The sequence below is a fragment of the Impatiens glandulifera genome, chromosome 3 (assembly GCF_907164915.1).
Source record: "Impatiens glandulifera chromosome 3, dImpGla2.1, whole genome shotgun sequence".
NCBI classification, from domain to species: Eukaryota; Viridiplantae; Streptophyta; class Magnoliopsida; order Ericales; family Balsaminaceae; genus Impatiens; species Impatiens glandulifera.
In genome coordinates, this window is record NC_061864.1 from 15,674,840 (window position 1) to 15,819,018 (window position 144,179).

At 28.9% G+C, this 144,179-nt stretch overlaps 16 protein-coding genes across 18 annotated transcripts; 9 read left to right on the plus strand and 7 right to left on the minus strand.

The window, feature by feature from the left end:
- Nucleotides 1-14,102: 14,102 nt before the first annotated feature.
- LOC124932947 (peroxidase 5-like) lies at nt 14,103-15,294 on the plus strand. The gene is made up of 3 exons (XM_047473663.1): nt 14,103-14,358; nt 14,444-14,652; nt 14,736-15,294. The coding sequence occupies exons 1-3, from the start codon at nt 14,128-14,130 to the stop codon at nt 15,292-15,294; spliced, it is 999 nt and encodes a 332-aa protein (XP_047329619.1). The 5' UTR covers nt 14,103-14,127.
- Nucleotides 15,295-23,495: 8,201 nt separating this feature from the next.
- On the plus strand, nt 23,496-26,205 carry LOC124931313 (shaggy-related protein kinase alpha-like). Its single transcript, XM_047471749.1, has 11 exons — nt 23,496-23,744; nt 24,033-24,169; nt 24,237-24,329; nt 24,408-24,467; nt 24,541-24,813; nt 24,903-24,977; nt 25,069-25,125; nt 25,200-25,487; nt 25,567-25,650; nt 25,748-25,850; nt 25,932-26,205. Exons 2-11 carry the CDS (start codon nt 24,074-24,076, stop codon nt 26,024-26,026), a joined length of 1,224 nt encoding a protein of 407 aa, XP_047327705.1. The 5' UTR covers nt 23,496-23,744; nt 24,033-24,073; the 3' UTR covers nt 26,027-26,205.
- Nucleotides 26,206-37,216: 11,011 nt separating this feature from the next.
- LOC124933072 lies at nt 37,217-37,671 on the plus strand. Its single transcript, XM_047473799.1, has one exon. The coding sequence runs from the start codon at nt 37,243-37,245 to the stop codon at nt 37,636-37,638; it is 396 nt and encodes a 131-aa protein (XP_047329755.1). The 5' UTR covers nt 37,217-37,242; the 3' UTR covers nt 37,639-37,671.
- Nucleotides 37,672-40,535: 2,864 nt separating this feature from the next.
- Nucleotides 40,536-41,270, plus strand: LOC124931592 (40S ribosomal protein S30). Its single transcript, XM_047472099.1, has 3 exons — nt 40,536-40,664; nt 40,763-40,900; nt 41,060-41,270. The coding sequence occupies exons 1-3, from the start codon at nt 40,661-40,663 to the stop codon at nt 41,104-41,106; spliced, it is 189 nt and encodes a 62-aa protein (XP_047328055.1). The 5' UTR covers nt 40,536-40,660; the 3' UTR covers nt 41,107-41,270.
- A 75-nt stretch (nt 41,271-41,345) lies between these two features.
- Nucleotides 41,346-43,890, minus strand: LOC124931593 (meiotic nuclear division protein 1 homolog). Its single transcript, XM_047472100.1, has 11 exons — nt 43,809-43,890; nt 43,224-43,304; nt 42,678-42,794; nt 42,535-42,573; nt 42,354-42,461; nt 42,216-42,278; nt 42,088-42,139; nt 41,951-41,995; nt 41,795-41,874; nt 41,637-41,702; nt 41,346-41,554 (listed from the first exon to the last, which is right to left on the minus strand). The coding sequence occupies exons 1-11, from the start codon at nt 43,809-43,811 to the stop codon at nt 41,537-41,539; spliced, it is 672 nt and encodes a 223-aa protein (XP_047328056.1). The 5' UTR covers nt 43,812-43,890; the 3' UTR covers nt 41,346-41,536.
- Nucleotides 43,891-44,347: 457 nt separating this feature from the next.
- Nucleotides 44,348-45,642, minus strand: LOC124931132 (zinc finger CCCH domain-containing protein 20-like). Its single transcript, XM_047471526.1, has one exon. It carries the CDS (start codon nt 45,625-45,627, stop codon nt 44,653-44,655), a length of 975 nt encoding a protein of 324 aa, XP_047327482.1. The 5' UTR covers nt 45,628-45,642; the 3' UTR covers nt 44,348-44,652.
- A 4,690-nt stretch (nt 45,643-50,332) lies between these two features.
- Nucleotides 50,333-52,206, plus strand: LOC124929833 (probable inositol oxygenase). Its single transcript, XM_047470220.1, has 10 exons — nt 50,333-50,360; nt 50,506-50,599; nt 50,680-50,761; nt 50,846-51,050; nt 51,112-51,224; nt 51,297-51,419; nt 51,504-51,573; nt 51,660-51,738; nt 52,010-52,091; nt 52,180-52,206. Exons 1-10 carry the CDS (start codon nt 50,333-50,335, stop codon nt 52,204-52,206), a joined length of 903 nt encoding a protein of 300 aa, XP_047326176.1.
- Nucleotides 52,207-57,847: 5,641 nt separating this feature from the next.
- LOC124931994 lies at nt 57,848-66,540 on the plus strand. The gene is made up of 22 exons (XM_047472589.1): nt 57,848-58,761; nt 58,928-59,043; nt 59,272-59,480; nt 60,004-60,123; nt 60,244-60,372; nt 60,462-60,587; nt 61,320-61,369; nt 61,452-61,551; nt 61,672-61,789; nt 61,882-62,091; nt 62,369-62,696; nt 63,082-63,175; nt 63,292-63,400; nt 63,607-63,878; nt 63,994-64,121; nt 64,619-64,853; nt 64,941-65,129; nt 65,207-65,475; nt 65,572-65,710; nt 65,797-66,039; nt 66,119-66,201; nt 66,273-66,540. The coding sequence occupies exons 1-22, from the start codon at nt 57,914-57,916 to the stop codon at nt 66,427-66,429; spliced, it is 4,272 nt and encodes a 1,423-aa protein (XP_047328545.1). The 5' UTR covers nt 57,848-57,913; the 3' UTR covers nt 66,430-66,540.
- Nucleotides 66,481-67,480, minus strand: LOC124931995 (acid phosphatase 1-like). Its single transcript, XM_047472590.1, has 3 exons — nt 67,060-67,480; nt 66,773-66,982; nt 66,481-66,695 (listed from the first exon to the last, which is right to left on the minus strand). The coding sequence occupies exons 1-3, from the start codon at nt 67,461-67,463 to the stop codon at nt 66,518-66,520; spliced, it is 792 nt and encodes a 263-aa protein (XP_047328546.1). The 5' UTR covers nt 67,464-67,480; the 3' UTR covers nt 66,481-66,517.
- A 2,414-nt stretch (nt 67,481-69,894) lies between these two features.
- LOC124929834 (protein OXIDATIVE STRESS 3 LIKE 2-like) lies at nt 69,895-70,546 on the plus strand. The gene is made up of 2 exons (XM_047470221.1): nt 69,895-70,172; nt 70,238-70,546. Exons 1-2 carry the CDS (start codon nt 69,895-69,897, stop codon nt 70,521-70,523), a joined length of 564 nt encoding a protein of 187 aa, XP_047326177.1. The 3' UTR covers nt 70,524-70,546.
- Nucleotides 70,547-71,326: 780 nt separating this feature from the next.
- On the minus strand, nt 71,327-77,212 carry LOC124930854 (arginine--tRNA ligase, cytoplasmic-like). 3 transcript variants are annotated; one of them, XM_047471218.1, is made up of 18 exons: nt 77,043-77,212; nt 76,650-76,729; nt 76,433-76,572; nt 76,290-76,365; nt 76,107-76,208; nt 75,804-76,019; nt 75,300-75,380; nt 74,963-75,046; nt 74,696-74,800; nt 74,315-74,493; nt 73,302-73,386; nt 73,038-73,224; nt 72,829-72,898; nt 72,447-72,516; nt 72,209-72,298; nt 72,017-72,103; nt 71,793-71,891; nt 71,327-71,635 (listed from the first exon to the last, which is right to left on the minus strand). In XM_047471218.1, exons 1-18 carry the CDS (start codon nt 77,137-77,139, stop codon nt 71,525-71,527), a joined length of 1,959 nt encoding a protein of 652 aa, XP_047327174.1. In that variant the 5' UTR covers nt 77,140-77,212; the 3' UTR covers nt 71,327-71,524. The 3 variants fall into 3 exon arrangements, with proteins under 3 accessions (XP_047327174.1, XP_047327175.1, XP_047327176.1); XM_047471219.1 differs by having other exon boundaries at nt 76,650-76,733; nt 77,043-77,184; XM_047471220.1 differs by having other exon boundaries at nt 76,650-76,777; nt 77,043-77,184.
- A 1,728-nt stretch (nt 77,213-78,940) lies between these two features.
- LOC124929571 (probable glutamate carboxypeptidase LAMP1) lies at nt 78,941-82,419 on the minus strand. The gene is made up of 11 exons (XM_047469972.1): nt 81,339-82,419; nt 81,196-81,263; nt 81,030-81,111; nt 80,856-80,948; nt 80,631-80,783; nt 80,486-80,554; nt 80,304-80,391; nt 79,798-79,881; nt 79,628-79,716; nt 79,315-79,560; nt 78,941-79,230 (listed from the first exon to the last, which is right to left on the minus strand). The coding sequence occupies exons 1-11, from the start codon at nt 82,296-82,298 to the stop codon at nt 79,048-79,050; spliced, it is 2,115 nt and encodes a 704-aa protein (XP_047325928.1). The 5' UTR covers nt 82,299-82,419; the 3' UTR covers nt 78,941-79,047.
- Nucleotides 82,420-90,150: 7,731 nt separating this feature from the next.
- LOC124929835 (protein DETOXIFICATION 51-like) lies at nt 90,151-91,632 on the minus strand. Its single transcript, XM_047470222.1, has one exon. The coding sequence runs from the start codon at nt 91,630-91,632 to the stop codon at nt 90,151-90,153; it is 1,482 nt and encodes a 493-aa protein (XP_047326178.1).
- Nucleotides 91,633-98,146: 6,514 nt separating this feature from the next.
- On the plus strand, nt 98,147-101,647 carry LOC124931061 (hexokinase-1-like). Its single transcript, XM_047471450.1, has 9 exons — nt 98,147-98,556; nt 98,923-99,073; nt 99,160-99,342; nt 99,425-99,499; nt 99,583-99,738; nt 99,824-99,922; nt 99,999-100,129; nt 100,794-100,875; nt 101,022-101,647. Exons 1-9 carry the CDS (start codon nt 98,279-98,281, stop codon nt 101,358-101,360), a joined length of 1,494 nt encoding a protein of 497 aa, XP_047327406.1. The 5' UTR covers nt 98,147-98,278; the 3' UTR covers nt 101,361-101,647.
- Nucleotides 101,648-101,844: 197 nt separating this feature from the next.
- LOC124928580 (probable protein phosphatase 2C 6) lies at nt 101,845-105,493 on the minus strand. Its single transcript, XM_047468817.1, has 4 exons — nt 104,907-105,493; nt 102,899-103,192; nt 102,696-102,801; nt 101,845-102,616 (listed from the first exon to the last, which is right to left on the minus strand). The coding sequence occupies exons 1-4, from the start codon at nt 105,363-105,365 to the stop codon at nt 102,279-102,281; spliced, it is 1,197 nt and encodes a 398-aa protein (XP_047324773.1). The 5' UTR covers nt 105,366-105,493; the 3' UTR covers nt 101,845-102,278.
- Nucleotides 105,494-131,962: 26,469 nt separating this feature from the next.
- Nucleotides 131,963-136,777, plus strand: LOC124930667 (2-oxoglutarate-Fe(II) type oxidoreductase hxnY). Its single transcript, XM_047471002.1, is given in 11 exon segments — nt 131,963-132,135; nt 132,823-133,018; nt 133,432-133,530; nt 133,755-133,806; nt 134,758-134,879; nt 134,952-135,052; nt 135,155-135,213; nt 135,288-135,344; nt 135,436-135,481; nt 135,771-135,850; nt 136,510-136,777. Coding segments are annotated over 11 exon segments (1,068 nt in total). The 5' UTR covers nt 131,963-132,018; the 3' UTR covers nt 136,649-136,777.
- The last annotated feature ends 7,402 nt before the right edge of the window (nt 136,778-144,179 follow it).

Consider the following 144,179-nt stretch of genomic DNA (forward strand, 5'->3'; position numbering starts at 1 on the left):
AACCAATTTTTTAACAATTTATCAAGTAATAATTCCGAAAGTTATTGGTATAACTTTCGAAAATAATCATCAAAACTGAGAGATATACACAAATCTCTCGGTTTTGTCTATTTAAAATAAAATGTGCATCTGTCAAAACCGAGAGATTTAGAAATATCTCTCGGAATCTAAAATGATAAAAACCGAGAGATATGTATAAATCTTTCGAATTATAAAATATCAAAACCGAAAGTTATATGAAAACTTTCGGAATTAATCAATTGATCAAAACCAAAATTTTTCATATAACTTTCGGTAATGACCTTATAAAAAAACAAAACCCTCTTTTTTTCTCTTCTTCCTTCCCCCAATTTCTTTCCCTTTCTCTCTCCCCGCTTCCTCTTCTGCCCGTGCCGCCTCCCACATTAAGCCATCCGACGAAGGTTCCTGACCTGAAGACGACGACGCCCACGCCTCCGTCAATTGAAGACGACGCCGCCCACGCCTCCGACGATTGAAGACACCTATTGTCGCCCGCTACCGATTGAAGATCCATATTGATCGTCGCGCGCCTCTGCCGATTGAAGAGACCATTGCCGCTGCGCCTCAGCCTCCTCCTATAGCCGTCTCGCCATCTCGTTGTCGCTCCTCCACCTACAGCCGCCTCCAAGGTTAGTTTTTTATGTTAATTTAGGGTTTAGGTTAGAATTATATTAATTAATTTTAGGATATAATTATGTTGAATTAGATGAATATATTTCGATTTAGGTTAGATTAGGTTAATTTAATGAATATTTGGTTATGTTGATTAATGTTAGATTATGTTATGTTGATTAATGTTAGATTAGGTTATGTTGATTAATGTTAGATTATGTTATGTTAATTATTGTTAGATTAGGTTATATATAATATATACTTAGGTTGATTTTGTTGGATTCGTGTTAGATTAAGTTAATTTAATGAATATTTGGTTAGATTTTGAAGAATATATGTTTGAATTTGGTTTAAATGTTATATATTTAGGTTAATTAATGTTAGATTAGGTTGTATATAATATATATATATATAGGTTTATTTTGTTGGATTCATGTTAGATTATATTATATGTTATATATAGCTAGGTTGATTTGGTTAGATTTATGAAAATTTGGTTAGATTTATGGATATTTGGTTTGAATTGGATATATGTTAATATGTTAGATTAGGTTATATGTTATATATTAGGTTGATTTGGTTAGATTAATGAATAATTGGTTTGATAGATGTTTGATTAGATTGGATCTTCCATAAATGATTGATATTTTATATTGAGTTTGATTTATGATTAATATGTTATATATTGAGTTTGATTAAGTTATATTTGGTTAGAATTATGTAAGAGAAATGTAAGCCTAATTAATTTAGATAAAGTTAAATATATTGGGGTGGTTGTTGAAGGGTACAACAGGTTAGATACTATGTCATACTACGGAGTTTTAACAGATATAATCGAAGTACAAAATTTTTCTCACAAACGAGTTATCTTATTCAAGTGTAAGTGGTTTGATACACATTCGGGGGAACTAGGAGTGAAAGTGAATAAATATGGCTTCTTAAGTATAAATGTAAACCAGATTTTAAAAATCCAAAGTCAGGACCCGTATATATTGGCGAGTCAAGAAAAACAAGTATTCTACGTCCTTGATATGTCATCACGACCCGGTTGAAAGATTGTGACAAAAATAAATTCACGGTTTACGAATATATAGTTCAGATTAATTATGTAGTTTTTATGTTTTTACTTTATATTCATTCTTATTACTATTTTATTTCATTTATTTTCCAATTTATTAATGGTATGCATTAAGGATGTCTCAAGGTCGTAAAGAAACTTGGAAAAGTATGAGGAAAACACCCAGCAAACTGTTTGGGCCATACTAAAACCTACTTGTAGAGGAGTCACTATGGATCAAATGGGTGCATACGAGGTTTATGAAATACGAAACCAGCATCTAGACCTGCAAAATTCATGAAGGTATGAGTTGGTCTCTAAAAAAGATTCTTAAACTAAGAAGCGATATTGCAGATCTTTATGACATCCGGCTAGGGGACGGGAAAGGTACTCTATTCTGGCACGAATCCTGGTTCGAAAACCAGTCTATCATCCACAAGGAGGAGTTTCAAAATACCCGTATCAGAAGGGACTGCACAGAAGCAAAAATCAGAGACATTAAAGACGGAAATTGGGACTCACTCCTGAGAAGAAATCCAGAAGAACATAGGATAATTGATCATATAAGTAACATACAACTACACGACAGACCGGATATTCATGAATGGAAAGTTGAGGACAATGGGAAGCTGGTATCGAAGAAAATATGGGAGGTAACCCGGGAAAAAGCACAGAAAGTAGAATGGGCTCCTCTTGTATGGTCAACGAAGATTATCCCTAGACACCAGTTCATCCTATGGTTCGCCTTTTGGGAAAGACTCAATACTCGTGATTGTATCAGCAAGTATATGAGCATCCCGGACACGAACTGTCTTCTATGTAGAGGAAATGAAGAAACCATAGATCACCTATTCGAGAGTTGTTGTATTGCTTCAGAGCTTTGGGATAGATTCTATAAAAGCTTGGAATTGATCAGTTTTCCGAGCGAATAGAATGAAATCAAAGATGCAGCACTACTCAAAGCCAATGGAAATAGATTTGCAACAAGCGTGTTCAAGTGCGGCTTTGGAAAGATACTGTATAATATTTGGCAAGAACGGAATGCAATGGTATATGACAGAACTCGCAGAAGCGTTGAAGAGTTATGGAAAGATATTGTATCGGATTGCAGCGCCCTTGCGGGAACGTGAACAAGAATTCCAAGCACGGAGTAGAACTGGAATATCTGTAGGAACTGGAATTTACCGCTTTTTAAACTCACTAGAATTGAAAGCATTATAATCAGATAATTCATTTACGTTTTTAGCTTTTTAGCTTTTACTCAGAATGTTACGACTTCAAAATCATTCAAGGCTTATCTAGAATGATCTCTTAAACTCGTGATTTTTTTTCCCATTTTTTGGAATTTTTAATGAAATGACGCAAATCGTTTTTCCAAAAAAAAAAATCTACTTGTACAGTCAGAAAACATAAGGCTCCGAGAAGAGTCTTCTAGAGATCACGCAACATTAGTTGTCGACCCGTTAGCTACTACTCCCCCAGCAGATACACATGATGAGGATATTGATTCTGAGGGTGAAGAGTTTATTGAGAGTACGTTTCCATCAATGGGAGATGACGAGGAGGACCACGAGGAGGCTCACGAGGAGAATCATTCCACACCCGACCCATCATCGACAGGTAACATGTTTACACTTAGTTATTGTTTGTATTGATTTACATCTAATTATGAATTTTATAATTTTAAAGAATCTTCCGCCTGCAAGAGACGGGGGAAGAACAAGAATATTCTGCTATCTAGGAGGCCACCGGAGACAAAAAATTGCTCGGACTTTTAGAGCGGTAGATGGGAGGCCCGGCGGTGTCGGCGATGGAAGAACAATGTGGTCTCGACATTTGGGTCGGTTGTGCAGGACCCCTCAGCCGTCTCACACCGTCTCCTGAAGTGAAAGGCATTAAGTGCTGACCAATTGGATTCACTTTGGATTGCTATGGCGGTAATCATTACTTAATTATATATTAATAATTCAATATTTTTTTATAACATTTGAATTATTTATTTTTCAGGATCCGTTCGAGTGTACTGATGGTTCTATTGATCAATATCGAAGGTCCGAATTGGCACACGCCAAATAGATATGGGATATGTGGCGCTCGGATTTGAACAGAGAATATATCTGCATTCATCAAGGAGACGAGGCGTCGGTACTGGACAATCCTCCACGAGACGACGATCAAGATGATTGGGAGTTCGTGTGTCGAAACCATTACTTCACGGAAAAATTTAAGGTATGGTTTCATAATTCAAATAAAATGTGATATTAATTATTCTAACTTCATTTTTTATTTCCAATACAGCACAACAGTCGTACCAATGTTGTTAACAGAAATAAACTAAAATTTCAACATCATATTGGAAGTAGACAATTTGCTCAAGTGGAGAAAGAGTTGGTATGTACATTATTTATAATAACTTAATATAAAGATTATTATTAATTTTATAAATTATTTATTTCAATAGGCGTTTGAAATGGGACGGACCCCCTCTGTCGTTGAAGTATTCAAGAGGACCCGTACCCCAAAACCTATACGAAAGAAAATCCAGCCCCCATCCTGGACGAACGAACGCAAGAGAAAATTGTAAGTTAATTGAATTTAAATAAATTACATATAGTTAGTTTATTTATTATATAATTGAAAATTTATTTCAAATGTGCAGGTTGAGATGGAGGAAGTAAGAAGTAACCGGAAATATTTGACTTTGAGTTGACGGAGAGGGTGTTCGGACGCCAAAAGCATGGGGGAGTGATCGGTATGGGATCAGGCGTCCGGGACACACACTTTCATGAGAATCGTCGAAGTGGCAACAATGCACAACGATCCACTAATCGATTGTTTGAGGAGAATCAAAGATTGACGATGAAAGTGGAGGAATTGGAAAAGAGGGATGAAGAAAGAACTCGAACGATTAATGAAATACAAGCAAAAAATCTAGAATTGATGACAATAATGAAGAGGGATAAAATAGAAATGAATACAAGAATAGAGAGTTTTGAAATGTTTATGAGGAAATATCAACCACTCCCTCCCCCCACCAGCGAATTCTAGTACGTTTTGATTGGTTGTTTCGACTTATAACAGGTTTATGATTTGATTGAGTACGTTTTAATTCGAATTATAACAGGTTGTTTGGATGATTGGTTTGGTTGAGAATTTTGGAATGATAATGGTCATTTGCTTTATGAATGTCATTTGCTTTATGAATTGATAAATTTGTTTGGCTGAACAAGTTTTGGTTGCGCACAAAACAATCGGCCTATTTTGTACATTTTGTAAGGAAAAACCGAAAGTTAAATGGAAAGCTTTCAGTTTTTCTTCAAATGGAAAAACCAAGAGTTTTACATATACATCTCGGGTTTATTTGAAAAAGAAAAAACGAAAGTTAAATGGAAAGCTTTCAATTTTTCTTCAAACAGGAAAATCGAGAGTTTTACATATACCTCTCTTGTTTATTAGAAAAGGAAAAAACCGAGAGTTATATGGAAAGTTTTCGGTTTTTCTTGAAAGAGAAAAACCGAAAAATTTTCATATACATCTCAGGTTTATTATAAAAGGAAAAACCGAGAGTTAATTGAAAAGCTTTCGGTTTTCCTTGAAAGAAAATACCGAGAGTTAATTGGAAAGCTTTCGGTTTTCCTTGAAAGATAAGTTTTCCGAAAGTTAATTGGAAAACTTTCGGTTTTTCTTTAGAGGGAAAAACTGAGAGTTATATGGAAATCTCTCGGTTTTTCTCTATAAAGAAAAACAAAAAATTTCGAATTAACTTTCACTGTTTCTCTCGGGTATCTAAACCAAAAACTCTACGATATCTCTCGGTAAACGCTCAATTATATTTACCAAAAGTGTCAATACTGAGGAATGGCGAGAGTCACCCAAACTTTCGGTATTATGTCTATATCGAAAGATATATGGTCATTACCGAGAGTTTATACTCTCAATTATCACCCTTTTTTCAATAGTGTGATTTTCTTGGACATTGTTCTAAATTGAACTTTCACCTTTTATAGTTGTTAGTTATAACTTGGTGAACAATATTTTATTTCTCTAAATTATTTTATTAATATAAACCTCTTCAAATAAAATTAAAATCTATATATCTATCTTCTTATTAAAGAAAAGAAAAGATTAAGAGTTATGAGACATAAATTAAAATGATGATGGCGAGGAGTGGAAGTGTTAGTATAGGTAAATAAATATTATATTTATTGTAAATTTGTAATGATTGTATTGATGTTAATTTTGAAAGTCGTATTTTAAACTTTATCAAATATATATATATATATATATGTAATATTAATATTAATATTTCGGGTATCGATTTGGGTTTTGTACCTTAATCATTCGGATAATCTTTTTCACTCCTTATCTCTGACCCTGAATCCGATTTAAAATACTCACTTGAATCCGACTATCGGGTACTCGCAGGTATCGAGTATACGGGTATCATTGCCATCCATAATCATAACTAAAATTAGATACATATGAATTAATTATATTCTAAAATTGTCTAAACAAATAGAAGGATAAGGTAGAGGGGCACAAACCATCTTATTGTCATTTTAGTCGACAAATATCTCTTAGACATCAAGCTAATTCCGTGTTTGTTCTCCTCATCAATATTATCATCCCCTTTGTTACCTATCTTTTTCATATTTCCTTCAACCATGTCGTCACTATCGTTCTCTCCCTGTTTAATGTTATTCAGAATTAATATATATATGGGTGAGACTTAATTAAGATAAAAAAAATGTGCTATTTTATGGATTGATTTTCTAAAAAAAATAGCCAAAAACTAATTTATAATGATAAACATTCGGTTCAAGTAGTCATTAAGTAGTGAACCTTTCTATTCATCACCAACCGCTCTCTTTTCTCTTTCTGTCAGCATATGTTTTCTTCCTCGCAGTATACTTAGTTAAGTTCTCCTCCCGCTAACCATACCATCTTTTGCGTTCACAATATAACACCCTACGTGACCTGGTGACAAGTCCTTTGCAGCACCCGACTATCATCGTTTTATCTTTTGCATCTACGGCCATTTTTTCTATGTAGCGCACTCAACCGTTGTTTTCCAACCTCAACAATCGTCATGTATTTTGTTGCCACAGTCGATTTTCTAAATTATTCCCTGTGGCATCTTTCACTATTTTCGTTGCGGAATGCAATGTTTCTTTTACTGTTTCTGATGTGTACTCTCCTACTTTTTATGTTGTTTGGGAGGTATGATCCATGCATCCACAATCTTCTCTTTATAAGAAATAATCATATATATATATATATATATATATATATATATATATATATATATATATATATATATATATATATATATATATATATATATATATCACTGTTCAAATTTACTCAATTCAACAACAGTTGACATAATTTATTAAGTTGAGCTCTTTTGTTGAGTCGTTGAATACTTTTAAGGTTAAAAACTTAAATTAAGAATTTTTATTTTTTTATTTTTAGTATTCCTATAATAATATTAATGATTTTAGAGTATCTGGAATAACCAAGAGATATGAGTTATTTTAACATTTGAAGGGACAAACATTTGAAAAGACAATAATTTCTATAGACTTCTAATAATCCATTTGATGAATAAGAATAAATATAGCAAGTTAAAGTTAACAAAATTGACTTCCAACTCTTATAGTTTTTTTCAATCTTGTTACCAACAAATTGGTATCAGATTCGTTGTGTGTGAGGTGAGCGTGAGATAACCGTTACTGAAAGCTTCAAAAGCCGTTACTGATAACATTCAGTAACGACGAATAAAATCGTTATCATTCGTTACAGAAACGAGCGTCACTGATACTCTTTTAGTATTAGTAACGGCTTTCGAAAGCCGTCACTGATACTCTTTTAGTATTAGTAACGGCTTTCGAAAGCCGTTACTAATACTCATCTAACAACAGTAACGGTTTTAGCCAAGGCTAAACCGTTACAGATAAATCATTAGTAACGGTTTTAGCCAAGGTTAAACCGTTACAGATAAAGCATTACTAGTAACGGTTTTCTTATTTATAAAACCGTTACTGATATATTACTAGTAACAATTTTCTTACGTTTAATACCGTTACTAAAAAACAAATCGTTTTTTTTTTTAATATTTCATATTTGTAACTATATAAACAATAATAATTATTAATTTTGTAAAACCATTAATATATTCCAAAACCTCAATCATCAATCTAAAGACCACAATCATAATCCAAAAACCACAATTATCCACAAATCACAATTATAAATCAAAATTCATCATTAAATAAAGGTGTTTAAAAAATATAAAGCAGTGTACACAATTGGAGAGGAGTGATTGGTTTATTCATAGTAGCGATCTAAACATCAAGGTCGTCGCCGTTCTAAACCCTAGGACGCTACTGGTCCTAGAACGCTTCTGTCGATGTTTCTATAAAGGCGATTATCAATTTCTTGAGCCTTCTGCTTTGCGAGCTCAACGCCATCGACGATTGGGAGAACAGTATTGGAAGGCTATAGTTGGTGAGTTCCAAGCATGAATAGTTCGAATGTGTGGGCTGCTAACAGAAAACGAAGCTTGTGGTCATTTAACATATAGGATGAAGATAAATAACATTTTCCCGTTCTCAACTAAAACCAACTAATACTTTGAAAATTAAGGATGGACTTACCTAGTATAAAAACCAGCAGAGTATCATTCTGCCCGTAACATGCTGGACAGAAATGCAGCTGTTGATCCTTTACCTTTAGTCCCAGCAATATGAATAGCCTACAACCCATAAACTAGCTCATTGTTCATTGAATATGTATTTCGATCTCTGAAATTCCCCCATCATATGTTTTTATAATGAGTAAAAGGAACCAATCTACATCTTAAATGAAAAATAATGACTCATGCAAATAATGATTTACACTATTTTGACAAAGGTGCCACTAATGCCCGCTGCTGACATCTTACATGAAAAGTTAGGAAAATGATCATCAATAAGAAATACAAGAGAATAAATTGTAGCATGGAACACACACATCAACCAAAGGATTAGATGAATATCCACCAAAAAGACCTCTATACTAATTTGTCACTCAATTAGGGGCAAGAAAATAGTACATGTTCGGTACTTTTAGAAACTCGTACTAGGAGATTATGTCAATGACTGAAATATTACAAGGCATGTCATGGAAGGCTAGAGAGACATTTAAACAACAGTTCCACACTCTCTTCTATTGAACATGAATTGGCATCATATCAACCTAGATAGAGTATATGTCAACATCACAATGTGCCAACAAACCAATAAACCATAAAATTGGATCATCAATAGCTGATGGAATGAATGAACCATAATTTCTAAAAGGAAAAACAAAAACATATCGCTAAATCTATTATAAAATTGGATCATCAACTGCTGATGGAATGAATGAACCACAATTTCTGAAATATGAATTACTCTATGCCATATTTCAGAAAGAAAATTAGCTGAAAAGGAATACAATATCATGTAGACAAACATAGGAGTTGGATCTATCTAAGAATGAAGTAAATAATACACCAAATTAACTTTAAAAAAGTGGGCACCTAGTATCCAAGCAGACACATTTAGGCTTGCATCTCTCTTCAATGTACTTCTTAGGATCAACAGGATCTTTGTCTGCCCTAAAAAATGGGAAAGAAATGGCTTACACAAAACTCAAGTAAGCATGGTTTCTAAAATTCTATGAAAGAAGTTCCTCCAAAATTAGATAGCAATGATCTGATTTCACAGAAGACTTAATCTAGAGACTGTGGATGGAAGGAGATCTTAGCACAGGTTTCCAATCGAGTGTAGATAATAACGATGATATACATACAACTCGATTAGAACATAATCGGCAAAGGAAAACAAAGAAAATTAAAAGATAATTTACATATAGTTCTACAAACATCATTCCAAATCAGCCCTAATTTGAACAGAACAAAAAAATAACCCTTATAGAGAACTAGTGGATAAGAAGATCGACGAAATGCGGAAGTTGCCGCTGCATCTTCCTGAAACCCGATCAAATTCCTGAGAAGTAAAAAAAAGTGAACTTTAAGGACTAAGAAGAAAGGAAAAATAGTGAATCAAACACAAATTAATTTTCCAACAATCTGCATTTACCAGATCAAAGCATTACGGAAACATAATTTCAAATCCAGGCATTGATCTATTGAAATATGAACGCACAACATACATACATACCACTGTCACCAATCAGGAGGAGATTTATAAGATAATCGTAATCGGTCTGAGCCCTTGTAGGTGGAGCGGCCATTGAAGAATGGTTGGAAAATTACAAAAAGGATTATATAGTAAAGCTAGGTATCAGATTTCCTTTCTACAATAAAAGAAGAAAAGGAAACGTTGTAAATCAGAAGAGATCGGAAGAGGAAAACAAAAAGGTAATGATTATAGAGAGGAATTGAGTACCGAATGATGAGATAAAAGAAAAGAGAAATAACATAGATGAAGATCTAAAGAGAGGATTATCAATTTTACCAAATAGGAGGAGACAAAGGTTGATCGATTCACCGTCGGACGTACAAGCTTCTTCCCTACAATGGTGGTGGCTTCCATGACACGAAGGAATAACGTCGGTGGTTGCAAGGGAAATGTTTACTTTGCCCTTGAATATTATTGAACACCGGGGATCCTCATTTTCTCCTTTCTATGGTGGGAAGATAACAGCGGGGAGAGTGGAAAGAAATAAAGAGAGCAGAGAAGAAGAGAAGGAAGAAAGAGGAAAAATAAGAAGACATTGTAATTAGGTTTTATTAGGGTATTTGTATCGGTTTTAGTATAACAGTTACAAATGTATATATCAGTAAGGGTTTTCGAAAACCGTTACTAATACCTCTTGTAAATTTTTTTAAATGAAGGCATATCAGTAACGGTTTTAAGGATAACCGTTACTAATACCCCTTAGATATTAGTAACGGTTTTCGAAAACCGTTACTGATATATACATTTCGAAAAAGAAGAATAAAAACACTAGTGTCTGTAATGGCTATTTTTTATGACCGTTACTGAAAGTTTTTATCAGTAACGGTTTAATATATCCGTTACTGATATCAAGATATCAGTAACGGCCATTTAAAATCGTTACTGATAAAAACTTTTAGTAAGGGTGTTAAAGCGCCGTTACTAACATTCATTACCAAAACCTTATTTTCCACTAGTGTAACCTTTTATCCTTATGAGGGAACGTCGCGTTGGTCGAGGGAGAAAGATGAGCGATTAAGAGCTTTGTGAGATGTGTGTTGAATGTAAACACTTGAGAGAAATGAAATGTCTAACAATTGACATCCTGCTACCCAAGTTGACAAAAGGTGTCAACTACGACAAGGTATAGATAAAGGCTCTTTTCGGCTCCAAGATAGATGGGATGTGGTCGAGACTAGGTATGAGGAAAGCGGCGAACACAGATGGTATTCAAATGCCCAGCTGGACGCGTTGAAGGTTGTTCGAGCTAAAGATAAGGCAACTTTGTATCTACTATACCAAGTCGTCGACGAATTTGGCTTTGAGAAGATAGCCGACGCAAAATCTTCCAAAGTAGAATGGAATACATTCGAAATATGAATATCGAACCAAATTGGAATTTTCTGGAGATTCACTCCTATAAAAAATTAATTTCTTTCTTGGTTTCTAAATATAGAAAATCAAGTGGCGATTCTAAAAACCCAACTTTTTAAATCAACGAATTAATTTCAAAAATAAATATTCTCTTTAGTCGAATTATTCGTTCTAATATTTTATATTTTTTTTACAAGATTTGAAGGGAAAGTATATTATGAGATTCAGATTATTGAAATTAAAAATCTTAAAATTTAAAATATGAAATTTAGAGAAATAAAAAAATAGAAAGATAAAATTTTAAATATGAATAATTCAACAAATCTTTCTTTGGGCGTTACAATGGGTATTGTTGGTAAAAATGGACTTTTCTGGTGCTTTAGCACTATATGACTTTTTTCCATTTGCAAATGGTTGAAACCCATCGCTTGATAAACCTAGTCTTACGTTTCGAGATTCAGACGCAAAATCTTTATAATTTTCATCGAACGTTTTCCAGGTTAAGGAATCAGCGGGATGTCTCAACGTATCACTATCAACTCTTCCTTCTTTATGCCATCTCATCATTGGAGCCGTTTTTTAGGACATGTATAGTCTTTGCAGTCTTGGTATTAGAGAGAAATATCTCAACACCTTCTTTGGAATGAATTTTCCATTTTGCTTCTCTCGAACTGTCCCACTTGTTTGGTCGACTTTCCATCTTGAAAGACCACAAACTCTACAAGAATCTTCATTTATGTCGTGTTTCCAAAATAGCATACAATTGTTCCTACATGCGTCTATCTTGTCATACTTAAGCCCGATATCAGTAATGAATTTTTTACTTTCGTAGTAGGAGTTTGGCAATTGAGCGTCAATCGGTAATATGTAGTCTTTAAGTAGACGCAACAACATATCGAACGAAGAATTTGTCCATTGACAGACATTCTTTATGTGAAGTAGTTTCAACAGTGCCGATGATTTCGTTATTCGAGCACCTTCATACAATGGTCGTTTGGAATCATCAAGCACTTTATAAAATCTCTGCGCATCTTCGACTGGTTCATGGTTGTTCGGGACATCATTAACGTTGGAGAACATATCGTTTATGAAATTGTGCATATAACGTTCTTCATTGCCTCTTCGTTAACTGTATTATTCGTCTCCGTTCTCGGATCGTTGAATTCTGGTACGGCATCCTCTGACTGATCATCATCATCATCATCGTAGTCATCGTCATCTTCATCGACATCTTCATTAACCACTTGAGTAGTACGTCTTTTTTCTCCATGACAATACCAGTACTCATAATGCACATTTATTCCATAAATGATGAGGTGAGTCTTCACTTCGTCTATTTCCATAAACGGCGTGTTCAAACATTTCACGCAAGGACATTTCACTTTTTACCCTTCCCCATACTTAGAAAAAAATCTGATTTTTTTAATGTAAGGTCAAAACCGAAGGTTTATTTGAAAACCTTCGGTTTTTACCCTTCCCCATACTTAGAAAAAAATCTGATTTTTTTAATATAAGGTCAAAACCGAAGGTTTATTTGAAAACCTTCGGTTTTTACCCTTCCCCATACTTAGAAAAAAATCTGATTTTTTTAATGTAAGGTCAAAACCGAAGGTTTATTTGAAAACCTTCGATTTTTACCCTTCCCCATACTTAGAAAAAAATCTGATTTTTTTAATGTAAGGTCAAAACCGAAGGTTCTTTGTAAAACTTTCGGAAATGAAAATTTCAAAAAAGGCAAACCCGAAGGGTCTTTGAATAACCTTCGCAATTAAAAAACCAAGGGATTTCAAAACCGAAGGTTTTTCCAAAAACCTTCGCAAATAACCCACATCCAACACTTAGAATTTTTTTGGGTTTTTTGGGAAGGTAAAAACCGAAAGTTCTTTGTAAAACTTTCGGTAATAATGAAAAAACCCGAAGGTTTTACACCCCTCTCGGAATCTATTTTTAATAGCGAAAGATTTGTTCCTCTCAGGAGTATTTAGGAGAGTTTTATAAAACCTTCGGGAAAAACCGTCGGTAAAGGTCCTTTTTTTACCAGTGTAAAATCGTGTAGAGTTATTAAGGTTTATCACCCGTTGGTGTATTTTGAGCGCGTAATTGAGAGTGCTTAACCTAATCAAATTTAATTATAGAGAGGTGTTTGAAACCCTAATATGTTCAAAGGTGTTTGATGCGAATGTTGATCGAAGAAAAGGATGCAGTGAAATTGTCTCTCATCGATATAAGCTTATCAGAGGCTGTAACCTAATCAAAATGAGGCAAAAAAAATTGGTCTCGTGAGTTTTGTTAATTTAATTATGTGTCTATATATCATAGAAAACATAAAAATAAAAATAAAAAAAAAAAAGACAACAACTCATGTTTGCTTGGGTCTCGTGGGAAAGGTTGCCCGTTGAATAAAAGAAGGGGACTTTTAAAATGTATGGTCTTTGCTAAAAGAAAATTGAGTTTGGCTAATTAGTCTTCGATTTTATTTTAAGAAGGGACAAAGAGTACTTGATCCAATGCACTTAGAAACATGGGTTAGAGGAGACTAGGATTACTGATGACTAATTTTAATAACTCAAATATATATATAATCAAAAGAGGGAAATTAAAGTTTTGATTATTATAAATTTCTTTGATTAGAGGTCAGAACCTAATAACAAAAGATAATCTAGTTCTTTGCTGTGACTAAATAATTAAGAAGACATGGTAACACCTCCTCAACATGTTGTCTCAAACTCAACCCTAATTAAATAAAGAATAGTTCAAAATTCTCCCACTATAAATGCAATATAATCCCAATCCAATATCATCATCTTCATACACATCCCAATTTCCTTGTAAATTGGTAATTAGGAAGAGATCGAAATGGAGATCAACAACAAGAGTGTGCAACTTTTACTCCTTTGCAGCTTGACATTATTCTCGATCGCAACATGCCACCCGGTCCAAACCAGTCCATTTAGTGTGGGATTCTACCGACGCACTTGCCCACCTGCCGAGGAAATTATCAGTAACGCCGTCAACAAGTTCATCTCCAAGAATCCTGGCCTCGGCGCTGGCCTTCTAAGACTGCATTTCCACGACTGCTTTGTTAGGGTAAGAATCCCAAATCAAAATCATGTTTATATATATATGAATAGGCTGATCAATTTGAAATTGGATGTGTACGTACGAAATGCAGGGTTGCGATGCTTCAGTATTGTTGGATGCATTGCCCGGAGGTCCGGCAGCTGAAAAGGACCATCCGGCCAACAACCCAAGCTTAAGAGGCTTTGAAATCATCGATGCCGCAAAAGCCATTCTCGAAAGAGTGTGCCCAAGGACCGTCTCTTGTGCTGACATCCTTGCGTTTGCTGCCCGCGATAGCGTTTATAGGCTCGGAAATATCTGGTAATTAATTAATGCATTCATTTGTTAATGTTATCCAATATCGCTAGCTAATTAATATTAATTCCAATACCTACTACTAACAGGTACGAGGTTCCTGCCGGGCGTCGAGATGGCAACACCTCTCTGGCCAGCGATATTCGCGGAAACCTCCCTCCCCCGTTCTTCACCGCTACCCAGAACGCGGCGATCTTCAAAAGCAAGGGTTTCTCCGCCGACGAGATGGTGACCCTCTCCGGGGCTCACTCCATCGGGATCAGTCACTGCACTTCATTTGCTTCCCGCCTCTACCCAACCGTTGACCCCACCCTAAACGCAGCTTACGCCAAAACGCTAAAGAGTATTTGCCCTCCTCAGACCGCCAACGGAACCGGTTCGGTCGACCCGACGGTGAATCAAGACCCGCTGACTCCAAACCGGTTGGACAACTTGTACTACGTTGATGTGATCTCCAACAAGGGATTATTAACGTCTGATCAGACAATGCTAACCACTAAATCCACGGCTAAGGCGGTGCTGGACAATGCAAGATATGGGTCGAAATGGGCTAAGAAATTTGCTGCTGCCATGGTCAAGATGGGTAAGATTGGTGTTCTTACCGGAAAGAAAGGTCAGATAAGGCTTAACTGCCATTTTAGAAACTAACCCATGCAAACATATCAAGCATTTTCTTCATTTCTAATTCTATTTTAGCCCAAGTTTGTTTGTCTCTCTTTTTGTACTCTTCTTGTTGTTATTGAATTCCTTTTGATCATGAGTGTGGAATATTTTCTTCTTGGGCCGGGCCGAGGTTCAAAGGCTAAATATAAATGTTTTTATTCTTTTGGACAATTGTTATGTAAGTGAACCATTTTCAATACATATTATTTATTTTATATTCAACCTATCAATATGTTCTTAATAGACAGCATTTAACCAAAAATCTTGTCTATATGTATCATGATAGGACAAAATACATTCACATTGAAATTAGTTAAATTTGAATTAAAGGATGTACTTTCTATTTCTTATTTGCTAAGCTCATTTCTCTTTCTTAAATTTAAAGAGAAAAATTAAAAATAGAAAACACTTTTAAGCTTAAATCGGATGAGTAAAAAAAAGACTTAGATGACTCTTTGTGAACATTAGAGAAAATAGAGTGAGAGGGAGAAGGGCAGCCCACAACAATCATCCAATTCGCTCCAGCTCTTATCTAAAGTAATTGCTAGGTTGCTTTATACATGTGCGGTGTTTTAAGCTAAATGTGTAAATGTGGAACGTTCAATAACTACCCATTATAATAATTATTATTATTATTATATATTTTTTTATATGTAATATTATGTTATTAATTATTAAGTAAAAATATAATAATAATAATTATTATTATTGAGAGACTATTGTATACTTTGTGGACTTAACATGATAGTTAATGTATGCTAAAATGAATAGAGATAGACAGCAGTCCAAAAAAACATTTGTTTCATGAGAGTTAATAATGATTGGCTGGAACAGAAGCACACAAAATTTTTGGTCACAGAAGATTCGGTCTGTATATTATGGTAGTTGATTAATGATAAAATTTTATAATTGAAGAGTAATAATGTCTAATGACATAAGAATTAATTAGGAAAATTGATGTCCTGTTCATACGGATAAAAATATAATTAAAATAAATTTAATAATAAAAAAATAATATATATTTAATGTTTAAATTTTTTAATAAATCACGAATAAAAATAGAACGATCTCATTTCATATTTTATTTATTTCGCTAAAACAACTTATTTTCTTACATATTTTTTCTGAATGAATCTCTCGTCCCATGACCTTTCACTTTTATTTTGGTCAATAAAATATTTGATTCAAATTATAATTAGTTAATTAAAAAATTAAATTTATATTTTAAAATGTCTCGCGTTGATCAAATTTGGTGTTGAATTTGAAATTTAAAATGTTATTAGCTTAGTTTGTTAAAGAGTTGTACTTGTTTTTGTTAGGTTGCGAGTTTGAAACACACCTATAGCATTTTAAATTTTATTTTTAACCGTTTTAAGTATATATGGGTGGGTCAACCCACAGTCCGACCCAAGTATCAATTTACTCTCACATATATATTCAAATTAACTATAGCTCTTGACCCGACAATTCGGACACTTTAAAAATTAAACATCATTATAATTATATATATATATATATATATATATATATATATATATATATATATATATATATATATATATATATATATATATCAACAACTTTCATATATTGATTTGTTGTTAGTTGTTAATCATTTAAACTTCTTAATTTATAGTACAAATGAATTCGATGTCAATCATCTATGATAGACGTGTGTAGTCTTCTTTTGTTGTATCTACTTATTTAATTATCTATTGCAAATACATCATGACTTGTGAGTCTTTTTTATACTATTTCTTTTTATTTATAGATTACAATTCTCACAAATTTATTTACTTCCAAGAATATATAATCATTATTTTAGAATCTTATTTTCCATATCAAATTATTCAATTCTATTTCATCTTAATCTCGGTCTGGTTTATGTCTTGAAGGTATAAAACTATAGTAGTACCTATTATAAATATTAAGCCCATTAGGAAATATATTTGAGTTTGATGTTAGAGTTGTGTTTGAATTTATTAGGAATTCGAGAAATAAATTTTGGATATATTGTTGGTTACGTGTGATATTAATAGTATAAATATTGGATGAGATAAAGATATTTGTAAAAATAATATTTTAATTTAAATATATATATTTTTATTTTTTTAAAGTAATCATTTGCTATTATATTTTATTATACATATAACAAAATAACAATATTTACACTTGACATTCTTTTTATGGTCACATAACTCTATTTAAAAAAAAAAAAGGTATGTTTCATTTTCTCATATTAACATATAAGTTGTTTTTGTAAAATATTGTCGTTGTTATTATTATTAAAATTGAGATGCACATATTTTATTAAAAAAAAAATATTGTGTAGATGTATAATTTTGAATAAACGTGTTAGACGAAAATTGATTTTAAAAATATTAAACTTAATTAATGAAATTAAAAAAAAAAATCAAATATAAGGTATAACTCAATAAAACGTAAAGACATAAATTAAAAAAATAATATGAAAATTTATCAAAATATTCTAAATATATTCATATAAAAAAAGTTATTTATAATTCATGATAATGATATATCAAATTTTTATTTAAACATTTCAGTTTTCAGTTTTTATTGAATTAATATATAATTAAGTAATAGTTTATTAAAATAACATTTTAATTAACAAATTAAATATAATTTTTTATTCAAATATATCGGTTTAGAAATTGTAATAATATTGTTATTATTATATTCATTTTCTTATATATATAATTTAATGATTATAAATTAATTAGATATAATATATATTATTCAATATAATTTTTTTTTTAATTTATATTAATTAAAGTTGTGACTCATAATTATACCTTATTCTTTTGTCATTAGCGATTAATGGTGAGTTTATTTAAAAACGACTTGAGAAATTAATAATTGGAGATGATTTTGATGAGATATAGATTTATTTTGATAAAAAAAAATAAGGATAAAAAAATATAATAATAAAATAAAAAATAATAATTTAAAATATATAATATTTTTGTTAATAAATTAAATGATATTAAAAATGAATATGAGGGTGTGAAGTGAAGTGGTATGTTTGATTAGTTTAAATGAAACCCGAAGATATAGAGAATAGAGTTGTGAATTGTGGTAGTGTTTTTGAGCTCTTTGATTTTGAGTTTATTAAAAAAATTGAAAAACAAATATTGATGTATGTAAATTATTTGAGTTTTCAATTATTTATATTTAAATTTTATAAAAATAAATAAGAGTGATTTAGTATTTTAGTTAAATTGTTACAAAAATTAAATGAGATATGCGAGATTTTAATATAGAGGGTTATTATGTGGTGTGATATTAAGTCTAGTTAAATTTTTTTTAATAAATAATTACCCTAATGTCAAAACCAGCTTCAAATAAAAACTAACCTTTCAAAATTGACATTTAAACAGTCCGTTAGCATTTCAAAGTTGTTTTAGTTTTTCATTAGTTGGATTTGAATATTTTCCCTAATTATTGTTTTCATTTTGAACTCTTCTTACATTTACTTATATACATGTTTTACATGGAAGTACATTTGGTGAATTTAACAAATGTTTTTTTAATATATATATATATAAGTGAATTTAGAAAATGTTTTTTAATATATACACACATATTTTCTTCCATTTGTCATTTATCTTTAGCTAACTAATTAGCTTGAGCATTATTAGCGATTCAAAAAATATGGTAATATTGTAAATATATATATATTCTTGTATTTTTTTTTAAATATGGCATCTAATATTTTAACTTTGAAAATAAATAAATAAATAAATAAACTTAATTCCTTACCTTCAAACCTTATTATTAGATAGATAATTTTAAATAAGATCGTCATATGCAGGGCCGGCGGCCCCTAATATTATAAATATTTTTTTTAAAAATAAAATTAATAATTCTAAATATTTTAATTAACAAAATATATATATCTGAACTAAATATATAACAACAATATCTCATATATAAAACATTTCATAATAAATATCAAAAATATTAATATAATAAATTTTAAATGAGAAAAAAATACAATAATAATTAACAACTATAAAAACACGTATCAATCTTAAAAAACAAACAAACTATGAAAACATACTTCTCCTTGACTTAAAAGTAGAGAACTTGATTTTTAGTATTGAACAATTTCGAACCCACTAATGATTCGGTCATTGCCTCGTATCGTTTCTTGATATTTCTTTTAGAAGCACCAGACTCATATTTTCGAAATCTTATTCAATCTTTATCGTTTATAATCTTCTTCGTCATTTTAATCTAAAATATTTAAACTAATTTTTTGTAAAAGTATTTAACTAGATCTAGATTTCAAGACTTCAAAAATGGGAAAACAAAAATACCTGGCGGGTGATATGTTTTTTGTAATAGCCTGATTTGAGATAATATTGATGATATGATATCACTACTCTACAATAAGAGTACAATAAGAAAAAATATAATGATTGATATTTTAATTTTTAAAGTAGTAAATATTAGAGATAAACAATAAGAATAAGAAAAAATTAAACAAATAACTGAATAAATAACATCATTACCTCAAAAGATTACCTCAAAAGATGATTGTTGATTTGTTGTTACGAATTTGTAAACTTAAAGAAATAGAAAATGACCAGCTAACACTTGGTAGGGATTTAGGATTAGAAAATTATTATGTGAATTTGTAGATTGATAGAATCATAAGATACGAAATAAAAAATGAGGCTAGGATTTAGGTTAGACTTAAAAACTTAGAATATAAAATGATGACCGCTTGGTAGATTAGGTTAAAAAATTACTATTAATATTAGATATTAGGTTAGAAAAGAGCGGAGGCCCACTTATCCGATTAGGTTAAAAAATTATTATTATTATTACTAATATTATTTAGATATTAGGTTAGAAAAGCAGCCCAAATAATAGCTTTAATATAATTAATATTTATATATAATATAAAATGAAATTAGATATAAACTAGTAAATAATATAGAAAGAGAAAAAAAAAGAGAAAAAATTATAAATATATTAATATGAAAAGAGAAAAAAAAGGAAAAAATAATATTAATAATATAATATAACTATTTTATAAAATTTGGGTGTCCTATAAAATTGGGGGCCCTATGCAACTGCATAGGTTGCCTTACCCAGGGTCTTGATCATATGTCAACGAAATTATGAACTAAAGTAAACTCACGAAGATGTATTTACAATTTTTGAGAGAAAAAAAAAATAAAAATAAAATAATATTTAAAATAAAATAAAATAATAACTTAAAAGTTAAATTAATGAATAAAAAGTAAATTTAGCTTGAACTCCTTCACATAAAAAAATATGCTGAACATAATTTTGATAGGCGTTCAACAAGGTCATGTTTAAGACTTTTTAAAATTAGGTACAATTGAAAAATAAATTTCTTTAAACATAAAAAAAGTCTTTAACATAATCCTATATATGAGTTGCTAAACATGGCCTTATGAGATGCTGAACATCATATTAGTTTTGAATATGATATTAGTTTGCAAAAAAATATGTTATTATTTATTAAAAGCAAGTTTTATTTAAATAATTCACTATTTGATGATTCATAAGAATGAAAGTTTGAATTGAATAATCCTATTTGTAGTTATAATTAATAAAAAATAATATTTTAGTTTAATAATCATATTTGTAAGTTTTTTAATAATAATCAACACGATTTCATATTGTCCAGAAAAATTGAAGTTTCTTTGAAGATAAAAAAAAAATCATGAACATAGCCTTATGAGCATGGTCTTACTAAGCGATGAACATGATATTAGTTTGAAAAAAAATATGTTATTATTACTAAAATTAAGTTTTATTTAAATAATCTAATATCCTATCATTCAAAAAAAAAATAAGTTTGATTTGAATAATTCTATTTGTAGTTATATATGATTGATATAAAAAAAAAAATTGTATGAAAAGTGATAGTGAAGAATAAGTTGGAAAAATGAAAAAGTAATGGAGGGTGAGAAGAGAGTAAAAAAAAATTAATTTCTAGGCAATCAAATTATACCATGTCATTCTTTTTCTCAAATTTTCTTCCAAATTATTTTTCTAATTATATTTGTAAAAAAAAATTAATAATCAACATGGTCTATGTTGTCATAAAATGACATTTAAAATTAAAAAATTAAAATTTCTTTGAACATAAAAAAAATTTTAAAAAGTTGAGCATAAGAAAACTCGAACATAACTTTATAAAGATCTGAATATGACTTTTTGAAGAGCTGAATATGGCATTCAAAAAATAAAATAAAATAAAAATTATTTTAAAAAAAATAAATTGAATATGAACAAAGTTTTGAATGTCTCGTGAACAAAATATTAAAATAACAAAAAAAATTTTTTTTTTTTAAAACAATAAAACACTTGTCTTGATTTCCTTATAATTTCGTTTCATGGTCATTTCTATTTTAAATATATATTTCTATGTGACTTAATGAATACAAATCAAATAACCTAAAAGATGCCTTTTGCTGGTCAAGAATATTCCATTGATGCCTTTTTATTAGCCAGTAGAAAAACGAAATAATCAATAAAACGTTTATTTGAATTTATGACACAATTTTAAACGTATAATTGTTAAACGTAGGTTGACAACTGCGTACTGTATTTGGTTTGAAAATTTAAATGACGTGTGGTTGCTATCTAAGAACTTTGATTTTGACATTAAATCAAATAAATATATTCTAAAATCAATTTTGTAATTTAGTTTATTTTGAATAATTTTTTAAGTGGAAAATCAAAGTTATGACTGTGTTAGTTTCTAAGTTCAAACAAAATTAATATTTTCTACATATTTCTTAACTAATCATATTAATTAAAATATTTTAAGTATTTTTTTCTCTATAACACATTAATACATATTAAGAAATTTCACCAAATAATCAAAAAAATTTATACTTTCAATGTGAATAAAATTATGAACATAACTCATCTCAATCCAAACAAGGTCGGTTGAGTCTTTTCTTTTGCTACTGTTTTAATCAAATGTGTTGACCAACCAAATCACACGCAAATCCCAAATTATCTACATCTATGGGATATTTTTACTTTATTCTAAAATATTTATATGAAATGTTCCTTTTTTTTCTTTTTGTAAAATGATAATTTTAAAATAAGCACATTTTAAATGTACTCTAAGATGTAGATGGCATCTTTTTGATTTATCTTAATTTGACTTCAAATATCTCTTCATATAAATTGAAGAGTTTAATAACAATAAAAAAACATGTAAATAATATAAAATACATATGAAAATTCAAAAACATGAAAATGTTTACAAAATTATAAGGAACTTTATTTATGTGGCAATATAATATAGAATAATTACGGATTATACATTTAAATAAAAACAAATGCATTTTTTTCTTTTACATTGAGTTGATTAAGTTGAGTCTTCCTAGATTTTTTACTTTATATTATGTTTAAGACTCTTTTAACTCTAATTTTTTACTCAATTATAAAGTTTATAAGTTTGTAATGCATATCTGGTCCCATCAAAACAACCCATTTGGATCATAGGAAATCATAACTCTATTAGTAATGTATTCATCATATTGGGATATTTGTCTAAGGGAGGAAATTTAGGGAGAGATAAGTGTAAGAAAAAAAGAAAAATTATTTTATTTTTTAAGTCATAATTTTCTGTTTTTCAAAATTGTCATGTTTAAAAAAAAATTCCTGATATATTCGGGATATTTTAACCATTTTTTTATAATATTTTTTTTTTTTATCCTGCACAAATAAACTAGTGACTTTGGTTTCGTTCTTATTTAATATTTATCACTGCTCTAATATTAATATATATATATATAATGATACTTAATTTTTAAAGTGTCCGGTTTGTCGAGTCGAGAGTTGTGGTTAATTTGGATTTATATGTGATACTTGGGTCGGATTGTGGGTTAACTCGTTCATAAACTTAAAACGGTTAAAATTAAAATTTAAAATATTGTCATATTTTTACCGTAATTATTTTTTCACAATTTTTTATTTTATTACTCGTAAAATTGATATAAATTATAGAAGAAATTTGAAAAAACTTAATAAAAGGAGGTAAAAGGAAGCGTGCAAATTATAAGGAAATTAGTGCCTAGGAAATTTGTGAGATTGTTAAAGTTTGAACGGTCAAAAAGCATAGACATAAAAAATTATTATTAAACTGGTTTGGTTAGGCTTTCTTTGTATTGACTGTCATCAAACCTCGCCAAAGAAAAGCATCTTCGACCAAACAAAAGTAGAAAGACTGCAACTTTGCCCGAATTCCTAACTTCCCTTCCAGTTCCACCACCATCATCATCATCATCAATCTCTTCTCTTTTACTCTTTATCTCTCTGTCTCTAGACAGCTCAATCTCGTCGATTTACAGGAGAAGAAACAGCTACTCTGTTTGTGGGTCAGATTGATTTCGCATCTCTATCACGTGTCCGCTGTAATTTCTCCGACCCTTTGTGTTTGTTTGTGTATACTGCTCTTTCTCTCTATCTTTTGTTCGTTTCCTCTGTGTTTGTGTATGATCCTTCTTCTTACCATTTTCAGATATATAATGTTCTTGAGCTGCACTTTCTCTTCTTAGTCAAACTAAAATTCAATCTTAATGCACCTTTTTTCTTTATTTCTTTTAAGATCTGGAAATATGGGAACAAATATCTTCAGACTCTTCAGTCTGTGAAATTAGTAGATTGATTGATTACTATTTTCTCTTATTAATACTAAACAGGAAATTAATCAATTGATTGATTAAGAAAACCACATAGCAATATGGGTTCTGTGACAGTTAATCAGCCTTCCAAGAACACATACGGTGTCGATAAGCTTCCCCACGAAATGAATGAAATGAAAATAAAGGATGAAAAGGTAGTTGAGAAGTTTCGTCTCTTTCATTATCATGATCATTATTATTAATCTCTGTTTGTTTCTATAGGATATGGAAGCTTCTGTAATTGCGGAAAATGGAACAGAAACAGGACATATAATCGTTACAACAATCGGGGGTAGAAATGGCCAACCGAAACAGGTAGGGGTTTTAATCTTTAGAAATCTTTACTAAAATGTTGTAATTAGAACATGTTACAATTGATGTTTTATTCTCTAGACAATTAGTTATATGGCTGAGCGTGCGGTTGGACAAGGTTCATTTGGGATAGTTTTTCAGGTTAGTTGTTTATAGTATAAACTAAGGAAATGTTGTTCAATCTTGTTAAGCCATTTTTTTTGTTCTTGTTTAGGCGAAATGCTTAGAGACTGGTGAGACAGTCGCGATAAAGAAGGTTCTTCAAGACAAGAGATACAAGAACAGAGAGCTACAAACAATGCGTTCGATTGACCACCCGAATGTAGTATCCTTAAAGCACTGTTTCTTCTCGACAACAGAGAAAGACGAGATGTTCCTGAATCTGGTGATGGAGTATGTACCCGAAACAGTTCATCGCGTTATTAAACACTACAACAAGATGAATCAAAGAATGCCCATGATCTATATTAAATTATACACTTTCCAGGTTGGTTTATTGTTAGCATTTGTTTCCTAATTCATAAATATAATTAGTTTGTGTATTCTGAATTCATCATTTTAATTATGTCATTGTAGATATTGAGGGCACTTGCTTACATTCATGGTGTTCTTGGAGTTTGTCATAGGGATATAAAGCCTCACAATCTGTTGGTAAGATCCTCATGATAAACAACATAATCTCATCCCTGTTTGGAATTTGGATAAAACTCAAACTTGGAGCTCTTTTTCCCTGCTTTTGCAGGTCAATCCGCATACCCATCAAGTGAAACTTTGTGATTTTGGAAGCGCTAAAGTCTTGGTTCGTGTTTTTGTTTTTGTTTGGAATTCTTATAGAGTTTGTGTTTGTAAATGTATTAATATTGGATTGAACAGGTGAAAGGAGAGCCAAACATATCTTATATCTGTTCGAGATACTATAGAGCGCCCGAGCTTATATTTGGTGCAACCGAATACACCACAGCTATCGATATTTGGTCTGCCGGTTGTGTTCTGGCTGAATTACTCCTCGGGCAGCCTCTGTTTCCGGGTGAGAGTGGCGTAGACCAGCTTGTTGAGATCATAAAGGTATTGGGGACACCAACCAGGGAAGAAATTAAGTGCATGAATCCAAACTATACAGAATTCAAGTTCCCCCAGATTAAAGCTCACCCTTTGCACAAGGTATGGATATTTTCAATGATATGAACATCTCTTTGAGTTTTCTAAGATAATTCAAGAACAAATGTTGATTAACTTTCAGATCTTCCACAAACGGACACCCCCAGAAGCAGTGGACCTTGTGTCGAGACTTCTACAATACTCTCCTAATCTTCGAAGCTCGGCTGTGAGTAGTATTAGTAGTAGGAGTAGAAGAAAGAAGCCTTTTTAACTCATTTTTTTCCAAAAACTAATATATAACTTGTGTTTTCTATACTAACCAGATCGAAATATTGATCCATCCCTTCTTCGACGAGCTTCGCGACCCGAATACCCGACTTCCAAATGGGCGTTTTCTTCCCCCGCTATTCAACTTCAAACCTCACGGTAAGTATTCAAGAGTTGGAAATTATTAAGCACATTTTTGTTGTCCATCATTGTGTTTTTAAATGAAATGTTTATCCCCAGAACTGAAGAATGTTCCGACAGAAATTTTGGTGAAGTTGATTCCTGCACACGTGAGAAAGCAGTTGGGTTTTCTTGGAGCAGGATTAATATCATGAATTGTAGCCATGATCTTGGGAATTTGTTGAAGATAAATATAGTATTGCTGCCTTTTTTAAGATTTTATTTATTACTCTCTTTTTATTCATTATTGCAAGGGCTAAAGTATATATTGAAGATTTTCGAGACACAAAGGGTTGATTTTCTTTATATTTAAAGAGATTAAGTTTTAACATTATACTAAAACAAAAGTTAGATTTCCAAAGATAACAGTTTTACATAATAGATTAATTGTCTCAAAGTTAATATATTCTTAAATAGTCAAAATTCACATTAATTATTCCCTTCTCAAGTTCTATACTACAAAAATTGTGTATCATCAATTTTGGTTTTGTGAAGGAATGTCCAATGTTCAATGATCCTTTTAGAATATTTTCAGATATGAAGTGCTTTTGATCTTGTCGGAGTTTTCTGAAAATTATATATATATGTTCTTATAATTGTCTATCTAACAACAATATCAATGTTTCAAACTTTGAACCCAAACATATTGGTTTATATTATAACATCCAATAGGTATCCTTGCTTGATCAAATCAATTTCATGTCTAGGAAGAATCTAATATGGTCTAGATCCATGGTATCAAAATTGTTTTTCATTGTTTTGGTTCTTACTCAATATTTTTCATAATAAATTAGGATGAATTTGATAACATTGACATTAGAATTAGAATTTGAGTCTAATTCTAATTATTATGTTTAGTAAAACCTTTAATATTAAGAATTGAAATTAAATTTAAAACTTTTTTCCCATTCTCAATTCTAATCTTTTTAGTTCGAAAGGGTAATTCAAAATTTATTTTTTTATACTTTTTCAAATAAAATAACTTATTATTTTATCATTTAAAACATTATTAAAATTTTTAACGATATTTTATTTTTAATTTAGAAAGTTAAAATGTTGGACTGATATATTTATTTTAAATCTATGAAGTTAACATTATGAATCGATATTTTTAATAAAAATTAAAATATAAAAGAAAATTTAACACTTGAAATATCCTAATTGGTTATATAAAACTATTATTTTAATAAAATAAATAATATATATATTAATTATTTTTATTATATTCTTTTTTCAAACATATTAATTAGATTTGATTACAATTTTAAAATTTTCTTATTTAATGTCAATATTTAATGTCAGTTCTCTTCCATTCTAATTCTAATTTTAATTCCACTCCTTCGAACATACTTTTAGATCATTTAAATTATTAATAAAATATAAAAATATTTTCATTTAAAAAAATAAAATTATTTTATTATATATTTAGAAGAGTGATGTGATCATTTTCTAATTAATTAGAAAAAAACAAGTAAAAAAAAAGTGTGAAAAAGGAGAGATAAATTATTTTATTTATTTATTCTTATAAGTCTATGAAATAAATTTTCACAATAAGTTAAAAAAGAATTGGAGATTATTGGAATAACATATGAAGGTGGGACTGTTTGTAGGCCGACATTTCTTCTGTGAAGTTTCCCCGTGTCTTATATGTTAGGGTTACATTGTGGTCCTTAATCTTTTTAAACTATTTTATTCAAATATATATATATAAATAATTGTCTCGTTTAAACCTATAAATTATAAAAAGTAACTCTAATCATATCAAATATGAAAAATTACTATTTTAATATATATATATATATGAGAAATGATTAGCTGATGGAATTTGGTGAGGGAATGACTTGGTGAGAGAATGACTTGGCATAATCTTATTCGTTAAAAAAATCAAATAATTTCTCTTTTTTCTCTCTTTCCTCCCACTTTTACCTTTTCCACCAATAAAGGTAATGTGAAGTCATTCCTCACCAAATTCTCTCTCTATCACTCCTCTATATATATATATAATTAAAGTTATTTTAATGATTCAACTTATTTTATTTATTTTTAATAATATTTAATAAATATTATATATATACACAATATTATACCTATTAATTTTTTAAATAATAATTATTACAATTTTTTAATATTATTTATAAATAATAAATAACTTACAGTTCATTTATATATTATTTTGTCAATAATATAATTTAAATTATCAAGAAAAGAAATACCATAATATTATATATATATATATATTAAATTTATTAGGTTAAATCCATATTTTAAAAATAAAATGTATTTTTGATTATTCGTTATAATTTATTAGCTAAAATTAATTTATCAACTTATTTTTTTACAGCAACTTATATGTAATTATAAACTGAATCAAATAGCTCTTATTTAGTTTTTTTTTTTTTTTTATCTACTAAGCTACTAGACATTGTAGGATTTTATTATCTAATAGACAGGAGAGGAGGACAGATATATAAATATATATATATATATATATATATATATATATATATATATATATATATATATATATATATATATATATATTTATATATTTATATATATATATATATATTTCAAATTTGATATTAACTCTTAATTTTTAAAAACTTTTAATTTAATATATTACCTTTTTATTATATTTTTAAATTACATTTATCCACTCTCGTTTTATTAAATTATTTGTTATTTTTTTATTCTTAATCCTATTTTTTTTTTTAAAGCTCACCCAACTTGAATGTTTAGATCCATACAAAATAATTGCAACTTATTAAGTAATATAAAATTATATACAATTACACTATAAAGTACCTGCATTCATCAAGTTTGCTTAATTAGTCAATTGTGCCACCAATTGTCAAATATTTTGCTTAAGTTTTCTGCAAATTTTGATAAGGTTTCTTTGATAGATAATTTTGATAAGAGCTACATATAATAATGATTAACAGATTCTAATATTATATTATTTTATTTTATACTTTAAACTATTATTATTATTATTAAAAAAAAAAAATCAATAAGAAGGCATTAGATCTCTTTATTTTTCTTGTCAATTGGAATGAGAAATTTTTATTAAAAATTTAGAAAGAAAAATATGAATAATTTTTTAAATATATCACATATTCACATATAAAAAGTGAATAGAACGGATTACAATTGAGAGAATTAATAAAAAAGAGGAGAGAGTTTAATTTTATAAATATTATATAAAATTTTATTATATATATATATATATATATATATATATATATATATAAAGTTGTTATTAAATAAAATAGGAATGACTAATGTTTTATAATTGATATGTTTATACGAACTTCTTAATAGTTTATAAGTTTAAATGTGTAGTTAGTCATAATATAAGTAGACATATGAGTTTTTTTTTTATTAATTCTGTAAATCAAACAAATTTGTATTTATTCAAAATAAAAAAATAATTATGAATTTATTATATATCCATAATGGTTTGGAAACACCTAAATTAATTAGTGGCTGGAACTGTTAGGACCAGCTCCACTCCAGCTCATCTCTCACTGTTTTTTTTAATTAGTCTTATGATTTGGTTGATTTTAAGTTCATTTCAATGTCTTTTTTTTTTTTTTTTTTTTTTTTTTTTTTTTGTCTAATCCTATAAATTATTTGAAAATTATTATAATTTATCGAGTTTTAATTGTAATGTAAGTTTTATTATATAATAAAAGATTATTATTTTAATAAATATTATAATGTTTTTTAATTTAAGGCTTGACATTTAATTATATATCTTGATTTTAATTTGACTGACTTTTGTTTTTAGTTTTAAAAAATTTATATATATACCAAATTAAAAAAAAAACAATTATTGCATTTATTAAGAATTACATAATTTTAATTTAATTTTTGTATAACATGTCATTTAAAATTGTGTATTTACATAATACATTTTTTTTTTTAGAAATGTGTGTATTTCAATTTGAATGATAATGATATATTTTATAAAAATATTTATATGTTGAGAAACGAAAATATACAACGTTATTTAATTGAATTATGTGGCAAAAAAAAAATGTATTAGTATAAATTGCCATTTTGCTATGAGTATATTAAATAATAGCAACAATTAACTAATTAAAATTTTTGATCTTAAAAATAAAAATATTTATTTAAATTAAAATTTTGTTTTTAAATTTATTTTAATCTCATCAATTACACTGTTAATGACAAACGTAACCAAAATCATATTCAAAAATTATTTTTTTAATTCTCAACAAATTAAAACTCAATTCCAAATTCATATCGAAATGTTTACCAGCTGGCTCATCATGATCATGAATGAATTCTATAATTCTATTTAGTATAATCTTTGTTTGATTGGTTGGACTTACTTGTAAATAATCTTAAATATCTAGTTTTGTAAAAACAAATATTAATAATTCATTTCTCATTATAACATTCTTTCAATAATTACATTATTATTTAAATGAACAACTAGACTAGTTTTTTAAAATTAATTTTTATTAATATTTTGAAAAAACCAACATTTTTGTGACAAAAACAAACCTTTGTAAGATGAATTGAGAAAAATTAAATTGAACTGTATTACAAAATCGATTAAAAACAAATAAAAATTTATTATAAACATCAAAGATATAGCATAAACATTAATAAAATATCATTAAAATCCATAATATCGAAATTTATAAAAGAGTCTAATCCGAGTTAATCTAAATACTTTTTATTCTAATTATATTTAAGGTTTTAACTTTATAATTACAATTGATGAAACCACGCATCTTTTAACAAAATAAAATAAAATAATTTAGAACAAAACTATTTAAAATAACTTCATAAATAATTCCTAACCTATAACTCAACAAGTCCCATTAACTTTTCATCTAATCTTACATTTTCTTATCACTTAAAATATCAAAATATTATATCTTTTGATTAAATATATATATATATATATATATATATATATATATATATAATATAATATTTTTTTTCAATAATATGCTATTAAACAACAGTACAAATTAAGTTAGTGTGCAAATCATTACTTAGCATTGTTTGATTGAGATTATTTAAATAATTCAGTATAATTAAATATTATTTTATTTTTTTCTCATTTATCACGTTACTCAATTCATTCATTAAAATATTTAAATAATTTTAATTTTAAATTTTTTTTTATCATTATATATATTTTATATATATTGATACATTTTAAGTTTTTTATATATAAAAAAAACTATCACCTTCTTAAAATCAACATCAAACATTATTTTTTAAATAATTCAGCAAATAACATTAAATCCAACTAATCCCAGCTTGGAAGGAATAGACACTTATGCTGGACTAATTTGAAAGTTTATTTCGAGTCAAAGCTAAACTTTATTTTATTTTTATTGTTTCCACGTTTCTTTATTAAACGGCACTTTGTGATTAATAAAAAAAATACAACCATTATTATTATTATTATTTAAAATAGAATTCCAAGCACTCTTACAAAATTTCCATTGAGAAGCAACTAACGAGGAAATAACAAGGAAATTACTTAAATTGTATCATTTCTCTATAACCCTATTCTTTTTGTACTCATATTTTCTATACTTTTGATCGGCGGCCATGGAATGCAAAGAGGAGAAAGAAAGCAAAAAGAGGAAACTTATTAATTTATGCTACGTAGACAACACCCAAAATCTTGTGGACGAGGAAGAAGAGAAGATCCAGACATTCTTTTCTCTCATACAAAACATGGAAAGAGCTCGCCATGACATTATTCTTATGAACCAGATGCAGCAGGAAAAGAAGAAAAGGGCGGCTATGGAAACAGAGCTTCTGCGGATTGGTGAAAATTTAAGGTCGGAAGGATCAACCACCAGGAACCCACGATTTAAAACCCTAGATTTCGTAGATTCAGATTATGTTTCTGCAAAGCTACCAGCTTTTCCGGCGAATATCGCCGGATCTGCCGTTCCCCCAGCCGGAGAAGACGTCAAATATGGAGTCCACTCAGGATGTGAAGATAGTGTTGATCTTAAGCTTTCGCTTTAAATTGTTATCATATATAATGTATGCCTCTTTTTACAAGTTAAATCTATTTTAAGATAAAAACATTTATGATATATATTTTTGGAGTAGTATAATCGGTAGTATTAGTATTAATATTTGATGAGAATTTATATTAAATTATAATGTCAATTTTAATATGTTTGAGAAAAGTATAAAATTGTAATTATATGGTTAAAAAAAAATAATAGTTTCAATATATATTATTTATTTTATTAAATATTTATTTAACACAATTATTTATGATAGCTCAAGTGTCAATATTTTTGTTTAAGTTTCGATTCTTATTAAAAAAAAATATCAGTTCGATGGGTAAACTTCGTAAATTAAAAAAAGAAATATCGATCCAACATTTTAGTTTACTAAATTCAAAAACAAAATGTCGATTCGACATGTTAATTTTTGAAACTAAAAAGAAATATGTATTGTTTAAAAATTTTAAAATATATATATTAGTTCGACATTTTAACCTACTAAATTAATAAAAAAAGGTTTGTTGATTGAACACGTTAATCGTGTTTTAAATATAAAATAATAAGATATTTTATTTAGAAAATAATTTAAAATAAAATAAAGTTTTGAATTACAATTCCGAGTTAAAAATAGTGGAATTGAGAATGGTAAAAACGCGCTAGTTTCAATGAATTGAAATTACGATTATAATTTCATTTTTTTAATTTTTAATGCTTCTCAAACCTAAAAATTTGAATTGGACCCAAATCTTATTTACAATTCCAATTGCAACACACTCTTAATATATTTGATAGTATGAGTTTGTGTTTTCAAATGAAATTTTATACAAAAATAAATTAATTTATTTCACATTCGTTTTTAACTTTTATGTTTCTATTAATAAAGTTTATTGATCCTAGGGAGATGTATGGTGTTGAGTATAACATTTCTCAAGGTTTTAATACTGATTTTCTACGCTGGAGAATGCAATTACTGCAATAACTAATATTTAAATGATAATAACTTAGAGTCTTTATAATAGTATTGTTTTTTACAAAATCTGTTTTTCTCTTGGCAGTAGTCTATTTAAATTACATAAAAAAAATAATATATATATATATATATATATATATATATATATATATATATATATATATATATATATATATATATATGTTCTTTCCAAAGTAAAATCACAAAAGAAAAATGTAATATAAAATGTTTAATTATATTAAGGTTCTACTTATACAAGTCATAACATATTAAAGTAATTAATTATTGACTTACATAAGTCTTTGTTGTCCTCAATTGTATAACGACCCTATTCAGAAAGTCTTTTTATAAACAATTAATATATAATAAAATTGTTTTACAAGATATTATAATAGGCATAATTTATATATATTGTTATTATTAGATCTAGAGCTAGCTTGTTTGATTATTATTTTTTGGATTTTTTTTAAAAAACTTTTTTTATATATAAAAAAAAGTTATTTAAGTTTTTAGTTGGTTATTTAGACTGTGTTTTTATTCAGGTTTTTCAAATAACTTAACAAAATCAATTATCACATCATCCTCTCTCATCCATCAAATCAATCAATTCATTTATCAAAATACTAAAATAACATCAATTTTAAATTATTATTATTTATTTTATTTATATATATGAATACCCTTTAAATCTTTTTACCAAAAAAATATAATCATTTTTTCAAAATCACCACCCATAATCATTGTTTTCTCCCTTTAGGTTATTTAAATGTCTTTTTTGTTTTATTTTCATAAACAAGTTTAAGCTTGAGGCCCCACTTCTTTAAAATAAAATAAAATAAAAATAGACAATTTATTTATTAAAATATATTATTGATCAAGATTTGAGACGTGATTTTATTCTCTATATAGTATTAAACAAAACCTGAACGTGGGAATGAATCAATTATTGATCACTTTAATATGTTTTTTCAGGTTTTATAAACTTTTTCTATATTATATTCTCTACTCTATCAAGTAGACTGTTTGATATTCAAATTATTTTTTACTTTTATGATTTTTATTTTTTTAAATCTTGTTTGATAATAAATTAAATTATTAAAATTATTTTGAGTCTTTATCATTCTAAGAGTTTGTTTGGAGCTAGTTAAAATGAAATCAGGATTAAAGGTGATTCTTACAATAATATTCGAGAAAAAAAAATGATTCCAAACAACGCTGTCATGCTTTCATCACTCTGTTATCGTCATGTTTTGGACTGGTACCAGTTGTTTGGCAGACAAGAGGAAATTACTTGGAAAAATAATATTTTTGGAAATGTGAACATGTTTGAATCCGACTTTGATCTTAATTAAGGAATTTAAAGAATAATCAACAATAATGGTCCTATGATAAAATTTTCAAATTCAATATACTTAAAATATGTATCACCAATATTCAAAAGGTGTGAGAAATTTGAGTCAACAATACTAATTTGGGCTTCTCTCATATGGGTTATAAGGAAATTTTATCCAAGAATACAATTATAATTTTTTTTCCATTTTTTTATCACTTAAATTATTTAATTCTATAAACAAAATATAAAATTATCTGTTCAAATACTTTATAATTTAATAAATAAATTATTTATTAAAGATAAAAATATTTAGATAATATATACATAAAAAACCATTTTTTTCTTAAATTATATCAATTTTCTTCTTCTGCTACCAACTTAGTCCAAAATAATTCATATTAACAAAAGCTCTACTAATTCATACTGAAAAATTCTAAGGTCAGTTAGAGAAGTGAAATTAAAAATGGAATTTACATTACAATTATAAATAGAATTATAATTAGAATTTCAATTTCAATTTTACAAAAATTGGAATTAAATTATAATTTAATTATTATGTGGAGAAAAAATATAAAATTTTAATTCAATTCCAATTTAAATGTTTGAAAAAAAATATAATAAAAAAATAAAATATATATTATTTAAATTATTAAAATATTTACTTCACACGTATAATTCAAATATCAAGAGTTTTTGTTTAGAGTTCAATTCTAATGAAAAAAAAGAAAAAATATCTGTTCGGAATGTTAATTTAATAAATTAAAAATATATATCGATTGGGCATGTTAACTTTGTAAATAAATAAAAAAATACAAGTTCAATATTTAACCTTCTAAATTAAATATATATATATATATATTATTAATTTTAAATGTTCACTTACGATATATTTTTATAAAAATATATAAATTCTACCTTTTAACTTTAAAATTAAAAGAAAAATATATTATTAGTTTAACATGATAACGGTAAAAACACTCATATATTTTTATTTAGAATACATAAAAAATCTAAAAAAATGGAATTGAAAATTATAAAAATAAGTTAAAATATATTAGGATTTTAATTCCAATTATAATTCTTAATTTTAAGTGTTCTATCAAACTTAGTCAAATTACAAAACACACAGAACTTATTTGTTTAATTTTTTTTTATAATTTTATATAGTATTTTAGAAATTCTATTTATATTAAATATTATCATTCTAACTCTCAAATCATACCATTTATTTAAGTGCTCAGCATACACTACTAATATATATTGATTTTTAAAGCCCAAATGAAAAAATTAGAAAAAAAAAACAATTTTTTATTACCAAAATAACCTCTCTGATAAGATTTTATTCATAATATAATTAATATAATTTTTTTAATGAAATGATTTAATTTATATTAAAATAAAATTTAAAATATAATAAAATAAATATTAAAAAACTATACCTATGTTAATATTAACTTTTATTAATATAACAATAAAAAATTAAATAAATACTAATTATTTTCAAATATCCAATATTATAAATATAATTTTTAAGATATTTACTTATTTGTGTTTAAATGTGTTATTAAATTTGTTAATATATAAATAAATATATTATATTCAGAACATTATTTATATTAAATTAACAACTTAATAAAATATTTTAAAAAATAAATAAATAAAAAATAAATCGTTCAAAACCCGCTCCAACTCAATGACGTTTTCAAATAGACCATTACAACCAAACAAGTCCTAAAGAGTGAAAAAGGTATGTGAGATGACAACATCATGCTTACGGTCTGTTGTTGACATCACATTTGTTTTAAATCATTGTACTCTGCAAACGTAATATCATTGTCCTTAATTTATTATAATATATATTTTTATATTTGTAAACGCGTTAAAGAATTATCTTTTGTTGTTGATATTTTAATAAAATTAACCTAATAATTTATGCATTTATTTTTTAAATATCAATCACTTAAAATATAAAAAAAACACTTTATTTTTATAAAATTTAAATTTAAAAACAAAAAATATTAAAATAATGTAACTAATTAAAAATATATATTATAATAAATTTAATTATTTGAATATTTTTTTTCATAAGTATTTAATAATTTATTTATATTTATCTCTATTGAAATATATTTTAGATTAAAATTAAAATATTTTAAACTTAATTAAATAATTTATATCTAACTGTTTCTTTTTTCAATCAAAATCTTTATGATTAAAGTATATAAAATCGCAAATTTTAGTTGAAAGATTATTTATTTTTTTTTCAAATAATTTATATTATTTAAAAATTAATGATCATGAATGATATTTTGATATATTAATTAATGAATGTAGTGATTTAATTGATTAGAGAATAAGTGAAATAATATTTGATTATGTTAAGTTATTTAAATATAAAAAATTTAACCATTTATTTTTATTTGAATTAATTTAAATAATTTTATATTATTTAAAAAATTGACAATAATTTATTTTTAAATAATATTTTTTATAAATATTAAGAGAAAAATGATAAATACAAGAAATTTTTTTAAAAAGCAATTCTATGAATCAACATGACATGTCAGGTGGGTAGGAAAGATAAATAAAAAATGTCTCAAAATGCTAATTTCGGGTCTTGAAAGCACGTTGGTAGAAGAAAGAAAAATAAAAATGTCCCAAAAAGATCATTTCGAGTCCCGAAATTTTATTTTATTTTTGTCCCAAAATGATCGTTTTGAAATTTTATTTTATTTTTGTCTCTAAAGGATTGTTTTGGGACCTCATTGAATTTTGCTAATTATTTCGTTCATCTAGGTAAGTATCTCATTTAATTATATGTCATTTAATTTTTGCGTTAGTTTATTTGGACGGACTGGGACCAAAGCGGTGTTCTAATATTTATTATTATTTAATAAAAAAAAATGAGAACATATGGTAGGGTAGGGTAAGGTTGGTAAGTGAGACCGACTTTTAGGTCCGATCGAATATAAAACCATTCGTCATCTCATCATCTGTAAAGATCATTGCAGCAGCAGCAAACACTTTTGCTTTTCTCTTTATTCAGAAATGGAAAACCAAGACGACAGGAAAAGCAACGGCGGCGACGATCATTGGGAAGAAGGAGAAACAGAAAAGATGGAGAAATTCTTCGCCGTCATCCGGAATTTCAGGGATGCCCGCGATCGCCGGTTAAAAGAGCTGATGAAAGAGAAGCAAGAAGAAGAAGAAGACGAAGATGCGGCAAATAAGCGGATTAAGTTGTCTCCGACGCCGACTGCAGATCACCGGAAAACTGCCGCCGGAACTAATTGGGTTCCCACATTCGAGTGGGAAGATTTCAGGCCTGACATTACTTTGAAGAAGAAGAAGAGAGATACCAATTACAGATCAGGTCAAAGGAAAGGGAAAGATGATGATGAGGAAGAGGAAGATGGCTTGAAACTTAAACTTTCACTTTCTTAGATTTTCCTTTTTCTAATTATTAATTATAATATTTCAAATGATTAATTATAATTATATTGTATTTAATATTTTTTTTATAATTAATGTTTGATGGTTAAGTTAAATAATATTTAATTATGGCTGAATTTTAAATATTTTGTGTAAATTAATCCTTTACAGATTTTTTTTTTTATTATAAATAACTAGAACTAGTATGCATAACACTCCATAACCATGGTGCTCCGTTTTCATTCAAAACGCTTTTCGATAGAAATGAACCCATGATATTTTGATCTCTTAGATCGATTTTTACTTTTATATAAAAATTTCCATCATTTTTTGATATTTGTAGTAGTTAGATGAATGCATTGTCAGCTCAATTCTACCACATAGACAAACGTGAAAACAAATTTTGACATTTTTTTTAAATAATTGATTTAATAAAAATCGTTTAAGTACAACGATAAAAACGTAACTTAAGAAAAAAATATATACAAATTGAATACATTAAATAATTAATTCATTCAAAAAATTTCAAGAAGAACAATAACATCTACATCTGAATTCACAGGTTTTTCAGATCTATTCTCCGACATCGTAATGATAATAACATTATGAATAATCTTTGAAGACCTACTTTCGTTGTTAAAAGTTCTCTAATTTCTTCCCAATCAGATAATCCAACGGAAAATTATAAGGATAAAAACTCATCTTCTAAGTCTCGCATTTTAGTAGCCCAAATTAATACCTCATAATGACCACTAATAGTTTCCGGCATAACTCATTATATTTCAATCAAATTTCACAAAAATCTTCATATATTTGCAACAACGTGAAAATGTAAAAATATATGAGAAGTCGGCACAACTTCTTTATAACACATACGACTCACAATAATTATATTTTTTTCTATACATCTATCATCAGTGAGATTTCCGCTGTGAATAACACTCTAAACAAAAAAGAAGATCTTGATAGGCATCTTAGACTCTCATAAATTTTCTTAACAAAGATCAATCGAGCTAACTTTATTGAAAAAAGTGTAATAATGTCTCATATGAAAGTTATTCAGATCATGTCACCGCATAAAATTCTAAAAATACGGGTTTAACCCCTTATTTCTAACCATGAACAAAAATATATTATTAGACATGTTTTCCTCATTGATCAATCTTCTTCTATATCTGATACAATTAGCAAAACCACTAGACTGAATGTCAAACATATCTTAGAATGATGTATCTCTACAAATAGAAATATAAACAAATTTGGGAAAAACCTTCGCCAAACATTACCATCACACAAGTGTCGTCTAAAAAATTAATACAATTTTCATCAGTTACAATAAAAATTGAATGCTCCCGATAAACTTTTCACGTATAATAAATATTCCTCAAATGTACAAATTTTGGTTACCTGATTTGATTTTAGTTTAAAGTTTATTAATTATGAAATTTAAAGCCATAATCAAACAAAAATATTTGTTTATTATTCAGAACTCAGAAACCACTCTATTAGACACTTTTATGTTAAGAAAATAGTAAAATTAACTAAAGCTCTTAATTTTTTTCTAATAATTGGGCTCCCTTATGGGGGCGGTCGGTCCGGGATCGATGTTACATTTCACCACCGAATATTTAACTTTAAAAAGACGTGCAATCTCATTATACCCATAGATGAGGTAGAAGCGTAGAAGTATATAATAATATGACAAAGCTGAAAAACTTGAAACTTAACATCTAAGAACTATACATGATCACGCTTACATGAATAGACAAATCAGAATCATTTGAACAAAAGATTTTTTAAATTAAACTTATATATATATTTAATGATAAATAAAAGAGTTACAATATGTCTTAAATATATAATATAGGAATAATCTGAAATCTAATCTTATGTTTTTTAGACTGTTACTTTCATTTGTTTAAGGTTTTTTCAAGCAGAAACGGTAAACTAACTAGGTAAAGGACAAAATGCTAAATCATGAGGTTTGAATATTAAAGTAAAAAATTATAGAGTATTTATTTTAACTAGTATTTAGTCGTGCATTTGCACGAGTAATAATATAAAAAACCGCGAAAAAAATTACGGATAACATTTTTAATTTTATTTTTAACCGTTTTAAGTTTATGGATGGGTCAACACATAATCCGACCCAAGTATCCATTTACTCAACATCATTATATATTAGTTAGTTAAAAAGTTGAACTTATATTAATATTAAAACGTCCCGCATTTATCAAATTTGGTGTTTGAATTTAAAATATAAAGTCTTTGTAGCCTAGTTGGTTAAAGAGTTGTACTTGTTTTGTTAGGTTGCAAGTTCGAAATATCTAGCATTTTTAATTTTATTTTTAACCGTTTTAAATTTAAAAACGGGTCAACGCACAATCCGACCCAAGTATCCAAATTAACCACAGCTCTCGACCCGGCAATCCGGACACTTTAAAAATTAAGCATCATTATATATATATATAGATTAGTTAGTTAAAAAGTTGAACTTATATTAATGTTAAAACGTCCCGCGTTTATCAAATTTGGTGTTGAATTTAAAATATAAAGTCTTTGTAGCCTAGTTGGTTAAAGAGTTGTACTTGTTTTGTTAGGTTGCAAGTTCGAAACATCTAGCATTTTTAATTTTATTTTTAACCGTTTTAAATTTAAAAACGGGTCAACCCACAATCCGACCCAAGTATCCAAATTAACCACAGCTCTCGACCCGGCAATCCGGACACTTTAAAAATTAAGCATCATTATATATATAGATTTTCTGAAAAAAACAAAACCATAATGGATCCTTCCCGAGGCCCAAAACACCGTCCGATTCTATTTCTAATAAAGTAAATAATAAAAAGGCAATCCGTCAGCCCAATAGACCAAGGCCCAGCTTGTTCGATCAATCCCTATATATAAAGGTATCCTAAACCCTAATCGCCTCCTAAGCTTCATTCAAGATCTGCCCGCGTTGCCGCAGCTGTGTTTGTTTGTTCTAAGAGACCATCGTCGATCAGAGCTTCTCTCAAGTTTATTTTAATCCACAATGGGTAAGAATAGATTTCCGTCTTTCAATTTCAATTATCCGATCTGTTTATCAATGTTTATCAATGGCGATGAATCTATATTATTATTATTATGCAAACAGGTAAGGTCCACGGTTCACTTGCTCGTGCCGGTAAGGTCAGGGGTCAAACTCCCAAGGTCGCTAAACAGGACAAGAAGAAGCAGCCCCGAGGTCGCGCTCACAAGAGGATCCAGTACAATCGCCGTTTCGTCACCGCCGGTAACTTTCTCTCTCTCTCTCTCTCTCTCTCTCTCTCTCTCTCTCTCTCTCTCTCTCTCTCTCTCTCTCTCTCTCTCTCTTTCTTTCTCACTCTTAACCTAATCGTCACATCCAAACCTAAATTTGATCGATTACATTTTCTTTCCTTTTCTTATGCAGTCGTTGGCTTTGGAAAGAAGAGAGGACCTAACTCATCTGAGAAGTAAAATGCTTATAATTTGTTAATTTTCATGTTTTTCGATTAGAATTCTTCTTTAAATGTTTCGACTTGGGAATGTTGTAGTTTTGGTCTTTCAGTTTGCTGAACAAGATCAATATATGCATCTCTAAGTTCTATTAATAATTTTATTAACAAATTCCTTTACCTATTCATGTTTTGTTTTCATTATTATATCTCTTGATCAATTTTCAAAAAATCTCTAGTTATATTACGATTTCTACATAAAATGAGAAAATTATATATGATTATATCAAAATTTTATGCCGAGAAATAATCTGAGAAAATGTTAGTTTCAAGGCTAAATAAACCAAGTCACATTAGTTTTTAACTTTTGTTTATTTTAAAGACTAATGAAAAGAGAGCCAAGCTCAACATGAAATTACTTATGAAAACAAATTATCTTCTCTTCACGAACTTCAATTAGAGTCTTCTTCCTGCAGTAAAATTTATTATGTAAATCCATCACTGGTTCATTTTATTAACTTAAAGTACTGGATTGTGCAGTAATATAATTACCTGATCTTTAATTGTACCAACAACTTTTGGTAACTCCAAATAGTCAAAATCATCTGTTATTCCTATCTGTACAAAAAAAAAATGAATTCTTGATAAATTTGTTCAAAAAATTCAATCAGTTGTATTTAATATCAAACAAGAGATGGTGGTAGACTTACTTCCTTATACAAATTCTCTAAATGCTCCTTGGCCTGTGGAAAGTTGGTTGAACACCATTGTCGAAGTGTGAAAATATTGTCTACAAAAGAATTACAACAAATATTATAGTTAAGTTTGTTACATAAATTAACACATATAAACAAGTAGGGCTAAACCTGTCCATCTATTTGCTGCTGCATAAGCAACTTCACTTGCATTCTCTGTCAGTCAAAAGAAAAATATAAACATTTCTGAACAACCATTTATAGCATTATCAAGCGCAAAAAGAAATGATAAAAGACGATCTCTTAACTCATTTCTTCGAATGCAGCTGGATCATTATCAGCATACTGCACCATTTCCTCCTGATAGATAATTAAGGAAGAGTTATGATTATTTGCATAAAATTCAAACACATGTGAAATAACACGATTAGAGTACCTTTAGTTCATTATACTTGTTATCGATAGCTTTTAACTTACTCATGGCTTCCTCTCGTTCATCCTAACAGAAAACAAGAACATTATGAAAAGAGAACAATTTGGTTTCAATATGTAATCATTAGTAGTTGATACATACAGATTTCTCGCGTCCTTTCTTAAGGGTCTCCCTTTGTTCAACTAACTCTTCTAACCGTGCTTTACTGCTTTGAATGTCAGATTCAAGTTTTCGAGTGACATTTCTAAGCTGTAAAGATGTTAACATTATTTAATATACATCTGTTTCTACTTTATATTGAGATTAGATACAAGAATCTCACCTGATTTCCAGCACAACTAGGAAGACTCCAAAAGTAAACCTATTAACCAAAATGAAAAATATAGATGATATAGTAAATCATAACTTGATGCAGCTAAATGAATTTGGGAAAGTAATAATGTTCAAGATATCTAATTTACTTACTGAAGTTCCTATTTTGTCCTTTGAAACGAGGTCATCATCCACCAGATTTTGAAGAACATCTTTTACAGATTGAGTAATAACACCTTTCTTGGGGCCTAACTTCTCAAGTTCCTTGAGCTGAAAGATATGGTCATTGAATAATCTTTTGAATTCAACCAATGAAATAAGGATTAAAGATAATCTATCATCCACTATGGCTTAACAGAGAAATAAAAAGAGTAATACCAAAGTGTACTACATCGAGGATAAGATTGCAAGCAAGTTTAATTCCAATTCTTAACTACCATTCAAAAATAGATTAGAAAAAGTATTATGATCTTCGAGAAGATCATAAACAACACTTTGGAATTGGAAACAAGAACATAAGAAATACCATAGTTAAGTCTGACACTGTTAACTGAGATATAATGATGAATATTTTGCTAGTTAAGATGCGAATGTACAACCAGTTGATGTTTACAGTAAAGAAGCATGTAGAACTAACTGTTTTGACATCCCAAAGTTAGAAGAAGCCCTAATTTTAGGTTTCAAAGTATGGACACTCACAAGGAAGAAGTCCTGGGAATCATAAAATATTTGCAGGATCCTCTCCCGCTTTTCTTCCAGGGAAACACCTCTTTTCTTCGACTGCACACACAGAAATCGAATACATCAACGAAATGCGTGCAGATGAGTGTGCAAAAGCTAGAAACCATGAAAAGATCAATACGATTAATCCATGGACATACAACAGATGAAATATCTAACAAACCTCAGTTAATCAGGAACTGAATCAAGTTGATTAAGAACTTAAAATAGAAAAATCAAATCTACACCTTATGTTACTGAATTCAACTACGAACACATCTCGAAGTTCATTTCATAAAGTAAGCCAGTGAGATTTAAACCGGTAAAGTGATTAAACGTATAAGTTAACTGCGTACATCATCGTTAGATATGCATCTATAGAAGAATTTTAAAGAAGGTAGACGAGAATGAAAGTCCAAGCACTATCGATGAGTATATCATCAACCTCATCAGCAATCTAAGAGATCTAAAAAGGTAAATGCGTGGAAATGAACCATGATTGTGGTAAATTAGGAGCAAATGAATCGCATAATGCAATGATTTGGAGTAGAGACAGTGGCTTACCATCGCGGTAGGGAAAATAACAAAGCTTCAAACCTTCAATCTTGCAGAAGAAGAAGATGATGGCGATTATTGATGATGACCCTGAGTTATGGCGGGAATAGTTTCCTGATGTCTTATTGGGCTTATTTGCTTGCACTTTAATACCGCCACAGGCCCATGTGATAAAACGGCCCAGTTTATTTTTTCATTTGAAAAGTTCATAAATTTTAAAATCAAAATAAAATGAAGTCTTCGTAACTAATTATTTACTTTACTATTTATCTGCTCATTAAAATTACATTCCAAGTTTACTTGTAACTTTAATTTAATAAAGCGTGTTGTCAGATAATCAATAGATTTGTTCTTATCTGATTATTATTAATGGAAACATTTGTAATCAATCTAACAAATCTTTTCTTGTGGGCCCAATTTCATTATCATGTGGGTCCCTAACAATCTTAGTCCAGTTTAATAATTATTAGTAAAGTTTAAAATTAATATAATCATACATTGTAATTTAATTATCTTTCTATATATGTATTTAAATTTAAAAATCGATACATAATTATAATAAAATATATATATATATACCCATCAAAACTAAAGTAACTTACTTATGCATCACACTCTAGTTTTTGTCTATACAAGAAATATCATTCTCCATCTTGTATTTCTTGGCCCCCCAAAAAATAGCGATTTTATACTTCAAACCCTAAACTTCAATATACACGAAATTGGTCCCTCTTAAATATGATTTGATTGATTTGATTATGAAATAAATACCCACCCATTTTATCAGTATTCGCGTGACGTTTGAGATCATCATGACCCATAATAACAAATAGTCATTATTGTACGGGTCAAGTCATTTGACAAGATCCGACACCCAACCAAAATCCGGATTCTGTTCATCGACTAACGGATTCTCCCGGCTAAGTTTCTCGAACATCTTCGCCCTCAAATCCCTTCCAGACTCAACCCTTTCCATGACGGGCTCCTCCAATGGATCAAATAATCCGATTCCTAGTCGGGGCGTTGTTGGCAGGCTGTTGAATCCGATATGCTGGAAATTCATTCTCGAGGATCCGAACCCGGTCGGAGATCCAATCCAAGAAGAAGACATCTTATTAAGCTGTAACTGTCTCAGAGAAGCCACCACCTCGTTAATCGAGCTCCGATTGGTAAGAGGCGACATCGGCGGTGAATCGGACGACGGAGAACCAGAATCCGGCGACGACATGAAAACAAGGCGTTGAGATACTTGAGGAGGAGGACTGTCGTAACAGTAATCCAACGATGCTGATGATCGCGAGGTGATAACTCGGATCTGATCAGGTGTATGAGCGAAGAAACAGATTCGACGGCAGCAGTTTAATCCATCCTTACATGGCTGAGTACGATAACGAGCAGGATGAAGCCAACACTCAAACACGCCATGAGCGTACTCACATGAATCGCCTTTCTTACAATCACCTCTACGGAAATCAGGACAAGACGTACCTGAATAATGATAGATCCTCGGATCCCGCCGGCGAGCTTTCTCACCAGGATGAGCGTACGGACATTCAGTCCAATCGTGAGAACGTCCTCGTGTACATTTAACCACTTTGAACTCGAACATTCTGAAATGATCGGATGAATATGTTTCAAAAGAAAGATCCGATTCATCAAAATCGATTTCCGATGTCTCATTGGACGGAAGATAACGTTGTAGAGCCGCTGTTAGCGATTCTCCGACGAGGTAATGAGAGAAATCGTCGGTAATAAATGGATCGTCGTATATAGGCCACGGAGGAATGTGGAGCGTCCGATTAAGGTGGTTAGTTTCTCCGATCATCATCTTTGATGGATAGATTATAGATGATGGGGTTTAGCTATATAAACTGCTGGGAGAGTGGGGGTCTAACTGTGGTTATTATATCTTAACTATGGTTAAGTTAAGGAAAAAAAGGCGCATGATTTAACACGGCGGTTAATTTTGTGGGAAATGCTAAAGTAACGATGTTTAATAAAACAGACAGTTATAGGGAAATGTAAATTCTCCAGCTGTGAGGCTGTTTAAGAGTATGCAAGTCACAGCCCGTTATTTGGGTAAAAGTTACACCCTTAGGTTCTAAAGGTGACGAGATGGGAGTGTAATTTTGTCAATTTAATATTATATATTAGCAGCCATTATTTTTCTTATTATTTTATGTTCAGTTTATTTTGTTATAATATTATTCAATTTATTTAATCTATTACATAAATTATGATTTATTAATATTTATAAACTTAATAAACCAGTCTTGTGCCGCGTTAGTATTCAGATTTTTCAAATAATTCAATAAAATCAATTATCACATCATTTTCTATTTTATTCATCAAATTAGTTAATTCATTAATTAAAATACTAAAATATCTTTTATTTTAAATTATTATTATTTATTTTATTTATATATATATAAATAAGTCTTTTTTAAAAAAAAATAAAAATAAAATATATATAATGATTTTTCACATAATCATTATTTTCTCTTCCAAGATTACTTAGAAAAACAAGGCCTTGATATAAATCAACTTTCAAGATCTTGATTAATATTATTTTTTATTTTAGATTCATTTTTTATAAAAAAAAAATATTTACATCATTATCATTTTAACTATAAAATCACTATCTCATCAATTGAAATACATTTACTTTATTTTTATAAAATTTAAATTTTAAATACAAAAATAACTTTATAATAATTTAAAAAATTACATTTTTGTTAAAAAACAAATTTACAAAAAAAAAACCCAAAAATAACCTTCAAATAACAAATATAGAATAAGCCCCAAGTCCAAAATATTGTTTTTTTAATCTAAGTTCACCGTATAAAATAACCCTAAGCACATTTATATTGATTAACTAATTTTGTTTTAAATAATAGTTATTCTAATCCTGATGTTGTTTTGGATAAATAATTTTTTTTTTTAATAATTCAAATATGTATATGAATATAAAGACTATTGACATGTGATATTGATGCCAGTGTTTTTGGATGTTATTAAATTTTATTTGATTTTTAATAATAAATTATTATTATTATTTATTTTATCAACTAAATATTAAAATATTTTTACTCTATCTTTACAAAATTGTAAATAAAAAACATAATATAATAATTTAACAAATTAAAATCTAAATAACTTATATTTTTTTTATCGAACAATTATTTTTGGGTTGAAAAAGATAAACTGTTCAATAACCAATATATGGAACAACCCTACCCTAAAGAGATAATGGGTGAAGAAGTGAAAATGTGTTGTTTTTAAATGTAAGTAATAAAGGTCGAATCAAGCAAGACCCAAATCTTACCCTAAGCACCTCTTGTCCGTACTAAAATAATAAAGGCAAATTGAACTAATTGCAAAATGAATTGTGTAGTTGAAACAGGACCAACTTTATTGATCAACCAAGGGACGAGAAGGAGTCATATCACGTGAACACGCCACGTTTGCTACTCTTTTATTCAAACTGTCCTTTTTTTTAATTATATAATAAATAATAATAATATAACCAAATCTTAAAATATAAGATCCTACCCAAAAGAAAAAAATACCGTCGTCAAACTACATATTTTTATTTTTTATATAAACTGGAATTATCCAAACAATGGGTGTATTTAATATTATTTGTAGTGTACACTGTGTACTCTATATATTATATTACATTTGAAACATAAATAAATTTACTTACTCGTCTATTATTGGGGTCAAACTCCCCCAAACTCATCATATTTTTTTTAATAAAAAATTAATTTGTGACATTAGACCTCTTAAATATGACTTTTAAAACTTGATTTATACTAGTAAGTGACAATACAACTTATATAATATATATTTTAAAACTGAAACATGTAAATAACTTGTGTTAACATGCTTAGTTTAAATAATAAAAAAATCAGAGATGATGTAAATACAGATATCTCAGTTAAATATATATTAAGACGACCAAAAGAGGAATTCTAGATAAGGGATAATCTCTATTCACCATGGGTACATTAAGAATGTGCTTAAATCTCATTACCAACAACAACTACTAGTGTTTATGTACTTAATTATTATAAAAATAAAAAATAAATAAATTGAACTAAACAAAGTCCAAAGTTAAGTATGGAAGTCATAACCGTCAACTTTCATACTATTTAATTTGAATAATTTTTTCTAAGGTTGTGGGCCTCCAATTAAAATCACAGTTGAGTACTGTAATTTTTATGGTTGTCAATTTTAATGGGATATGGAAATCTCGTGCCACTGTCCTCTGAATAAGAAAGATAAGGATGGGAGATTAATTAATATATATTATTTTATTTATTGTGCATTTTAAAAATAAGTAAGTCAAGAAACACTCTAATTTAAAAGGATTATAATAGTAAGATCAGGTAATTAACTATTCGAATAAATTATCTTCTTTTGTAAGACCTTGTACTTACAAATATGTTTTTTTAAAATAATTATTCAGATCATAGTAAAAATATATATAAATAAGTCAAATAATTTTAAACTTTTTTTTAAAAATAAAATTTAAAATTTATTAAAATCCCACAATTATCACATGCAAGACTTAGCTAGGATATGACTTATAAATAAATCAAATAATAATAACATACTAATTGTGAAAAACAAATATATATATATATAATTATTTTTTTACCGCTGTAGAATACATAGTTATGACTGTGTGATGAATGCTTCATTTATGTTTTATTTTAAATTATGTCGGCAATAATATTTTATATTTTAACAAGTTTTTACAAATTGATATACAGTTCAAAGTTGATTAAAAAGAATCGAACAGTTTTATTTAGAAAAACATAATGAAAATAACGTTTCATTATCAACAACTAAAATGACTAAAAAAAATAAAAAAATAGTAGCGATTTTTAATCACTCAAATATTACGAGTTTCATTCTCATTTAAAACATTTTAAATGGAAATAATTGTGATATTATATTAATTTTTTATCTTACAAATAATTAAAATATATTCCGTTTAACCTATAATCAAACAAAGCCTAAGCAGAAGAAACCCAATTAAATCCTTTAATAGTGAGCAATAATTTCCAACATTTGGACCCACAAAAGCAACCAAACCAAATGGATTAAGCGACTGGATAAGTGCTTGTTATCTTTATTTGCCATTGCATTTTTTTTTTATCATAGATAAATATGTTAATTTTTTAATAAAATATCTGTACTTTTTTAATAGACATGGTTGTAATAATATTGATGTGATTTATTTTCTAAAATAAAATTATAAGACCAGCCGCAGCAGAGGAGTATTTGAGGGGTTATTTGGGTGTCAAAAGAGGAGGGTGGGAGGCAGCAGGGGAGCAATTTTGGGTGTCAAATTTTGGGTGTCAAAATTTGACACGGGTGTCAAATTTTGTTTGGCCAATGAGATCCTGCCATGTGGCAGGCTTTTGATTTTACTTTTCTTATTTTAAAAATACATTTTAATAATGATTGATCAATAAAAAAAAAAAAAAATTATATCAATATTTTTTATTTTTCACGATCTATAAATAGAGACTTGGTTTGTGTCATTTGGACACCAAAAAATTTCAGAAATTTTCTACCATATTATCATCCTTGTTTGTATCACCTTTCTTTTAAAATCTTCAAACTCTTTCATCCTTGTTTAGAGTGTTTGTTTTCTTCTTCGTTTTAAATAATATTTGTATGTTTGATTTATCAAGTGATGAATAATATTGTTTGTGGTTAAAAAAAATGAAATTATGTATATGTTTAAATGATGTGGAAGTGAGAGAAAGTGAAAAAGTAATTTTGATACTTTGAATAACACGCTGCTGTATGACATGTTAAAAAGTGGGTGTTAAAAGAGGTGTTAAGCTGACGTGGCAGGGTGTTAAATGAAAAAATTTAACACCCTGCTGTGGGTAGTCTAATTGAACACACAGTGCTCCTTTGATTCAGCTTATTTGTCAAAATTAAGCTAAATTTGTAAATAATTTGTTAGTTTATTTTCAACAAATTATAAGTTGAATCAAACTATATCTACAATCTTTTCACCCTTTAAGAAACTCTAGCTCTCTTATTGATTTTTTTTTTTTAATTGTGATTTTAAACTTTTTCGATATGTATATATTATTTAATTACATGTAAAACAAAACAAATAATGTATTGCATTTCATTTCATATTAATTAAAGTAGTAAAACTAGTTTTTGATATTTTTTTCATCAAAATACATGACTTAGGGTTAGATTGATTTATGTTATTCAATACTTAATTATATATTCAATTCACTTTGATTCAATATAAGGTGTTGTTTTTTGTTTTATAATAATAATGAAATGTGTGTATAAGTGGGAGAGATTCGTGTTCCCAAACAAGCAAAAATAGTGTCAAATAAAGTTGAACAAGTTTAGATAATTGGGGTGGAGGATAGATAGCTATTTTCATGCAAACAGTCCAATTAAAGATCCTAATTCTGAGGAAAGTACTTTTAAAACCATTACAAATATTTGGCAAAAGTAAGTTAGCTTATTCCTTTTAGGAAAGTATGACGATAGGAGTTGTCCAAAATCCAGGTTTTGATAAATCTCTTCTCTAACTTAGATTTGTTATTCTAAGATAAATGTTATAATCAATCAATTGATTTTCCATGCATAAATTCAACATGTCATCAAGATCTTAATCGAGGTTTGTTATTTTCTTTTAATGAACATCGTGAAGAGTCCAACAAGAACGTCGATTCCAAAGCAAATGAATCCGGGCTTGATCATGAGTTTGACATCCCTGAAAAGAATTCTTTCGGGCAATCTTTCAGGTCACATTGTATCCTCCCTCTTTATTTTGCATCATAGAAATACACGAAAATGTTTTGAATGTGATTTTTTTTAAATGTAGGAACTATAACGCAAAGAATGAACGTCAAAAGACAGTTGAATTATTTTATCGAGATCAACACATTAATCAAACTTACGATTATGTAAGAAGACAAACAAATCTCTATGTAAAGCTGAAAGTGTCGGGTCGGTTTGACTTTCGTTAAACCGCCACTCGAAAATTGTAGGTTAAGAAGATGAGGGACGAATATGGTAAATTAGATAAGGCGGAAATGGGCATATGGGAAGCATGTGAGCTTCTAAACAATGTAGTGGACGATAGTGATCCCGACGTTGTTGAACCTCAAATTGAGCATTTGTTACAATCTGCTGAAGCCATAAGAAAAGATTACCCAAATGAAGATTGGTTACACTTGACTGCCCTTGTTCATGGTATGTCTATACAAATAAATATCCCATTAAATAAAAAACTATGATGTTTTTTTTAGTCCAGATCTTGGTAAAGTGCTGCTTGACCCTCTATTTGGAGGACTGCCTCAATGGTCTGTTGTTGGGGACACTTTCCCACTTGGGTGTGCCTTTGATGAATCAATTGTACATCACAAGGTTAACCTTAAAAAACCCATTTATATTAAATTGTTAATAATAATGTAAACAATTTTAATGAAATGATTTCAGTATTTCAAGGAAAACCCAGATTCAAATAATCCCAAATACAATACCAAATATGGGATTTACTCGGACGGTTGTGGCTTAGACAACGTGATGATCTCATTTGGGCACGACGATTACATGTATTTGGTACAATTATTCTAATTAATAATACTTCTTTTCATGGGACGTTTATACTTATTCATTTAATCGTGTTTGATTTTTGTGTTTCAGGTAGCTAAAGAGAATGGAACTACCTTACCTGCTGCTGCTTTGTTCGTTATCCGCTACCATTCTTTCTATCGTGAGCCTTACTTTCAATGAAAGAAAATTAAAAATGAAAAAAAGAAAATTGTTTTAACAAACATAATTGGTTTGTGAATTTTGTAGCTTTGCATAAAGAAGGAGCATACAAGCATTTGATGAATGCACAAGACATTGAAAACTTGAATTGGGTTCACATTTTCAAGTAATTTTGAGTTTATTATATTATTTTTGTTTAGAAACACTAAAACTTTGTGTTTGACCGAAAATCTATTATTAATTTTATTAATATACATAATTAAAATATTGCCTAGTTTAAATCAATATTCTATTAGCTAGAACAAAAGGAAAAGTTTTTAAATAAATTTATATATATTTTTTTTCAAAATCAGATCTATACCAAAACAAGAGAAAAATGAAGCCAAGTTTCATTATGTGTCCTTTGTTTGGATGAATATATTTTAAATGATTTGCAGCAAATATGACTTATATAGCAAGAGCAATGTCAGAATTGATATTGAAAAGGTCAAACCATATTATCTCGGCCTCATTGAAAAGGTAAATGCCTATGTTCTCAAAAAAGTAAAAAAGTTTTATGTCCCAATAATAATAATAATATTAATACAAGTGAAATTATTTGGTGCAGTATTTTCCTGCAAAGCTGAGGTGGTGAAAGCTAGTTTTTGTATATTTTGTATGAATTAGTCATATTTGTACAATTACACTAAGTAATATATATATATATATTAACATTATATACCTACTTTAAATTAAAAATATTGAATACAAAATTATTATTTTTCTTTCCTCTCCACGTAAAAGTTATTTGTTGATTATATTTTTCACCATTCATGTTTAAGTTATTTTTGTGTGTTTTATTCGGTTTGACATCCGGCTTAACTGGATTGAATTTTTATTTCAATTTTTTTAATTTAAAATAATACTTTTGATCATTGATAGATCGTTTGTTGTTTGTAACCTCAGGTGATTATATTTTCTCGAGTGTGTACACGTCTCAAAATAAATGAGATAATGTCATAACTAAAATTATTTTTTATTTGTATAATTAAAAACCACTAGCATGAATGCACGGATAAAAATATATTTAAAATATTATTTATCTATAAATATTTTAGATAAAATTAATATTATTCAAATCTAAATAATTTAAATTTGGTTTTAATATGTAAAAATTAAGTTTAATTTTAAACTTGATGTTAACATATAGTTTATCCTCTCGGCATTCCACTTAACCTCTCAATTGACTATTATCTTGTGACTCACATTTTTTCATATGCTTTTTTTATCCTCTCAGGAAACCACCCATCAATCTTAGTCGACATCAATTGATGACCCATCTCTTATCTCTCGTCAAACTCAACCACCAATCTTAATTCCGATCTCACACTCAACAAACCACCAACCACCCAACTGACCTCCATTTCGCGACCTCACACTTTCAAATGCTTGTCAAACCAACCATTAATTCTAACCTCACACTCGACAAACCACCCACCACCCGACCTCCATCTCGTGACCTCACACTTTCAAATGTTCGACAAACCAACAACTAATTTCGACCTCACACTCGACAAACCATCCATCACCCGACATCCATCCCGTGACCTTACACTTTCAAATGTTCGTCAAACTAATAACAAATTCCGACCTCACACTCAACAAACCACCCACCACCCAACTAACCTCTATTTCGTGACCTCACACTTTCAAATGCTTGTCAAACCAACCACTAATTCTAACCTCACACTCGACAAACCACCCACCACCTGACCTCCATCTCGTGACCTCACACTTTCAAATGTTTGATAAACCAACAACTAATTTCGACCTCACACTCGACAAACCATCCATCACCCGACATCTATCTCGTGACCTCACACTTTCAAATGCTCGTCAAACTAATAAAAAATTCCGACCTCACACTCAACAAATCACCCACCACCCGACCTTCATCTCGTGACCTCACATTTTAAAATGCTCGTCAAACCAATAACTAATTCCGACCTCACACTTGACAAACCACCTACCACCCGACCTCCATCTCGTGACCTCACATTTTCAAATGCTTGCCAAACCAACAACTAATTCCGACCTCACACTCGATAAATCACCCATCACCCGATCTCCATCTTGTGACCTCACACTTTCAAATGCTCGCCAAATCAACCAATAATTCCGACCTCACACTCGACAAACCACCCACCACCCGACCTTCATCTCGTGACTTTACACTTTCAAATGCTCGCTAAACCAACCAATAATTTTGACCTCACACTCGATAAACCACCTACCACCCGACCTCCATCTCGTGACCTCACACTTTCAAATGCTTTCCAAACCAACCAATTATTTCAACCTCACACTCGACAAACCACCCACCACCCGACCTCCATCTCGTGACCTCACACTTTCAAATGCTAACCAAAGCAACCACTAATTCCTCGTATCATTTGTTTAAAAGTTACGTCACCATATATTATAGTCAATAATGCATTTTTGAAAATCTAAATTTGTATGTTTAGAATTTGAACTCTGGTCTTAAACATGAAATATGAATATTTTAATCGCTAGACCACGTAAAATTGTTGAAATAATTTTATTATTTTGTGTATGTATATATATATTTTGTATTTAATATTTATTACTAATTATTTAATTTTTATATTAATCAAAAATTAGTTAATAAAATATATATATATATATATATATATATATAAAATGAGAGAATAAATGTATAATAAAAAATAAAATATATTTATATAAAATTAATAATGAAAAATAATAATATATATATAAAAGGTAATTATATTTAATATATATATATATATATATTAATAAAAAAATATATATTTTATGATTAATGAGAATATATATAATTAATGAGGGAGAAAATAATTAGAAAAAAATTATAAGATTATTTATACTTTTAAAAATCTAATTTAATTAAGAATGAGAGGGTATGAGAGAGGAGAGAAAAAATACATGATGACATGGATTATTGTAGTGCTGGTGTCTTAGACCATCTCCAATCGAAAAACCAATTTTTAAACTCATTTTAGTGTAAATGTCACATCAAATAGTAATTATTCTCAAACTGAAAAACTCATTCTCAAACTCAAAAAATATTCTTATAATATTCTTCTTTACATAAACTTTTATAACATTTTAATATTATCCCATATATTTTACAAATTTTAAATTACACCACAATATTATAATATTATTCAATTATTTTAAACTTAATTATAAATATTAAAGTAAAATATTTTTTTAACAGTATTATAATATTTTTTTAACATTATTATAAATTTATGTTATATAAAAATTATTATATAAATGAATTAAATTATATACATAAATTAAATTAATAAATTATATAAATTAATATAAAATATATGATAAAAATAAAATTATAAAAAAATAAAGTATATAAACAAATTAAAATATAAAAACTTATATAAATTAATTATATAAATAAGTTTAATATATACAATTAATTAAATAAAACTTAAAGAACTGAAATGTAAAAATAAATAAATTATGCGTTTGTCTACCCTACAAACTAGGGGTGTAAACGAGCCGAGTCGAGCTCGAACTAGCCCTGGCTCAAATTCGGCTCGACTCGTTTTTTATTGGCTCGGCTCGAGCTCGAGCTCGATCGAGCTTTTAATATTAAGCTCGAACTCGGCTCGATCATATAATCATAGGCTCGAGTTCGGCTCGAAAGACTCGAAATACTTAAATTTAAATATATTTATATATATTAAAAAAATAACTGAAAAGGATTTAAGATTTTATAGGAGCGAGATTTAAGGTTTCGAAATGAGATATAAGTTTGTTGAAGAAGTATCAATGGACAGTCTCTTGAGTCTTCTTGCAAAATGGTTGTGGAAGTCGTATATTGTAATTGAGATAAACTTAAAAACATATTAGACTCTATTAGGTTTATTTTGAAAAATAAAAAATTTATAGTGAAATAAAAATAATTTTATATCTTATAAAATATAATATATTGAGATTGCATATATTAAATAATATTAAAATATACTTATATTTTTTATTTGTTTTTGAACGATTATATTTTGTAATTAAATTAATATCAAATCTATTTATTTTCTTATAATATATATATATTATAAATATTATTCTAGTATATCTTGATATACCAAAATATTAAAAATCTCATAAATAATTTTGGTATCGGTATCATAAATAATAAGTCCATAAATAGTCTTACGAGTGTTTCAAATTTTGATTAAAAAGTAAAATATAATAAAAAACAAAATTATATGATTAGGTTCGAAAAAGCTCGACGAGCCATCAAGCGAGTCTTACCTAAGCTCGAATTCGGCTAGAATCTTAAACGAGTTGACTCGAGCTCGACTCAAATTCGATTTTGACCGAACTCAAATCGAGTTTTGATTGATCGGCTCAGTTCATTTACACCCCTAGTACAAACTAGGGATGTCAATTTGAAACCGCCCCGTGAAAACCGAACCGAATTGCCCCGTTTGGGATGGTTTTTTCCCGAAACCGAATGGGAATGGGGCGGGGATGATATTTGTGTCCCCCGCCCCGACCCGCCCCGATTTCAACCCGAATCTACCCCGAATCTGCCCCGAACACCATAAACATAATTAAATATATTAAATTATCAATATATTTATTTATTCACTATATTTTATAAGAGTAGTAATGTTATTTTTTTATAATAATATAAATTTTAATATATATTATATTAAAAAACTTGTTTATATAATTTTATTGTATAATTTTTATTTTATTTTAAATAAAAATAATTATTAACGGTGCCTCGCGGGATTCCCCGAAATCGAAAAAAAACGAACGGGGCGGGGATGGTATTAAAAAATTCCCCGAAATTAAAACGGTGTGGGGACGGTAAATGCATTCCCCGCCCCGAACCGCCCCATTGCCATTCCTAGTACAAACGCATATATGTGTGTTTTGGAGAGAGAAAATGGGGAAACTCATTTTGAGTTTGTGTTTACAGGTTGGAGGTGGATTCCCATTTTTTATTTGAGAATAGAGTTCGGTTGGAGATGGTCTTAACCATACTCTTAAGATATGAGATAACATAATTAGTTTATTTAAATATTTTAAAATTAAAATAAAATAAAATAATACATTTAAAATATAAAAGTAATAATTATTTATTTAATATATTAATAGTTAATATAATTAAAACCATTTTTTATTGTTAAAATTTATTAATTTTTGTATGGATAAGGTTGAATATTATATTATTAATTATTTAAATATATGTATTTATAATTTTAAAATATATAATAAATTATTATTATTTTAATATAATATAATTAAAATTGTATTTATAAAATTTATTAATTCTTTTATTTTTAGTGTGAGAAAAAAAATTAATTAAGAAAGAGAAATTAAAATGAATAAAAAATATATATATATTATGAGAGAGAAATATATATATATATATATATATATATATATATATTTTTGGAGACTGAAAAATTAATTAAAATAAATAAATTAGGAAATATAATATATATAGATTAGTATTTAATATGATTAAATTCATTTTTTATTCTTAAAATTTATTAATTTTTGTATGGTTAAGGTTAAGGTTGAATATAATTTTTTTATATTATTAATTATTTAAATATCTGTATTTAAATATTTATTATTTTAATATAATATAATAAAAATTGTATTTTTAAAATTTATTAATTTTTATATTGTCAGTGTTAGAAAAAAAAAAGTTAATTAAGAAAAAAATTAAGAAAGAGAAATATATATATAAAAGAAAGAAATATAAATATTAAGAGAAAAGAAAAAAATAATTAAGATAAATAAATTAAAAAAGAGAAATTTTATATAAAAATTTTAATTATTTATTTTGATTATGTACATGTCATTTTATATGATTTTTTTAATATTTATTTTTTATTAAAATTACTTTTTTTCAAATAATCAAAAGAATAAAAAAATATTGTAATGGACTAAGCGAGTCTTGGGCTGATTAATGTAGAACATATAATAGGCCAGACGGGTTTTGATCCCCGTTCTTGTAACGCTATCTTGTTTCGTTTTCCAAAAAAAGTATATACAGAAATACGGTTTTATCTTATCCTGGGTAAAAGATATAGTGTATTTCAATTCATTTCATACGGTGCGACTCTACGGTACGGTACGTAGAACAAACAGTAGAAATTATAAATGTACTTATTTTACAAGAAAAAGAAACTTCCTCTGAATCCCTTGCATGTCAATACAACGATCACTGTAGCTGCGTTCTTCAATTCATTCATGGCGATTCTTTCTCTCTAGGATTACGATTACGATTATCCATTCTATTCAACACATTTCACATGCATCTTCCTTTTGATCAGCTTTTCTCTCTTCGGATGACTTCTCTTTCTCATTCTAGTACAGTTCTAGTTGTTTGTTTTATATGTATCACTTTTCTAGGGCTTGTGTATGCTGATGATGATGTTGATAATGGTGGTTTGATTTTATTTCATGGAGATTACGCGCCTCCGTCTCCACCAACGCCGACGCCGCCTCCACATCATCTGTCATTGACATGCGAGCGGGATTTAAAGGGAGTTGGATCGCTTGATAGTTTATGTGAGTTAAGTAGTAGTTTGAATTTTACAGAAAATGTGTATATTGAAGGGATTGGTAGCTTGTATATACTTGAGGGCGTGAAATTGAGCTGTCCAATTCAAGGATGTGCAATTTGGATCCACGTCAATGGTACGTTGAAATTGGGCGTGAATGCGGAGATTATAGCTGGAGCTGTGACCGTGAAAGCGGACAACGCTTGCTTTTCGGATGGTTCAATGATTAACGCGACAGCGTTGGCTGGTGCAGCACCTGCTGAAGAGACTGGGACGCCGATGGGGATGCAAGGGGCTGGTGGAGGGCACGGTGGGAGAGGTGCTAGTTGTGTGGTGGATGATACCAAGCTTCCTGAGGAAGTATGGGGAGGGGATATATATGCGTGGGACTCGTTGCATCAGCCTTGTAGCTTTGGTAGCAAGGGTGGGACAACTAGTAAAGAGGAAGACTATGGTGGGAAAGGAGGCGGCTTGATTTCGCTTCATGTCGAAGGTTATATTGAGATAAATGGGAGTGTTTTAGCTGATGGGGGTAATGGAGGAATAAAAGGAGGTGGAGGATCAGGGGGCAGCATTTTTATCAAAGCACTTAAAATGTACTGTAATTTCCCATTGATTTTATAAGCACCTTAATGTTTTGCATCCAAAGAGTATTTGAATGAGTTTAGCCTCTGCAGGTGGTCCTAGTATGGGTTTATTTATGCATGTTCTGCGTGGGAAGTTTCTTGAGATTATTTTTTTACAATCATCTTTTGAAAACAGGACTGGTTGTGGTTATATAAGTGCTTCAGGGGGAAATGGATTTGCTGGCGGCGGCGGTGGGCGTGTTTCCATTCATGTATTCAGCAGGCCTGAGGATTTTGATGTTTTGGTTCATGGTGAGTCCTCTTATATACATCTATTAAAATGATGGGCAACTGTTAATAATTCTTACAGTACAAGATTATTGCCTTTTCAGATTTTCTAATTGATTCATATGAGTTATGATGCCCTTTTGTGGTGGGACTATGTATATCTCAAACAAATCTGTGTATATTCATATTTGATTTTTGAGGTGCACACTTTTTTATTATTTACTTGGTTGATTTGTTTCCCATTTCTTTCAGGAGGAATAAGCTATGGGTGTCCTAGTAATGCTGGTGCTGCTGGGACATTTTATGATGCTGTTCCTAGGAGACTTATTGTCAACAATCAGAATATGTCCTCTGATACTGATACTGTATTCTATTCCTTTCCTTATCAGCCACTTTGGACCAATGTTTATATCCAAGATCATGCTAGAGCTGCAGTTCCTCTTTTCTGGAGCCGTGTTCAGGTTGGTCCTAGATTTTTTTTTGTTCATTTTTCAATTAATGGATTTCCTGGCTTGTAGATATGAAATTCCAAATCAGGGTGTCTTGCCCTTTGAAGGTGAGAAAATCATCCAATGTAGATAGGAACAGACTTGGGTCAGAAAGTAATTTTATCCCTCAAAAGTCAGTCACCTGTGAAAATGCAGATTCATTTACAGTATATTGCTTTAATAAGTGAGTCAGTAATCAAGGTAATCACCTGTAATTGCTTAAGAAGGAATGATGAAATGTAGGTTCTTTTTGGTCTAGGATATACCATGAAACAGGAACAGTTCTCCAAATAGATCTTAACAAGCTTAGTTATTCTTAACATGCATGTGTAAAAGACTATTTCCCAGTTGCCCGGAGAATATACAGGTGCTCCATTTAAGTTTTTTAAAATGGTTTCTCTGTGTGGTTCCTCTCTTAGGAATTTATTTATAATTTGAAGCGTATTTTGTTTATAGAGGTTGTTGTTTAGCTTTATTATGTGCAACTTAATTACAGGTTCAAGGACAACTTAGTTTGTCACGTGGCTCAGTTTTAAGCTTTGGGCTACCATATTACGCCTTGTCAGAGTTCGAGTTGTTAGCGGAAGAACTTTTAATGAGTGAGTCAGTAATCAAGGTAAGTCATGCAGATACCATGTTCTGTTGGACAATCTTTTCCTAAAACTCCCTGTTTACCTTACTTGAATAGCTTGATTTTCCATTCTCCTCACTTTCTCATGTTTCCCAAAATGTACAGGTATATGGGGCTATGAGGATGTCGGTAAAAATTTATTTAATGTGGAATTCACAGATGCTTATAGATGGCGATGGTGATACATTACTTGCTACATCTTTTCTTGAAGCAAGCAATTTAGTGGTTCTCAGGGTAGTTCTCTTTGTTTTGAGGGCATTAAAGATATCCTGGTTCTAGTATGTGTTTTCACCTTATCTGACACTGCTCTATTGGATTTACAGGAGTCATCTGTCATACGTTCTAATGCAAATTTGGGGCTTCATGGACAAGGTTCTCTTAATTTATCTGGACCAGGAGATCTGATCGAAGCACAACGCCTGGTTTTATCATTATTTTCTGGTATCAGTGTAAGCGCCCACTGGTTCTTGGGTGTGTGATATGTATATATTTTAAACTTGAAAACTTTGCAATATATAGCCATCTAGCCTATATCTTTTTGTTTAATTACTATCATTTGCTACCTTAATGATGTTACAAATGACAAACAGATGGGTCTGTTGGAACTGAGAAACGCCTCATTCCTGATTATTGAAATAATTATGAAAGAAAATCCTGAAATCCTTTAGCCAACTATTAATGGCCCCATTTCAAAAATGAATTTTTCCGTTTTCATGTTTCAAAATTCAAATTACAGCCTTCACTCCTAATTATCAACCTTTAATAATTGGGCTCAATGTCTTGTAGAACCTAACATTTGATTATAAGCGAAAAGTATTTGTCCTGGTTAGTATTGATATATTTCCTCTTTCTAGCCCTTGATGCATTATCAAGATGGTATAATAGTGTTATTTCTTCTGTGAAATATCTGGAATTCGTCTAATAACACATCATTCTAATGGTAGTGACAATGGGACTACCAGGTATTAGATGTGAAAAATTAAGCCAATGTTCTCAAGTTAGGTTCCATCTCTTGGATTTCAAGGAATGAGTTTTTTAATAAGCTAAATAAACATGGAAAATACTTTACTCAATGCTTTTCAAATGTCAAGCTTGTAATCCACCGTTATATAACTTCTTAAGCTAGCATAATACTTTTATATTATTGATTTTTGATTGAATTGGTATATTTCAAAATTAAGGTTGGACCTGGATCTGTTTTGAGAGCTCCCTTGAAGAATGCAAACACTCAGTATGTGTAAATCTAACTCATGCTATCATCATTGTGGTAACTGTTTCTATATCATTGTTAATTGATTGTCAACAAATGACAGGACACCAAGGCTTTACTGTGAACTCCAAGGTTGTCCCAGAGAACTGATTCATCCGCCTAAAGACTGCAATCTGAACTCTTCGCTGTCCTTCACTCTTCAGGTGTTGTATCAGTTAAAGCCTTTTTTGTTTGTTTTTGTATAAGCATATTAGTTTACTTGTCCTCTTGTGTGTGTTTACTTTATATTCCCAACCAAACCACAAAATCAATCTCTTATGCAGGTGTGTCGTGTTGAAGATATAAATATCGAAGGTTCTATTGATGGATCTGTAGTCCATTTCCATTGGGTTCGAACCATCTTTGTCCAAGATTCTGGAGCAATAAGTGCATCTGGATTGGGTAGAATTGCCTATCTATCTGATATATTCTTTCATACTGCTCACAATTCCAATTGAATTGTGAACATAAAGTTTCTTTCTGTTATCATGCAGGATGCACTGGAGGAGTTGGCCGTGGAAGGCTTATCAGTAATGGCCTTGGTGGTGGTGGTGGGCATGGAGGGAAAGGTGGCAGTGGATACTTCAATGGTAGCATAATCGAAGGCGGTGTCATATATGGTAATGCTAACTTGCCTTGTGAACTTGGTAGTGGAAGTGGAAACCACAGTCTTGCAGGTGCAATGGCAGGTGGTGGTATCATAGGTAATCCTTTTTTGATGCAAGTGCTATTAATTTATTTGAAGTATATGGATAGACTGATTCTTTTTTGAAATGTTTTTTCTAGGCTTATTATTTTTTGAAATGTAAACATGTATTTCAATTTCTTTAGCTATGTGCATGGAGGATTATACCTCCATGCGGGTGGCTTGAGGAGCAGAAAACAACCTTTATGTCTGATTTTTTTTTTTTTCTCTCCTTTTTAACTACCTATTGACATGTGCATTCTTCTAAAGATTTCTCAAATTCTTTCCTAAAACAGTGATGGGTTCATTGGTGCATCCTTTGTCCAGTCTATCACTCAAGGGATCACTTAGTGCTGATGGAGAAAGTTTTGGGGAAGATATCAGGAAGTGGGATGGTATTGTAAGTCCAGATTTTGGTCCCGGAGGTGGTTCTGGTGGGACAATTCTCTTGTTTGTTCATGCAATAGCTCTTGTTGAGACCTCTATAATCTCTACTGCTGGAGGACATGGTGGCTCCAATGGCGGGGGAGGTGGTGGTGGTAGGATTCACTTCCACTGGTCACAGATCGCTACTGGGGATGAATATCTGCCTGTGGCAAGTGTTAATGGAACTATGCAAGTCAGGTGCACTCCTAACTATTATTATTTTTCATTTGAAGATAAAGAGTTATTTGACAAGGTGAGATATCTGGTAGAGAATTCCATTTGAGGAAGAAGAGAAGAAGAATTCAGAGAGAAGAGAACCTTTAAGGATAATTTAGTTCTATAATCATACTAAATTCTAAGTACATTCTAGGTTGTATTTATAGTAACAACCATTTTTATAATTGCTTTATTTAACTGCTTTGTTCCTTTACTAAGTGAGTCTGTTTAAGAAAAATATTATAAATAGCTTATGTGTCCATTATTACTTAAATTGTCTATTTGTGTAATTTCTTTAGGTTTTTGTCTGTTGTTTGTCTTAAATAAGTCACTGGTAGTTTCCTAAAATTTTATTACATGATGATAGTGGAGGATTGGGTAGAGGTCGTGGCCAAGTTGGGGGAAATGGCACAATCACTGGAAAATCCTGCCCAAAGGGGCTTTATGGGATATTTTGTCAGGTATATTTGCTAATTTGTCAGGCATATAAACATTTCTATTATCTTCTAATTCGTTGTTTTATCAGAAATATACAAATGCAGTCTTTTAATTTTTCATGAGCAATTTTGTAATGTAGGAATGCCCTGTTGGGACATTTAAAAATGTCAGTGGTTCGGATAGAGCCCTTTGTCGTAGATGTCCAAACCAGGATCTTCCAAATCGTGCAATATACATTCCAGTTAGAGGTATCTTTTCATTTTTATAATGTGGATCCTTCATAATTGGTGGTTCCTCCCCACACCTTCCATTTTAAGTTAATAATGTGACTTTTTTATGTGGATCACAAACTTCCTGCCTCAGTAACCTTCAAAGTTTAAAGTTTTTTGTGATAAATTTTTGTTTTTTGGCATGTTGATGATGGTTGAAATTCATCGTCAAACATCTTCTACAGGTGGTGTTTCTGACCTTCCTTGCCCTTACAAATGCAACTCCGAGAGATATCAGATGCCTCACTGTCATACAGCACTAGAGGAGTTAATATATACATTTGGGGGTCCATGGCTATTTGGACTTATTCTTATCGTCATTCTCATCCTGTCTGCTCTGATTCTTAGCATTGCTAGAGTGAAGTTTATTAGTGTGGAAGATATTCCCAGTGTAGTTCCACCTCCACATGGTCTTCAAATAAACCGTTCATTCCCTTTCCTAGAATCCTTGAATGAGGTCCATTTCTTGATTAGTATCTTCTCCCTTATATTTTTGTCTTTTTTTGGGAGGTTTCACATTCATCTATATTAATTGAACTCTATATGCTTGATTTTTTTTTTTAATTCATTAGGTATTGGAATCAAACAGAACTGAAGAATCTCAGACTCACGTGCACAGGATATACTTTATGGGCTCTAACACCTTCAGTGAACCATGTCGTCTTCCTCATTGTCCTCCCAAACAAATTCTTGAAATTGTGTAAGCTCCTTTCCACGCACCATCCCTATACTCCTATGGAATAGAAACATAAAATAAATTAAAACAGTAACATTTTATAGGAAAAATTGCACTCTCTTTGTTGAAGGTGTTCAGAAGTTGAATTGCTGGTGCTCTGCATAATCTTCTGTTAGATTTATTAATTATTATCATAAATGGTACCAGTCAAAATTAATTTTGTTTCTTAAAAAAAAAGGTACCAGTCATAAATAGAGCAGGATTGTTGGAATGCATCTGTTAGTCAGATCACTTAATTAGACAAGTACTGTGGAGTGGTCCTTAAAATGATTTTTTGAGCCTAATTAAAAACTAATATTTTGTCAGTTGTGAAAATGATTTTCTTTTATCATCATCAGATAATGTGATCCTGATTATAGTGTAAGTTTAATTGCTTCATTTGGTATAATTTTGTTTTTCATATGATGAACATGAAAAAAGAAAGAAAGTTGGTAACAAGAAAGCCCTTGATTTGTGGCCAGATATGAGGACGCTTTCAACAGATTCGTAGATGAGATCAATATACTAGCTTCTTACCAATGGTGGGAAGGGACAATATACTGGATCACTTCATGTTTGGTATATCCTCTTGCATGGTCATGGTTACAGTGGCGCAGAAAAAAGAAAATACAACTATTGCGTGAATTTGTTCGGTCAGAATATGATCATGCCTGTTTACGCTCTTGCCGCTCACGTGCTCTTTATGAAGGAATCAAGGTTAATCAACCATTACCTTTCCTTGAGAAAAAAAAAACATAATATTTTCTTTAGTCCCAAGTTACAGATTGTCCTTTTTTACTACAGGTAGCTGCATCTTCCGACCTTATGCTTGTTTATATCGATTTTTTCCTTGGTGGAGACGAGAAAAGGAAGGACCTTCCACCCGACCTATGGCAAAGATTTCCCATGATATTGGCATTTGGTGGTGATGGAAGTTACATGGCTCCATTTTTCCTTCACAATGACAACATCCTTACTAGCTTGATGAGTCAGGTTGGGTATTTGTTAGCCATCACGCAGAGATTTGTCAAAATAATAATAATAATAATAATAACTTCACTGTATTGCAGTCTGTTCCTCCAACTATTTGGTACCGGTTAGTGGCAGGTTTGAATGCTCAACTGCGTTTATCTTTCCGTGGACATTTAAGGGTAAGCTTCGAACTTATCGTAAGCTGGCTCGACAAATTTGCCAATCCTAATCTTGAAAGTCTCAACATTCGTATTGATTTGGCTGCTTTACAACCTACTGCAACTGGTTTTGGTCAGTTTGGTATTGTTGTCCATTCTACTTCTAAGGATGAAAGTGAACAATCATCACTCAATGACCAAAAATCATGGTAAAGTTTGTACTAAAGGATCAACACAAACAACCAGCAAAAGAATACTAGGGTTATTTTTTTCTTATCTAGCATGCAATTATTTTGTCTTTGCAGTAATGGGTTGAAGGTCGATCATTCTAGAATTTTGCATGGAAGAAAGAGTTTGCAAATGCTCAATAAAGAGAAGAAGAAGGGTGGGATGTATTATCTCATCTCTCTTGTGCTTCATAATACTAAACCCATTGGCCATCAGGTACTTACAAATTAACCAAATTACGTTATTATAAGGGCACAAAAGTAATAATAATGTACTGATTTGATTTTATGGAACAATTGCAGGATCTAATTGGTTTGGTTATATCAATACTAGTGCTTGGAGACTTTAGCTTAGTTTTGCTAATTATACTTCAACTATACTCAATTTCAGTGATGGATTTGTTTCTATTTTTATGTATACTACCTATTGGAGTACTATTTCCTTTCCCAGCGGGAATCAGTGCTTTATTTAGTCAGGGACCAAGAAGATCGGCTGGTCTTGCTCGTATATATGCTTTGTGGAATACCATGTCTTTGATAAATGCTGTAAGTAAACATATCTTAATTAAAAAGAACGAATGATGATTCTCCGCTCAACTCAATTTGTTCTACATGATAATAACAGGCAGTGGCTTTTCTATGTGGATACAATCATCATCAATTGTTAAGCAAAATCCACTATAGCGCTCGGCCGTGGAATTTTACCATGTAAGAATCCAATGTAAAATGTTATTTTTCTGTCTGTGTTTTGAACTAATAATTTCTTTTAATGTTAACAGGGATGAAAGTGGATGGTGGATGCTACCATGTGGACTTGCATTGTGCAAAGTAATTCAAGTAAATCTTATCAATTTTCATGTCGCCAATTTAGAGATAAGGGACACAACTTTGTACAGTAAAAACCCGCAAGTATTTTGGCAGCATCAGCAGCAATAATGTTGAACTTTTACTAAGCTGGATTTTGCTCCTTCGTTCATTGTATATAGAGAGAATAAATTTAAATTGTAAAAAAAAATGATTACAATCATGGGATATGATATATTGGGTTTGGTAATTTGAATGATCTAATAGCTAATGAAGAACCTAATAAATCACTCCATTGATCTCCAGAGCTTCCATGGATGATATAACCTGCTTCTTCTATCTCCCTTCTTTTGTCTGATTTGTATAGCATTGCGGGTTTCTTCGCTTCTGAAACTCCCCTGTTTCACAACCGATAAATAATCTTTTAGTTTAAACTTATGGTTGGTTAGTTATTAGTTATTAGTTAGTTAGTTACCTCAAGATGAGCTTGTCCCAGTTTCTGAAACCGGCCTTGAGTAGATTTATCTCTGTTGCATTCCTTTGATGTTCAGTTCGGCCAGTTAGCAAAAATATCTTGAACCCTAACTGTTGAAGCTCGTCGTACAATTTCATACTCGCTGCTATGGCGGGGCTTTCAGCCAAATCCACCCACTCATCAAACGACTTCTCGTCGAATTTCTCCAACCTAATAATCAAAACCAATATCAATTTCTCAACCGGATTATACATATAAGTTATAACTGCTTGCTGCTCAGTGATTACCCGAAGCCATGGGCAGCGTAGTAAGGCAAATTCGATATCAGTGTTTCATCAATGTCGAAGATCCACGCATCCCTACCATCTTCAGCAAAATAAGCTTCTCTCACGAAGGTTATTGCATTTTCCGCGACGGCTTCCATATCGTACTGGTACCGGATGCTTGTCATGTAATCCTTCACGTATTCGCCACACCTCTTAGGTATCTGACTCCATTTTCCGGCACTATTCGTCTCCACCGTGTATTTCCAGCTATCACAGAACAAGTTATCGTCTCTCGTATAGCTCCATCCCTCGGGTATCAGATCGGAGCCACGGTTTTCCGGCGACATTTGGATGACCGATTCGCATAGACATTTGCACGTCATGCAGAAGATTATCGTCAAGGCTATGCATCGGCCTGCCTCCATTGCCGGAAAACCGTGGGCGTCGGTTCCCGAGTTTTTTGTTTTGTTTGTTTTCTTCTTCCCTGTAAGATTTACAGGTATAAGCTATTCGAGGTTGAGGGACAAAGGAAGAGAGAGATGAATATGACCAACTGATTTTTGAAAAAATAACGGAAACGGTTATTTTTCCTATGAATGAGTATCACCATTTGTTTAATTAATAGAATTAATCTTATATATATAAAACGAAATTCATATTTATGATTTATATCCTTTTATAGAATATTGGATAGGATTGAATGGAAAATCATTGAAATCCTTTACTTTAAATCTCTTTGTTATTTTATGTAATTAATTTTTATAGTTCATGTGTTTTAAGTTTATACTTATAACGTGTATACAAAGTAATAACTAATGGCATGGACTTATATTTTATATTTATTATTGAGATTTTATAATTTGATAATTATATTGATTTTGGATGAATATTGATTAGTGTACGTCTTAATTAAAATTATGCTATAACTAATTAATTTAGTGTATTTTTAATAAGTAAATATTTTATGATAAGTTAAAAATAGATGGAGGCAGTAAGTAATCATGAAATTATACCAAACATAGGTCAAAAGTGATAGCTGGGATAAATAAGTTATTATTAATTGAACAATTTTGTATTATATCATTCTCTTCTTAATTCAAATGCTTATTTCACACTTAATATTTTAAATATGTGTTTGGAAATATTTTGGAGATAAATAACCAAGTCACAATTGAGATGAAGAATTAGTGGATAAATTTAACCATCAAATTGAATGAAAGAGGTTTTACCGTGTATGAATTATGTTAGGGCAGAGGAGGTGGTATGACTCTTCGTTTTTTAATTTAATTCATTATTTTTCAATTCTAAAGAATATATAAAAATTTATGCTAGTCTACTCATTTCATTTCAAAAATAAATTCAAGTGCACCTCAACTTCAAATTTTGAATCCGTAGGTGCCCGACAGTCATGGACTATTAGATTGCCGACATTCATGGTCTATTAGATCAACTATTTTCACTAGAGTATAATGAGAAGACTTATTATGTACCATCCAAATACTATTCTTGTTTCATTTTGGTAAATTAATAGTTCAAATTCGAATAAAACAATTTGAACAAAATATTAAAACACTCTGTCATCTTAATAGTTCGAATTAAAAGACTTTAGCTTTGAAGTTGAGGTTGTGCAATATTTTGTGTCATTTGTTTATGGGTGTCTAATAGAGAGTAATATAATAAGTTGGCCGACCATAATAAGAGGAACCTTCGTTCAAGAGAATTAAAGGCATGTATTATATCATTTGTGTGCTAAAGTTTTCAACACATAAAATAGTATTAATATAATAATGTTATAAATATTGAATCTACCTTCAAAAAAAAGTTGTTTTTATTTATTTATATAAAAGATAACACATTCCATTAATAACCCCATTTCAACATTCTTGAAAAGAATAAAAAATTCTCTTAATATTCTTTACACTTACAATAATGGGTAAATAGGTTATGGATGAATAATATATATAACGAAGAATTTCGAGTGATACACGAATAAAAATATAAACAAAATAAATTTAATAAAAATATTTATAATAACATATACTTCCATGTTTAAATTTGTTAATAAATCACGAATAATATATTAAAATAAAATAAAAAAACACTCTTCTTCCACATTTTGTTAAAACAACTCATATTCTCACATATTTTTTCTTAATAAATTTTTTTATCTCGTGATCTTACACTTTCACTTTGGTTCAATTGATTTATGTTGTAAGTTTGAAACATTGATATAACATTTTTAATTTTATTTTTAACAGTTTTAAATTTATGAGCAGTTAACCATAACTCTCGACCTCGACCCGATAATTAATAATTATGGTTATTTAAAATTTTAATATAATAGTTTAAGTGAATTATATTAATTGATCACATATTCAATTTTTATGGTTGAACTTAGGAGTCAATTATTCATCACTTAATAGTCATAAAAAAGTTCTTCAATTAAAGAAAGTATATTATATATATGGGGTGGGGGTGGGGACAAAAGTGCAAATAAGGACAATAAGGAGAGTTTCCACGTTAACAAAAAGAAGGGATGAGTCATAATTGGATATGATCAATCAAACTCAGATCTATATATATATATATAAATAAATAAATAAATAAATGGGGACCCTTCCCTCTCTTCTTATCTATTTATTGAACAATTTAATTTAATTTAATTTAATTTAATTTAATAATGTGAAAAGTGAAAAGTGTGTAAGGCCAATCCAAATCCTAGTCATGACTTGTGACCCTCCAATCCATTTCTGACCTTACGTTTATTCTATATTAACAAGTATTTATCTTTCATCTAAAAAATAATATTTATTATATATATATATATATATATATATATATATATATACTCCCTCCATGTTGGAATCCATTCATTCATTATATCGATCCTTTTCAACTAAGCCTCTGTCTCTCTCTCTAGTTACCAAGAATCAAAAGAAAGAAGAAGATTTGAATTTGATGAGAAGCATGACAATTGGAGATGATGATAAAGTTTGGAAGGAGGAATCTGAAAAAGATTCTATTCTTATTGCATCATCAGAGGATGAAGAAGATGATATATCCTCCTCAAGTCTTTCAAATAATGGCCCTTTATATCAACTCTCTAGAGATCTAATGGCTCAACTCCCCATCAAGTAAGTAGTAATTTATTTTATTTTATTTTTGAAATTGGATCAAGACTAATATAGTAAATATACAGGAGGGGGTTATCCAAGTATTACAACGGCAAGTCCCAAACCTTTACATCTTTGGGCACTGCAAATAGCCTTCAAGATCTTTCCAAGAACAAGAATGATAGTACAAGTAGAAGAAGAAGAAGAAGACTAAGAAAGGCAGCATCATGCATCACTCCAAAGCATACAATATCAAAGAAGAAGAAGAAGAAAAAGCCTTCAAAGAAACCCTACTCTTTATTAATTCATTCATTTCCCAACATCTCTTTTACCCCTCTCCCCGTTAATCTACTACTCTCCTCCTATTATTAATAATACCTACCCTTTTCAGACCATATCATTTTACTATTTACTCTTTTATTCTTTATCATTTCATTTTAATTATAAAATATGCCCGATTTGAGTTTTTTAAAATACTAGATCAGATAAAAATGGTAATAATTTGTGATATTAAAGAGGAGGTCAATTTTTTTATTGATAAAAATGTTTTAAAATTATTATTATATAATAAAATAATAATTATTAATAAAAAAAATAGAGAGTATTTTAATTAATATATTAAGTGAGATATAATAATGAATTAATTTTGGATGTCAAATCAATTAAACACTGATTTGAAAATAAGTGAAAAGTGATTTTTAAAAGAACCAACCGATCACTGATGAAATTATCACTCCAACATCAAAACAAAAGTTAAGAAAGAACAATGAAAGTACTTGAACCTTCAAAATTTCTCTACAAATATACAAACTTAAATTTATTTAATTTTTTGCCTGTTTATAAGATATTATATTTATGATTTTATAATTGTTTTAAAATAAATTTACAAACAAGTCAAATATAAAATTGGAGAATAAAATATATAAACCATCTGCGGAATTGATATAATATAACACACATATAGTAAATTTATCCCAAAAACCGACCATAACTAGCTAATAGTAAATACTACTCTTTACAAGAAAAGGTTGAAACTTTGGTTGATTCATTTTTATTAATTTAAACTAAAATATGAAATGAAAGAGAATAGGTTGTGGCACATTTCTATTCTTCCATTCCATGTTTGATATAAGAATGAATGTTCACAATAGTAATCAATTTTTTTAACACCCACATAAGCCACTGAAATAAAGGATAAAATGTAAACAATGATTTTTCAGAGTGATGGTTATAATAACACTTCAACAAAAATATCAAGAAATTTAAATAAAATAAACAGTAATGTCTTTCAACCGCTCTCTCGGCCCAAAATATAAATATTCTATTATGTTACCTGTCTGCCTGCTGCTGATGACATTTAATATAAAATATCCTCATATCCTGTAGACCGGTTTAATTCCAAGCAAATCAAAGCACTTTCGCATCACTACTGCTGTTGCTTCACATAGCAAAAGCCTGCTCGTCTCTTCATCAGACCCCACAACCTATTATTTTTTACAATCCATACATGATATATATATTACCAGAGATTTTTATAAATAAAAAAAATGGTTCTATCTGTAAAATCATCATTTCTAGCACAAAAATGTTATTGGATAGATAGAATGCACATATTCACGAATACATTTTCTTTATTCATACCTTGCAATTTGTATAGAATTTGGTGAAGAACTCTGTTAAGTTGTACAAGTATTCGCACAACACATTTGGCAACAGATTGATACAAGCTTCCTCAACAGCCTGTGGATATAATAATAAATAGTACAAGAAGAATCATATAAGGAACGGAAAGCCTTTTTTACGAATCCCATTGATTTCATTGCATAAGGTGGTAGAAAAGCTTTTATTTTTGGTGAATTTCTCACCTCGGGAAATTGTAGTATATGAAGCCCCAATTCACGCTCAGAGCTTCCTTCAATTTTATCTTGGGGACCAAACACTACCTCTCCTGTCTGAGCAAGCCAAATCATGCAAGTCAAAAAATCAATTTCTATTTGGGAGGGGGGGAAAGGAAAGGGATAATAAGATACATTTCACTGTTAAAGAACAAATCTTACTTTCTTCAATTCCTCTATGTCTTTACCAGACTTCCGAATGATAGAACAAATTCGAGCATGAGCGTACAGCAAATATACAGCAGTATTTCCCTGATCATCGAAGAATACAATTAAATAATGGGGAAATGTTTCTATAACTAACCAACAATCAGCCATGATCAGAGCCACATTATTATATGAAAATTGTTTTAATTAGGCTTCTCAACAATTTGGGCAAGAAAGTACCAAGTAAACTGACCTTATCATTCAGCATCTGATCAAAATTAAATGTGTAATTTGTCAATCTGTTGTTCTTTAAGTCAGCATATCTGCCAAGATAAATGCATGAAAATTCAGAATTTCATCCAAGTCAAAGTACTAGTGAACCTAATACCAAATCTCAGAAATATTCCAGTGCAAAACTATCTTCATCACATTTAGATATACTTTAGAAGATGAATCTTACTAAAATTGCAAACCTAATGAACAAATTGAAAACCCATCATTTTAAGATTACATCTACTTACATATTTTGATTTTTCATATTGAGATTTAGGTGCTTTAAGCAAATCAGATGACCTCAATACATGCAAACATTTAGCAGTATCCAAACTAAAAGCGGTAGGAGTAAAGCATCTTACTTAACAGCCCCATAACCAACTGCCTCAGCAGTCTGCTCAAGCTCTTCTTCTGACCATTCTTCAGCCTTACCTGATTAAGATTAAAAATACAAAATTATCATATTCTGAGACTTCATTCTTTTCATGTTAGAATCTAAATAATAATAATAAAAGAATACAGTGTTGTGATTCAAAAAAAAAAACAAAGATCAGTACTTCCATGCCATTACCTCGTTCAACCAAAGCTGCTCTGCAGCGAGTCTTAGCTTCATCAAGTAAATCAACTAACTTAACCACCTCTGTACTTCGAGTTCGAAATCGTTTTCCATCATCTCCAAGAACAAGTCCAAATCCCACGTGGCTAACTTTAGGGTAACTGTTAGCCACAGTTGGAAGCCAACCTGCACGCTTGGCAGACTGAAAGAATAGTCATAAAACCAACATCCATCAATAAGCATAGAAAGGATAATACACCTACTGACAAGTTTACTCACCGTGAATAGCATTTCAAAGTGTTCTCTTTGGCCAACATCAGTAATATAAATGATCCATTCCGCCTTTTCTTCATTAAGACGATACCTTCATATTAAAAACAGTCATTCGATCAGAGAACTCAACGCCAAGGGTTGAATAGTCAGCAATCTATTGTCAGTTACGAAACTATACATCTTGTGTGAGAAAGTTCTAAATTGGGAAGCAGTTTCTGGCAGCCAACTAATGGATTCCAGAAACAGCTAATAAAGAGAAACTCTAATAAGGGTCAACAAATCACTGGCTTTTACATCATTGGGCCAAAGCCAATTAGAAACATATACTAAAACTATGGTCTACAGGTAAGTAGACAGAATCAAAGCCCTTTACTAGAATTAAGTGTGTACCAACTCTTACTAAGGAGTAAGGAGGATTACTGAGAATCAGCAACTCAATGGTGGTACATCTCTTCTAGGTCAAATAGATTAAACAATGGGCAGTAAGTCAACAAATACATCTACACCTAAAATGGCAAAATGAAGAAAAAAATAGAATTGGTTTTTGAATTAAAAGAATTTAATAATCACTTTTTTGTTAGCAATGATGTCCTTATTAGTTATTAAGTATTAAGCTATAAAAACTGCTTAAGTAGCAAAGTAGACCACTAGACTTAGGGAACAGGGAATTTTATCTTGGGAAAGGAAAGATTCTTTTGCTAAATTTTGGATAAACTGTCTCGTAATGGAAATAAGTTGGTTCATCATCATGAAAATAACATTCAGCCTGTGTTACCATCCAATTTCACTTCTTCTAATCTATTTTTAAACCATGTAGGATACAATTAGCATAATCTTTCTCAAAGATTAATATTTATCACTTCTGGAGTATCCAACTTTTCTGACAAGAGGGACAAGAAAAAAGGCACAACATATATCATCCAAACTAATTGATTGGAAACAAAAAATTCACATTAAAATTTAACCTAAATCAAGGACAGTCAGGTTAAACCTTAAATTGAAATTTTTTAAGTACTAACCAAAGAGCAGTAAGATCAGTAGAAGCATAGTTGAAACCACCATCCTTCTTCACAACAATAAAAGGGTAACTTTTCCCCTCAATAAAGATCACTCGAGCACCCTCACTTTCTTCAATTAAACCTTTATCACTAAGTTCCTTTAGAACTCCAGGAATATAGGGATTATAAAAACTTTCACCCTGAGAAAGGAAAATAGATGATCAGAATAGTACTGTGGCAAATGTACAATTGAAATCAACTTACAGTCATCAAAATGATGCCACGGATAAAAAAAAATACAAATCTAGATGAAATGGCATTCAGCCAAACATATGGTAAAATAGCTATAAAAGACACATAAAAAAGAACAAGCTAATTAGGGAGCGACCCCCAAATATTTACCTTTTCCTCCAAACTGATTTCTAACCGCTCATAAACCTTTTCATATCCTTTTCGGCTGATCTCACATATTTGTGCCCATGCTTTCTTATATTTCTCTTCACCACCCTACAATACAAGTTAATGCCAAATAAGCAACATAAGAGATGACTAAGGATAAAAAGAAACCGAGTAGACAGTTCTTTTATCTGGAAGATACACATAACCATTACTTATATCTGAAAGTAGTAACTTCACAGGTTTGTGAGCTGCAAAAACGAAATTAATCACCTGAAGGCTGACAACTGCTTGTTGTGCCCTCTCCTTGAATTCAGGGTCACTATCAAACCTTTTCTTAGATTCCTTGTAGAAGGCCTGTAGAGAAGCATGGAATTAGTTAGTTGTGTCTTTCAAATGACTTCTAAAAAAGTGGTTGATTAGTCACATGACCCCAATCATGGATCATATTCAAAAAGTGAATATTTCCATGAAAATAAATTATTGTCAAAAAGAGGTTTTAAAATATCCAGACTAGGATGCAAATAAAAAAATTCTGACCTTCTGAATCATGGAGTTTTAACACAAAAATATTAGAATAACAGAATAATTTGGAAGCATTCTAATTCACCTCAAGATTTCCAATAGCCTGATCGCCTGAATCTTCCCAGTTTGGACACTCTTGAAAAAGATGTTCAATTAACATACCAAACTGCAAGACTTATAAATGTAAGGATAAATGGCAAGAAAAATTATGTAAGTAAATATATGCAAGTGAAATCTCACAATTCCGATCGCAAATACCAAAGGTCTTATGCAATATGTAAGGGAGAACTTAAAAAAACATGCATGACCATGAAAACCATTTAGGTAACCAAAGAATCAGAATGGAAAAGTTACAACAAACATAAAATTAGGCTAGGAAGATGCAGAGTGGAAAAGACAAACCCTAAATAAAGTTCAATATATATATATACAAAATAAATATTTAATAATAGTTCTTAGATTTAATGCTGATAGATCATCCATCCTAATTAAACTTTCAATTACTAGTTATACAATTAAAATACAATGCAAATAAAATGAACTTGCCATGAAAAAATAGATGCAAAAACTTTTAAGAGTAAACAATGACCTGTGTTCCCCAATCACCAACATGGTTTCTACGCAAAACGTCAACATTAGAAAACTCAAGCATACGGGCTAAAGTGTCTCCAATTATAGTAGATCTCAAGTGTCCAACATGCATTTCTTTAGCAATGTTAGGTGATGAAAAGTCCACCACAGCTCTTTTTAATGGAAGCCTTGGTGCCCAGATGTCAATACCACTTATCAGCATTTTGTGTATGTTCTGCAGCGTGAGATAACAACTAAGTAAACATGGAAAACCATGTGAATACTGTAAAACAAGTTAATTTTTTCTTATCACACTTCACACCTTGGCTATCCATTGTGTTGACAACTTGACATTAACAAAGCCAGGTCCAGCTAGACTGGTTGATTCAATCATTTCAGATGGAGGAAGATTGGACATAATAGCCTGTACAAAGAAACAAACTTATTTCAGCACTCAAGCTTGTACGGGGACTGATGTGCATCATAAAACATAGAAAATCAGTACCGTTCCAACAGGCTGTGGACCTTTATACGATGAGCCTTTGCCTTTTATTTTAGCCCATACATTCATGGCATTATTGCTGTATACAAAGCAAATCTGAAAATTAGTGTCTGGTACAAGTCATAAAGCAATTAATACTATCTTACCACTGGTAGTCACCAAATTTTGGATTACAAGCAGCAATCAGAGGTTCTAAATCTGACTCATCAGGGACTACTATCTTTAGTGAAACTTCGAAAAGTTTTGCCAATTGTTGCTTTAGACTAGCTACATTGTCTTCTTCATGCTGGCAAGAATTCAGAAATTTGATATTAGACCACAAACCAAATCAAGTAATATATCACTACTATTCCAATGATTTACCTGCTGATCTTTTTCCATAGCTGATACAGATCGTGTTCGAGTCACAAGTAATCGTCTACTACAATTTGTCTTCGGAATATCTGTCTAATTTCATAGGCCAAACAGAATTACAGAAGCTCAAAGCAGCACTGCAGTTGCGATGAAAAAGTAAAGATAAAACACAAACAATACAAATATCCTTAAAACAGAATGAAAAGTTCCAATCGAGGATGACTACCGCCAAAAACAACAAAAACGAGACGCACAGAAGGAATGAAATGCTACAATCATCACAAAAATGCTATCGAGTTTCGATTTGAGGCAATCAATCTTATTAAAACGTTTAGTGAATCGCATGCATAGAAGAAGCAAAGAAGAATCGGTACAGGGAGGAAGAAGATAAAGAAGGCTTACAATTAGAGAAATGAAATGGAGTAGCGTTAATGAGAGATAAGCTGAGAGAATGAGTTCGAGAGGCCGGCGGGAGAAGGTATGATGCCAAAGTGTTCATTCCTTTTATATTCAAGGCCGTCAAAACCCGCACTATGCGTAATCCTTTTCCCCAAACTGCTGACCTTAGGGCCTGTACTCACTCTGGTTCTAGGGTTTTAGTTTTCTCTATTGACACTTCTTTAGGACTCGTTTGGTTTGAGACTTCAGAAAAAAAAAAATCACAATTTTCTGTGGTTTATGTTATATGCATATGTAGGTGTGTGTGAGTATAACTTAATATTTTATTCATATCTTATATCTTATTTAATATTTCAATATACAAAAAATTGCATACATTTACCTTTATTTGGTATACCTTAATTTCGACAATATATATTAAAAATAATCGATAAATTGTCTTAAATTAATAGATAATCGAATTAATAAATTGAATTAAAAAATATATATTGAGAGAATTATTATTTATTTTAATTTGAGTCATTTTTATTATTAAAATAAATTTTATTTTTTTTAATAAATAAAAGGAAATAGATTATTGAGAGAGAGAAATGATTAAAATGTGTTTATAGTGGCATGTACAATAATTTTAAAAAATATATATTTATAATAATAAAATTTGAAGAGATAAATTATTAAATATTTTTTAATAATAAAAATTGATTTTTTTTTATCGAACGCTTCGTACAGAGAGAAAATGTAATTAGTCAGAAGAAAAAAATTATTAATAAAAATAAAAGAGAAAAAAAAAATATATAACATGATTACTTGGAGGACAAAAAAGACAGAACGGTCTTTTGTCCATGGAATTGGAAGATGATGCAAATAAAAAAAAAAAAACGTGTCTTTATTTTTTTCTTAGCTTGTAGCCCAAGTTTTACAACTCGGTTTACTGAAATGTAAAAGATTGTAACTTCAAAATTGAATTGTTAAAATGACCTAGAATTTTATCAGCTCATTATTCATTGTTGAAATAGTTACTGATGTAACAGAAGTGAGTTTTCTAAGTTGGGTCTGTTGAAAACTCTTACTTTAGTGATCTTCTTCCCATAATTAATTGTGAATTTTTGTAACGTACATACTTTATTTATTGTATATAGCCTAAATTTGTCATTCACAAATTTAATGTAGGCATCTATAACCAATCACTATAAATTATTCTGGTTAATTGATTTATGTTTTTATTTATAAACTATGTTTTATTTTTAATTATTTCTTTGAAAGTTTGAGAGTACTTTGTGTTTTGGCATTCTTGAAATCTTTATTCATTAGATTAGATTAGATTGTGATAAACTGGATTATAAATAAAAACTCAATTATTTTTAGTATTTAATATTTTAAAAATACGTCATTTTCACTATGACTATGGGTTGGATTAAATAATTTTTTAAAAGAGGTAAGGACATGACAAATAAAATAAGAATCTTTTACTTAAATATTTAAATGATACAATTAAAGAAATTAAACAAGTGGTAGTTAGTTAATTAGATAGTAACTATGCCTTAATAAGCATTTTATCATATAATTTTGTCAAAATTTTAAAATTATCATGTTTGACAGTTTTTTTTCAGTAACTTCATTTAAATTTATTAAAAATACCTAAAAAAAATCATCTAATTCAATTACATATTTTTAGTATCTTTTTATATCACATGAAAATAAAATCACTTTCATTCTAACAATTTAAAAAATTAATTGTAATAGTGACAAAATACTAATTTTCAAATATAAAATACTTTAAAATTGGATTGCCAGTTGGGTTATTTTGTAATTTATTAAATTATTTGAAATGATTAAAATATTATTGATTTAATATTATAAAATGTTCTACAAAAAGTAGAATATTTTGATTATAAGATTGAAGAAGCTCTTATTCTAGTTAAAATATTCTTATGGCAGTATACTTTGATAATAGATACTATTTCAGTGTAATATATATTACATGACTAATAATATTAAAAAGAAGAATTTATGTCAATTCACCATTGAGAACAAGTGATGCATGTTTGATGGCTCTAGAAACTCTCCAAACTTCATGCTGTACAGATTTCCACAATTCTTCACTATCCATATTCTTAGCCATCTCAATTGCATCATCAATCCCAGGAAATGATTTAGATCCATAATCATTATGCTTTGATGGTGCATAAATCTAAAAAAACAACCAAAATGCCTTGTCAATTAGAAACACTCAACTTTTAAACCAATTTTTGTTGTTTTAAAAAGGAGAACATACCAAATGCTTAGACCACGGTCTTGAAGAAAGCCCATCTCTGTCTGTAAAAGCTCGCTCCGCCATCATCAATCTGTCATTCAGTTCTCGTAATTTCCGAAAATCTAACTTTTTGTTCCTTTTCCGGTAAACCTCCTTTTGGTCATTTATTTTGATGGCAGCCAATTTCAATACATCAATAGAGTTTAATAATGGTTTGAGGTTGATGTCCTTATCTTCTAATTCCACCTTTAGCTCTTCTGCACTTTTCTGTTTTCATGCAATCCACATATTTAACAAATTTATTAAAATCCATTAATTTTTTTTTTGTTTGCACCTGTAGCTCATCGACGTAGTGAAGATAATTGAAGGGAAGAATTTCATCATCGGCTAGTCGAAGTGCAACCAAACCCCATACACTCGCCACTGTTGTTTCAGATCAAACTTGTTTTAACGATTCAAAGATGGTTGGTTAAATGGAAAAAAAAAATTAAAATATGTGTATACCTGCAACATGTCTATTAAACATGGGGTCACCAAAATTCTTCATCCAAACAAAGTCATCATACATAGAATGGTATACAGGATAACCTGCACTTTCCAGAAGAATTATCAGCTCATTTTTCAAATACTATTTCAAGCGATAGAGATTTGATGTGTTAGTTTCCCAAATGCAATGGGTTTTTTATTTTATGAAACCAGGGTGTTCGGGACAGCTTTTGCACAACTCGACTAATCTCAGGAAGAGGCTAGCACACTTAGTGGGAATCGAACATGATAATAGCATTTTCAATTATTCCCCTTTTGATTTTCGTTTGTGATAACTACTTGTATGTCCAAAGAGGACATTATTTGGATGCACTTTATGTTTCTGGATTGGGATCTCAATCCGGATCTAAATGAATAAAATTTTGAATGTGCCTCGCTAAGTATTATTTTCAAATGTTATCTCATATGGATTCCCATTCAGATAAGATATCACACATAATAAAAACGTGTTTTCAAATGGTTACCATCCCCAAAAGACATATCAGCAGCTGGAACACCAATGTGTTGTACAAAGGCAGCATAGTCTGAACCTCCACCACCCAATCTGCCTAGCTGCATTGCAGCCATACAGATTACAGATCAAAACTAATCAAGTTGTTCTTGTTATTCTAAAATGTTGTTTTTGTTATAAGTGTACAGCAATTACCACGACTTTAGACTTCAAGTCAAGCCATGAATCATATACAGTTTGAGATGAATTGTCTGGATCACGAACCTACAGTTGTTAAAGTTAGAATATATGATTGAAGAATGATACCAAGAACTCCTTGTGAGAATTAACGATTCATTACCAGTTGAGAAGCCTGTATGAGTAGTTCATCTAGCTGTGGAGTTGCGGAAGCATAAAATCCTTTTCCATAAACTGCTGAATCAACGTTAAGGTAAGCAACTGCTCGTGAAGTTAGGATTTCCCTGTTTTCTTCAACCCATTCTGTCGATCCTATCTGCAAACAGTTTATAAATCTCAAAATTTTGCATTATTTAAAAAGAACAAACAGGGAGATAGAGATAGAGACCAATCCATACTCCTCGGCATCCCAATTACAGAAGACAATGGTTCGTCTAGGTCTCCATCCTTGTTTCTGTAGCTTTCCTAGTCGTTCTGCAACCTTGAGATCAAAACCATGTCGGTAAATCAATCACAAATAGAAACATTAACATAGCAAATCGTCGAAAAGCTTAATCACTACCTCTAACATAGCTGCAGTACCACTGTTTGGATCAACAGCACCAAATGTCCATGCATCCCTATGGTTACCTAGAATTACATATCTGTTGATCACAATGCCAATTGACAATCAATCAGTTTCACTTCTACTACTACTACTATACATTATTAATCAACCATAAATTTACCGGTCAGGTTCTTCTTCTCCTTCAATAATGCCAATCACATTCTGAATTGTTCTTAATACTTCATTTCCCTAAACAATCATCAAAGAACAGTTTTGTTTGGTTCAATGTTAGGGCGGCAAATACCTGTGTTCGAATTTTATTACCTGGTAATTGAGATTTATAATTCCAGGACCAGGTCCAACCCTATAAACAGGGGAATCTACTCCTCCTTGCCAATCTCCATTTGCAACAGGTCCATCAATGGATCTCAATATAACCTCACCATCAGCCCACGAAACAGGCAAAGAAGGAATTAACGGAACATCTCCCGTCTTCACTACCTCCTCCGCCGACAATCTCTCACACCCTTCAATACTCGGCCATCCCGTCGTAGTTGGGTCACCATTTCCCGTAAAAACCGATCCCACCTGAACTCCAGACGGCGGCATCCATTTATCTTCAGGAAACCATCTCTTATCACCACCACCGCCGCCGCCGTAATCTTTCCTATCAGTATAAATTATAACCCCAATCGCCCCTGCCTCTTGAGCATTCTTCACAATATCTCCTCTATAAATCTCTCCATATCTCGCCAAAACAACATTACCAGTAACATTTACTCCCATTTCCTTAAGAGTTGCAAAATCTTGTACCCGTCCGTAATTAGCGTAAACCGCCGGTCCAGATGCCGAACCGGACTTTGCATAGGCGTGAAACGTCGGTAAGACTTCCTTGGCCACGTCAGCGTAAGGATCACCATCGTAGATCTCTTGACGGAGGGTGAACTGTTTAGATGATGAGGATGATGATGGATCTGTTAGCGTTAATGAACGGGAGAGGGGATATGTTAGGGAAACTTGATATGAAGTTAAATGAGATGGAATTTGATTTGAAATGAGTGTGGATAGAACGTATGAAGCTGTTTCGACGTTGGCTAGGGTTCCGGCGACGTGTGGACGGCGAGTTAGAGTGAAGAGGTGGTTTGCGGCGGAGGTATTGTCAGAGAGCGATAGGAACTTGGTGTGATGGAAGGATTTGGGAGAGGATATTGTAGCGCTGAAGAAGAAGAAGAAGGATGTGGATAATATGGATATGAAGGATAAGGTGGTAACCGTTTTGATCATGATTGATAATTATTAGGTTATGTTCTATCCAGAGAGATGGATCTCTGGTTATTCATTTCTTCATGAAAACCTTAGCTTATAGCTCCTGAAAGAGATGAATGATTACGATTCCATGTATTTGATTTTGGAAGAGAAAAGATTGACTTTTTTTGAAAATATTTATTTTTTCAACATATTTTATTGATTTCATGATGACATCATTGACATAAGACATAAATGATTAGAGGATAATAATCAGGAGTTTTAACAATTTTCTCACTTCAAAACAAAAAAAATGGTATATAGAGAAGTTAAAAAGTAATCTTATGGTCTCACAATTCATTAATGACCATAAAATCTTAAAATAAGAATCATAAGATTATATAAAGAATATTGATATTTTTGAATACTAAAAGAGGCAAGCCTACATTAACTTGTCGACTCACAAGTCAGTAAAGAACTCACAATTAGAACTTGATCCGATTTTAGGTGAGGCTTATTTTCGTTTACTATATATATTTTCACAAATAAACTATCAAAGACTTTTATTTTTTTAGATGTCAAGACCGACGAAACCTAGGGATGCATCCCGATTGGGTCTTTTTTAACACCGGAGGTTGTTTTGTTTTTTTAATTCAAATTTATGTCGATATTGTATCTTGTTCGGTACGACAATTTATTTAGTCGGATCAGATTTGTCATCTCAAATTATTTTATAATTTGAATAATACTCTTAATCTTTGATGATTGTCTGTTATTCATGCCCTCCAATCGTGGTTGTGACCATTTTTGAGTCTCTGTAATCATCTTCTTCTTTACAACAAAGGAGATAATATTGTCGGATCTAAAATTCTTTTTTTTATTTTTCTTATAAGAAGTTTTTGGATTTTCTCACTATTTAACTATATTTGTATATGGTCAGTTATAATTTTACGGAACTTTTTCTGACGTATTTTAATATCGCTCAAAATTATTGATAGAGATTTTTTCGACACCGCTTAATTGATTTGTTTGATTTGCTCTTGTTCATCACTCATTATTATTGAATTTAAATGAGTTCGTTCTTGGTGTTACCCTAAAAAATAGCATAATATATTAATTTCATTAGAATCTTAACGTTTATAATTAATTTTTTTAGATGTTGTTTTCTTTTATTTGTAAATTAATGTTTATATGTAACTTTTTATTTAATTTAATAATAATTAATTCTTTATAATAAAAATAGGACAACAATAATATGACAAAAGTTAAGATCATCTCTAACCCAAAAACTCATTCTCAAACCCAAAATGTATTAAATGTACATCAAACAGTAATTCATTTTGAACCCAAAAACTCATTTCCAAACCCAAAAGAGTATTCTTAGAATATTCTTTTTTTTTACATTTACTTTTTAACCTTATTAATATTATCTATATATTTATCAACTTTACATATTTAATCCTAATTCTTTTTCATTCATTTAATAAAATTAAAATAAAATTAATTATATATCAATAATTCATAAACAACAAAATAATTCAATAATACATTTAAATAAACAAACATATTATATTAAAATAAACACTTGGTACACGTACACATAACATAAACAATGTATCAATTCTCGGAATTGATGTACTCTTCCCACAAATGATCGATTAATGCATTAACATATTATTTGATATACTATTACTTATGCATTTTGTATTTAATTAATGAAACTTCACAGATGTTCAAAGCTAAAGTGTTATTCACGAAAGATTCTAAGTTCAAATCAGGTTGGAAGTTCGATCATGTTTGGAACATTGTTAAAAAAATTTGAAAAATTTAAAGATTATTCCACAAGTAGTAGGAGAAATCAATTTGTCAACTATGCCTCTTCCGAGTCAGAAAATCCAACTCCAGATTCTGTTGGACAAGCATCCCCGGTATCTCCTCATTTTCTCTTAACTTGGAAGATTCAAACACTAGTTCTCCATTTAAAAGACCTATTGGAGTGAAAAAAACAAAACTGAAAAGGAAAAATGATGTTAATACATCATTGACTATAAATGAAATACAAGAAACAAACAAAAAAATTGATGAAAAAATAAAAAGGGCAAATGACCATATGCAAATTCAATTAGATATGCAAAACAAACATTATGAGTAAGGATGACAATTTGAAACCGCCCCGTGAAAACCAAACCGAATTGTCCCGTTTGGGACGGTTTTTCCCCGAAAACGAACAGGAATGGGGCGGGGATGGTATTTGTCCCCGACCCGCCCCAATTTCATCACGATTCTACCCCGAACACTATAAACATAATTAAATATATTAAATCACTAATATATTTATTTATTCACTATATTTTATAAGAGTAATAAGTTTATTTCTTTATAATAATATAAAATTTTAATATATTACAATATATATTATATTTAAAAAATCATTTATATAACTTTTTTTGTATAAATCGGTGCTCCGCGGGATTCCCCGAAATCGAAAAAAAACCGAACGGGGCGGGGATGGTATCAAAAAAATTCTCGAAATAAAAATAGGGCGGGGATGGTAAATGCATTCCCCGCTCTGAACCGCCTCGTTACCATCCCTAATTATGAGTTGAAAAGGAGTAAGGAAGACAACAAGGCTTTGAGGCAAGATTTGAGTAAAATAGAAGATCCAAATGTGCGCGCATTTATTCGGGCTCAACAAGCCCAAATTATAAAAGAAAGAGCTCAAAATGAAAGTCAACCAACTACATTTTCGGACTATTTCAATAATCTTGGAGGAAGTTGTGCTAATTTATCATATTATTAATTTCTATTATTTTTTCTATTATTTCTAAGCAATTTTAATTATTGTACTTTTAATTATTGTATTATTTATTATGTAACGATAATTGTTGTTTTTTTTTCTATGTTTATTTGTATAATTTATAATTTATAAAATTTAAAAATATAAAATAAATTATAAAGTATAAAATAAATTAGATAAAATTTCAAGTATAATATTAATTATACATTTAAAAAATATTATAATTTTTTATCTTAAAAATAAAAAAAAAAATATAAGTTGAAGGATTAATTTATATGTATAAAAATTAAAAGTTATTAAAAAAAATCTAAGTGCATATCAATAGTCACAACGCATATATGCGTTTATTTTCAAAGAAAGAGTAAATTCTTATTTTGCCACTGTGTTTGCGTCTGGTAGAAGCAAAATATGGTAATGCTTTTGCGTATCTAAACCTGTTGAAGATGGCCTAATATGTTATTCTTTTTTAGTGAATTAAAAATATAATAAATATTTCTTATAAACACATCATTTTATAAAAAAAAATTATATTAATTCTATCACTTATCATTTCTCATCGATTTATTCATGTTTGATTATTTATTTATTTTTCTCTTTTTATCACCAAAATTTGAATCGACGTTATATTTTTTGGTTACGAATTTTATTTATTCGAATCAAAATTGTCTTTTCAAATTTTTGTAATCTTATAATACTTTAATTATTGGTGAGTCGTTGGTTGTTTATGACTCCCGATTGTGTTGATAACTATTTTCCCAAATTCGTACTCGTCAATTTTTAAAAAAATAATTATATTGTCTATTGAGATATTTGTGCTTTTCAAGCAATCATAGCATAGAGTAATGATAATATTTTCATATGAATGTGCTTTCATAGATACATTCTCATTATTTGTAATATATATATATATATATATATATATATATATATATATATATATATATATATATATTATTTTGACAATATATCTATATTTAGTCATTATTTGATATAATATTTTTTCATTATAATTTTTATTGTATTCGGTTGAAATTCTGGTGGCACTATTTAGATTCAGTACAAGGGAAATTTGACGAAATGACTCTAAAGATAGGGTTATTTGACCTGGTGGTCACTTGATAATTTATTTGCTTTCGTGGTCACTTTTATTTTTTTGGACAAAATTACCCTCTTCGCGTAACGCGAAGGGACTTTGCGTTTTGCGAAGTGAATTAGGGTTTTATATAAATACTCAAATTTTTTCATTTCATTTCATTCATTTACTTCTCTCTCTGCTCTTGTTCGACGGCGGCGGAGAAGGCTACGGCAACGGCAACGACGGAAACATCAAAGATAAGAAAACCCTAACACTCTATTTCTACTGTTCTTATTTCTATTATCTTCATTTCAAACGATTTATGTTATTCTTAATCAAACCCTAACCCTAAATCAATTTAATATGTTCTTATTGTTCATATTGGTTCATATTTGTTCATGAATCGATGTTCATCATACTGTTTTTATTTCTATTATCTTCATTTCAAACGATTTATGTTGTTCTTAATTAAACCCTAACCCTAAATTAATTTAATTTGTTTTATTGTTCATATTGGTTCATATTTTTGTTCATCTTCTTGTTCATATTTGTCGATGATGATATTTGCAGATCATATGGGTTCCGTTTTAGGGAAGATTCACTTCGTGTTTCGCTAAGTACTTCGCGTTTCGCGAAATGACACATCGCGTTACGCGAAGCGGCATCGCGTTACGCGGAGGCCCATCACGTTACGCGAAGCGGCACGGTGGCCTTGTGATTCTCAACAATATGGTTCTAAACCCTAAAAGGCATACATATAATAGAGAGTTGTTTATGTTGTTGAGCCCCACAAGAAACAACAACAATGTTTCCATTCTAAGGTGTATAAACTTGTACATGTTTAAAACCATAATCTTCGATGTTTTGGTGGTAAAGCTAATTCATGTGACCTATGTATGAAAAAATTCTTAATAATACTCCTCTGAATTTTTGTCTGAATCACAACCTTGGGCTTCCCTGGTGTAGAAAAATTTCTTATAGAAGTTCATTCACTTTTTCTTACCACATAAAGAGGTAAAGATAAAGAGATCTTCCATTCAAAGCGGTCAATAAAAGTGGTTTCTATATTAACGTGAGATTAAAGATAAAGAGATCTTCCATTCAAAATGGTCAATAACAAACAAGTCTATATAAAATTAGTATCTTCTCTATAAATGATATCCAAGATCTAGTTCATAAAGAAAATCTTCTTATTTTTCTCAATTGCATGACCATTTAATAAAAAAGAATCAAAGTGTTTTAAACTCAACTTTTCACTCAGATTTCTAATCAACTAAGCCTTTAGCTTACAAACACAAATATTATCTTTAATCAAACATGCATTCATTACTCACATTTGAGAAAATAATAGTACAAGAAAGGAAAATACATCTGCGATATACTAAGAAATAAGTATACTCACACCAGTAGAAATCGAATTTGATGTTTTACACAAATCTAAGTATAACTCTGTCTGTCGCTTCGCGTAACGCGATGTGCCTTCGCGTGCCGATTCGCATGCCGACCGTGCCGCTTCGCGTGCCGGTCGTGCTGCTTCGCGAAACGCGAAGTCCTTCGCGAAACGTGAAGCTTTTCGCGAAACGTGAAGTCGCGAGAATCAAATAAATCTTCCCTGAAACGGAACCGAATCAGAGCATCATCAACTTCATCATTGACAAGATGAACAATCACGATAAACAACCAAATATGAACATAAAAAAATCTCATTGTTTAAGGTTTGAAGATGAAAATAATGAAAATAAGAACATAAATCGATTCAATCACCTAATATTATAACGATTTTCGTCGTCAATCTGTATAATATATTCGTTTAGGGTTCCGCCGTCGTGGTTCCGTCGCCGCCGCCGCGAGAAATGGGAAGAGAAAGAAAGAAAATAACAAAATGGAAAAAATTGAGATTTTATATAACAAAAAATTCTCCCTTCGCGTAATGCGAAAAAGATAATTTTGTCCAAAAAATAAATAAATAACCACGAAAGCAATTAAAATTATCGGCGACCACGAGATTAAATACCCCAAAGATGGGGTCATTTCAAAGATGGGTTCATTTCGTCAAATTTCCCCAGTACAGAAACTCATTATCAAAAAAGTAGAATCATTAAAAAAAAAAAAAGTGAAAAATTGTGTGATTGTTAAATTTTATCATTTTCATTTTTATGTTGTATAAATAATTTGTAATAATATTTAATACATAAATCATACCTTTGTATTTAGTTAGTTTGATTTGTAGATATTATTTTATATTATTTATAAATTAGTTTTTTATATTTAACTATTTAAATTGATAATAAATATTTTTGTACAAAAGTTTATATTTGTCCAGCCCATTCAGTAATAACAGCCAGAAAGGCCCATTAAATGAACCCAGAAAAATCAGGATCCATTCCAATTGGACTTTATTATTGTATCTCTCAATTGGACATTTGTTTACCAAATCTATTTAGGAATTTAAAAAAAAATATTAATATAAATAAATAAATTATTTTATTCAAGCTTGATAATCATAACATCAATTCATATTATGATGAGTAATAAGTTGGATGGTCGTCCATCTAAAAGGCATGTCACTTGGTGGGGGAACTTCAAAAGATTTACATTGCATTGCAAAGGTCCCACAAAATCCATCCATTTATTAAATCATTTATCAAATTAATATTATATAAATCAAATTCATTGTATATAGTGTATTGTTTCATTTTTAAAAACAACTATTATAATTAATAGTAAGTTTATATGCATGCATGAATACTATTTTCCATATTATAAACTCATTGGGGTCAGAGTTATGTGACTTTTATGAACCTTAGGTTGGTGAAGAATTTTTAGAGGCATGAATTGAAATTGTAAAGGTGTTTTATTTATTTTTAAATAAGTGAGTTTTTGTAAGGTGTTTCTTTTTAAATAAGTGAATTTTGTCTATTATATAGATTAGGAGTAATTAAAAAATATTTTAGGACAAGTCTGTCTAACTCATTTTTTTGTTGAGTTTATATATTTTTTTAAAATTTGTAGTAGTTATGATATCAATTTTATGAAATAGTTATGAATATTGGTGTTGTTATTAATATTTAATAATTTTATTTATTTTCCACCATCATTTCACTTTTGTATTTTCTCTAAAGGTGTATGGACTATAGAGTTAACCTAATCGTTGAAATTAAATTAACTCAGTCCAAAACAAACCAAATCGACCAAATAAAATGATTGACAGTTTCTTAAACTGTTAAAATCGAATATTTCAACGGTTTCGGTTACTTTTTTAGCAAAATTTAAAAAACTAGTCGAACCATCATGATTAAAATTTTAAAAATATGCTTAATTTGGATGCATTCAAGAATCTTATCAAGCCCTCTTTTTTAATAACTGTAATTCAATTGAACATATTTTAAAATTTCAAATATTGAAGAAATATTCCTTTAGGTAGCTACTGTTTTTTTCTTAATAAAATAAACTCAACATTAGTTTTTTTTTTAAGTTGTGTCGGTTTAAATTTACTAAAGTAGAAGAAAAGAAGCAAAATTTATATTTTTAATTCACTTATATAGAAAAGATTTGTGGGACAAAAAAATAATTAGTTAAATTGTCCCTATAAATGAATCCAAAAACATTAATCAAAAGTTAGGATAGTGAAGAATATAATGAATTCTTTTGATGACCCTCCTTATTATCCTATTATTATTTATATTTACTTTAAAGTTAAGAAATTAATAGGAATCCATAACTTTTAATCTCTTGATTTTTAATATGTTAGTAATGTCACCATCAACTTAATTATATTGAGATAGATATATTTCAACTTTTATTAATTGAGAACATTTTATTTCACACAACTTGTTTAAAGAGAGTTCTCTAAATATTGACTTAGAAATACATATATAATTACAATTATATACAGATAATTAACATAATAGTTATTGCTTATATAATAAAAATATAATATGTATAAATATTTGCTTCTTGTCTCTCTATATACTATATTATATTATATAATATACCTAAAAATTAGATATAAATCACAATTAGGACACCACATTAACGCAGATCAACGGCTCCTTTTCAAAGATGCATTCATGAGTCGTAATCAAACTTTCTTTCACCACCGTACGATCGTTACATGTTAGCATCTGAGCTCTCTCCGCTTGATAATTCCAATCCGTCGAACCAACCACATATAACATAAGCCCAGCACAACAAATCTGGGCCGAAAACAGCCCAACCCAAAGTCCGATAAATCCATATCCAAACCCAAACCCGACACCCACAGCTACGGGCATACCCACAAGATAAAATGCACCCAGGTTCACGTTAGCAGCTGTAGTCGGGCGGGCCATACCTCTTACCACCCCACACCCGACCGTTTGCGGGCAATTACCAAGTTCACATAACCCTAATATCGGTAACGCGGCTGACGTCAGCCCTACAATCTCAACATCATTTGTAAACATCCCGGCCCAACTATACCTAACCGTCCATGCAAAACCCATTGCGGTTAGCCCAATAACCGCCGCCATAAATATCGAAACCGTAGCTGATAACCTGGCCTTAACGGGTTGATTCGACCCGAGTTCGTTTCCGACCCGGGTCGAAACCGCAAAACTTAGAGAAGAAGGGAAAATGTAAATAAATGAGGTAGTTTGTATAAGGACGCCCATGGATGCTACACTAGCTTCCGGGTCAACGAGAATACCGCAAAGTAAAGTCATAATCTCGTACCACCACCATTCGAGGCAAACCGATACGCAACTCGGAGCGGCTAAACGAACCAACGGTTCCCACCCGGTTAAACATTCTCGGGTCGGGTTTTCCCATGTGGGTAAATGTAAACCCGATACCCAAACGTAGAAAACGAGCGTTAACAACATGATAAGGTTTGATGCGGAGGAAACCGCCGCGACTCCGGCTACACCCAAGTCGAGCCGGAGTCGAATTACGGTTAAAGTAAGAACCAATTGGAAAACCGTGCCGGTTAGAGATGCTAAAGTTACCGGTCGAGTGATGGTTTGTGCTCGAAGGTAAATGCGTATTGGATGGATTAGAGAATTTGTGAATAAATCCGGGAGAGTGAAGATGAGATATGTTTGAGCTAAACGGGTTATATTCGGATCCTGATGTAGATAAAACAAAATTCGGGTCAAGTTAACCCATAGAAAGAAAATGGGGATAGTTGATATGAGAAGAAAAAGAACCGAGCGATGAAGAGTTAAAGAAAGAAGCTTAGGTCTTTGTGACCCGAATGCTTGAGAACAAAGAGGCTCCATACCGAGTGCCAAACCCGATAAAACAGAATACCCGGTTATATTCGCAAACGCGATCGCCAGCGATCCAGCCGCGAGTTCGATATTGCCTAGACGACCGAGGAACAACATTGAAATGATCGAGCGAGAGTAGAAGATTAGAGCTGTTAGGATAATTGGAATGGCGAGATTGCATAATTGTTTGGTTTCGTTGAAAATTTCTTGAATTATCGTATTTTGACGTGTTTTTGTTGAATTGAACATCATTGTGACGAAGAAGAATCAATGGCGGATTCTAATTTTTAATTAATAATTAGGATGTGGATATATAATGGCTTTGAAGTTGAACTATTGAATGTAATTAAAGGCTAGTTTGATTTTTAAAATTTTAGTTTGAAATAGTTTATAAGCTTTTTATGGTTAGTATAAATGTTATGAATTTCAAATGACTTTATTGAATAAGTTGACTAAATGTTTTATGTTGTATTGTTCATGCTATAAATCGTAAGGATTATTTGAAAGTGGAATCAAACAAAGCATAAGAAACGTTATATGTTGTTGTTATCTATTTTGGGAATGTTCATTACGTGAATAAATTGCTTATATATATTTATATTCAGTATTTACATTTATGACCATATTTATTTTCCCCTTTATTTTAATATTTAAAAAAAAATATTATTTGATAAAAAAATATGTTATTTAAAGTTTTTATATAATGAATTATCAAAATGTTTTTTTTTTATATTTAAAATTTAAATATAATAAAAATAAATTTTGATCATATAAGTTCTCAGTCTTCCAAGGTTAAAAATGAATTGTAATTTGATTCTAGTTAAGTTATTTTGAAATTAGTTACAATATTAATATTATTGTAATTACTAAAGTTTAATTATTATTTAATATGTGCAGATCATTATTTAAAAATATTATTTTAACACGTCAATTTTGATGATATGTATTTGTTCTATCATCTTATTTTTAAGAGACTATATATACAACAATATGTCATACTTTTTACGTCTTAAATTAAATCTCACTTTAATCACGTTTAAACAAAATACATCTCTATCACTTATTTAATAATGACGAGGAGAATGACAAATCTAGGATCATTATCATTCAAGTGGAATATTATAGATTAATACTTTACTTTTTATTAATAATATTATAGTATTATTATAATTAATATAAATAACAGTACTACAATAATACTTATAAACGTTTAATATTATTATATATAATAAAATATATTTCATTTTATTATTATTTATGTCTCTTTTATATGTTATTAATGTTAATATTATTATTTATTATATATTATTTTTTGTTAATAAATATATAAAAATATTATTACTTGCATGGTTTTATTGACAGGCTGGCATCTCATTGTTCTGGTTGGGCTGTCACAAGAAATTTTTAATGAGACATCATGCACACGTCACTGAAGTGTTGTACTTTTCATATACAATGCTCCCCCAATCCGCCCACCCACATCTAGGGGTGTTCATCGGTTCGGTTTTCGGGTTATTCGAGTTTTTGGTTCGGGTTCTTCGATTTTTTATTTTTTTTAAGCAAATTCGAAAACCGAACCGATTTGAATAAATTCGAATTCGGTTTATTTGAATTCGGTGAATTCGAATTCGGTTCGAATTCGGTCGGATATTCGGTTTAGACCAAATATAGAACATCACCTACCCATAAGATAATTTTTTTTAAAAAGTTAACAAAATAAATAAGTTGTTAAAGAGATCTTATCTACTTAAATTATAAAAAACTATAAATCACGCAAACTTAGCTTAACGCTAATATATATTCGACAATTAAACGACGAAAGTAAAATAGTGTCGCCGACGATAATATATGGCGGTTGAGACGTGTTGACAACTAGAGAAATGGGAAAATGAATTAGGGATTATCGATTTAATGTAGGGATCTAGTAGGAGGTCTATGATAATTTAATATAAATATGTAATAAGTTATATAATATATAATAAAAATAAATAATAAAAATGAATTCGGTTTTCGGTTTGGTTTTCGAGTTGAAACCTAAACTCGAAAACCAAACCAAAAACCGTATTTGAATTCGAATCGGTTTAAAATTCGATTCGAAAACCGAAAATGTATTTCGAATTCGGTTTATTCAAATTCGGTGAATTCGAATTCGGTCGGATATTCGGTTCAGACCAAATATTGAACACTCCTACCCACATGTCATCTTAACAAAATATAATATCTATTATCAATTTTTATTTAAAAAAATAAATCATTAATGTCTTTTTTTTAATCTTACTTTGAAAAATAATAAACTTAATAGAAAAAAAAATATGATTTCACAACTTGATACTTTAAACATGACTAAGGTGTTAAACATTAGTAATGTATAAGGAAGCAAATTGTCACAGTTTTAATTTTCAATAATATTTTTGAAGCACACTAATAGTTTGAACAAGGACATTCCATTTATATGTTTCATGTTGGATTTTTCTGATTTTTATATGTTTTTCTATAAAAATAATTCTCTATCACATTAATATCATTGTACACTTAAATTATCTAAAAGAATATTCTTATTTTATTATTATTAAATTTAAATTTTAAATATAAAAAAATATTTCATTAGTAATTTATATTAAACAAATCTTAAATAGCCTAATTTTTTAATAAACAAAAAATTCTTGAACAAAATCTTTACAAACCCCAATAGAAAACTCTAGATCAAATAAGCGAAGTTGTTCGATCAAAAATTAATTTTTTTGTAAGGATGATACAATTTCATTAGTTCATACATATTTATGTGGAGAGCACAAAAATTATGATAAAATTCATAAAAAAAAAAAAAACAATTCATATATGAAAATTATGACTTGAGTAAACATAAAATATAATGAAACTCAAAAGAACAGTAAAAAAATAACATAGTCAAAATCAAACACAAAAAGTCTAATAATGTCATAGCTAATGAGCTTTAGCACAATTAATTCAATTTTATTAATTATGTAAGGTAACTCAAATGATAAGAGTATTCTAAGAGATAAAATAACACATATTCGATTTTCATTTAAAACGTCTTAAATAGTAGTACTAGATTTTAACATTTAAAATAAATAAAAATGTGTATTCCATCCATCTTTGTTAGGTTTCTTTGAGGTGTTCATTTCATTGCTCTCCTTTTATTTATTTTTTCTTAAAAGTATTTATAAAATGAGAATTTTGTTTAAAGAAAAAGAAACAGGCTGTTAGGGAGGGAACATACCCAGCCTTAGGAGTTTAAATCTGGTGTGCCATACAATATAGGGAATGTCCCCCCATTGTCTTTAGTATCATTGGTCCGAAATGCCTTGCTGGGTCATCTCAAACAATATAATAATTATTTAATTTATAAAAAAACACATTAAATATTTTATTTTATTTTTTGTATAAAAGAATGGAATAATTATTTTTTGGAGACACTTATTCTTAATTATTGAAATGAATAACAAAGTTCCATAATGCTATATTGCTATTTATCCACTTGTATTTTGTATGAGTTGTAAAGACCCCACCCACGGCTAGCTAGCTATCTACTAGTCACTTACTTTGTAATGTTATTAATATTATTAATTATATATATTTACTTTATTAAAAAAAATATATGATAAAGAGAATTATATTAAAATGGTTCTTATAATGACTTACATCTCCCACAATGACACTATTAGCAAAAAAGTAATTATAATGCTTTGAATTCTAAAATAATTTCTAAACTAATTTAAACACTAAGAAGCAAAAGAGATGCCAAAAATGACCAAATAAGTTCAGATAAAAAGTGTTAGACGGAAATATTTTAGACCACATATCGACTACATTATCTTACAAATAAAATCAATATTAAAAATAATATAAATACAAAAATAACAACAACAAAAATGCAAAATAAGGTGGAATTAGAGACAAGATAAGAAAGCAAATCCCTTACGGCGACACACGAGTTGTATCGAATGAGACTCGTGATCGATATAGACACAACTTAATTATATTCATTGACTTTGTGGTTTTGTTACATTTGATTTTTAGTGGGCAAATAAATCATTTACAAAGGAAGAAATGTGCTAATTTTGGTAAATTATATTTATTTAATCTAATGTTGTGATTGGTCTGAAAACAGTAAAATTGGGACCAAAACCAAAATAATTAGATGTTGTATATATAGGAGTTGGTCTGGTTAATTAAGTTAATCGGGTCTTTGTAGAATTCATTTATATATTTTATTAAACTATTATAAAGTAACCAAAATAATTTATTTATATTATTTTATAAAAAAAAAACTTTATAATATATATATTGACAGGCATGCAGTTGCTAGCTAGCATTCACATGTATATATTAAGTCAGTACGTACCAACCATGTTGAGTCTCCCACGACTCTTTCTCCACATTCATTCTCTAATGCTTAATTTCTCTAATTATATTATATATTTTTTTAAAATTTTTCTTTTTTAAATAGAGTCATGTTATTATTTATTTCTTACGGAATAATATATATTAATAATGAATATAATATATTGGAGATATAATATTATAAAGATAATATTATAAAGATAATATTATCACAATTTATCATATTGCGATAATATCTTACAAATATATTATATCTCCAGTATATTATATGGATTATATTTATTAGTTAATAAACAAAGAGTAAAAAAAAACTTTATGGTTAATGTTTATCCATATCAACTCACTCACTAAGATAAGGTTAAATGGATGTGATTTCTAATTATTTTATTTTAAATGCATGTAAAAAAACTATAAATATTTTATTCAAATTGTTCTTTTTTCTTTATGATTTTTTTTTTTAATTCGGTTCGGTTTGTACTGTTTCACCAAATAAATATTCAAATAAACCTTACCAAAACAATTTCCATTAATTACTCGAAATCTCCATAAAATCAATAATAAGTAAATTTTTTTTTTTTTCATTTCCTATTAAGTGAAAATATCGTATGTAGTCTTGTTAAAAGGCTTGAGATGAAAGAGATTAAACCTTTTAGTAGCCAACACTGGCTTTATTAAGGTTATATATAATGGGCCTGAAGTTGAGCCCATTTAATAAGTGTCTTAAACTCTGACTTAAGATTATTCGAATCAATGAAATTACTTTATAATATTATCTATAACCATTTTCTTTCCATTACCATACTTTTAAATTATCTTATCCATATACCAATACCAATTAATTAATTCTATATTAAGGCTATGTTTGAAATTAAAATTAGAGGAGCAATTCCAAATTCATTCATTGTTTGTTTTAATGTTTAAATAAAATAAGGATTTGAAATTAGTATCATAATAATTTGAATTATGATTAACCCGCAAAAGTAGTTCAAATAGACAAAAATCGAACTTAAGAGATAAAAAATTAAGAGACAATTGTTTGGGTTGTGTAAACAAATTAAAACACAAATTGATTTAATTATAATTCCTATAAAATTAAAATTCTTATATGAGCTGTATCATCCAAAGTCCAAACATAGTATTAAGAATATTATAGTAAGAAACAAAATATTTAGTAAAACTGTGAATAAATATTTTGAGAAAAGTTTTAAATAGTGATGGTTATGGAAATAGTAAAATTTATGTATTAAATATATAATGCTAAGATGTATTTGTATTTAGTAAATATAAATGAAATTTATTATGTAATAAGTGTTAAATTAAGACAATAACAGTAAATAAAGGATAATTAAAAAATAGTAAATAAAGGAATAAAATAATTCCATGTATAAAATGCTTAGATATAAAAAGTAAGAAAAACAAATACATCATTAGGATTTTTTTTTTTTAAAGTAAATTAAGGAATAGTAAAAAACATTTAAAATTAAATAATCTTATAAAGTATTATTCAAAAAAATGAAACATTTTGTTTTTTTTTTTATAAAATTATAGTTTAATATAAGTAATAAGTTGACATGATTTTATATGGTCATATTCATTCTAATTAAGATGTTTTTATTAAGAATCAAGTATAAACAATGCTAATCCAATAATATTAAAACCTAATATTATGTGTACAATTTAAACAAAATGATTAGTTTGTTTGTGTCAAGAGAAAACCATACCATATTTAGCAAATTAATTTATGGCTAGGAAAACACTAATTTTAAAAATATATTAGTGGTTTTATGTTCTATTTTTATTTTAAATTCCATGAAGGTGATAATTTTTGAAAAAAAAATACTAATTTTAAATTAAAAAACAATATTGTGGATATGTTAATTTGACCAGATCCTCCTTCTAACTTTGGTGGAACCAAATGTTTAAAGATATTTTTTATTTTTAAAATTATAAAATTAGTAAAATATTCCCGTTTCAATTTAAAATAGAAATTAAATTATGATTTAAATTTAAAACATTTTAAGAAAATTTGAACCTTAATCTATTATGCATGGATGGTAACATTTGTATTATCCTTAAAGATAATTTTTTCTTTTTATAAAATTAATATTTTTAATCACATTATCTGACTAAATGAATAATAAAATAATTTAATATTTTTTTCTTTTTTTAAGTCAATAGTTTCCAAATAAATAAATAAAAATATCACATGTAATCTGACTTATTATCAATTGAAAACAAATAGTATATACTATATATAAGAAAAATAAAATTAATGTCAACTGGTGTGATCTTTTGTTGAATTTTTTTTATTTATTTTTTTTTTAGCCTCAATTTACCATTGATTTCCTGAATTTTATACTTTTCTCTCTCTTATGTATATATATATATATATTACGGCCGAAAACCTGATATTTGTAGTCAATTGAAAGATTTACTCATCCGCCCACCATCTTTAAAGGACAAAAGAATTCATCTTTATATCCAGAGACTGAAATTATTGCTGATTATAATCGATCCAAGTCTTTGTACTATAATGGGGAAGAAATTTGTTTGCGTTGTAGCGGTGTCGGCGACCGTGGTTTGCGCATCAGCGGCGGCGCTGGTTATTCGCCATCGCTCACAGAAGAGCTCTGGTCAATGGGCAAAGGCGATGGCGATACTAACAGAGTTTGAGGAAAAGTGTCAAACTCCAGTTGAGAAGCTGAGACAAGTAGCCGACGACATGACTGCTGAAATGCATGCTGGTCTTGATTCTGAAGGAGGAAGCAAGCTCAAGATGCTCATCAGCTATGTCGATAATCTTCCAACTGGGTATGTGTTCTTAGATTCATTTTAATCAGTTTTAGGGGGGAATCTGAAAGTTTTTTTTAAAGATTCTGTCTTTTTGGTTGATGCTTGGTATATAATCTGTAGAACAAGTCCAGATTTGTGCTCACCGTTGTTAATTAATCTTCTTATGAACTCTCGATCCAAATGAGATCAAGTCAATCTATTTGATAAATGAATTCATGGCTGAATCTTAGTCTGATTATTGTTTAGAGATCTGTATTCATGGTTTAGTTGGTCTTGCTTTGGCACTTTTTGTTTGTTTTTTCTTGTAAATTGAGATCTCAATCTGTCACTGTTATACCCAATTTCAATGATTTGAATTGCTCAATTGATTTCGAAATCTTGTAGGGATGAGAAAGGTTGGTTTTATGCATTGGATCTAGGCGGTACAAATTTTCGTGTTTTGCGTGTGCAACTGGGTGGAATTGAGAATCGGGTTGTTAAAAAAGAATTCCAGGAAGTTTCCATTCCTCCCCATTTGATGGTTGGGAATTCTGATGTGAGTATTTGTTTAGCCAGCTACTGAAATTTTGATTCACAATTCATTTTTCGAAGATCTGAAATTATTATTTTGGGGAGGTGCAGGGGCTGTTTGATTTCATAGCGAAGGCGCTTTCTGATTTTGTTGATTCAGAGAAGGAGGATTTCCATATTCCTGAGGGTAGACAAAGGGAGCTCGGTTTCACCTTTTCATTTCCAGTTAGGCAAACATCCATTGCTTCTGGAACTCTCATCAAATGGACAAAAGGATTCTCTATTGAAGATACTGTAAATCTTTTGTCTGTTCTTTGTTTCTTTTCCTTTCGATGGACAGAACATGTTCTTCCTAATTCTTTGTGTTCTTTTTCAGGTTGGACAGGATATTGTTGGTGAGTTGACTAAAGCCATGGAAAGAGTTAAGCTTGACATGCGTGTGTCCGCTTTAGTATGTCCACCTTTTTCTTACTTTCAGTTAAATATGTTGTTAACTTTGTAAGAACATTTAAAATTATGGTTAATTTGATTCAGGTTAATGATACGATTGGAACCTTAGCCGGAGGAAGATATAAGAACCCGGATGTTATTGCTGCAGTGATCTTGGGTACGGGAACCAATGCTGCCTATGTCGAGAAGGTGACTGAAATTAACAAATGGGAAGGTCTACCACCAACATCAGGGGAGATGGTTAGTTTATTTCAAAAGAAATAATAAAAAACAGAGAAATTAATTAAGATAATATGGTGAAACGAGTTTGTTTGAATATGCGAAGGTTATCAATATGGAATGGGGCAATTTTCACTCTGAACATCTTCCATTAACCGAATATGATTCTGCATTGGACAATGAGAGTTTGAATCCTGGAGAACAGGTTATTTATAGTAGTTGATTAATTTCTCCATTTTCTTGTATCATTTTTCTCATTTCAATACTCACTTTACTTGCAGATTTTTGAGAAGATAATTTCAGGAATGTATTTGGGAGAAATTGTTAGAAGAGTTCTCCTTAGAATGGCAGAAGAAGCTGCGTTTTTTGGTGATGTCGTGCCCCCCAAACTGAAAATCCCGTTTATACTCAGGTTATTGTTAATATTGACATGAATAAACTGTTTCTAAAACACTTTGAAAAGATTTGCATTTTAACACTTTTATATGATGGATCTTGAATGGATCAAAATCCCATTTATTTTGAAATGATTCATTATTGAACGAGTTTGCTACTTTGCTCCTTTGCTCGAGGTCCCACTTTAGACAATTTAACATTCTTGGACCTTTTTCCGTATTTCTTCGTTGCTTCTATTCGTGCTCCAAAAGAGTCACACTGATAAAGATTTGAAAATAAATTTTACCCTTGATTCTCAGTATCATCCACAGCTTCATATTGTTCCATTCTTAGGGGCACCATTAATCTTCTTACACTTGGTTCAGTTTCATTCAAATTTCAGTAGTTCAATGAGGGAATTTAAATAGAAGGTGTTCAAGTGTTTCGTTTTCTCCTTTGCACAATGAACACGAGAGGTGTTCAACCAATTTAAATCAACTACATAACATTGTCTTTAATCATAGCTTTCCAAGGAATGATAGCCGTAGTGTGAATTGGTGTCTATGAATGATTTTTGGGACAATTGAACAGTTTTTTTTTTCTCATTTAGATGATTGCATCTCATAATTTGTTCTCTTAACATTTCTTGTTTGTTTTCGACATGGAAAACACGTTTAATCCTTTTTGTTTGTTTGTTTTAGGACTCCTCACATGTCTGCGATGCATCATGACACTTCTCCTGATCTGAAAGTGGTCGCGACCAAGATGAATGATGTATTGGAGGTTGGTGATATAGACACCTTTCTATTACATTTCTAATTTTTATAAGTGTCTGCTAGTCTCAAGTTCAATTCCCGCTGAAATCACTCTATTCAAGTGGGATGTGCATATATATAATTACTTATATCATACCTCTTATTTCTCTCTAGATATCGAAAACATCGCTTAAGACGCGAAAAGTGATTGTTAAACTCTGCGACATTGTTGCCACACGTGGGGCCCGCCTCTCAGCGGCAGGGATCTTCGGTATTCTAAAGAAAACAGGAAGAGACTCGGTTAATGATGATAACCAGAAGTCGGTTATAGCAATGGATGGCGGTTTGTTCGAGCATTATGGAAAATTCAGCGGATGTATGGAAAGTAGTCTAAAAGAGTTGCTTGGGGAGGAGAGATCGGAAAATGTGGTGGTGGAGCTCTCAAGTGATGGTTCTGGAATCGGAGCCACCCTCTTAGCCGCCTCTCATTCTCAGTATCTCGAGAACGAATGATATCATCGTTGGAGATGATATACCTTGATTTGCTTTATCAAGGAAACTTTCAACTTTTTTTTTTTTTTATAGATTTTACTAGAATTGTTCTCCCCATTTTAGCAGGAATTTAATCCAGAGCTAAAGTTTGCAGTCCAGGGTGGGGGAGAACTGAATTTTGATATTGTATGATGTCTTAAACTATGGAGGAGGAACCATCTCATGTTGTTGTGTCTAAATTATGTTCATTCACATTCAACATAATAGAATAATAAAATCTGGAACTGTCATTTTTTTTGTTGGTTTAATTTAGTTTCCTTGTGTATCATTTTTATCAATCAAAGACTCCTCTTTCCTCATTAACTATTGCATTTTTTTTTATAGTCTAAACTTAGTTTGATACAAATTGACAAGCTTATGGAATATGGATGACTTTTGATCCTAATTCAGATCCTATTAATAAATAAGAAATCTATAAGATGGAATAGAGATGTTGAAGGAATTATACAAAATGAAACTGAAATTTGAAAGCCACAGCCAAATGAAAATGTCATAAATCCATCCACACACACAATGCAGTAGAAAACATCTCATCTAAGGGGGGGCTGCATATTTCTTAGTCAGTTTATCGACGATTGCCCATGACCATTTCCTGTACAAGCTGATTCTTTCTACACTACTACAGCACTGTACATACAGACACATGAATAACGAATCAAGTAAACAAACACCCAAAACAAAACAAAGAAGAAAAAAATTCCAGTTCCTCATAACATCTTCCATGTTCTAAGTGCTCTGAGGAAGTAAGGAAAGAAAGAAAGATTAATCAAACCGATAAAACGATGGTTTGATATATAGTAATAGTAGTTTTCAAGGGTGGTTGTTGTTGTTATATATTCTTCTAAAGCAGCATCAGCAGCAGGTCCAAATTAAGAGATTTTACGAAATGGGATTCTTTTGAATCCTCTTTCTCTTTGATTTAAGATCAATAGCTATGATAGAGATATTGTCTGAACTATTCCTTCCAATTGCGATTTCAGTGAGAGCGTCGGCAACGTATTGGGCTGCTGACATGGTGGCATCATCAGTTGTAGTAGTAGTAGTATTGGCCCTGCGACGTCTCCTTAGAACACGACGTGCCACCTCAGCAACCTCGTCGTTTGACATTACATCCCAAAGACCGTCGCTTGCTAAGATCACACATTCGTCATCATCCATTCTTCTTGTGAAACTTACTTCCGGAACAGATATTATCCAAGGCCTCAAATACCTATCACCTGTTATTAATTATTTATTATGTAAATTAATCAGGAAAATTCATTTTACTATAAGAAAACAGAGTCTACTCTTACATACCAATAGACCTTGACATGGCAAGAACACCAAAAACTCTAGCACCGTTCCAGTTTATGACTTTTCCTCCTGCAGCTTCAATTCTCGTGAGCTCATCTTCTCTATCAGGCTAAACGAACAAATCAAGAATGAATGAATGAATGAGAATGAATATCAACCAATAATATCACAAAAATGAAGTCACTGGAAAAACAAAACTGACCTACCTTCTGGTCAACAGATAATGGGATTGATTGAGTTCCACGACAAAGAATAGCTCTTGAATCACCACAGTTGGATACAATGATCTGACAAGCTGATATAACAGCTACAATAGCTGTGGATCCAATCATTTCAGTTGCTTCTCCTCCAGCCATGACTACTTCACTGTCTGCTCTCTCAAAGCTACTTGAGAAAACTGCTTTCCATTTCTCATGCCAATCAATTCCATCAACTACCGTTGCTCGATTCCACTCCTCTCCCACCACTTCATGCATTCGCTCTGCACAAAATCTTGCCACCTATTCATTTTTCATTACAACCGATTAAAGAAGAACCTATCACTGTACTGTATTGTACTATTACACCTACTACTGTTCTTTTAGAAAGAAAAAAAAAAGCAGAGTGCGCAGTATGGGTGTGCCATAGATAGACTTTGATCAAGAATGATCATAGATATGTACGGCAAAAAGTTAAAACAAAAGACCCGATGATAAAGTATGGTTCACAATTACTAGACCCACCCCCACCCACCTATAAGTGCGGTACCAACAGAATCTGGTCCCACCAATAATTCTGTTTTCTCCAACAAAAGAGGAGCTTCCTGTGCTTTCTCATCTCCACCTCACCTAAAGTCCTCTCCATTCATCATATGGGTTTTTTAGATTCTTTTGAGTTTTTTTATTAGATTGTGTAAAAAAATATCTCTTATCCGACCAAATATCATTCTAATCCTCCTATCTTCAATTCAATAATTAAAATACCAAAATAACCCTACTTTACTTTTATCAAATTAAAATTTTAAATACAAAAATATATCTTAAACAAGTCTCAAATTAACTCCTTTTCTTTTATCAAACACCAAAAGATCCTATAAAACTCTAGATAAAAACTAGCCCCATGTGTCTCAAATTTTGATTTTAATCCACATCTAAATACATGGTAAAACTTAAGAAAGGTCATGAATTTTAGTCTTCATACCAAATTTTTTTCAAACTTAATTTAATCTATATTGGCGTGAATCAGGCCTGCTATGTTTGGCTTAAGGAATTAGAGTTGAAATGAGCACTCTTCAATTAATTAAAAATTGGATGTGTCATTATCACTAATATGAAAGGTAAGATGTTCAAATCACACTTAAAATAAAATATTAAGAATAACTTTCTTAAATAGAGAAAGAACCATCTTCAAAGCCTTGTTATCACAATTTATGATATGCAATATGATCTAAAAATAATTACATTAATAGTTATGTTTGTCACTGTCTATAAAATCTGATGTCAAAAGAAACCAAATATCATTTCTGTCTAAACTCAAAACCTCATTATTAACCTCTAAAATATGCTTTACCTATAATAAGGTTATGAATACTATTCATGTAAAATTAAACAAAAATCATGTTGTAATCCAAATCAATTGGATGATGATTAAAGATACTTAAAAGGTAAACAAACCTTAGTAAAAATAAAGAATTGCAATAAAGCAGCATCAGGCAAAGGAAAGGAAGACAGTAATTGAATATAATTGGTAAACGTTGGCAGAAATGAATACGTGGCAAAAGGGGAAAGGGCACGCGCCTTATGTTCCCCTTTGACATGGACCACTACCTATACGCTACGTGTCGATCCCATCTCAGACTGCAATACGACTAATTAATTAATTATATGTTTTAATATTTTAATCTGGCAGAAAAGGACACTAGAATTTTTTATTCGCTATAATTTACATATTCTTCACAATCATTTTATTAGCAACCTAATCAATCTGACAGTAAATTGTTCAACTCGTTTCGATCACCTAAAAACGATGCTTGCTTAGGGTTTGCTCATGATTTTCTTACTAAAATAATACTATCATAGAATTCGATCGATTGATTGATTGATTAATCAGTACTGTATTCGATCGATCGATCGAACCTTGCTATGTTAATTGATCTCCATTCTCAATTTCTCATGCTTCAATATGAGTAGTATATATTATGAAAATAAGTAAGGTCGTAGAGTATGAATTAGTTACTTGAGATCCGCCGTGGCCGTCGTAGACGCCGAAGAAATGGAGAGGTGAGATCTCAGACGAGCTTCGTGAACCAGGCGCAGTACAACCGCCTACGTTTTCACAGGTCGTTGACATAAAAGTAGGAGCGACGGCAACAGCGTCTTCCATCTCCTTCCTCCGTCCGATTAGCGATGTGAATCCCCACGCAACGGCCTTGTTTCTCCCGACGCACTTCTCCCTTACGACCGCTGCAGTCACCGTTTCCATCGCCGCCGGAAGCTCGTCTAGCCTCGGAATGACAGGTTCCGCTACTAAAACCGAAGGAACATCTCCGAAGCTTCCGCCAGAGGTTGAAAGATCGCCGGCGGGAACATCGTCGGTACCGAGTGTTGATGAGACGGTAGAACTGGTTGATGCTATTTCGAGAACGGAATCTAGTTTCTGAAGGTCTTCATCATCTAATTGGTCTGTCTTCTCCATCGAATCGCTCACATTCGTCGTCACTGAGCTCTTCGATGGATCACGAGCAACTAACTGCAAGGAGAGAGAGAGAGAGAGTTCAGACTTGAGAGCAGCTTCTTAGAGAGAGAAGGTGGGAGGAGGAGGAGTCAATTGGGAGAGAGAGAGAGAGTTTTCTGATAAAATATTGGGGAGGGGACCAACTAAGAGAGCGACACGTGTCATCAGGCATTAGTTGATTGCACACGCACTTTTCTGGTTATTCCCTCCATTTTATTTTTTACTTATTTCTAAATAAATTCATAATTATTAATATATAATGAAATAAAATAAATTGAATTATATAATAGAAAAAATATAATTAATAAATAAAACGTACATTTAATTAAAGGAAAGGCTATTGGTTAGAGTCGTACTCGTTTGCTTTTACGCTGCAGGCCACGTGTCCTTCGTCAGACTTTTTTTTTTTTGTCCACATGCGTAATTGATATATATATATATTGTCATTAATATTTTTTACTTTTTGTTATCTTTCGATTTGATTTATTTGAAATTATGTAATTATTTAAGAACATTTCAATTTCTTTTAATTATTTTAAACATTATATAATTTAAAATATAAATTAATCTCGTAATTAAGAACAGTAAGATCAAAATAATTATTTACTTGTATTTATTTTTTTTCTTTATTTTGTGAGGTGTAGGTATGTATTGAAAGAAGATGATTTAGAGAAGGAAAATGGGTTTTCAATGATAATGTTTGTAAATAAAAAATAATTGTCGACATCAATAATTCTGTATATATAATTTGATTATTTATTATATAAAAAGTATGATAAATAAATTGAACACATCATTAGATGATGATGAGCGACCCCAACACTTTATTCTAATCAAACAATTATTTTATTTTCAAACAAATTTGATAATTATTATTCCCTTGTCCAATATTAGCTATAGTTTGATCTTGAAATTTAAACATTAGGTTTTTCTTAAAATTTATGATCAAAATTTATTTATTTTTAAAACCATTTAATTCATCAATTTTAATGGTATCTTAGTAAATTAACTTTGATTTTTTTTTTTTATTAAACCTGAATTTTTACATTAAAAAATCTACATAAACAAGCTTTATAAGACATTTTTTTTTGTGAATTATTCTTTTTTTTTCTTAAAAAAGATCCAATATTAATTAAAAATGACATAAAATAAAAATTTAGGTTATTGATTGAGGTGCGCCCGAGAAAAAAACAATTAATTACATACTCTTTTATGTGAATTATTCTTTGAACATATAATTATTAAAAAAATTCTCCTCTAACCTATGAAAGTTTTTCTTATTCAATTCTTTCATGTATTTAACCATTTCAAATAGTCATTCAATAAATGTATGAAAAATTAATATAACTATTTCTCATCTAACTAAGTTGCGAATTAACCTTTAAGCCATTTATAAATGTGGGTTTAGTTGTGTAATAATAACAATACTATTAATTAGGTACTCCATTCAAAATGCAAAACGAATTTAATTGAAAAAAGCAAATCCATTATCCAAAAGTATGAATGCTATATGCCAAAGCTTATAAAGGATGAGTAACCGACCAAAATTATCTGAGATATCGAGATTGTTTGGAAATAAAGAGGTATTTTTAAATTTTAATTAACTTTAAGTTATACTATACATTAATTATCTTTGATGAGATATTTTTAAATTTTACTTTAATTTCAATAAACTAAATAAAATTGTAAACTCCTTTGTCTTTAATGAGAAAGTAAATTAAGTGCCAAAATAAAATAATCAAAGTGTTTAATTAAGGCAGTTGACTTTAAATTTTATCAATGATAGAAACATTAAAATTAAATGATATTGAAAACTACCCTTCCGTCGAATCGAAGAAAGTTTTGAAAATGGCGGAAGGTCAGTTAGTTAAAACGAGGATTTATATATGTGGTCATCGTTAGTTAAAAGGAGGATTTATATTTATTCGCTCAATTCATGGATAAAAAAAAATGAGTTTGCCTCAGAAGAGTTTTTATTTTTATTTACGGGATATGAAATGAAATAAAATGACAAATGACCATTCATGAAATAATTGATGGGAAACAGCTGGTTCCAAACGTTAGGCCCATAAGCTAGTGTTTGATGACGGTGCAATATATCATCATCTTCCTAAGTCATTTTTATTTTTTTATTTTTTTTAATCAAAATATTCAAATTTAGGTATAAAATAAATTATATTTAATCAATGTCCCTAATATATTTATATCCAGAAAATTATATCAAAATATTCAGTCCAGACTAATTTTTGTTTTGAGTTTACAAATAGAGGAGGTGGTTAGCAATTGAATTTGTGATTCCAACTACAATATCAATTAATTCTAAGTTAAAAATAAAACATCAATCATCTTTCTCTTCCTTTTCTCTATAATGGATCTATTTATGTAGAGTTAATTAGTTTGTTTTTATTTTTTTTATGATTTTTATGGGTTTTTTTTCTTCTAAAAACCATTGTTCCATAAAAAATTATTATTTTAGATTTTTTTAAAATAAATTATTAAAATATATTTGTATACATAAAATTTAAATATAATAAAAAGTAAAGTACATGGATTTTTATATATTAAACAACTTCTTATAGCTTGTTTGTTTTTGGTTATTTTGTCCAAAAAACTTATTTTATAAAAAAATAGTTATTTTAGTTTTTAATTTGATATATAATAATACCTTATATTTAAAATTTATAAAAATAAAATAAAATATTTTATAATTTTAATTGATTAAATAATTAATTTGGTGGTTAAAATAACTAATCTTACTAAAAAAAACTAATTTTTCATAAAATCTCAAAATCATATCAAATGAAAAACTCCTTTGATTAAAGATATTTTTAAATTAAAAAATATATATATGTCATAAAATTCTAATTATTAAATTACTTAATTAATTAAATAAAATATTAAAATTCATTTATTTTACTTTATTAAATTTAAATTATAAAATAATATTTTAATAATTTAACTTATAAAAATCTCCAATACCAATTTTCTTTTATCATTTTTTTATTTAAAAAAAAAATAATCTAAAAACTCAAGATATCTCTCTTGAGAGATGGTTTGGTTTGATTGAGTTATTTAAATAAATTTTGATTTATTTAAAAATATTGATTAATAATGATTTTAAAGTGAAATAAATATTTTTTTATAAAAAAACTTAAAAATATTAATATATAATTATAATTTTCTTTTAAATGATAGAAAATATTTTAATATTTTGGTTAGTAAATTTAATAATATAATTGATGGGAATACATGTAGCAATATTTAATTATGATAAATTTTTTAAAAAAACTCAACCAAAACTTATTATAAATTTGGAATACCTATCTACTCATACTAACTCAAGCTATATAATTAGACTTTGAGGAGTTGAATTTCTCCTTTAAATTTCATTTTTAATATATATATATATATATATATATATATATATATATATATATAATAGTTTAAATATAATAAAACAAGTATAGTGTGCTGTCTATTTTTTTATTATTTCAATATATTAATCTCATATCTGACAGAGTTAGTTGTTTAGCATTACAAAAAAATTATTATTAAAATAAAATTTTAATTAATCTTAAATAATTGTGGTTATCATTTCTACAATTCGATGCAAACAAAAAAACGAATGCTCATCCTAGAGTAGTTTTGTCCTTCCCTAGGACACACTAGACTAATTGACCATAGTAATTGAATGTCAAAATCGTTCACTTCTTCTGTAGCCTCAAACTCTTTTATTAGTTACATTTAGGGTATTATTAGTTTTTTTTTCAAATTCTTATATTATTATTTAAAAAATTAAATTACTTAATTCATTAATTAAAATATCAAAATATTTATTTTAAATAAATATTCAATAACACATAATACAACTACAAAAGTTTAATGATGTTGTTTATCTAGTAAAATAAATTATTTAATTTATTAAATAAAATATTTATAATTAGTTTTATTTCATAAATTTAAAATTTAAATAAAATAAAATAAATATTATAATAATTCAACTAAATAAAAATTTAAATAACATACTATTTTTTATCAAACAATTTATTTTTTTATTTCAATAAAAATCCTCACTTAATCACATCAAAGAAGCTAGAGTTAGATTGTTTTGGATTTTTTTTGTTTGATGACACACTAATTATTTGAAATTTTAATTAATTGAATTATTATATATATTTTTAATTTATAAAAATAATATAATAATAATTTAATTAATAAATTAAGTTATAAAGAATTGAAAATAAATAAAATTGATATTAAAATTTTCAATAAAAAAAGTACCCAACTTCAAACCACTCTTAGATATGCATGGTCTCCAAACAATAGCAATATTAAAATTGGATTATTGAATGCTCACATTGTTTTAACATGTGTTACATTTGATTGGACAAAGTAACATATTTGGACTCATTTGCAAATAACAGGTATGGAGTGATTTGATTTAATCTGTTCTCCTACTTGTCATTAATTATTTTATTTTTTTAAAATAACGTTATTGTTTATACTTTATAATTTTAATTTTAATTTAAAACGTTTTAATTATAATTTTTTTATCTCTTAAACACTAACTTTGGCTACTTAAATTATTCTAGTGAATTTATGATTTAACATATTAAATACTTAATATAATAATATTTCCTTTTTTTTAAGTACATTTATATTAAAAATAAAAAAATTTGTTTAATCACAACGATAAATCATTACATGAAAAGAAAAGAAAAAAAAAAACGGTACTCATTAAGTTCACGATTAACTCCCGGACAGTCTCTATTGAATTTTCTAAGCGACTTAAAAAAAATATTATAATAATAATATCATGAATAATACACATCAAACAATTACGATTTAAAAGTTCAAGAATTTATCTCTAACCAGATAATAATATTGTTTCTAGATGTGGTAACCTTAATTTTTTAATTTAGTTGATAATTTGCATTTTTACTGTACTTTAGGTAATGGTACATCAACTTAGAAAAGAAAAAAAAGGTTTGGTAGTTGTAAAATTATATTTATTATTTTAATATTTTAAAATTCTAAAATATTTGCACGATCCGAAAATAATATATTATCATTTTGAATTATGGCATGAGTGGAAATTAAAGATAAATAAATAATAAAAGTTTAACGTTAAACATTATATAGATTATTGACTTATTAAAATGAAACCTCGTTTACTGAATTAACCTTTTTATTGAAAATGTACGATATAAAATTTATTGATACCACTGACACCTCTTAAAGGGTCTTTAAATGAAAAGTACAACGGCTTAATATTTGACACGTTGCAATTGTCACTGTACTTGTCATGCCAACGTATTAAACATTTTTTCTTTTCTGTTTTTAATTCGGATGATTTTGAATAATTCAATAATATGAATCAATTCTTATTCTATCCACGTTTTAAACCATTTCTCCGAATATACAATATTTTTAAATTAACCACATTTTTCTCTTTAAATTATTAATTAACATTTTAATAATACATTTTCACACTAATTCATTAATTACTTTATTTTATAACTATAAATATATAATTTAAATTAATAATACATATATTAAATAAAATATATTACATAAATATTAAAATAATATATATATATATTTTATTTTTAATTAATTTTATAAATATAATATATATAATTAAAAATAAACATTATAAATTAAATAATTCAAATAAATATTATAAACTAAAATAAAATACATAACATACACCTTTAATATTAAATATTAAAATAAAATATATATTATATTATATAAATATTAAAATAACACATATATTATATAAATATTAAAATAATATATATTTTATTTTACTTAATTTTATAAATATAAAATATATAATTAAAATTAAAAATACTAAATTTCACAATTAAAATAAATATTATAAATTAAAATAAAATACATAACATAAACCTTAAATAAAATAAAATAAAATAACTAAACCTTAAAATAAATTATCTAAACTTTAAAATATTTATAAAAAATAATTTTAAAACCTTAAAATAAAATAAATTACATAAACTTTAAAATATTTATAATATTTTACGTTTTTATATAAAATATACATGTTATTTTAATATTTATATAATATAATATTAAAAAATATTAAAATTTTATGTAATTATTTTATTTTAATATATAATATTAAAGGGGTATGTAATTTATTTTAGTTTATAATATTTATTTTAATTATTTAATTTATAATATTTATTTTTAATTATATATATTATATTTATAAATTTAAGTAAAAATAAAATATATATGTTATTTTAATATTTATGTAATATATTTTATTTAATATATTTATTTTTAATTTTAATTATATATATTTATAGTTATAAAATAAAGTGATTAGTAAATTAATATGAAAGATGTGTAATTAAAAGGTTAATTAATGATTTAGAGAGAAGGAGAAGTAGTTTGAGAATATGAATGAAAAAATAGGTATTTTGGGGGAAATTGTTTAGAACAAGAATTTGTTTATAGCTTGTTTGATTCTAGAATATTTTTAAGATTTTTATAGTTTTTTAATTTATAAAAAATTTGTTGTTTGAGATTTTGTAATATAAATTATTAAAATATTGTTTTATAATTAAAATTTATAAAATTAAATTATTAACATTTTAATATTCTAATTAATAAATTAAGGAATTCATAATTCCAATATTAGTCCCAAAATTCCTAAAAATGTATATTAAATGTTAAAAATCCTTTTAACATAACCACACAAACATGAAATGAAGTTAAATAAATATAAATAAAAAAAATAAAAATAAAAATAAAAAAATGAAAAATGTTATTTAATAGGTTATAAAGCTCGTAATTCTTCGAGAATAATAATTAACTCTCCAACGAACTCTACCGACTTTCCGTAATGAATCTAAGAAAGCATCATAATAATAATAATATTAGAAAAGATACGCATTGAACGACTACGATCAGTAAAAAGACCTCGGCAAAATAATCTTGTAACTTTGGAGCCCATAAATTTTCCTCTCCTCTACCTGCCGCCCAACTCCTTAGCCGTGACATGGCAATCCAACCGTCTCCCACTAGCAACAAGGTGACCAAAACACTAGAAACGTCCACCAGAAAATAATTGAGATGATCACCAAATTATGTAGGTTTACCATATTAGCTGCATAAATATGAATTTCTCAACAACTATCCAAAGACTGAGACATCACCTAATGAATCTCAGTGATACTACATAAAAGACTCTAGATACTAGTCACTCCTAGATAATACAAAAGTAAGTGAGTTTTCGATTCAACTTCCTCGTGACATATACGAAAAAAAATTAACCATAATACACCATTTTTCATGCACATATCATCCGTAAAATTCAACCATGAATAACGCTACATCTAAAAACGATATATTTGATGGAATCTTTGACTCCTAAAGTTTCTCCTAACAAAAATTATATGAACTCATCTTAGTGAACAACTTGTAGCAATGCCCCACATGAAAACTATCATTGTCTTGCCAACGTATATATAACGTCTTGTTTAGATAGGGACACTTGTTTGCGTCGTACCAAAAATAAAATTATATTATAGGACAAAATCTCCATAATTTTTAATTTTCTTCTATATCTGATTTGGCTAGCAAAACCACTAGATCGATGATCAACCATGTCATTAACTGTGACATTTCTACATATAGCAATGAAAGCAAACTCATGATACGTTGTAGCTAGACTTTTGACACTACATAATTGTCGTCCCAAAATTGATCGAAGAACCATCCAATGAATCTAGATTGCCCACGAAAACTTTTTCACATATAATAAATTCCCTTCCAAATGCTACATCTCGCTGGATAATTAAACATTTTATAACTAACTAGACCAATCATAACCATACTTACATTTGATCATCTATTCCCAAAGACTATTCGATTTCGTTGCAAATCTACAACACTATTTTGATAGAAATAAGATCTCGAATATCCAAACCTCATTGATCTTTAAAACATTTTACCCTGTTCTAACTAACTAAATAACAAAACAATGAGTTAGAGGATCCCCATAGAAGTTTACACATTAATCTCTTCATTTTCACCGTCACACTCTTGGAAAAAATGAATAAAGACATAATATATATGTGGCATATATATTACAACACACTCTTAATGAGAATTAACTGATCCCTTTTCGAGATTATTTTACTTTTCCTTTTATACAATTACATTTCATTTTAGTGATAATCGAGTTCCAACAAACCTTGAATCGTAATTTAGCACTCAATGACATATCTTGTATGTTGATGAAAAATCACCAATTCTGAAATCCTAAACAAAAATATATTATTATGTATTGTCATTTATTTTATTTAGGAGGGTTACTCTAAAAACTCGTTTGATGTGATTTTTTTTATTTTTTTTTGAGAGGCGACTCTAAAAACTCCTTTGATGTGATTTTTTCATATTATTTCCTTTTTTCAAAATGTTTTTATCCCAACATTATTGTTTAAAGAAAAATGATAAAGGAGAAATAATTTGGAAAAGACAATGAAGTAGTTTAATTTAATTGGACAAAAAAAAAAACAATATATTTATTCTTTGTCCTATCATTCACATTCTAATTTTCTCTTTTTAACTTGTACAATATCCACTAATAAAATGACATAAAATGACATGTTTACACAAAAGTGAAGTATTATCTTTCTCATTTATTAATTTTTATTATTTTTATTATTATTATTTTTTTTAAATGTGACTCTTTCTTGTAACATTGAACTAATCTAATTTATCTTCCCTATCACCCCTCATTATTTAAAAATAAAATCAATCATTTTAATAATTAAAATACTAAAATATTCATATTTTTTAATTTTTAAATATAAAATTATATTTAAGTAATTAACCAATTAAAAATTAGAAAAGAGCTCACTTAGACGTATGTACTTGTACAACTAGCTCACTTAAACGTACGTACTAATAAAAGGTCATTTAAATGTACGTACTATCAAAAATTGGCTCATTTAGCCTCTTTTAGTAATCATGGTTAACTTTTATTTTTAAATTTATATATTTATTAATTAAATATTAATATATTTTCTCTCTTTTTCATTTTCATTTATTACTAATAAATGAACCCTCTATTTTTATCTTTTTTATTATTTTTTATTATTTTTATATTAGTATTTATGATTGATTATTTTAATTTTATTATATATATATATATATATATATATATATATATATATATATATATATATATATATATATATATATATATATATATATATATATATATATGAGCATTCATCATTAATTATTTTAACTCTATGTTTCTTCTTCTTTTTTATATATTTTTTTATATTCACTAATTGAATATAAGAATAAAAATTCTTTCTACAATAAAAATCCTTCAACACAAAAATAAATTAATTAATAATTAAAAATTAGATAATAATAAAAACTCATTCATCAAACACCAAAAGAGTAATAATCAAATATTAGACAAAACAATTTCTTTACTACTAATATAAGTCGTGAATAAAAATTAAATAAAAAATTATTAATTTCATTTTTATTTATATTAAATTAAATAAAAAATTATTAATTTCATTTTTATTTATATTAAACTAAATAAGAAAAAATCCTTTTTCATTTTTATTATATTAAACTAAATAAGAAAAAAAAAATTCAAAAAAATATTACAGTAAAACATAAAATTCATAAATAAGTTGTTAAATTTTTTTAAAAAAATGAAAATTTAAAAAATATGAAAAATAAAAACTAATAAAGAAAGAAGATAAAATATAAAAAAGAAATTAATATTAAAATAATAAAAAATTTAAAAATAAAATAAATTACCTAATTTAATTAATGAAAAAGAAGGAGAGAGAAAATATATTAATATTTAATTAATAAATATATAAATTTAAAAATAAAAGTTAACCATGATTACTAAAAGAGGCTAAATGAGCCAATTTTTGATAGTACATATGTTTAAATAACCTTTTATTAGTACATACGTCTAATGGAGCTTTTTTCCTTAAAAATTCAAAGAACCTTGCTTGTTCGATTTAATTTTTTTTTTTAAATATAGAGAGAAATCGGTAATGACTAGTAATAATTTTAAGAATTTAAATATTTTTTAGATAATGAGACTTGAAAGTGATTAATATAAATAATGTAATAAAAATAAGAATTTAAAATAAAAAGTATTTTAATATTTTAGTTAATAAATGAAGTGATTTAATATATGAATATAAAATGAAAAAAATATTTTATTAGATTGAGTTATTTAAGTAAAACCAAACCTAAGTTTTAAATAACTCAAACCAAATCAAACCCGTCTAAGTTTTCGAAAATGAAAAATATATTCAAGTTAACTTTTATTTTATTAGATAAACCCTAAAAAATAATCAAATAACCAAGATAAAAAAAAAGCTCAAAGCGAAACCTATATGTCTCATTTCTTAAAAATAATAAAAAAATATATTATTGGATTTAAAAGAAATTATGGATCCAGCATATATATGAACATCCAAGAGATTAATGGAGGTCCTTTTTCTCATCAATTTAAGAATGCAAGTACATAATTATAATACCCACTTTGTCTCATAATCATAATTAAGTCCTTAAAAGTAAGATTTGTTATATTAATTTGTTGGGTTTAACACTAGCTAACTAATCCAACTATAAACCTAACTTACAAATGATTAATCATGTTAAGACAACAAACACAGTGGTTAACAGGTTGTTTTCAATTGTTTTCCAAAAACCTTAATTAATCTATTGGTTGCTGAGATATGAGAGATCGATATAATTGGAAGCTGATTTGCTTAGTCATTTTGGAAATTAGTGTCACTAATCATCAAATAATATTTTATTTAATCTTAACCACATTAGGTGGATAATGCTTTTGAATATAGGATATATAAGATATTAAGTACTATTTAGTCATTAGTGCAATTAATGATGAATACATATTTTAATTAATCTTTAACCACATTAGGTGGATATTGTTTTTGATTTTTTCATTTTCCTCCAATTAGACAATGCCATGGCTGGCAACCCTTTGTCAGCACGTTTTATAGTAGTTTACTATGAGCATATGTTAGACTAGCTTCATTTAATAATATAAAGGGCCTTTCATTAATATATAAATAAAGTTAGATCTAACTTCTTATATATGTATTATTTACTATTAAACGTTTGACTAACTAGCAATAAGTACTTCATAAAATATAAAAATTAGAAATAATAAATATAATAAGAACAAGGATAATAAAACAAAATAAACACAATTAATGTTGTCTCAATTCATCTAAATGTTGTACTTAAAAAAAGAAGTTAGGGAGTAGTGATAGGTATAGAGTGAAATCTTTCTAAAATTTATTTAAGATAGTTAACAGTTTATAAACTTATAAAAATTTATTTAATTTTTGAATTTTCCGTGTTATATAAAATTTAACATAAAAAAATAATTTTTATTTTTATTTTTTTTTGTAGTGGGTTGATTTCTTATTTTAATTGGGAGATTTATAGCCCAAAAGCAGAAGCTGATAGTACCTAATTCAATGTCATTATTTAGCCCAACAAAATGGGAGTCATGTAGGAAATATGTAAGTCTAGTTAATGATGAAAACCAATTTAGCAAATATATATAATATACTAATGAGATTAATAATTCTAAGTTTATAATAATTTCTTACATTCAAAAAATATTTTTATAAAATATTTAATATACACATACTGGCTCTAATTGTCCACTACCACCTAATTCTTTTAGCCAAAATTATTTGAATAATATTTTAAATTTAAATTTAATAAAAGTAAAATAACAATATTTTTTTAAGACTCATAAAACTGCATGCTGATATTTTCTTGTTTTATCTTTATCATTAGAAAGAATAAAAAAAATCTGGATAGCTCTAGAATTTCTCAATTTATGGTAAATAAAGGTCAATTTTAATTAATCACTCCAATTTATTAAAATAATTATTATTCATTATATAAATTAAAATGCTTTAAAATAAAATATTAATTAATTATTTATTTATATATATATATATATATATATATATATATATATATATATATATATATATATATATATATATATATATATAATATGATGCTTAATTTAAAAAGTGTCCGAATTGTCGGGTTGAAAGTTGTGATTAATTTAGATATATATGTGAGAGTAAATGGATATTTTGGTCAAATTCTGGGTTGACTCGTCCATAAACTTAAAACGGTTAAATATAAAATTAAAAATGTTATAGGTATGTTTCAAACTTGCAACTTAACAAAAACAAATACAACATTTTAACCAACTAGACTAATAAGACTTTATATTTTGAATTAAACAACAAATTTGATAAACACGACACATTTTAACAATATAAATTTAACATTTTAACTTACTAATAAATATATATATATATATATATATATATAATGATGCTTAATTTCAAAAGTGTTCGAATTGCTGCGTCGAGAGATGTGGTTAATTTGGATATATATGTGAGAGTAAATGAATACTTAGGGTCAGATTCTAGGTTGACCCGTCATAAACTTAAAACGGTTAAAAATAAAATAAAAAATGGTATATGTATGTTTCGAACTTGCAACCTAACAAAAACAAATACAACTCTTTAACCAACTAGTAATAAGACTTTATATTATAAATTGAACACCAAATTTGATAAACACGAAACATTTTAACAATATAAGTTCAACTTTCTAACTAACTAATATATATATATATATATATATGTTTAATTTCAAAAGTATCCGGATTTGCGGGTCGAGAGCTGTGATTAATTTAGATATATATGTGAGAGTAAATGGATACTTGGATCAGATTCTGGGTTGACCCGCCAATAAATTTAAAACGGTTAAAAATAAAATAAAAAATGCCATAGGTATGTGTTAAGGCATGAATTATAACTTAACTTTCTGAGTTCTTTATTTCAAAAATTGAGTTCTTGATCACTATGACCGAGTGGGGAATTTTATAATCAAAGGGTAGCGGAAGAGTTTTGTAGTAGAGAATTTGAGATGAAGGGAAAAGAAGAATCAATGGTGAGAAAACAATACTGCTGGACTATACCAAACAGTCCAAAACAAAGGTTCAAAACTTAAAATAAAATAGAGGTGAAGAACTTTCACAAGAGATTTCAAATATTCATTATTCCATAGGTCCTTGGGAGAGGAATCAGCCTTATATAGATGCTGTCTTGTCCCCGAATATTCAGTTACAACAACTAACAGAATTCGGTTTGGAAAAAAAGAACAATAATACAAAACAAAATATAAAAACAAAAAACAAAAATTAGCCCAAGTGCTGAATTGGACCGATGGAGGGTGCTGAAATTATATTTGTAACGCATACTTTATTTCTAGACCGTAACATTTATCTCCCCCTTCAAAATTCGTCGCCCTCAACGAAAAGACTGTGGCTTGGTCAGCCTCTAAGTCGCATCATCCAAGCTTCAAAGAGAACTCAATTCTCTTGTTGTTCGGTCGGATTTTCAGCAGGTCCAGAAAGTGTCGGGGTCTAGGACCGCAATCCTTAAAAAACTTTCGGCAACATCGTTTCAATAGTGGAGCTGGTCGGGTCCTAGTGCAGCAGATATAAAAATAACTTCTTTTAGCTCTGCCTATACACTAGGGTGATATCAAAGATCCAAAACCAATCATTCTTTCGGCCCAGCACCCCAAGTGCAACAAAATAGTCATTCTTCTTCCGATTATACTCTAGAGTATCATCAAATATCCAAGCACAGTCTTTTTTATGAACCAGCAGCACAGGGGCAGCCAAACAGCCATGGCTTCTAATTACTCTCTTGGCTGGTGGTCGGTCTTTAGGTTGCTGGAATAGAGCATTAACGCCTTCGATTCTGTCATGGAGATCTTCAGGAGTGTCTTCCAATGTCGTTGCTGCGAGTGAAGCAGTTCAACCTTCGTGCTTACTTTTTACTTGCACCATGGCAGCAACACTATAATTTCCCAAGGTCTTGTCGAGCTGGTTTTCTTGTACCATGTTGACTTGCACTCGAGGCATATTCTGCAAGACCGTAACTTTGTCTTGGTTCTCATAAGAAAGGGTCCATGCATGCAAAGAAATGGTAGGTTCGCTGCCTGCCTCAAGCTGCATCGGTGGATCATCACAAACTGGTTCTTGAGTGGGTTTTTGGACGTATTGACGATTAGCCGAGTCCATAAATAATTTGGATTTGCTGCTTATCCAGATTGTGTTAACATTGGATATAATGGGCAACAACGACGGTTCAACGTTGTACAAGGGTCTACTGCTCATTAAGGACGCGTATGTTGCTTCTTGGGCAGTGCTGGACCTGTTTCAAGTTAATCCGTTGTCTCATGGGGGTGTCGTGTATCGAAGAATCGAATCGCAGCAAGAGATCTCTCTTGAATACATCCCACGACAAGGCCTCTCTAAAGTTGCGGTTTTACAAATACGAGTCATACCACATTCTTGCTTCTTTTGAAAAGTGAATGGGGGCAATGTACAGTTTCGTGGCATCATTCGTCATGTCCACCCTAAAGAATTGCTCGGCAGATATGAGCCAACCCTCCACATCGGACCCATCGAATCGAGGAAAAGTCGACATTGGTTAGCCGGGTTGGAGGAACATAGTGTTAGTCGCGGTTCTGGCCAGGGTGTTGGGGTCGATATGGAGGACCGTGGCAAGAAAGCTCATCATCATAGGGGCCAGTGCGGGGACCTTGGCCATTTCTAGACGCACCACTTTCAATCGCTGCAAGTCTTTCTTCAGCGGTATTGAATCTTCTGTCCATGTTATTGCTTAATTCAGTCATCTGCTGTTTAAGCTGTTTAAGGGCAACATTCATAGCAGCCGATTCAGTCATGTGTTGGTGCAAAATGGCCTGTGTAGCTGCTGATTGTTGGGACAAACCATCGATTAGGAACTTTAACGCCTCCATTTCTGTCTACTGGCGTGTTTCTACCATTTGGAGAATCACTCAGCTCTGATACCAATATGTTAAGGCATGAATTATAACTTAGCTTTCTGAGTTCTTTATTTCAAGAATTGAGTTCTTGATTGCTGTGACCGAGTGGGGAATTCTATAATCAAAGGGCAACGAAAGAGTTTTGTAGTAGAAAATTTGAGATGAGGGGAAAAGAAGAATCAATGGTGAGAAAAGAATATTGTTGGTCTATACCAAACAGTCCAAAACAAATGTTCAAAACCTAAAATAAAATAGAGGTGAAGAACTTTCACAAGAGATTTCAAATATTCATTATTCCATAGGTCCTTGGGAGAGGGATCAACCTTATATAGATGTTGTCTTGCCCCTGAATAATCAGTTACAACAACTAACAGAATTCGGTTTGGAAAAATGAGTTCATAATCTATATAACCCTTTAACTAATAAGTATATAATCTATATATATATAATGATGCTTAATTTTTAAAGTGTCCGGATTGCCGGGTCGAGAGCTGTGGTTAATTTGGATACTTGGGTCGGATTGTGGGTTGACCCGCCTTTAAATTTAAAACGGTTAAAAATAAAATTAAAAATGCTAGAGGTATGTTTTGAACTTGCAACCTAACAAAACAAGTACAACTCTTTAACCAACTTGGCTACAAAGACTTTATATTTTAAATTCAACACCAAATTTGATAAATGCGGGACGTTTTAATATTAATATAAGTTCAACTTTTTAACTAACTAATCTATATATATAATGATGCTTAATTTTTAAAATGTCCGGATTGCCGGGTCGAGAGCTGTGGTTAATTTGGATATACTTGGGTCGGATTGTGGGTTGACCCGCCTTTAAATTTAAAACGGTTAAAAATAAAATTAAAAATGCTAGAGGTATGTTTCGAACTTGCAACCTAACAAATTAAAAATATTATCCGTTATTTTTTTCCACGATTTTTTATATTATTAATCATGCAAATGCACGAGCTAAATGCTAGTAATAAGTAATATTAGACCCTATGACATAATCTATATAATTATTCAAAATCTAACTTACAAATATATATATATATATATATAATTATTTAAACAGTCATAAATAGTTCTAACGGTTAAAATGTTAATATTTCATACTAAAGACCAGGGTTTAAATCTCTCTAAATGAAGTAATTATTATATATAATACGCGAACATTGGTAGATGAAGCGGAAGCGAGATTGTCCATGGAGGAAATGTCGGCTTGAGTAACTCAAATATTTGTGAGGTGAGAGAACCTTAGGGTTTGTCCATGAAGGGAATGTCGGCTTGAGTAACACAAATATTGATGATAAAAACCTATGGATTTATACCTAAAAGTATAATCGAATATTTAAAATTGCACTCTCGAATTTGATTATTAAATAATCAAAATCATTATAGATATAAAAAATATAAAAACTTAAATGTGTTGTTAGATGATTTTTTTAATATTCTTATTTTTTTTAAATAAATATATAATAATAAGTAATATTAAACTCAATATAACTCTATATTTGATTGGTAATTTGATCCAAAATTCAATATTTAAAGATTTGTTTATCGAAATTACTTTTATTTTCCCCTAATGAATGTTTTCAATTTATATGATTTTGGATAAGCTTAAAAAATAACAAAATAAATTTAAATAAAACGAATGGATAAAAGTAAGCTTCAATTTTTTAATAATTAAATAACAAAATATTGAATTAAATTATAAAGTTAAATTTTTACATATTTTTTTTTTGTTTTTATATTGTAGGTATACGCTAGTTTGAATAAGGATATTTGTTTGGTAAAATATAATTTCTGATGAAACAAGCTTTAGTTCTAATAATAAGTACTAGCCAAAACGTGTAAAAAATGATAGTTTAGGCTTTGTTTGGATTCATTATATTTAAATAAATGACGAATGTCTTACTTAAAAACCAAATGTTTTTTATATTCTTATTAAAAATATTAATTAAAGGGATTTATAATTATAAGAATCATGCTTAGTCATTCCGATAAAACAACACAAAGATAGTCATTTAAGCCATCAAAATTTGGTTGAAATACTTGAAACCTATAAAATATATATGATTTTTTTTGAAGAAAAATATCAAAATTGTGGATATTGACTGAATAGATAGATGACACAGTTGATAGGTTATTTTAGAATATTATTCAAATATATATCCAAACAAGGCCTAGCCTCTTAAAAAATAATAAAAATTATAAACAATTACCATAATAAATAACAAATATCTATCTATAAGTTTAGTTGATATAAAAAAAATACAAATATAATTCAATATTATTTTATCTACTTTCTTATTATATATATATATATAAACTGGATGGATGAAGAAGTGGTTGATTCTTGGTTTATTTCGAGGAAAGCTCCTAAATGTATTGTCGGTGTATGTTAGTTTCGTGTGAGAGCTTTCAAGTGATAGAGTGAGATTCCACATATATATATATATATGGCATTGTTCTTTTTGGGTTATTTAAAAAATTCATACAAAATACATTTTTCAATCAATCACTTCTTATCAATTACATCACTCATATCATTAACCAAAATACAAAAATACCCTTTATTTTAAATTATTATTTTTTATTTTATTTATATATATCCATACTTTTTAAGTTTTTTATACCAAAAATAATCATTATTTTTTCAAAATCATCACCCATCATCCAATCTTTCTCTCTTGGTTTTTTAAAAAACCCACAACCAAACAAAGCCTATATATATATATATATATATATATTAATTATTTTATATATTTAATATAATGTCTATATATTAAATTTAACCAATATAATTTTATATTATATAAAATACAAATCTCCTTCTATTATAACATGGTACTGGAGTTTAGAATGTTGGAATAAAATAATAACTGAAAATAAACTTCAAAATTATGATAGTTAAAAAAATAAAAATATCAACAACAAAAGATGTAGAAAAAAATGATAAAAAAATATTATTAAAAAAAGTATATAGTAATAAATTTATGAGAACCCCTCTAACCGTTAAACACTTTAGTTATTGATGACACTTTAGTTATTGATGGAGAACTCTTATAAATTTATGAGAAATGATAGAGAACGGAAAAATAATGAAAGAAAAAGTTTAGGGAAATGATTTGTCATCGTGGATGAAAAATTTAATAGGAGAGAGAATTTTCAGATTTTTAATCCACTCAAAAAATGACACATTATTTTCCTACACTGGGTTCAGCTTCTCATTTGGAGTGCAACTAATCCCCGCGGGTTAAACAAATAGACCGCAAACACACTTAACAATTAACCAATTGCATAACTTGCCGCCTGACGGGCTCGTACCCAGGATCTCATGAAACCTAGCTTGTTTATTTAGTCAATACTAGACATGGCAAATTTCTGGATTTTGGAAGACCCGAACAGAAAAAACGAGTATTTAATTTACTCAAAATATCGATTCGGAATCGATGAGTACATGAACCCGTTTTTTTAAAACTATTAAAATATTTTATCATTATATATTATTTATTTTTATTTCTAGCAAAAAAAAAAAAAAAAAAAAAATATCTTCTATAAATAATCCATTATGGCATAACAAATAGAATAGTTTAACTTATTGATACTCTTGAACAGTTTGCGAAATTCTATGGTTAAAACATGTTTATAATATTGTACTATGGGTTACATTTAGAAAAAAAAATCAACTCTATTGAATTCAAGAACCATCCGGAATCGATAATTTGTATACCAAAATGATAATTAAATCGTTAATGTCATTTGAGAATTTGACTATATTAGTTATTTTGATCAATTTTCCATGTAAGTTTCTAAAATTTGTTTAAATATTAATAATAATAATAATAATAAAAGAGACTAACCCAATATATATAATACAGAAAAAAATCTGCTAAAATTTAGTTTTCATCAGCAATTTTGTTATTTTTGCAAAACATAAAAATAGTTATATTATATAATTATTAAATAATTGTTATTGTAGCGCTAAGTCAAGGTTTACTCAAATAAGGATATTTTTTTTAAAGTGTATTTATTATGTGGGCTCTACCGCCCGAGTTAATAGCAAGGTCGTATCTCTGCCAGGCCCACTACGCCAAAAAAGAAAAGGAGAAACCCCAACCCATGTCGCCACACAGGGCCCACATGTTTGATAAAATAAATTTTAATTGAGTTAAAATATACACTTCTTAAGATAATATATTTTGAAAATTCAACCCATTCAAAAACTATTGACTTTCGATACATTTTAGTTATTTTATTAAAGCTATAGTTTATTAGGCCCATTAAACAAAATGGGTTTCACATGAAAAAATAAGAAAAATCAGCCTTAACGTCTGCTTTTTTCATATTACCGCCTACATTTTCTACTGATTTAACTGGTTAGTCGGTAGTAATTTAATCTTATAATTTATATTAATTTTTTTTTAAATATTAGATATATTATAATATTTAATAATTTATATATTAATTATTTTCAAATTTTAAATTATAATTTGTGTAGGATTGTTTTAAAAAAATCAAACTATAATTTATATAAAATTATAAAAAATAATTTAAAACAACTAAAATAAATTAAATAATTAATTTAGAAATTGAATTATCTATTATTACCTAATTAAACAGAAAAAATCAAACTCAATGGGTCAAAGGTTTGCAAAATAAAAGACAAAAATCAGATCAAGTTAAACCGATAAAACCAATACCAATAAGTTAACGAAGGCAAAATTCTTTGTTCCCGAAATCTCTATGCTCACACCTTCTTCTCTGTGACGGAAAGGGGGCAAAACAGTAATTAAAAAAACAAAAATGAGGGAAAGACAACTCAATGATTAAAAATTTGCAAAATAAAAAGCAAAACTGGACCGGTTGATGATTGATTGCACACCCTTACCCGCCTCCTCTCAAGGCTAGTCGGCTGAAGGGGACGCCATATAAAATATTGTTTAGTTGTTTAAATTGAATTGAATTGTTTTGGTTATAAATGATTTAACTTATTGAGTGACATTTTATATTTGTTTGTATTTATTAATTAAAATAATTTATTAGGCAATCTGACATTAATGTGTAACCGGCTGAAGGAGTGACCTCTCTGTCGACCATTGAAGCCGGACCAAAGCAGAGTGTTCACCATGTGGACCCATTTGTCCAAATCTTAGTAAATATCAACAATCTTATCTTTCTCCATTCCAGTTCTAATCTTATTCTCTCTCTAGATCATCGATGGCCTTATCGATTGAAGATTATTTCGACCTGGATACAGCTTTCTCCATGGATTTCAATATTCTAGAGAACAACCCACAACACAAATCTCCTTCTTCTCCGGCGGCAACAGAAGAAGAAGACACCGATTTCTTTGTATCCCAGATGCCTACGCCGCCGGCGGGAGGGATTTGTACGGTGTGCATGGAATGCTTCGGACCCAAGAATAATTCTTCTCTCGGCAAGCGACTCCCCTGCGGACACGTCTACCACGCCACGTGTATTGCCACCTGGCTCTATCTACATCATTCTTGCCCACTCTGTCGATGCAGGATTCACACTCATCGGGACGAAACTATTTCCCCCGCAGCAGCCGCCGCCGCCGATTATTCCGCTTAAATATGTCGTCCTTGTTGTAGTTGTATATCCTTATTTTTATCGAATAATTCAACGCAACTCGACAATACATAAAATCAAATAAAAAGCTTTATCAAACTAGCCTTAATTAGTTTGACTAGTATGTTTGATTTATACACCTTTTGTAGTACTTTTTCCATTTATGTCAAAATCTAGATAGATAGCTAGTTATATATGCATAGAAATGTCTACACAATTATTACTCTATAATATTAGGAAAAAAAATATTTAACCTCTCCCAAAATTTGTCGCTAACACGATCGAAATCAAGACTAGACTAGAAAATGATAAAAATGTGGACACAAGGGTTAAACATATGCAAGGGTTAAACATATGACCTGTAAACACATTTAACAGGAGTTCGAACTAATGACCTCTCTAAAAGGCTGGAAATATTAATACTGTCTTTTTTCTCTTCTATTAGATTTAGTTTTAATCACGTGTTGTCATATTATTTTCGACACTAATTTTTCACCTTTTATTATTATTTATATATATATATATATATTCTTAAATTATCAAATAAAATTTGAATTAGAGAATGAGAGAATAGACTTAAAAAATATTATTATTTAAAAAAAAAAGCAAACGAGAGAATTAAACAAATAATAATTAATATATTCAAAGTTACCTTTTTTATTACACCAAAGTTTTCTTTAGCACATAAGAGCTTCAATAATATATAGTCATTTACTAGGAATATGTAGTAGGAATATGTAGTGTAGTAATTGTTGTAATTTATTTATTTTAAAAGAATAGTCATTTTTAATTGATGACATGATAAAGTTTTGATTAGGTTGTGATATATATATATATATTTTATATATTTAGTTTTGTTTGTGAAAATAACTCTTGAGATATACTTTTAGCAAAATAAATATCTTTAGATATTTTGTTTGGTCTTTTCAATACCAGCAAAAATGGGGTATGGGCAACAAGACTTTTTGCACCATAAAGTGTAGAGTGATTTATTGAATTTTTCCATCTTCTATCATAGAGATATTTTTAGTTTATGTTCAATATTCTTTGATTTAAATTATTTTACTTTTAATCAGTTAGGATAATTTAAATTACAAAATTTTACTTAAGATTTTAATTTCATGAAAACGGAGAGTATTATAATAGTAAAAATTCGTTCTGATTATTTTGAAGAATAATTTAACTTTTTATTCTTTCTTTTTCTTTGGTTAACATAGATTACAATGTTGAAATGAACACTTAATTTTTGTATTTTTTATTTTATTTTTATTTAATTAATTCTTTTGGTTTTAGTTTTAAAAGAATTTATTTTCACTAAGGGATGCAAGTATTTTTTTTGTTATGAAACCTTACATATTGTCATTTATATATTTCATTGTGAAATGTTCATTTACATCCACTAAAAGAATTTAAAAGAATAAATTCCTCAAATTAACTGTATTTGGAAATTGATATATTTGTCTCATTAATTTTCACAAAGTTGAATTGAGTTAATTTTTTGGTTTTATTTAAAATAAAAACTGTTTAAATGAGATTAAAAATTTAATTGATAAATAAAATTGTGATTCACTATGATCCAAATTCTTGTGAAATTCTTAATAAAGTTGAATAATCAAAAATTTGAAATTTAAGGTTGGTGAGATTATATTTAGAGAAATAAACAAAACTGTATGGCTTGAAGAACTAATTTGATTTTGGGTTATTAGGATTATCTTGATTTTTTTTAGTTTTAAAAAACATCTCAATAATTAAATTATTATAATTAAATCATTTATTTTATTAATAAAAATATATTTTACTCTATTTTTATTCAATTTAAATTTTAAATATAAAAAACATTTTAATAATTTATTTTAAACAAATTTCAAATAATATTTTGTTTTATTTAAATAAAACCCATAAAATTCCTAAGAAAAATGTCATAGAGCTATAAGAGTGATATTAATTTGAATAGACCTATCTCTAATAATACATGTAATTTATCAACTAAATTCAATCAATCTAATCATTCCAAATATGAATTATAGTATATATTAAACAATCTTTTTAACTATTAGAAACTCAATATTATTGGGTCCCAATTTAATCCGAATAACAAGTTTATAATATTATATTTATATTAAAATCCAAATTAAGAAAATAGTCAGAATAGATTATTAATACCACTAAGAAACCTATATATTATATATTTATTTAATTTTTTGCTAAAGTAACTCTGTCTACATATTTTTTTGCTGTCAAATTAGCCGGCCAACCAAACAAAACATAATAAAATTAAAATTGCATCCTTGCCGAATTTAGAGTATCATACTTTCATTACTATTAAACTCATTACAAAACAGTTAAGGTAACTTAATATATATATTTTACTAATTTCTTTTTTGAAAATGGTACATTATTATTATTATAAAAAATGAGAAGAATAGTTAACATGAAAATAAAAACAAAAAAGTTATTAAACATAAAAATAAGAAAATAATACAAACACGTTACCTAACATGTTATCGGGTTCGGAGATTTTCAAGAAAAATGATTAATTTTCAACCGACTCCACTTACTTTTCGGAAAAATCTCAGATAACGTTATAATAATAACATCGGACGACTACGACGATAACTTAAAACATTAATTAAATATTTTGTGATTTGTACATAAACAAACCACTGGTTATTACATAAACACTTTGAAACTGAAGAATACTTCTGTAACACTCATTTTTTTTATTCTAATACTTGTTATTAATATTTTCTAAAAATAAAAATATAACATCATGGAATTACAACTTTAAAAATCACAATATGTATTTTAATAATCATCAAATTCAACCGCACTAAGGTTTTAACTCAAATGACAAGTAATCCATGATCTGAAAAGTCTATTAAATGTCCAATAGAATTGCAATCCTTATGTTCAAATAATACATCCAAACAATCACTATCAGGAAGCATTCTTACATATTAAATAAAATAATAAGAGACAATTAATAATAAGAACAAATGTATTGAACTGAGATGTTTTGTTTTCAAGATGAAAACATAAAACAAGAAGTTTAAAATACTCTTTAAAAAATAAAAAATAAAGATCTTAAAATCAAAGCTGGATAAGAAAATTTGAGTTGGTTTGGACCTTAACTATGATGATAAAAGCCTAGACATGACAGTAACAAAATCCTTATTCACTTAGAATTCTAAATTCAAATTAATGAACTCTTTTTTTTTTTTTTCTATCATTCTAAATTTATAAATATCATATCACTTAATATATTAATAAAAATATCATTACTTTACTTTTATTAAATTTAAATTTTAAATACAATAAATATTTTATAATTTATTTTAAGCAAATTTCAAATAAATATTATTTTTAAATAAAACTAAAAAGAATTTTATATCTAATATCAAACCAACTCTAAATTATAACATTAAGATTATTGAAATAATTTAGGTTGAAAGTTGAAACATCATGTTTCAAACTATAATTACTAAATCACTCGAGTAATTTAAATAGAAATAATTATTTTAAAAAACAACATATCTCAACTTTTATTACAACCAAAAAATAAAAATAAAGTAATAATGTGGGATGAAGGTAGAGATTGTATTCTCCTCCTCTAAAGAATGAAAATAGTTTAAAAAGAAAATATTTCAAAAATATATTGGGTTAATGAGTTATCAATTTATGTTTATTTTAAAATAAAAGTAAGTTAGATAATTTTGAATAAATAAAATAGATCAATAAAAGTGTGTGTTTACCCTCCATGATGATAAGAGTAATAAAAAAATTTATATAATATTTAGAAAGATAGGTTAATTATTAACTCTTAATACTTTAGCTAATTTAGGTTAGTGTAAAAGTTTGAATTTATTATTAGATTATTTTTTAAAATACATCATGTCTAATTTTACACTCAATAAAGTTAAATAAAATTTTAATTAAATATTTTATTTTTAATTTTTAGTTTTTTTTAATTTATTTTATTTAATTTAATAATATATATTTTAAAATAATATAAGCTATTTTTTATACAATAATATTATAAAGAAAAATGATCATGGAGAAAATTTGAAAAAATGAATTTAAGAGATAATGACGTGGCGTAATTTGATTCGTTTAAAAAATAATAATTTTTTTTTCTTCTCTCCTCACCATTTATCATTTTTTCAGCTAGTGATGTAGTAACACGTTAATGATGTTATTCTTTCTCCTATCGCTCATCTATTATAAATTGGGATAAATGACAAATTTAGGATCATTGTTGAAAGATTTTGTCAAATTTAGGAACCTCCTAATTTTATATCATTTAAAGAACTCTAGTTACACTATTTTCTTATATTTAATACTACTAACTAACGATGTTATTTTATATCGAACTCAGTTAAAATATTTGTGATTATTTTTTAATATATTATTTAATTTTACGCATCGTTAATATCTTCATAATCCCACCCTACCCCTCAATTACTTTCTCCACCTCCAATTCTCTCTCCTCCCGTAATCACATCATGTCCGCTTTCCACAATTATCATTGCCACCTTCAACTCCCTTATGAGCGTCATGAACTGATGGAATATATGAGGATAAGGAAGAAGACAATGAACTTTGAAAACCAATAAGATTAATATATAAGATCAACAGAGCAAAAGTGGAAACCAATATAATGTAATTCATTTTACCCATCACATAACTTTTCGATCTCCAACACCAAAAGCACAAACATACTACTCAGCAAGAACAAAAACACAACTCTATCCAAACTCACCAACAAATCCAATATGAAGTCACAACCCATCCCTGTTAGATTATCATCTTCAATTTATTATGTTTTAGGTGACGGAAGCAGCAAGGGTCGTCGGAGCTTCAAGAGTTTTTGGTGTGGACATAAACTTTAGTAGATTTGAGGTAGGTAATGAATAAATAATGTTAGTTATATATCCGATGAGGACCAATTGTAAAGAAAGTTAAATCTAATTGTTATAGTAAGGAGTAATAGAATTCGTGAACTCGAAAGAATGTGGAAAATATGTAGAGGTATAATTGATTTTTGCTTCTGCATATTGTTGATCTTTACTGAATTTGTTGCATTGCATTAGGTGATTGCTGAAATGACGGATGGAGGAGTCGACAAGATCGTGGAGTGCACCAGAAACATCAACGCCATGATTTTTGCGTTTGAATGCGTCCACGACGTAAGTATCTAGCTAAGTATCGCCGGAGATTAGACGACCAGTATTTGGACGGAATCGTTGCCTTTTTTGATTTAGCGATGATTAGATTTAGGGTCGTGGGTTTTGATGGTTTAGAGATGGGAAGGGTAAGTGACGGTCGTGATGTCAATAGAGGAGGAGAGAGTATAAAAGATGGTAGAGGGGAAGCGGTAGTTGTAGCCAGACAATGAATGAAATTGAGAAGGTGACGAGTCGGTGTAGATGGAGATGAGTTAAATGTCATGTTAAAAGAATATATTAAATAATAAATAAAATGATATGACAAATATAATTTAATAGTTGTAAATGATTAACACCGTTAATACAGAGTGTTAAATATAAGAAAACAGTGTAATTAGAATTCTTTAAACGATAACAAATTAGGAGAGTTTTAAATTTGATAAAACCTTCCTAACAGAATTTGTCCTATATCCCATTATAAATTATACAAGAAAATGTTAAAATATAATTAATTATTATTTTTATTTAAAATATATATAAAAAATTGAAAACAAAATATTAAAAGAAATGATTTGAAATATGAAAAATACCAATTACTTATATAATTTATTATTATATTTTTGAACTTTTGAATTGTAATCATACTAGTCAAAGTGGAATAAACTCAACTAAAAAATGAGCGACTTTGTCTCTACGTTTTGAAAATTCGAAATGAGCAGACTCGAAATAAGAGTTTCTGGGTATCACGTTGATTAAATTGCTTTCGTTATTTCTTTAGTTGAGTTTATTTATTTATTTATTTTTTTTTGGTTTGCTTATACCGCCATTATTGATGATATCAGAGATTTAGAGGTGAAGACACAAAAGCACTATCAGACTTCTTTGATCTTCTGAAAATGGATAATAATTCTGGAAAGGAAACTCGCGAAGGAGCTGTTCCAGCGTCGTCGTCTCTCAATCGCATCGATCTCTCCATCCCTGACATTCACAAATCTGTTTCTCAACTCAAACAGGCAAAACATCTATTCTCTCCCTCTCATTCATTTTTATCTGTTTCCATACAGTCGGACAAAATTATACTGCCGTAGGCGATTCTTCACTCTAGAGATGTTTATATCCGTTTATGATTTTTGCTTCAGAATAGCTTAATGATTCGTGTTATCGTGCTTTAATACCATGCTGCTGAAGTTCTAGTTATTGATAGAAGCTGGAGTAAAGATAATTGAACTGTTTGATTTTATACTTTGCTCTAAGGTCAGATCTCTATTGCTTTGTTTAATTCATCTGCCTGATAGAGAGACCTCACATATTCACGTTCTTCAAATTTTCCACGCGATTAGTCGAGCTATTATCTGTTGAATAACAACTGAGCTAGTAATAGTTTTGACCAAATCTTGAAACGGAGAAGATAATCATGAAGAAACATGTACTACTGAGTTTTATATTTCTGGTAAACTAGGTTTCGAATGACAGTAAAGATGAACATCATTTTCTCCTAACCTCTCTTTTGATATGAAGAATTACCTACATCACATGATCCTTGTCTGCAGAAGAGTAATTACTGATTCACTATATACACGGATTGATTATTTTGTTAGATCGATTTCCTATCAATTTGTACTCTAGCTGTGTGTGCTCATGTATCCTTTAGTCTCTGTGCGTCCAAACTTATACTTTTGTCCTCTATTCCTGTTTATCAGGCATGCTTGGATACAGGTTTTTTCTATGTGATAAACCATGGTATTAGCCAAGAATTGATTGACGAAGTTTTCGTCCAAAGTAAAAGGTTTTTCAATCTACCTCTTAGCGAGAAAATGAAACTTCTTAGGAATGAGATATTTCGTGGTTACACGCCTATGTTTGATGAGCAACTTGATCCCGGAAATCAAATTCATGGTTAGTCAGTCTGCTTCCAAGTTTCTTTCATTGTTTCGACAATGATAATGCACAATACTTTCATTTGATAAACTGTGTGAGTACTGCTAGCCTTGGGGAGGCTCATATTTTTTTATCCACTGGAAATATATTAATATGTTTATAATAACATATTTGATAGGCAAATTGGTCTTGCAACATTAGAACTATCCTCTCCATCTCATTTTATATACACTTTTTCTGGTCAAAGAAATACTTTTTTTTGTTTGTTAACAAAGGTCAGTACTTACATATCTGACCTAAATCGACAGAAATAAAATAATATTATAATTTGTCACTCTTCCTATTGCATTTTGATTGAAATGGTCAAATGCCAGAGAGAAGCAGTTAAACGTCGTTACTAAACAAATGAATTTTGCTTTCTTCTTGGGCAGGAGATTATAAGGAAGGATATTATATTGGCGTTGAAATAGCTGAAGATGATCCTGCAGCAAATAGGCCATTTTCTGGACCAAACGTTTGGCCTAGTTCAGGTATCTTGCAAAACCACCATTTTCTTGTAAATTCCTTAGTTAAGGTGGTGAATGGTGTATTTTAGAGTGAACCATTGAATTGGTAATCATTTTTCTCTGTCCTGCTAAACAATGGCACCTCCTTGGGCTTAAATTTAAAGCAAATACTATGTATAAGGTTATTAACAATTCACATATTGTGTACTTAAAATTTTGCTTACACGATTGACATGTTCTAATTGAAGATATCTTACCTGGATGGCGGGAAACAATGTATAAATATCATCAGCTTGCACTGTAAGTATTTCATGCTTGAATATTATTATATTGTTCAAATATTAAACTTCTTGGCTATATAGTTATCTCATGTGACTGAGGAATTCTGTTAGTTAAATTTAAGTGTTTTCCTTTTAATATCTAATTGCTTAGGGGATCACCACAATTGTTGGAATAGTGACCAATTTGATCATGAGAAAACAACCTTATTCTGGATGTCATGAACTGAAACTTGTTCTGAGATTATAATTACCATATTTTTCTAACCTCTTACCTACTCATAACACAATAAAAGGAACACTTGTACTGAAAATTGGTAGTATATTATGACTCTATCTTTCAAATGTTGCGCAAGGCTCCAAACTCACAACATTTGAAATCAATCAACATTTGTCTCACAATTCTAGTTCATCAATATAATCTTTTCAAATATTAAATTTTCCTTTAAAAGCCTTACTTTTCATAATAGCTAATTTATGGCGAGTCCTTTTCTTCGAATTTCCATCTCATTCTTTAATTTCTGTGTTGCCACTTTTTTTTTTTTTAATTTCCATTCAATCTAACAAGACCTAATTTACTCAGAACTGCTAAGCATGTCTAGACAACATGAATGGGTAAGCTTATCCATTTTTCCTTCCTTCTTTGAGATAGAAACATTGATAGCCTCTACCCATATGAGATATATCTTGACAACACTATCAAGAGATATCATTGCAGTGGTTCACTTTAGCACTTATATGATCTTACTATTATATTCCTGAAATAATGAAGAGTGCATCAATTTCTTAGAGATTGTTTGATTTGGATTATTTGAAAAAAAAAGATCAGATTATAGGTTGATTTACCATTTTACCCTAAACCCGATGTGATTGGAAAAGTGATGTTTGATGGAATGATGTAAATAATCTTAAATAATGAAACAAGCTGTTAGTTGTAGTAGCACCAAATTTAATTTTGTTGTCATGCCTTCAGTGGAGTAGCAAGACGTGTAGGAAGGATAGTAGCGCTTGCACTTGACTTAGAGGAGGGTTACTTTGATAGTAGTGAAAATCTTGGGGAGGCTATGGCAACCTTAAGGCTACTTCGCTATCAAGGTTAAAACTATAGATGTTTGTTTGTATGTATATGGATGGTAGATCTAGTGTTTCATGTTAATTTCCTTGTAGATTGTGTTTCTGAACCAGAAAAGGGAATATATGGTGCTGGTGCACATTCTGATTTTGGCTTTCTCACTCTCTTGGCAACAGATGATGTAGCAGGCTTACAAGTACAAAGTCTTCTGAGAACTATATATTATTTTATATATGGTTTGTTCTACTGTCTTTATAATTTTGAAAAGAAAAAAAATAAACTTGTAAATTTCTTGCAGATATGCAAGGAAAAAGATGCTATACCTCAAAAATGGGAGAATGTGCCACCTTTACGAGGGTAAGTGTAACTGCAAATATGTTTATTATGTTAATGTTTTGGTTAATTTTTGTGTTTGATACATTATTATTCAGAGCTTTTGTTGTAAACATTGGCGACTTACTTGAACGCTGGAGTAACTGCATCTTCAGGTGGTGGTATTTCTTGTTATTAGACATTTTCTAGAATAGGGAGAATATATAAGCTGCATGTTGTTTAATCTTTGAATATTTATTTCTCCAGATCAACTTTGCATCGGGTCATCGGGAATGGTCAAGAAAGATACTCTGTATGTTGTTGTTCTTGAACATTTGAATTTTGGTTCTTGATAAAACATGTTTAGATTAGAAAAAGAGAGTAAAGAAGGTTAAGGTATTATTATACATATCAATGTTTAAAGCTTCTTGTTTGTTTAGAATAGAAGATTTTATTTATGAAAAATGGCCGGCCTCGGTGATAACTATCCGACACCGTCCGAGAGCATTAGCCGCCCTCGTTAAAAGGCTTTCACCGAGAGTCTTTGCCTCGTTAAAAGCCATTTTTTTTTACTATTGTGGGGTTCTTATGATTATGGATAGGTGGCATACTTTGTGGAGCCTAGTGACGATTGTCTGGTAAAATGCTTGCCAACGTGCCAGTCAATGCAAAACCCTCCCAAGTAAGTTTGTTTTTTATTTTCTTTCATAATAACTGGTAAGCTGCATCCCATATTCTTCCCCCTAGCAGTTATGTGATTCTTATCTTATTATGGTAGGCCTGCCAAATATTAAACACATTCCCAACTTTTAAATTAAGTGGAAATCAGAAGGTTAAATGAATTCATAGATTGTGCAACACCTTATGTAAGGTGGGAGACTGATTGCAGGATTAGGGGAATCTAGGTAAAAAAGCAGAAAAAAACATGACTAAAATTCCAGATCTTCCCAACATATTAAAAAGAGATCACAACAGAGTATGAGTATTAAGTGCCAAGTTTTAATTTCATTGCTTTCTAGATAGATAGATAGATAGATGGTTTAAGGTATCACTCTCCGTGTATTTGCAAAATAAAATGAATTGCTCCCTTAGTAACGCCATTCAACATTATCAGGTTTTGTTTTAACTGAAACCTAAAAAGAATGAGAGATCACATTTGTTGTTCTTTGTTCTAAAAATAGACCTAAATGTTAAGCAATAATGAGTGGGGAGAGAGGATTTTGGGGATAATTAGTTAACCACATTGCTATGCTATGCTATGATATGCAATATGATGATGTTTATAATAATATAAGTTAGTAATCTGATCTTTAACTATATATTTATATAATGTTCCCACAGGTTTCCACCAATCAAATGCATAACTTACTTGCAGCAGAGGTACAAGGATACACATGCAGACATCAATTCATATTGATGATCGATCGACCTGTCTTTTCCGGAGCCTCTCATCTTAACTCTAGTTCGTATCAGGATCTGAATGATTCTCGATCCTAACTTATCTAGCTACTAAGGCTGTCTTTGTTTATATTTAGATAAATTATAAGAATAAAAGATACTTTAATATATAAGCCTCTGCTATTCTGGTGTTGCTAAAAAACAAGTGGGGTTTAATTTCAATTTCTAATAGACTATCTAGAATTATAATAGAATCAAATCAATATGATTTTATAATTTTCATTTTTTTATGCATACAGATATATGAACATTCAAAGCAAGGTTTGATTGCCATGTCTAAAACAGGGAAATAAGTGGTTATAGGACCAAATAATTTCAAGAAACCTAACTATTAGAACATTAGGTATGATAATAACTTTGATTGGGATTGTTTAAACTACAGACAATTTTGATGCATTTTTTCAAGAATGAACCGAAAATAAAGAGTGGAACAAGTAGTACACTTTCAAACATGACAAATATATGAAAGGGGATTTTGATTGATTGATCAATAAGAAGGAATTGATGCTACAAAAGAAAAAAGGATGAAGAATAGATCTAACAGCTTTTTTTAATTTAAACCCACCCAAAGCAACAATGGTAATTAAAAAATATATAAAAAAAGATCTTCATATTTCATAACTTGTATAGAATGTCATGCATCAACCACTAGTAGAACTGCACTTTAATACTAAATATCACAATAAACGGATGAAGACAATTAATAAATGGATGAATATTAATGCCTCGAGGATGACTCAAACTTTGTATGATTTAACAGTATAATCATGTCAAAAGTATTTTCTAAGGTTTTGAAATATAAAATATAAAAGGTCCAAAACTGTTAATTTCACAAGCCAAGGAGATATACATAGTTAGGTTTTATATGATAACTCAACAACATAGAAGATCACATCATAACTAAACAATCTGCATATCATCTCGAGCTAAAGATTTAGATTGGAGTCCAGGAGATTTAACAAAACATAAAGTACATCAGAAGAATGTGCATCCATGCTACAGAAACTACACGTCAGTATATAAAAAATTAGATGAACACCTTCGACAGCTTTGAGCTATTGGAAGTTTGGAACAGCGGGATCAACGGGGAATTTGATGAAAGGGTTATTTACCATATATAGCACGCTTTTACTAATTTTTTCATTTATAAACTTTTGCCAAGGCAAAAAGTTGCCCTTTAGTTTAAAAAAAAATAAAATAAAATAAATTGAAATGTTTTCTTGTCCCCCATTTCCCTCCTCTCCACCAACCAACGTCCTTCCTTCATCAACTTTCCCCATTCATCTCATCAACGTTCTTCATCATCAACGTCCTTCCTTCATCATCAACGTCCTTCATCAACAAAACCGGAACGTCTTCAACATTCAGGTTAGACGCTACCTTCGTCGTTTTATCGCGGAAATGGATGAATGTTTAGGGTTTCGTCGTTTAGTGTCTATGTTGTAGGTTAGGTCATGGAAGAATGGTTTTAGAGCTTGGCTGATTTGTTTTACGGTGGAATATACATCTGACGTAGGTGACGAAGGTGACAGTCTATGTTGCACGGATACGGATACGGGTATCATATCAAATACGATACGGATACGGCGATACAGAAAGTTTTGAAAATATAGGATACGATACGTTTAGGATACGCATATTATTAAAAATTATTTAAAAAAAAATATAAAATAATAATTAAAAAAATTAAAAAATATTAATAGTTGGTTAATAACTTGATGTGAATCTTAAGTTTATCTTGTTTATCTAAGAAACACATAAGATAGACAAAGTAAGATAAGGGAAGTTTGAGTCAAGAGGAGGAAATGTTAGTTTAGGGTTAGTTTTGTTTTAAACATTTCAGTCCTCCTAAAATTTTTACTTTTTAAAAATTACCCAAAACGTATCCAAAAACGTATCCAAGCCGTATCCAAACCGTATCGGATTGGTCAACTCCATAAAAAGTCAACGACACTTCTTTTGTCGTATCCGATACCCGTTTTGCCGTATCGTATCCGTATCCGTGTCGTATCCGTATCCGATACTCTGAAAAAAAAAATTTGGAGTATCCGTGCTACATAGGTGACAGTGCATCTGTCGCAGGCGACATATGCGAAAAATGCATCGTCGCCTGCGACAGATGGCGATAGATGCATCTCCCGCCTGCGACAGATGCATCGTCGCCTGCGACAGATTAATTTTCCTAATTGCATTTTCCTCCTTGCATTTTCCTCCTTGCAATTAACACTGACTGGGCACTGACACTGACTTCTGTGAATTTTTATCAATTGCAGATCACATGAATGTTGATGTTTTTCTCCTCTTTGATGGAGACTGGAAAACTGATGATGGTGGTGTTAGTTCTTTTGTCTCAAGTTCATGTTGTGGTGTGAATGTACCCTGAAATGCTTCAATTGTCTATAATTCTATTGGTGTGGACAAATTAAGATATGACTTAGTGTTCAAGGTGAAGTATAATATGTTAATGATAAATTCTCCTCCTGCAACAATCATTGGAGATAGCGATGTGACGTTCTATTTACAAGAACTCTCGTCTTCACTGCCCAATCATCGCGCCCCGCTATGTGTCTCTTTAGTAGAGAAGTCAATACCTTCAACCAGTGGCGGACCCAGAAATATTTTCTCGGGGGGGCCAAATACATAGTAACGTAGCATTTTTTTGGCTATCAAATAAATGCATTTTTTAATTAAAATTTTACTCGATAATTACATAAAAATACTAACAAGCACAATTACTAAATTATTCTTGTCCATGAGTCGGTACAAAAGAAGACAAAATATCTTCATTACGTTGACTATACCAATCAATCAATTCAAGAAAATTAACTTTATTTGATGAACTACTTGACTCATATGTTCTCGAAAAGGTAATCCTTGCCTCAACAAAAAGCGTGTTACATCAAACATTGTCGTTAAACGGGTGCGATAATTTATTTTTATATCACGACCATGTGTACATAAAACGTTTCTCACGTTATGACTTTGATCTTAAAATGATTCAAATTGAACTCTAGTTTCATTATGACAACTATTTGAAGTTTTCATATGATGATTGAATCTTTCTAATGCCATTTTCCAATTTTTGTACCCATCTCCTATAAATGTATCATCTACGTTTTCTCTATTTAAAGGCTTGAAAAGATAACACCAAAACAAAATAATGCATCTTTTGATATGCTATATTCTAACCATGTATATTTTATTAGTAACATTAAACTCATTAGTAGGCTCATTAATTGATTGAAAAGACTCATGCTGGTCATGTGATGTAGAAGTACAAATTCGTTTATAAAATTCGTTTATAGAACATCCCAATTATTCTATATCATACATAAAATAAATATTTAAAAATAAATATGTGTTAACTCTAGACACCTAAATAAAATTTAACAAATACATTTATTTATTGAAATAATTTAAAACTAATTTAAAATTAAGAAATATAAAATAATATTTTATCCTTATATTTATATAAATGGTTATTTTACCCTTATATTTATAAGTATTTTGTATTATTAATTTTATTAAAATTAATAAAATATATATATATATATATATAAATTATAATATAAATATAGTTTTAAAATAAATAATAATATTATATGATTTTCATTATTTTATATATAATTCTTTATATTTTAACTTATATAAATAAATTTTATTTATATATTAACTAAAATTTATGTATTATTATAAATATTGTATCTTAGAAAATATTTTTTGTATAAAATAAAATATTAATAATAATTACTTTAATAAAATTATATTTGAAATTAGAATAATATAATTATGAATTAGTTTTTTTTATTAATTTTTATAAAAGAAAGTGTTAGTATAAAATAAAAATTTTATAAAAAGAAGTGTGAGGTTATTATAAAATAAATGTGAGAGGCAGGGTTTGATCACCTGACCTCTATTATAAATGTCAGCTCCAAAACCATCAGGACAAAGTCTTATTTATTAAATATATATATAAAATATGTTAAAACTTTTACCCTGGTTGGGGGAGGCCCGGGCCCCCCAAGGCCCCCCTTGTAGGTCCGCCACTGCCTTCAACTCAATAAAGTGAAAGACCAGAAAATGACATATTTGAGCAGCAAGATATCTTCCCAAGGCAGCGAGATGTATGTGAGCAGCGCGATGTATTTGAGCAGCAAGATGTATTCCCAAGGCAACAAGATGTATCTGAGCAGCAAGATGTGTTTGAGCAGCGAGATATATTTGAGCAACAAGATGTTTTTAAGCAGAGAGATGTATATAAGGAGCAAGATGTTTTTGAGCAGGAAAATGTCTTCCCAAGTCAACCAAGCACTTCCCATGTTAGGAAAACATTCAGCCATACTAGGGAACCAAGCACTACTTCTCATATGAACCACTCGAGATCGAAACACCTGCTCCATTAATTGAAAATTCATTGGAAGTGGGTACGTTTTTTGACAACAAAAAAAGAAATATAATTGAGGTTGCATAAACATGCGATGTCTAATCATTTTATCCTTAAAGTGGTGAGGTAAACCAAAAAAAATCTTTTATATAGATTATATATAAAAGGCCCAAAACTGTTAATTTCATATTTACCTAACTAACTAAAGATCACATCATTAGTGCTGCCAAGATCAAGCCAAGGAGATATACATCATTAGGTTTTATATGATAACAACATATAAGATCACATCATTAGTAAACAATCATGCATATCATCTACAGCTAAAGATTTAGATCGATCGGAGGCCTACAGATTTAACAAAACATCAAAAGAATGTGCATCTAAGCATGTACATGAATACATCTATGCTACAAAAACAACGCTCAAACACGTCAATAGATAGAAAATTAGATAAACACCTTCGACAGCTTTGAGCCATTGGAACAACGGATCAAGAGATGAAGGTTCTTCAGATTAGCATACCTTCAAAATAATTAAATAATACAAATGCATAGAAAATGAAAATGAAAATGAAAATGAAAATGAAAATGAAAATGGTTAGGTTCTAAATAATACAATGCCTTCAAAATAATTAAATTATACAGTATTCAAAATAAAAATGTTTTTCTAAATAATTTTAAATATTTTTATATAAAACATATAAACCTAAAATAAAAAACATAAAAAATTCAGTATAAATTTTATTTTAAAATTAAAACTTTACAATTTAAAAATAAAATTAAAAGAATATATTTTTTTATTAAAATTAAAAAAAATGTAAATTATTATACATTTATTTTAAATATTAATTTTGGTTAAAAAAATAAGTGTTTTTTTCTAAATATTTTATTTAAAAAATAAACAAAACATTAAAGTAGAAAATATCAAAAATTTAGTATAAATTTTATTTTAAAATTAAGAATATAAAAGTTTAAATTTATTTAAAATAATATAATTTTTTAATTAAAATTTAAAAAATTTAAATAATGTTATATTTATTTTAAATATAAAATTTTGTAAAAAAATAAATATGCAATGTTCTAAATAAAGATTTTTAAATAATTTTAAAATAAATAAATAACTTTAAAATATAAAAATATTTTTAATTTTATAAAACTTCAAACTATAAACTTTATTTAAAATTATATAAAAGTTTAAAATAAAATTAAAATAATATAATTTTCTAATTACAAAATGTAAATTATGATATATTTTAAATATAAAATTTTGTAAAATAAAAATAAAATAAATATCGTTTAAAAATAATTTTGATGTAAAATGATATATTTTTGTATAGAAATATTTTATTTACAAAAAATAAACTAAAAAAATATAAAATAAAATTAGTATAAACATAATTTAAAAATTAAGAATATGAAAGTTTAAAATAAAATTACAAAAATACTTTTTAATTAAAATTTAAAATATAAATTATGATTATCAAAATTTTCAAACAAATAATTAATTAATGTTTTAAAAAATAAGTTTAAAATAAAATTAATAAATATATTTTTTAATTAAAATTTGATATTTTTAATTATAAAAATAAGAAATTTATGAATATATATTAACATTCATTTACTTTGTGATTATCATTCTTAAAAATAAAAGTTTTACCAAATAATTTTAAATATTTTATTGTAAAAGTAGAATAAAAGTGTAAATAAAATTAGAAGAATATAATTTTGTAATTAAAAAAAATGTAATTTTTTATTTTAATTATTAAATGTTGTAAAAACAAAATCTAATATAAATATCAATTTTTTTATAAATTTTATTTAAAAATTAAGATTTAAAATAAAATTAAAATTAAAAGAATATAATTTTTTAATTAAAAAGTTTGAAAATGTAAATCATTTAGTTTAAATATGAAATTGTGTATAAAAATAATTTTTAAAATAAAATTAAAATATATTTTTTTATTTTTTTTTAATATAAATCAGATATTTTTAAAATAAATCAGTAATTTATTTTGTAAAGGAAATTTTGTAAAAAAGAATTTAATCAATCTTTTAAATAAAAATAAAAGAGTTGTTTTCAAAAATAATTTTAATGTAAAAAATAAAATAAAATAGTTTGTACAAATATTTTATTTTAAAAAATAAATAATATAAAAAAGTATAATTTAATTTTAAAATTAATAATATAAAATTTTAAAATAAAATTAAAAGAATATAAGTTTTTAATTAAAAATTAAAAAAAAATGTAAATCATATATTTATTTTAAATATGAAATTTTATAAAAAAAAATTGAAACATATTAAATAAAAATAAAAGTATTTTTCAAATAATTATATGTAATTAAATTCTAATTAGCATGGTGTTTCTGGTTATTATTTTTATATTTTTATACTATATTCTTTGTTCGATATTTTTTAAAATAATTAATTTAGTATGATATGAAGTAATTTCAAATTGTTTATTAGTGAGTGTGCACAAAAGTTTGTCCTCCATTTTTTTTGGTATGGTCATTCTTAGAAGAAAATGTGGTCACTTAATATTAACCATGTATACTTATATAAAAATTAATTTAAGAATGTTTTTGTATATATATAACTAAAAAGAGAAATTTAAAAATAATTTAATTATGAACAGATGAATAATTAAGTCAAATAAAAACCCTTAACCAAATCTTGACAAATATTTTATATTATCAAAATGAACAAAATAATATTTATAAATAAATATACATTCAATTAAAACAAAAACAAAAAGTAAGAAATAATTCATCTTATATATTTAGCATATTATTGTCCCATATTTTATTTGATTTACCTAAATATTTTTACAAATTATTTTTATACTAAATACTCAATTATTCTTTACAAAACTTCAAATAAGACCACACACCATACCATTCTCAAAAATAAAAAATAATAATATATTTTTACTATCAATACGAAATACCATTACTATTGTAGATAAATTATATAACACTCAGTATGAAGTATTCACAAGTGATTATTTTATGGTAAGGATATACAAGCTAAATCATCATAGGAAAATGATTGGAGGAAATTCCAAAAAATCTAAAATAGTATGTACACTTGTTTTCCCTATTAACCTTGACAATGAACAAGGTATATGATTTTAGGTTGTTTAGTTGTAACATATATGCACTTTTACA

What these genes read in the sequence shown, in the direction of transcription:
- LOC124932947 (XM_047473663.1), top strand. Translation starts at nt 14,128, where the DNA reads ATGGAGATCAACAACAAGAGTGTGCAACTTTTACTCCTTTGCAGCTTG. An exon ending in TCCACGACTGCTTTGTTAGG is followed by an intron (nt 14,359 to 14,443) that starts GTAAGAATCCCA and finishes TACGAAATGCAG; the next exon opens with GGTTGCGATGCTTCAGTATT. An exon ending in TATAGGCTCGGAAATATCTG is followed by an intron (nt 14,653 to 14,735) that starts GTAATTAATTAA and finishes TACTACTAACAG; the next exon opens with GTACGAGGTTCCTGCCGGGC.
- LOC124931313 (XM_047471749.1), top strand. Translation starts at nt 24,074, where the DNA reads ATGGGTTCTGTGACAGTTAATCAGCCTTCCAAGAACACATACGGTGTC. An exon ending in TTAAATTATACACTTTCCAG is followed by an intron (nt 24,814 to 24,902) that starts GTTGGTTTATTG and finishes ATGTCATTGTAG; the next exon opens with ATATTGAGGGCACTTGCTTA. An exon ending in CTAATCTTCGAAGCTCGGCT is followed by an intron (nt 25,651 to 25,747) that starts GTGAGTAGTATT and finishes TATACTAACCAG; the next exon opens with ATCGAAATATTGATCCATCC.
- LOC124933072 (XM_047473799.1), top strand. Translation starts at nt 37,243, where the DNA reads ATGGAAAACCAAGACGACAGGAAAAGCAACGGCGGCGACGATCATTGG.
- LOC124931592 (XM_047472099.1), top strand. An exon ending in TCGCCGTTTCGTCACCGCCG is followed by an intron (nt 40,901 to 41,059) that starts GTAACTTTCTCT and finishes TTTCTTATGCAG; the next exon opens with TCGTTGGCTTTGGAAAGAAG.
- LOC124931593 (XM_047472100.1), bottom strand. An exon ending in AGGACAAAATAGGAACTTCA is followed by an intron (nt 42,574 to 42,677) that starts GTAAGTAAATTA and finishes TTTGGTTAATAG; the next exon opens with GTTTACTTTTGGAGTCTTCC. An exon ending in CTAGTTGTGCTGGAAATCAG is followed by an intron (nt 42,462 to 42,534) that starts GTGAGATTCTTG and finishes ACATCTTTACAG; the next exon opens with CTTAGAAATGTCACTCGAAA.
- LOC124931132 (XM_047471526.1), bottom strand. Translation starts at nt 45,627, where the DNA reads ATGATGATCGGAGAAACTAACCACCTTAATCGGACGCTCCACATTCCT.
- LOC124929833 (XM_047470220.1), top strand. Translation starts at nt 50,333, where the DNA reads ATGACGATAGGAGTTGTCCAAAATCCAG. An exon ending in CTTGACTGCCCTTGTTCATG is followed by an intron (nt 51,051 to 51,111) that starts GTATGTCTATAC and finishes TTTTTAGTCCAG; the next exon opens with ATCTTGGTAAAGTGCTGCTT. An exon ending in ACGACGATTACATGTATTTG is followed by an intron (nt 51,420 to 51,503) that starts GTACAATTATTC and finishes TTTGTGTTTCAG; the next exon opens with GTAGCTAAAGAGAATGGAAC.
- LOC124931994 (XM_047472589.1), top strand. Translation starts at nt 57,914, where the DNA reads ATGCATCTTCCTTTTGATCAGCTTTTCTCTCTTCGGATGACTTCTCTT. An exon ending in CATTATTTTCTGGTATCAGT is followed by an intron (nt 60,588 to 61,319) that starts GTAAGCGCCCAC and finishes TTCAAAATTAAG; the next exon opens with GTTGGACCTGGATCTGTTTT. An exon ending in AATAAGTGCATCTGGATTGG is followed by an intron (nt 61,790 to 61,881) that starts GTAGAATTGCCT and finishes GTTATCATGCAG; the next exon opens with GATGCACTGGAGGAGTTGGC.
- LOC124931995 (XM_047472590.1), bottom strand. Translation starts at nt 67,463, where the DNA reads ATGGAGGCAGGCCGATGCATAGCCTTGACGATAATCTTCTGCATGACG. An exon ending in TACGCTGCCCATGGCTTCGG is followed by an intron (nt 66,983 to 67,059) that starts GTAATCACTGAG and finishes TTTGATTATTAG; the next exon opens with GTTGGAGAAATTCGACGAGA. An exon ending in TGGGACAAGCTCATCTTGAG is followed by an intron (nt 66,696 to 66,772) that starts GTAACTAACTAA and finishes GTTGTGAAACAG; the next exon opens with GGGAGTTTCAGAAGCGAAGA.
- LOC124929834 (XM_047470221.1), top strand. Translation starts at nt 69,895, where the DNA reads ATGTTGGAATCCATTCATTCATTATATCGATCCTTTTCAACTAAGCCT. An exon ending in ATGGCTCAACTCCCCATCAA is followed by an intron (nt 70,173 to 70,237) that starts GTAAGTAGTAAT and finishes GTAAATATACAG; the next exon opens with GAGGGGGTTATCCAAGTATT.
- LOC124930854 (XM_047471218.1), bottom strand. Translation starts at nt 77,139, where the DNA reads ATGAACACTTTGGCATCATACCTTCTCCCGCCGGCCTCTCGAACTCAT. An exon ending in AAGCAGTTGTCAGCCTTCAG is followed by an intron (nt 74,801 to 74,962) that starts GTGATTAATTTC and finishes CTTGTATTGTAG; the next exon opens with GGTGGTGAAGAGAAATATAA. An exon ending in ATCAGATGCTGAATGATAAG is followed by an intron (nt 72,299 to 72,446) that starts GTCAGTTTACTT and finishes TTCGATGATCAG; the next exon opens with GGAAATACTGCTGTATATTT.
- LOC124929571 (XM_047469972.1), bottom strand. Translation starts at nt 82,298, where the DNA reads ATGATCAAAACGGTTACCACCTTATCCTTCATATCCATATTATCCACA. An exon ending in TTATAAATCTCAATTACCAG is followed by an intron (nt 81,264 to 81,338) that starts GTAATAAAATTC and finishes ATGATTGTTTAG; the next exon opens with GGAAATGAAGTATTAAGAAC. An exon ending in GACCGTGGTCTAAGCATTTG is followed by an intron (nt 79,231 to 79,314) that starts GTATGTTCTCCT and finishes TTGTTTTTTTAG; the next exon opens with ATTTATGCACCATCAAAGCA.
- LOC124929835 (XM_047470222.1), bottom strand. Translation starts at nt 91,632, where the DNA reads ATGATGTTCAATTCAACAAAAACACGTCAAAATACGATAATTCAAGAA.
- LOC124931061 (XM_047471450.1), top strand. Translation starts at nt 98,279, where the DNA reads ATGGGGAAGAAATTTGTTTGCGTTGTAGCGGTGTCGGCGACCGTGGTT. An exon ending in GTCGATAATCTTCCAACTGG is followed by an intron (nt 98,557 to 98,922) that starts GTATGTGTTCTT and finishes GAAATCTTGTAG; the next exon opens with GGATGAGAAAGGTTGGTTTT. An exon ending in CACCAACATCAGGGGAGATG is followed by an intron (nt 99,739 to 99,823) that starts GTTAGTTTATTT and finishes GAATATGCGAAG; the next exon opens with GTTATCAATATGGAATGGGG.
- LOC124928580 (XM_047468817.1), bottom strand. Translation starts at nt 105,365, where the DNA reads ATGGAGAAGACAGACCAATTAGATGATGAAGACCTTCAGAAACTAGAT. An exon ending in ACGGCCACGGCGGATCTCAA is followed by an intron (nt 103,193 to 104,906) that starts GTAACTAATTCA and finishes AAAAATGAATAG; the next exon opens with GTGGCAAGATTTTGTGCAGA. An exon ending in CATTATCTGTTGACCAGAAG is followed by an intron (nt 102,802 to 102,898) that starts GTAGGTCAGTTT and finishes TTGTTCGTTTAG; the next exon opens with CCTGATAGAGAAGATGAGCT.